This window comes from Sinohyriopsis cumingii, chromosome 15 (assembly GCF_028554795.1).
Source record: "Sinohyriopsis cumingii isolate HCF-2022 chromosome 15, ASM2855479v2, whole genome shotgun sequence".
Lineage (NCBI taxonomy): Eukaryota > Metazoa > Mollusca > Bivalvia > Unionida > Unionidae > Sinohyriopsis > Sinohyriopsis cumingii.
Genome location: NC_142975.1, coordinates 50,875,981 through 51,016,856, shown reverse-complemented (window position 1 = coordinate 51,016,856; position 140,876 = coordinate 50,875,981). Strand labels below are relative to the sequence as shown.

The window sequence follows — 140,876 nt, the reverse complement described above, 5'->3', positions numbered from 1 at the left end:
TGTGAGTTTGCGTTAATTTCTATCTAGATCATATTTTGTATTTTTTATGTTTTTTTTTAAAATATGGTACACATGGCTGAAAATGTGCTTGTTGTGACTAGATAACTCTTACCCCTGTCTAGTTCCAGTAGAGTTATCTCTCTTAAATGCAATGGAGTACCTGGTTATGTCATTGTCAAATTGACAATCTAGCATTGTTCTATATGACAGTGTGTGACATGCATGCCCAAGTAGGACAGAAAGTATATTTATTTCACAAAACATTAGCATTGAGGTATATGGAAAAACAATTGGTACCGTGATACCTAAAGGAAAGAATAGCCTCACAGTGTATCCATAGAAACGCATACATGTGGGCGGCATTTATGAACTATACTAGTTTGATGTAGGAAAGCAAATGTGTACTGAACAGTTTTGGTCAAATATTGAAAGTTCTTTAAGAATAAAATGTATGAAATCTTCAGAAAATAGCACAAGTTGGCTTTGGATGGGGACGTTTGATAACTATAGCTATGATAGATATAGGCTTGTGTTACCTGATGCCTTTATGTATGTGCTGTTACCTCCTAGATTGGAATGCATGCAACAAAATAAGTTATGTAAACATAATATAATTGATTTTGGCCAAATATTGGCTATTTTACCTGCAAAAGATGAAAAATCATGTGTACAAAAACAGCTATCTTGTTCTTGTAAGGCATGCCATAAACCAGGATAGAGAACACTCTAAGTACACTTGTAGATAGATCACTTGTACCATGTGGGATGTTCTGGCATGAGTAATTTTTAGGTAATTTATTAAGGATATGGTATTTCTTCCCACTTTGATTTGAATTGTCCTGCTCTAATTGTCCTTTTTTTTTACACTTTCCTGCTTTGAAATTGTTCATGTAGTTAGTTCAGTTCTCTTGCATTCCCTTTTGTTGAAGTAGCAGTGAATACCAACAAACAAGAACAGTTTCCTTAAGTCAGCATTTCCCATTGGCACTTGTATAAGCCCAATTATAATCTACTATTGACTTTCAATTAATCCTATTTCTTTGTGTCAAGCTGCTCTTGTGGAATTTCCATGTTTGGTCCAACATTACAGAATGATAACCATTTTAGTCACACAGTGCGTATTCATTCCATTCAAATCCACACTGTTCTTGAAACTTTGCATCTCATCGCAAGAATCCAAATTGGCATGAGATGATATCTGCATGGTTATGGAAGGCTGCACTCTACATGCTGGCATTGTAGAAAATATGAACTATGTGATATGAAAGAGCTGCGTCATCTTAGAAATTAAAATTACATGACTCTTGAGGTCTCCACTAAATATAGGAGTCTAAATGTTAGGTTCTCACTTTATCAGTAATGTATTTTGAGATAATTTAATTGCAATGAAGTTAATACAGGTTGTTGATGAACTCATCTATATTACATGGATACTGTATTAGAGGTTACCACACCTTATGTATATCATTCAGTTATCTCCCTTACACTAGTCATAACATTTCAAGGAAATAAAATCTCACATTTTCAGTAACTGGTTATGAAAATAAAGAGAAGATTTGTGAAGTATTATATTAGCCCTCTATCTTGATGCAAATGTAAGTAGAAGCAATTTAATAATTTCTCACAGTAAAGTTTACAAGTTTGAAAACTGATAAGGTATGTTCTGTTTGGATCTGAGATAAGTTTCTCTCTATCTTATGCCAATTATTATTAAATTCTTATGTAGAAGAAATATACTTTATATGTATCTATATTATCTAAATTATTCACCCTTTTATATTAGATGGAAATGAACACAACTTCTCTTGAAATTTGGGTACCTGTAAGGGATGTTATAGCACAGTTGCCATTGGGCTGTCCTTGGACCTGTTGGGCCCTGCCCCATATATTTGTCCAAGGTAAGGTCATCAAACTTTCACTTCTCATTTTCAGCATTGCTGATTTTGCCTCCTTTAATTCCTTTATCATAAGCTACCTCTCCCTTTTAGATAAACACTTTCCTCCTGTTTTTTACTCCATTTGATGTGCTATACTTAGTGTTTATATTTGGCATTGTTCTGTATTTTATTCCCCTAAGTTCACCCCCCAATCCAACATAACCACTTAGAAGCTGTGATTTACTATATTTGATGACTGATTGGCTTATTGAAACAATTTTATTCACATTACAAAGGAGGAAAGCTTACTATTTGTGTTACAAAGAGGATGGGTAGGTGGACCTTTGTGTGAGGACTGGTGGTTAGTGACTTCTTGTATCTGCAGATAGTGTAATGTGGTCAAAGCTTATACTTTATAATAAGATTGGGTCATGTCCACCTGTCTCTGATGTTAAGTTCTGCATCTACCAAACAAATATAAATTCCTTTCTTTTAGGTGAATTGTACATTTTGAAATAGGACAGGTACGTACTATTTGGTACATTGACCTTTGACCTAGTTATTACATAATATGACATAATGTGATTTATCCCATATCACCTATGTGAAGTTCAATAAGTGCTGATAGGAATAAGATACAAGTCATAGTTGAAAGAATTCATTTTATTTCAAAAGATGATTTTGATGGTGAAGCAAAAGTATGAAAACAATAGTTCAAACAGCTCAATGACATTTCTATACACATTCATATAAGACATAGGTTAGTACCTCATCAAATTGTTTTTCACAAGTGAGACTAAGTATATTTGTTACTTATACAGTCCTGAACTATTTCACAGATTATTGGAAAAATTAAGGTTTGCTATAGGTATAACGGTACCAATTGCGCAAGTCCAGGTGGGCGGAGCTTAAGGTGTATGGAACATTGTATTCAGAATTAAAGAACAACACTAGCTGTGATTGGTGCATTATGTAAGAGTTGTACTTTCTGTTTGGCTTAAAAAAATGTTGAGCCTCTTGGCAACATGTGAGTTTGCGTTAATTTCTATCTAGATCATATTTTGTATTTTTTATGTTTTTTTTTAAAATATGGTACACATGGCTGAAAATGTGCTTGTTGTGACTAGATAACTCTTACCCCTGTCTAGTTCCAGTAGAGTTATCTCTCTTAAATGCAATGGAGTACCTGGTTATGTCATTGTCAAATTGACAATCTAGCATTGTTCTATATGACAGTGTGTGACATGCATGCCCAAGTAGGACAGAAAGTATATTTATTTCACAAAACATTAGCATTGAGGTATATGGAAAAACAATTGGTACCGTGATACCTAAAGGAAAGAATAGCCTCACAGTGTATCCATAGAAACGCATACATGTGGGCGGCATTTATGAACTATACTAGTTTGATGTAGGAAAGCAAATGTGTACTGAACAGTTTTGGTCAAATATTGAAAGTTCTTTAAGAATAAAATGTATGAAATCTTCAGAAAATAGCACAAGTTGGCTTTGGATGGGGACGTTTGATAACTATAGCTATGATAGATATAGGCTTGTGTTACCTGATGCCTTTATGTATGTGCTGTTACCTCCTAGATTGGAATGCATGCAACAAAATAAGTTATGTAAACATAATATAATTGATTTTGGCCAAATATTGGCTATTTTACCTGCAAAAGATGAAAAATCATGTGTACAAAAACAGCTATCTTGTTCTTGTAAGGCATGCCATAAACCAGGATAGAGAACACTCTAAGTACACTTGTAGATAGATCACTTGTACCATGTGGGATGTTCTGGCATGAGTAATTTTTAGGTAATTTATTAAGGATATGGTATTTCTTCCCACTTTGATTTGAATTGTCCTGCTCTAATTGTCCTTTTTTTTTACACTTTCCTGCTTTGAAATTGTTCATGTAGTTAGTTCAGTTCTCTTGCATTCCCTTTTGTTGAAGTAGCAGTGAATACCAACAAACAAGAACAGTTTCCTTAAGTCAGCATTTCCCATTGGCACTTGTATAAGCCCAATTATAATCTACTATTGACTTTCAATTAATCCTATTTCTTTGTGTCAAGCTGCTCTTGTGGAATTTCCATGTTTGGTCCAACATTACAGAATGATAACCATTTTAGTCACACAGTGCGTATTCATTCCATTCAAATCCACACTGTTCTTGAAACTTTGCATCTCATCGCAAGAATCCAAATTGGCATGAGATGATATCTGCATGGTTATGGAAGGCTGCACTCTACATGCTGGCATTGTAGAAAATATGAACTATGTGATATGAAAGAGCTGCGTCATCTTAGAAATTAAAATTACATGACTCTTGAGGTCTCCACTAAATATAGGAGTCTAAATGTTAGGTTCTCACTTTATCAGTAATGTATTTTGAGATAATTTAATTGCAATGAAGTTAATACAGGTTGTTGATGAACTCATCTATATTACATGGATACTGTATTAGAGGTTACCACACCTTATGTATATCATTCAGTTATCTCCCTTACACTAGTCATAACATTTCAAGGAAATAAAATCTCACATTTTCAGTAACTGGTTATGAAAATAAAGAGAAGATTTGTGAAGTATTATATTAGCCCTCTATCTTGATGCAAATGTAAGTAGAAGCAATTTAATAATTTCTCACAGTAAAGTTTACAAGTTTGAAAACTGATAAGGTATGTTCTGTTTGGATCTGAGATAAGTTTCTCTCTATCTTATGCCAATTATTATTAAATTCTTATGTAGAAGAAATATACTTTATATGTATCTATATTATCTAAATTATTCACCCTTTTATATTAGATGGAAATGAACACAACTTCTCTTGAAATTTGGGTACCTGTAAGGGATGTTATAGCACAGTTGCCATTGGGCTGTCCTTGGACCTGTTGGGCCCTGCCCCATATATTTGTCCAAGGTAAGGTCATCAAACTTTCACTTCTCATTTTCAGCATTGCTGATTTTGCCTCCTTTAATTCCTTTATCATAAGCTACCTCTCCCTTTTAGATAAACACTTTCCTCCTGTTTTTAACTCCATTTGATGTGCTATACTTAGTGTTTATATTTGGCATTGTTCTGTATTTTATTCCCCTAAGTTCACCCCCCAATCCAACATAACCACTTAGAAGCTGTGATTTACTATATTTGATGACTGATTGGCTTATTGAAACAATTTTATTCACATTACAAAGGAGGAAAGCTTACTATTTGTGTTACAAAGAGGATGGGTAGGTGGACCTTTGTGTGAGGACTGGTGGTTAGTGACTTCTTGTATCTGCAGATAGTGTAATGTGGTCAAAGCTTATACTTTATAATAAGATTGGGTCATGTCCACCTGTCTCTGATGTTAAGTTCTGCATCTACCAAACAAATATAAATTCCTTTCTTTTAGGTGAATTGTACATTTTGAAATAGGACAGGTACGTACTATTTGGTACATTGACCTTTGACCTAGTTATTACATAATATGACATAATGTGATTTATCCCATATCACCTATGTGAAGTTCAATAAGTGCTGATAGGAATAAGATACAAGTCATAGTTGAAAGAATTCATTTTATTTCAAAAGATGATTTTGATGGTGAAGCAAAAGTATGAAAACAATAGTTCAAACAGCTCAATGACATTTCTATACACATTCATATAAGACATAGGTTAGTACCTCATCAAATTGTTTTTCACAAGTGAGACTAAGTATATTTGTTACTTATACAGTCCTGAACTATTTCACAGATTATTGGAAAAATTAAGGTTTGCTATAGGTATAACGGTACCAATTGCGCAAGTCCAGGTGGGCGGAGCTTAAGGTGTATGGAACATTGTATTCAGAATTAAAGAACAACACTAGCTGTGATTGGTGCATTATGTAAGAGTTGTACTTTCTGTTTGGCTTAAAAAAATGTTGAGCCTCTTGGCAACATGTGAGTTTGCGTTAATTTCTATCTAGATCATATTTTGTATTTTTTATGTTTTTTTTTAAAATATGGTACACATGGCTGAAAATGTGCTTGTTGTGACTAGATAACTCTTACCCCTGTCTAGTTCCAGTAGAGTTATCTCTCTTAAATGCAATGGAGTACCTGGTTATGTCATTGTCAAATTGACAATCTAGCATTGTTCTATATGACAGTGTGTGACATGCATGCCCAAGTAGGACAGAAAGTATATTTATTTCACAAAACATTAGCATTGAGGTATATGGAAAAACAATTGGTACCGTGATACCTAAAGGAAAGAATAGCCTCACAGTGTATCCATAGAAACGCATACATGTGGGCGGCATTTATGAACTATACTAGTTTGATGTAGGAAAGCAAATGTGTACTGAACAGTTTTGGTCAAATATTGAAAGTTCTTTAAGAATAAAATGTATGAAATCTTCAGAAAATAGCACAAGTTGGCTTTGGATGGGGACGTTTGATAACTATAGCTATGATAGATATAGGCTTGTGTTACCTGATGCCTTTATGTATGTGCTGTTACCTCCTAGATTGGAATGCATGCAACAAAATAAGTTATGTAAACATAATATAATTGATTTTGGCCAAATATTGGCTATTTTACCTGCAAAAGATGAAAAATCATGTGTACAAAAACAGCTATCTTGTTCTTGTAAGGCATGCCATAAACCAGGATAGAGAACACTCTAAGTACACTTGTAGATAGATCACTTGTACCATGTGGGATGTTCTGGCATGAGTAATTTTTAGGTAATTTATTAAGGATATGGTATTTCTTCCCACTTTGATTTGAATTGTCCTGCTCTAATTGTCCTTTTTTTTTACACTTTCCTGCTTTGAAATTGTTCATGTAGTTAGTTCAGTTCTCTTGCATTCCCTTTTGTTGAAGTAGCAGTGAATACCAACAAACAAGAACAGTTTCCTTAAGTCAGCATTTCCCATTGGCACTTGTATAAGCCCAATTATAATCTACTATTGACTTTCAATTAATCCTATTTCTTTGTGTCAAGCTGCTCTTGTGGAATTTCCATGTTTGGTCCAACATTACAGAATGATAACCATTTTAGTCACACAGTGCGTATTCATTCCATTCAAATCCACACTGTTCTTGAAACTTTGCATCTCATCGCAAGAATCCAAATTGGCATGAGATGATATCTGCATGGTTATGGAAGGCTGCACTCTACATGCTGGCATTGTAGAAAATATGAACTATGTGATATGAAAGAGCTGCGTCATCTTAGAAATTAAAATTACATGACTCTTGAGGTCTCCACTAAATATAGGAGTCTAAATGTTAGGTTCTCACTTTATCAGTAATGTATTTTGAGATAATTTAATTGCAATGAAGTTAATACAGGTTGTTGATGAACTCATCTATATTACATGGATACTGTATTAGAGGTTACCACACCTTATGTATATCATTCAGTTATCTCCCTTACACTAGTCATAACATTTCAAGGAAATAAAATCTCACATTTTCAGTAACTGGTTATGAAAATAAAGAGAAGATTTGTGAAGTATTATATTAGCCCTCTATCTTGATGCAAATGTAAGTAGAAGCAATTTAATAATTTCTCACAGTAAAGTTTACAAGTTTGAAAACTGATAAGGTATGTTCTGTTTGGATCTGAGATAAGTTTCTCTCTATCTTATGCCAATTATTATTAAATTCTTATGTAGAAGAAATATACTTTATATGTATCTATATTATCTAAATTATTCACCCTTTTATATTAGATGGAAATGAACACAACTTCTCTTGAAATTTGGGTACCTGTAAGGGATGTTATAGCACAGTTGCCATTGGGCTGTCCTTGGACCTGTTGGGCCCTGCCCCATATATTTGTCCAAGGTAAGGTCATCAAACTTTCACTTCTCATTTTCAGCATTGCTGATTTTGCCTCCTTTAATTCCTTTATCATAAGCTACCTCTCCCTTTTAGATAAACACTTTCCTCCTGTTTTTTACTCCATTTGATGTGCTATACTTAGTGTTTATATTTGGCATTGTTCTGTATTTTATTCCCCTAAGTTCACCCCCCAATCCAACATAACCACTTAGAAGCTGTGATTTACTATATTTGATGACTGATTGGCTTATTGAAACAATTTTATTCACATTACAAAGGAGGAAAGCTTACCATTTGTGTTACAAAGAGGATGGGTAGGTGGACCTTTGTGTGAGGACTGGTGGTTAGTGACTTCTTGTATCTGCAGATAGTGTAATGTGGTCAAAGCTTATACTTTATAATAAGATTGGGTCATGTCCACCTGTCTCTGATGTTAAGTTCTGCATCTACCAAACAAATATAAATTCCTTTCTTTTAGGTGAATTGTACATTTTGAAATAGGACAGGTACGTACTATTTGGTACATTGACCTTTGACCTAGTTATTACATAATATGACATAATGTGATTTATCCCATATCACCTATGTGAAGTTCAATAAGTGCTGATAGGAATAAGATACAAGTCATAGTTGAAAGAATTCATTTTATTTCAAAAGATGATTTTGATGGTGAAGCAAAAGTATGAAAACAATAGTTCAAACAGCTCAATGACATTTCTATACACATTCATATAAGACATAGGTTAGTACCTCATCAAATTGTTTTTCACAAGTGAGACTAAGTATATTTGTTACTTATACAGTCCTGAACTATTTCACAGATTATTGGAAAAATTAAGGTTTGCTATAGGTATAACGGTACCAATTGCGCAAGTCCAGGTGGGCGGAGCTTAAGGTGTATGGAACATTGTATTCAGAATTAAAGAACAACACTAGCTGTGATTGGTGCATTATGTAAGAGTTGTACTTTCTGTTTGGCTTAAAAAAATGTTGAGCCTCTTGGCAACATGTGAGTTTGCGTTAATTTCTATCTAGATCATATTTTGTATTTTTTATGTTTTTTTTTAAAATATGGTACACATGGCTGAAAATGTGCTTGTTGTGACTAGATAACTCTTACCCCTGTCTAGTTCCAGTAGAGTTATCTCTCTTAAATGCAATGGAGTACCTGGTTATGTCATTGTCAAATTGACAATCTAGCATTGTTCTATATGACAGTGTGTGACATGCATGCCCAAGTAGGACAGAAAGTATATTTATTTCACAAAACATTAGCATTGAGGTATATGGAAAAACAATTGGTACCGTGATACCTAAAGGAAAGAATAGCCTCACAGTGTATCCATAGAAACGCATACATGTGGGCGGCATTTATGAACTATACTAGTTTGATGTAGGAAAGCAAATGTGTACTGAACAGTTTTGGTCAAATATTGAAAGTTCTTTAAGAATAAAATGTATGAAATCTTCAGAAAATAGCACAAGTTGGCTTTGGATGGGGACGTTTGATAACTATAGCTATGATAGATATAGGCTTGTGTTACCTGATGCCTTTATGTATGTGCTGTTACCTCCTAGATTGGAATGCATGCAACAAAATAAGTTATGTAAACATAATATAATTGATTTTGGCCAAATATTGGCTATTTTACCTGCAAAAGATGAAAAATCATGTGTACAAAAACAGCTATCTTGTTCTTGTAAGGCATGCCATAAACCAGGATAGAGAACACTCTAAGTACACTTGTAGATAGATCACTTGTACCATGTGGGATGTTCTGGCATGAGTAATTTTTAGGTAATTTATTAAGGATATGGTATTTCTTCCCACTTTGATTTGAATTGTCCTGCTCTAATTGTCCTTTTTTTTTTACACTTTCCTGCTTTGAAATTGTTCATGTAGTTAGTTCAGTTCTCTTGCATTCCCTTTTGTTGAAGTAGCAGTGAATACCAACAAACAAGAACAGTTTCCTTAAGTCAGCATTTCCCATTGGCACTTGTATAAGCCCAATTATAATCTACTATTGACTTTCAATTAATCCTATTTCTTTGTGTCAAGCTGCTCTTGTGGAATTTCCATGTTTGGTCCAACATTACAGAATGATAACCATTTTAGTCACACAGTGCGTATTCATTCCATTCAAATCCACACTGTTCTTGAAACTTTGCATCTCATCGCAAGAATCCAAATTGGCATGAGATGATATCTGCATGGTTATGGAAGGCTGCACTCTACATGCTGGCATTGTAGAAAATATGAACTATGTGATATGAAAGAGCTGCGTCATCTTAGAAATTAAAATTACATGACTCTTGAGGTCTCCACTAAATATAGGAGTCTAAATGTTAGGTTCTCACTTTATCAGTAATGTATTTTGAGATAATTTAATTGCAATGAAGTTAATACAGGTTGTTGATGAACTCATCTATATTACATGGATACTGTATTAGAGGTTACCACACCTTATGTATATCATTCAGTTATCTCCCTTACACTAGTCATAACATTTCAAGGAAATAAAATCTCACATTTTCAGTAACTGGTTATGAAAATAAAGAGAAGATTTGTGAAGTATTATATTAGCCCTCTATCTTGATGCAAATGTAAGTAGAAGCAATTTAATAATTTCTCACAGTAAAGTTTACAAGTTTGAAAACTGATAAGGTATGTTCTGTTTGGATCTGAGATAAGTTTCTCTCTATCTTATGCCAATTATTATTAAATTCTTATGTAGAAGAAATATACTTTATATGTATCTATATTATCTAAATTATTCACCCTTTTATATTAGATGGAAATGAACACAACTTCTCTTGAAATTTGGGTACCTGTAAGGGATGTTATAGCACAGTTGCCATTGGGCTGTCCTTGGACCTGTTGGGCCCTGCCCCATATATTTGTCCAAGGTAAGGTCATCAAACTTTCACTTCTCATTTTCAGCATTGCTGATTTTGCCTCCTTTAATTCCTTTATCATAAGCTACCTCTCCCTTTTAGATAAACACTTTCCTCCTGTTTTTTACTCCATTTGATGTGCTATACTTAGTGTTTATATTTGGCATTGTTCTGTATTTTATTCCCCTAAGTTCACCCCCCAATCCAACATAACCACTTAGAAGCTGTGATTTACTATATTTGATGACTGATTGGCTTATTGAAACAATTTTATTCACATTACAAAGGAGGAAAGCTTACCATTTGTGTTACAAAGAGGATGGGTAGGTGGACCTTTGTGTGAGGACTGGTGGTTAGTGACTTCTTGTATCTGCAGATAGTGTAATGTGGTCAAAGCTTATACTTTATAATAAGATTGGGTCATGTCCACCTGTCTCTGATGTTAAGTTCTGCATCTACCAAACAAATATAAATTCCTTTCTTTTAGGTGAATTGTACATTTTGAAATAGGACAGGTACGTACTATTTGGTACATTGACCTTTGACCTAGTTATTACATAATATGACATAATGTGATTTATCCCATATCACCTATGTGAAGTTCAATAAGTGCTGATAGGAATAAGATACAAGTCATAGTTGAAAGAATTCATTTTATTTCAAAAGATGATTTTGATGGTGAAGCAAAAGTATGAAAACAATAGTTCAAACAGCTCAATGACATTTCTATACACATTCATATAAGACATAGGTTAGTACCTCATCAAATTGTTTTTCACAAGTGAGACTAAGTATATTTGTTACTTATACAGTCCTGAACTATTTCACAGATTATTGGAAAAATTAAGGTTTGCTATAGGTATAACGGTACCAATTGCGCAAGTCCAGGTGGGCGGAGCTTAAGGTGTATGGAACATTGTATTCAGAATTAAAGAACAACACTAGCTGTGATTGGTGCATTATGTAAGAGTTGTACTTTCTGTTTGGCTTAAAAAAATGTTGAGCCTCTTGGCAACATGTGAGTTTGCGTTAATTTCTATCTAGATCATATTTTGTATTTTTTATGTTTTTTTTTAAAATATGGTACACATGGCTGAAAATGTGCTTGTTGTGACTAGATAACTCTTACCCCTGTCTAGTTCCAGTAGAGTTATCTCTCTTAAATGCAATGGAGTACCTGGTTATGTCATTGTCAAATTGACAATCTAGCATTGTTCTATATGACAGTGTGTGACATGCATGCCCAAGTAGGACAGAAAGTATATTTATTTCACAAAACATTAGCATTGAGGTATATGGAAAAACAATTGGTACCGTGATACCTAAAGGAAAGAATAGCCTCACAGTGTATCCATAGAAACGCATACATGTGGGCGGCATTTATGAACTATACTAGTTTGATGTAGGAAAGCAAATGTGTACTGAACAGTTTTGGTCAAATATTGAAAGTTCTTTAAGAATAAAATGTATGAAATCTTCAGAAAATAGCACAAGTTGGCTTTGGATGGGGACGTTTGATAACTATAGCTATGATAGATATAGGCTTGTGTTACCTGATGCCTTTATGTATGTGCTGTTACCTCCTAGATTGGAATGCATGCAACAAAATAAGTTATGTAAACATAATATAATTGATTTTGGCCAAATATTGGCTATTTTACCTGCAAAAGATGAAAAATCATGTGTACAAAAACAGCTATCTTGTTCTTGTAAGGCATGCCATAAACCAGGATAGAGAACACTCTAAGTACACTTGTAGATAGATCACTTGTACCATGTGGGATGTTCTGGCATGAGTAATTTTTAGGTAATTTATTAAGGATATGGTATTTCTTCCCACTTTGATTTGAATTGTCCTGCTCTAATTGTCCTTTTTTTTTTACACTTTCCTGCTTTGAAATTGTTCATGTAGTTAGTTCAGTTCTCTTGCATTCCCTTTTGTTGAAGTAGCAGTGAATACCAACAAACAAGAACAGTTTCCTTAAGTCAGCATTTCCCATTGGCACTTGTATAAGCCCAATTATAATCTACTATTGACTTTCAATTAATCCTATTTCTTTGTGTCAAGCTGCTCTTGTGGAATTTCCATGTTTGGTCCAACATTACAGAATGATAACCATTTTAGTCACACAGTGCGTATTCATTCCATTCAAATCCACACTGTTCTTGAAACTTTGCATCTCATCGCAAGAATCCAAATTGGCATGAGATGATATCTGCATGGTTATGGAAGGCTGCACTCTACATGCTGGCATTGTAGAAAATATGAACTATGTGATATGAAAGAGCTGCGTCATCTTAGAAATTAAAATTACATGACTCTTGAGGTCTCCACTAAATATAGGAGTCTAAATGTTAGGTTCTCACTTTATCAGTAATGTATTTTGAGATAATTTAATTGCAATGAAGTTAATACAGGTTGTTGATGAACTCATCTATATTACATGGATACTGTATTAGAGGTTACCACACCTTATGTATATCATTCAGTTATCTCCCTTACACTAGTCATAACATTTCAAGGAAATAAAATCTCACATTTTCAGTAACTGGTTATGAAAATAAAGAGAAGATTTGTGAAGTATTATATTAGCCCTCTATCTTGATGCAAATGTAAGTAGAAGCAATTTAATAATTTCTCACAGTAAAGTTTACAAGTTTGAAAACTGATAAGGTATGTTCTGTTTGGATCTGAGATAAGTTTCTCTCTATCTTATGCCAATTATTATTAAATTCTTATGTAGAAGAAATATACTTTATATGTATCTATATTATCTAAATTATTCACCCTTTTATATTAGATGGAAATGAACACAACTTCTCTTGAAATTTGGGTACCTGTAAGGGATGTTATAGCACAGTTGCCATTGGGCTGTCCTTGGACCTGTTGGGCCCTGCCCCATATATTTGTCCAAGGTAAGGTCATCAAACTTTCACTTCTCATTTTCAGCATTGCTGATTTTGCCTCCTTTAATTCCTTTATCATAAGCTACCTCTCCCTTTTAGATAAACACTTTCCTCCTGTTTTTAACTCCATTTGATGTGCTATACTTAGTGTTTATATTTGGCATTGTTCTGTATTTTATTCCCCTAAGTTCACCCCCCAATCCAACATAACCACTTAGAAGCTGTGATTTACTATATTTGATGACTGATTGGCTTATTGAAACAATTTTATTCACATTACAAAGGAGGAAAGCTTACCATTTGTGTTACAAAGAGGATGGGTAGGTGGACCTTTGTGTGAGGACTGGTGGTTAGTGACTTCTTGTATCTGCAGATAGTGTAATGTGGTCAAAGCTTATACTTTATAATAAGATTGGGTCATGTCCACCTGTCTCTGATGTTAAGTTCTGCATCTACCAAACAAATATAAATTCCTTTCTTTTAGGTGAATTGTACATTTTGAAATAGGACAGGTACGTACTATTTGGTACATTGACCTTTGACCTAGTTATTACATAATATGACATAATGTGATTTATCCCATATCACCTATGTGAAGTTCAATAAGTGCTGATAGGAATAAGATACAAGTCATAGTTGAAAGAATTCATTTTATTTCAAAAGATGATTTTGATGGTGAAGCAAAAGTATGAAAACAATAGTTCAAACAGCTCAATGACATTTCTATACACATTCATATAAGACATAGGTTAGTACCTCATCAAATTGTTTTTCACAAGTGAGACTAAGTATATTTGTTACTTATACAGTCCTGAACTATTTCACAGATTATTGGAAAAATTAAGGTTTGCTATAGGTATAACGGTACCAATTGCGCAAGTCCAGGTGGGCGGAGCTTAAGGTGTATGGAACATTGTATTCAGAATTAAAGAACAACACTAGCTGTGATTGGTGCATTATGTAAGAGTTGTACTTTCTGTTTGGCTTAAAAAAATGTTGAGCCTCTTGGCAACATGTGAGTTTGCGTTAATTTCTATCTAGATCATATTTTGTATTTTTTATGTTTTTTTTTAAAATATGGTACACATGGCTGAAAATGTGCTTGTTGTGACTAGATAACTCTTACCCCTGTCTAGTTCCAGTAGAGTTATCTCTCTTAAATGCAATGGAGTACCTGGTTATGTCATTGTCAAATTGACAATCTAGCATTGTTCTATATGACAGTGTGTGACATGCATGCCCAAGTAGGACAGAAAGTATATTTATTTCACAAAACATTAGCATTGAGGTATATGGAAAAACAATTGGTACCGTGATACCTAAAGGAAAGAATAGCCTCACAGTGTATCCATAGAAACGCATACATGTGGGCGGCATTTATGAACTATACTAGTTTGATGTAGGAAAGCAAATGTGTACTGAACAGTTTTGGTCAAATATTGAAAGTTCTTTAAGAATAAAATGTATGAAATCTTCAGAAAATAGCACAAGTTGGCTTTGGATGGGGACGTTTGATAACTATAGCTATGATAGATATAGGCTTGTGTTACCTGATGCCTTTATGTATGTGCTGTTACCTCCTAGATTGGAATGCATGCAACAAAATAAGTTATGTAAACATAATATAATTGATTTTGGCCAAATATTGGCTATTTTACCTGCAAAAGATGAAAAATCATGTGTACAAAAACAGCTATCTTGTTCTTGTAAGGCATGCCATAAACCAGGATAGAGAACACTCTAAGTACACTTGTAGATAGATCACTTGTACCATGTGGGATGTTCTGGCATGAGTAATTTTTAGGTAATTTATTAAGGATATGGTATTTCTTCCCACTTTGATTTGAATTGTCCTGCTCTAATTGTCCTTTTTTTTTACACTTTCCTGCTTTGAAATTGTTCATGTAGTTAGTTCAGTTCTCTTGCATTCCCTTTTGTTGAAGTAGCAGTGAATACCAACAAACAAGAACAGTTTCCTTAAGTCAGCATTTCCCATTGGCACTTGTATAAGCCCAATTATAATCTACTATTGACTTTCAATTAATCCTATTTCTTTGTGTCAAGCTGCTCTTGTGGAATTTCCATGTTTGGTCCAACATTACAGAATGATAACCATTTTAGTCACACAGTGCGTATTCATTCCATTCAAATCCACACTGTTCTTGAAACTTTGCATCTCATCGCAAGAATCCAAATTGGCATGAGATGATATCTGCATGGTTATGGAAGGCTGCACTCTACATGCTGGCATTGTAGAAAATATGAACTATGTGATATGAAAGAGCTGCGTCATCTTAGAAATTAAAATTACATGACTCTTGAGGTCTCCACTAAATATAGGAGTCTAAATGTTAGGTTCTCACTTTATCAGTAATGTATTTTGAGATAATTTAATTGCAATGAAGTTAATACAGGTTGTTGATGAACTCATCTATATTACATGGATACTGTATTAGAGGTTACCACACCTTATGTATATCATTCAGTTATCTCCCTTACACTAGTCATAACATTTCAAGGAAATAAAATCTCACATTTTCAGTAACTGGTTATGAAAATAAAGAGAAGATTTGTGAAGTATTATATTAGCCCTCTATCTTGATGCAAATGTAAGTAGAAGCAATTTAATAATTTCTCACAGTAAAGTTTACAAGTTTGAAAACTGATAAGGTATGTTCTGTTTGGATCTGAGATAAGTTTCTCTCTATCTTAAGCCAATTATTATTAAATTCTTATGTAGAAGAAATATACTTTATATGTATCTATATTATCTAAATTATTCACCCTTTTATATTAGATGGAAATGAACACAACTTCTCTTGAAATTTGGGTACCTGTAAGGGATGTTATAGCACAGTTGCCATTGGGCTGTCCTTGGACCTGTTGGGCCCTGCCCCATATATTTGTCCAAGGTAAGGTCATCAAACTTTCACTTCTCATTTTCAGCATTGCTGATTTTGCCTCCTTTAATTCCTTTATCATAAGCTACCTCTCCCTTTTAGATAAACACTTTCCTCCTGTTTTTAACACCATTTGATGTGCTATACTTAGTGTTTATATTTGGCATTGTTCTGTATTTTATTCCCCTAAGTTCACCCCCCAATCCAACATAACCACTTAGAAGCTGTGATTTACTATATTTGATGACTGATTGGCTTATTGAAACAATTTTATTCACATTACAAAGGAGGAAAGCTTACTATTTGTGTTACAAAGAGGATGGGTAGGTGGACCTTTGTGTGAGGACTGGTGGTTAGTGACTTCTTGTATCTGCAGATAGTGTAATGTGGTCAAAGCTTATACTTTATAATAAGATTGGGTCATGTCCACCTGTCTCTGATGTTAAGTTCTGCATCTACCAAACAAATATAAATTCCTTTCTTTTAGGTGAATTGTACATTTTGAAATAGGACAGGTACGTACTATTTGGTACATTGACCTTTGACCTAGTTATTACATAATATGACATAATGTGATTTATCCCATATCACCTATGTGAAGTTCAATAAGTGCTGATAGGAATAAGATACAAGTCATAGTTGAAAGAATTCATTTTATTTCAAAAGATGATTTTGATGGTGAAGCAAAAGTATGAAAACAATAGTTCAAACAGCTCAATGACATTTCTATACACATTCATATAAGACATAGGTTAGTACCTCATCAAATTGTTTTTCACAAGTGAGACTAAGTATATTTGTTACTTATACAGTCCTGAACTATTTCACAGATTATTGGAAAAATTAAGGTTTGCTATAGGTATAATGGTACCAATTGCGCAAGTCCAGGTGGGCGGAGCTTAAGGTGTATGGAACATTGTATTCAGAATTAAAGAACAACACTAGCTGTGATTGGTGCATTATGTAAGAGTTGTACTTTCTGTTTGGCTTAAAAAAATGTTGAGCCTCTTGGCAACATGTGAGTTTGCGTTAATTTCTATCTAGATCATATTTTGTATTTTTTATGTTTTTTTTTAAAATATGGTACACATGGCTGAAAATGTGCTTGTTGTGACTAGATAACTCTTACCCCTGTCTAGTTCCAGTAGAGTTATCTCTCTTAAATGCAATGGAGTACCTGGTTATGTCATTGTCAAATTGACAATCTAGCATTGTTCTATATGACAGTGTGTGACATGCATGCCCAAGTAGGACAGAAAGTATATTTATTTCACAAAACATTAGCATTGAGGTATATGGAAAAACAATTGGTACCGTGATACCTGATGAATCAAGTTGCATATCTTAACGTTCGATTTTCTAGATCTAATTTTAATACGATTGGTTAATAACTAGACCATTCCATTCTGAATACGGGAATGCTTATGAAGATCCAAAGGAAAATAAAGCATCTACTTTTCAGTTTCTTTTTTTCTGTTGTTGCTGTTGTTGTTGTACCTCTTCTGATGTTGATATATATATATATATATATATATATATATATATATATATATATATATATATATATATATATATATATATATATATATATATATATATGTGTGTGTGTGTGTGTGTGTGTGTGTGTGTGTGTGTGCCAGCCAGCGTTTGTGCACAGCACTGAAACAATAATATATAAAAACTGTATATATTAATATACTTAAGTTCCGTTGGAAGGTTTGGAAATGTTGGAAGTTTTATACTTCAAGCCTGAGAATCTCACCATCGCACAAAAGCTTGTATATAAACTCACTGACTATTTTAGTCATCTTTATATTTTATGGAGACATACTTGTACCCTTTAAAGAACACCATACGAAATGTTAAACTGTGCTGTATTTACAAGCTGAATCCTGTACTGTGATTAAGGCACTTTGTGGATGCATAATTGAATATTAAGAAAGAGACTGTACTTTTTTATTGCTAAAAAGTTGTATACTTGATAAATCAGCTAATGCATTGCCTTATTTATTAGTTTTTCAACGATGTTACGATATTGTTTTTTCGTTATTGCTTGTGTGCGAGTGTGAGTGATTTGGATTTTTACCGTAGCTTGAACAATTTTCCAGTCATATGGCTAAGATGTGTGCAATATGGCAGCTTATAGTGATGTCTAGCACTGAGGCATCATGCTGCAGACATGTAGCATCATTTCCCACCCAGCCACATTATCCTGACACTAGGCCGACCAGTCCTAACAATAACCTCTAAATGCTGAGCGCCCAGCGAGGCAGATGCTAGCAACATTTATTTTATAATCTAGTTCAAGACAACTACCCGAGTACTATTTCACCTATTCGGTATAAGTTTCTGCAGTTTCGTACTTTTTTCACAATTAGCAACTCAACGTTATAGGTTTGAGATCTAAATCTTTTGTAAATTGGTGAGGTTGACGTACATGGACCTGTGAGCGATATTTAACTAGTCAGAGAACCGCCAGTCTTTTCAGATGCATCAGAGCTTAACATGAATATACAGTACAAGTCGTGCAGGTGTTCAGTACAATTTCAGTAATGGTTGTGATTTTGTTTTTAAAAAAATTGCTTACACATACCTTTAAATCGCAATTATTCACTTTTGTGTGGATTCTCGTACAGCTACGTTCCTTTGGAAACTCATTATATACACGCCATGATAAACTCGTACGGCAAAATCGATGCCAATATATGTGGACATTTTTGGACTAGGTCTTGATCTTTATTAGTTCGTTGGTACATCATAATTACATTTCTGGACCATTTCTGGACCGCGCTGAAGGTGTGATATAGTACAAACCAGACTGAATGTCGCGCACTGATGTCACAATGAAAGCTAAGTTTAAAAAAAAAAGGTACTACCGTGTTAGTTGTTAAGTTAGATCTGACGTCTTCTTTTCTTGACCCAGATTAGTAACTGGCCACCGTCGTGAAAGTCCACAGCGATGAATAATTTTCATCTGGAAGTCTTTTGATGATATTTAAGGTATGAGGGACCTCAGCGGACAAAAGCTGGTCCAATTAGAACGCTGCCGTTGAAATTTTACTCTCATATGTTCAGAATTCCAATTTCACGTGTTGTATCAGAAATACTTGTCCTTAAAGTTCCATTTTCTAGGTCGAGATTTTAGACTGTATCTGTTGAATTAAACAGTAGTGGTTGAAAGTTATATTTTCTATGCTGAGGTTTTAGATTGTGTCATTTGAATTACACGGCGGTGATTGAAATTTCAAAGTCATAAATCGAGAATTCCTAATTTTACCTATTGGTTCAACGAGTTTATGTTGAAAGTTACATTTCGTATGTCGAGTATTTAGATTTCATATGTTGAATTACACAGCGCTGGTTGAAAATCCGATGTCCAATGTCGAATTTTTAGATTGCATCTTCTGAATTACACGGCGGTTGTTGAAATTTTAATGTCACATGTCGAGAGTTTCTATTTAACATGTTGAATCACATTGATTGTGCTGAAGGTTCCATTTCGTATGGTGAGTTTTCATATTGTATCTGTTGAATTACACAGTGGTGGTCGGACATTTTATTGTGCTTGTCAGAATTGTTAGTTTTATATGGTGAAATGATGTGTTGGTGTTAAAAGTAATATTACACAATGTCCACTTTAACAATTCAGAATAATATCGAGTATTAAGATACATCATTCGTGTATTCAATTATGAGGCGCCATTACATTTCATGCATTTACAGTTTGAAAGTTACCGTTCACAGGTCGAGAATTACAATGAATCTCTTCGCTAGAGGTCGCTCTCGAGAACCGACCGCGTTATTTCTAAACAAGGAGACCGTTTCTCGTTGCTGTGAAATTTAAAAGATGAAATCTAAATACTCGTCATATGAAATAGAACTTTCATCACAGTTACATACAACGTGTAAATTAGTGATTCTCGACATAGGATATTGCAATGTCCACTACCGCTGTGTAATTCAAAATATACACTGTAAAACGTCGACATAGGAAATAGAAATTTAAACTACTACTGTATAATTCAACATATAAAATATAAAATCTCGATCTTGAAAATGAAACTTTACGGTCATGCAATTTGATCCAATACGTGATATTGGATTTCTCGACATACGACATCGAAATTCAACTGCAATTTTCTCATTTATGCTTGGACCTGCTTTTGTTCGCTACGACGCCTCATCTTTAAGGTGGAGAACGTCCATCAATCAGACTTGAAAAGACTTTGGTTAAACTATATTATTATTATTATTATTATTATTATTATTATTATTAAAACAAGGATAACTGAAGTTAAGTAAATGTGTTTACATGACTGCGTTTACACACACTTAAGTATAAACTTAGAAGTCAGTCACGCGGCATGGTTGTTAAATATATATTTGTAGTTATTAGCATCCAGTGTCAGTCACACTGCCACTCTGAGTTCTCAGGTCCACTAAACATTTTCATTTAGCAAGACGCTGGCAGTGATTGTATTGAGCACTAATAACCTTACATGAGCTGCTGGAAATAATCACATTTTTTACTGTGGAGAGATACATAAACCAATGGTTGACGACTTCACACGTTCGACTTAGTGATTCCCTTATAAATGTCTATATTAGATTGACACAGTAATGGGGATTAGGCAGGAAAATGACACATTAATGAAAATTGGTTTTATTTATGGGTATTGTAAATATGTATACAAAACTAACTTGCTCTGGTAGCAGAGATCGGTTTCATTTGATAACGGTTGCGATGACAGTTTTTACTTTCTAAAAATTGACTTTACAGGTAGAAGATAAGGAAGTCCCAAGGCTATGCAGTGTTAAACGTCTGTCCTCCAAAAGAGAAGCCATTAAGCGTATATTAACACGTCTCGACGTCCGTTAACGAAAACACGTTAACTCTGTGTGAAATACTAAATTGGTTATTTACGTAGAGAATTTCAACATAACATGGTTTCTATTAAAATACTCGTATGGCCATTAATCCCAGTATGTAAGAAGTCTTTCTTACTCGGAAACCAAGAAGCCAGTCCACGAGTTATCCAAGACCTTCAAACCACATAAAATACACAGATAGCGTTAACTTCATAGCAAACACTATCGACTTATCATTCCCCTCCGTCCCTCCCTCAATCGCTCAGCCAGATATGGCCGTAGTTTTGTTCATGGCGAAATGGTACCGTTTAAAATAGCATTATTAACTTAAGCCCATATTGAACTCAAAAGGAGATTCATAATTCAAAAAAACAAAACAAAACAAACAAAAACAGCAACAAAAGCATGAGTCGACTTTCATTAAACAAATTTTACATTTGACTCTGGCGTTTTAGAAGAACTGTTGGTGGCGTAAGTACACAAAAGGGCCTATCTTTAAGAACTCCAGATTCCGTTTACTATTTAATTGATTTCCTTTCACCTTTTCATTTGTGTTTTGATTGGTATGGTAGTTAAACAATACTGAATTACATGGTCATTAGTGAAAGTTGCATTTAGTGTGCTTTAGGCTGAACTCCAGGTACACTGATACCTCTGCGCAACTTGCGTCGCGTGACCCTACCTATGCCAATGGAGTCGTCATTAACTGTGACATTTTTATTTAGGTCAAAGCCTTGGCTCACACTAGTCTGATAAATCAACCCCAGAAATCTGTATTGATATTAATGTGTAGACCTGAAGTCACCTGTTAATAAATATGTGCAATTTTGCTGCAAGCAAATCTTTCCGGAACAAACCTGTGTACTCTTTAGACACATACCGGTAATTGGTAACTGCCATATCTAGCGCGAAATTCAAAATGGCCACATCATAGAAGGTTATGCTATTACCCGTGGATTTACAAGTCACCAAAAATAGAATTTGATCCGGAAATATAACGTACACGTCACCAAAAGATCCTTAGAGCCACCGATAGCTCCACAGCCGTGAGAAATACCGGTAAGTATATTAAATGTACACCGATGCGTGCAGCCAAAATGTTCTACCAATTTTTGCAGCTTTGAATGAATAGATGATAGCAGCCCCTAAAGCAAAAATCAATATCATCACGGGAGAGGTGCTGATTTATCGGATTAGGCTCACACTAACCTCTACAATGTTGTAGTCAATTTTGTCGCCAATCTTGAAAGCGATGCTATGTTGCCACCGTTTGGAACCTAAATTTATATCCTTGGTATATGGGAAAATGTGTCGGTTGTCTCCACTAAGTAGATGATGGGTGACTTTGCCCCATCCTCCACCCCACCACTGTGCCTATACTATCATTGACATCAGACAATTTAAAAAATTCAAAATGCTTTATATCGCCCCTTATATTTAGGAGTGCTCGTCGAAAAATCTGTATTCATGTTTGTCAATATTTGTTCGTCATAATTTGATTTTAATTCTGTATATTCATCTTCATTTATTGGTGTCTAGTTTATGGCGTGTTCTTTTTATTTATGTAACTAGGAATTATTAAATATATATTTAACGAATAAATAATTTACAGATGTCAAAAGTTAAAAATATTAAACATATAAAAGTTATTTGGTATAAATTGTAAAAAAAAATTCCATCTTGAAGTCATTATCTTAATCTTTGCTGAATATTTTATTTAAATATCGATCAGGAACATAAACAGTTATTAAAATAGCAGTTTTACAACTGCTTGTGACCACTGAGGCCATGGCCAGAATGACCGTTTTCATGGACCTGATATGCCGTAGGAAAAAGCAAGAAGCAAATATGCATGAAATAAATCATTTATTTGCAAAGTGTTCCAAACGACACGTTCAGGAAAATTGTATTGACATAATACAATTAATTTTGGCTCAGATTTTATATTGGCAGATGAAGGAATGGATCTGATTTCCACTGAGGTAACCCCGACATGCAACATCGTCCCAACGACCACCATTACGTGACATAAATATCACACAATCCTCTATGTCAGCATCTGGGCTAAGATGGTTTGGGATCCAATTTGTATATACGACAGGGTCCCCTGAATAATAATAATAATAATAATAATAATAATATCAATAATAATAACAATAATAATAATAAAAAACTATGATGCTGATAATGACGATGCTGATGATGATGACGATGATGATGTTTTTGACCGCGGTTACTGAATAGGGTCAAAGCCTTTTATTCCCCATGACTTCAACCTCGCTGCATACGAACCGCTCTGGTGGCCTAGTGGTTAGAGCGTCCGCCTCGGATGCGGGAGGTTGTGGGTTCGATCCCCGGCCGAGTTTTACCAAAGACATAAAAATGGTACAAACAGCTGCCTCGCTTGGTACTCACCATTAAGAGGTTAGTGTTAGAACTGGTCGGCCTGCTGTCAGGATAATATGATTGGGTGGGACATCATGCTACATGTCTGCTGCATGATGCCCCAGTGTAAGACATCACTACATACTGCCAACTGCAGACATCGTAGCGATATGACTGAGAAATTGTTAAAGTTACCTTAAAAATCCAAATCACACACACACACACACACACTCGCTGCACACGCTCATGAACCCACCAGGATTGCATGTGGTATACAAACAACGGATCGCTGGACTTTGCGAACGCGGATACTGTCGGAAAAACCAAACTTTCCACGCGGAGATAAGTGTTCTACAATCATAGATGCACACGCGTGCGAAACATTCTCAGTGGGGAAAGACCTTTGGGAAGGGGTTTCTGGTCTGGGAACTGTATCATGGGTTGGGAGCTCCAATGATGTAAGCTCGCAGATAGGTTGATATACGATGGCAACAACAGGCGATTCGCTGTTGAAGAATTGTAGAGGGATATTTTAATATGCTTTTAGAAACAAGACAGTTTGATAGTATTGTGAAAGAACTCACATCTGCGGCTAATATGGAATGAAATTAACAGACCAATGGTAGGTTTATAAAGTCACATAAAGATTAAATCTCTATTTAGCCTGACTGCGTCATATCGATTCGTCAGAGAGGCCCAATTTGCCCAAATGATGCTATACAATTTTCAAAGAAATATTCGGAGCTTCTTGATAAATTACCTGGGTTAGGGACTGCGTTGGAGAGTTCACGATGAAAACTTGGCGAAGACTACAATAACACGCCAGAAAAGTCACGTTGACTGAACCCCCCAGTGAAGACACTGAATGAAAAGCGAAAATAGCCACGACATCGGAATGACTTGTGAAGACAGCGAAGACATTACAATTACCAGTATGGGGCCCCGAGTGGCCGAGTGGTCTAAAGCGCTCTCCGTTACAGATCACTGGCATCTCACCTCAGTCTGCGTGGGTTCGAGTCTAGGATTCAGCCAATGTGGGTATATGACAAAGCTTGCCAGTAGCTTCTCGTGGGTCGGTGGTTCTTTCTGGGGTTTTCCCGGGTTCTTTCTCCACCATTAATACTGGCCGCCATGTATAGCATATCGTGTGCTGAAAAATGGCGTTAAACGCTACAACAACAACAACAACAACGATTACCAGTGACGACAGCGATGATCACCAAAAATAAATGAATTGGAGTAATCTGCTCAGCATAATCTATCAAGACACCAATGTCACTCACTCATGCAAAACAATGAATTTATTTGCAGTAATACAGAATATGAGGAAATGATAGACAAGACATGAAAATCATGGTATTTCTGTGAAAATTTACTCATAGCACCATGTACTCAATATTCTGGGACGACATGGTAATCGTAGAAAATTGAATTGCATTTTTTTTTTTATGTGAACATACATTGGATGGTCAGTTTCGAGCTGGTGCGATGAATTATCACAACGTTAAGTGCGCAGTGATTTCACCAAATACCCGCTTGGAAATTTTTGTTTTTTGAACAGGAAGAGCAATTTGATACCAAGCTGCGGAGGCTATCGCGTGGGAAACTGGCCTTTTAACCTTATCATCCTGAACCCAACATGTTGTATGAATGGTAGTAAAGACACTAGCTACTGTGGAGCGCAATATCAACTGATAACGCCATTAATGAGAAGATATATAAACAGTATTTTATATTAGAAAATATAATTTTGTGTATATGTAGAATTTCAGTGGCATTGGGATGCAATCAGTGCAAGAGGGTATGCCTTGAAAAGCGAGAACTTTGCAAAAGAACATGTCATTACGAAGACTGTAATCCTACCTGCTCGCATTACGATGATTACGTGTTAGCGTGGGTGCTCGACTATGTCTTAAATGTGGTATCGAGTCAAGTCGCGTAATCAGCTTTATTCACTATGTGGTTGTGTCGCTAGTATTATCATGCGCGACGGAGAAGACTTACTATCGAGACAGTCGTGATATTTTTGAGGACAAAGCCGACGATGTTCTTAGAGATCAAAATAATTTCAGTTTCTGAAAAAAATTTATTAATAAAAAAGCAATTAGATAAAAAAAAATTGCTTATAATAAGGCATGTATGTCCATTATGAAGCAACTCAGGCTATCAGCGCGAGAGCGTGGAATGATTGTACCAAACGGTACGAAAAAAGCAGTTATACTTGAACTATTATGACTTGTAGCTGAACCACTACAGGTTGTGAAGTAACTTGCCCCTAATAAAGCCACTGTTGGTTGCATCAGCATATATGAATCAGCTCAAACAAATCGTGGAATAAAGATACTGAGATGCAAAAGAAAAGCCAAAACACTTATTAGGATTACCCCAAGAACAGCAGCGCCAAACCGTGACACCGCAGCGCAGTTTCATATTAATATTTCTCAAAGGGCCAAACGGGCTGAAACTGCACGTGCGGTCGTTGATGCGCAAAACCGTGGTAGTATCGCACATACTATTGCTAAAGAGGCTCTTGTGTATCGTTTTCAAATAATCAAAATTCAAGAAGTCTAATTACAAAAGCTCTCTCGCGATCTATACGATTTTCCAAAAAGAATCGTTCCAAGCGTATAAAAGACGAGCAGAGATGCTGTAAAACTTACATCAACTGTGCGCCCTGGAGTCGTATCAATGCTACAGCACTTTGGTGAAAGGTGGACATTATTCTCAATGTGGAATCTGCCACATCTGGTTATCTAACCAAAGGAGGTTCTGCACCAACTACAACATTACAGACGTGATTTCATAGTGATACCCTTATGGTCTTCAACAATAAAGACACTGAGATTATCAACGATGAAATCGACAAAGAATATAAAAAGATCTTCGAGAAGCTTGAAAATACTTCTGAGGAAGTTCAGAATGAATGCTTTCCGTATACTGGAAAGTTAATCTTCATATTTCCCAGTACGAACCGTTTTGTGCGTCGAGCTATATTCCAACACCAGCGTGCATTCCACCACGGTCAGTAATCAGTGTCAAAAACGACGACAGTAAGTGTTTTGAATGGGAAGTCTTATCCGCGCTGCATCCAATGAGACATCACATATAGCGGCTTCGAAAATACAAACAGTACCTGTGCGAACTCAAGTTTAGTACCATGGAATCTCCTGTGCATGTTACTCACATCGGAATGTTTGAACAACTCAACCGTAATATTGCTGTTAAATTTTTATTAGGAAATCAAGGCCTCTAGCCGATTCGATTATCCACCTCGGCAAACGTGCGGTTCAATTTTGATTTGTTAATATTGAGCCACATAGATGGTTCAGAGGCATGACATCATTGCCTGTGGATAAAAGATCTTTCTCGACTGGTGTACCGGCACAGCAAGTATATGCATGTGGTTTGCAATTGCTTTACGACCATGATTTTTACTGCAGGTAGTCGGCGAAAGGCCACATTATACGATTATGCCTGAACCCGGCAATAATATTTTGAAATGTACCACTGTGCAACGGAAGAGGAAGGTCTCGTATGTCATCTAAGCAGATTTTGAAGATTTAAACGTTCCCATCAACGATCAGAGGTCGTCTTCGGACGACTTGCTTTCCAATGCCACCCCGAGGTTCAAGCAAATACAACGCTCGTTGCTTATCACGCCAAGTGTGGCTTTTTCTACACTCAAGTCAGATGTAATGGATCGACTAAATCACTAATGTTGTACCTTTGCCAGAAATCGGTTGCGGTGTTCATTTAATTTCTCGAGGTTACAGCGAAATGAATCAGTCAGCAGCTCTCTTCGAAGGCAGACATGAACATGACTCGTGATAACATTCGTGTTTTCCTAAGCGACTCCTTGCTGGATGTTTCATGGCTCTTTGTCAATAACGGCTCTGAATCCTGCAAAGTTCACGATTACTATTCACATTACTGGTGTGTACTGAGGAGCATCATACAGCGCATGAAGGCTACAGCTACTAATTAACCCCGTCAAAACAGAATTTCCGGTTTTAGTTCATAAACTGTTAGTACCATAAGTCTTTAGTATGACTTGATTGGGGTTTGAACGCGTGACCTTCCGCCTTGTTACAATACATCAATCATTCTCGTGCACACTGGTGCCCTAACAATCGTTATGTAAGTGTGTGGTTGAATCATTCGACGATGGCTTGGTAGAGATGTATGCTAATATGTCCAAGACGAAAAAGCACATTATGTTTTGCCAACAACGACAAAACAACTTTCTCCGGGTTCACCTTGCATAAGCCACAGCCATGTTATCGGCGAACGTGCGTCAATACGTTTTAATACGTCTATGATACTTGTTGAATGTTTATATGTCAAAGTAATTGAACCTGCTGACAACATTCGCGATGGTCAACGCTTACTGGTATGCCCGTCCGCTTAGTAAATCATGCGGTAGAAACAAGATGTCAGCCTGTTAAAATTTATTGGGATTCCTCACATAAAATCATTCGTGGGAATGTTTGATTGGTACAAGTAGGTAAATCTGTCACAATGCTTGTTTGGCAAGCTACACTTGGGCGACGTCATGGGTAACTTTAGCGCGCTTGCTAACCTTTCAACAACTACTTCGCCGTTCTAGTAATCGTGTCGACCGTAGTTTATCTGGCCAGTTTCTAATCTATGTTTATTATATTTCGGCAATATAAGATTAACTGCGCGAAGCCCAAACCACTCATACACGGTGAGCTGTTACCTTCCTCTTTTTGCGTACTGATTATTGGCCTGGCTGATCCAGAAAAATCCAACTGTCGCATAATGTGAATATTAGATGATTAATGTTGGATCGGATATATGTGAATCTGCCATCCGTGGTCAATCTGGCGTATTACGATGTATTCAAGAATTGTCTCGTCAATGACGTCTTCATCGTCCACCATTGATTTTTTTTACTCGCTCGATAGAAACCCTGCAATTGTCTAAATAAACCCGGATAGTAATCGTATTTTATAGGACGATATGATGAGTGACTCGCAAGACAAGCCAGCTAGAAGTTTTCCCAATGTTGACGCAAGGTGGCAGATGTCATTTATGTAACACAAAGATATGCGCACGTGCCTAAAGTGATCCGACACACTTACAGTATGATATTTAGTGACTTTGATGAATATGATATTTCAAACATTCATTAGACTTGATGTTCCGTTGACATTTCGTGCGATCAGTTCTGAAATATGTTGGCGGAGATCAAACCGGGAAGCACATAGTTTCGCCACGATTGACTTGACTCATGGATCGCATAAGTTTCGTACAGGTCTGAGCACGAACATGTAAAGGAATTTAACAACCATGATAAACACATACAATGAAGAAATCCGACAGTTATCTCATATTTGAATATGGGGAATAGCGCTACAAATATGCCGACTAGATGGGTCCGAATGGAACTTCTCCGCGACTATATTGAAATCTCGAACAGAACACGTGTCATAGATAAGCTTTTGGTGCAACATATTCGCATGGGAAGACCTCACAGCCAGTTTCAAACAAACGTTTACGCAGCTGATCAATTCCGCGCGCGAATCCGCTGAAAGCTTAGAGGGTATTTAGAAAGGCACGACATAAACCTAAGAACAGGTGGCAGCGATGATGGGAACGGAAGAGAAAAAGGGCCCGATTTTTGAGACAGTTAAACGCTTAAAAAATATCAAGAAAGCCATGGGAGAAACCGCATCAACTACTGAACGCTTGCCAGAGGGCTATTGAAATTTCCATGAAGGCCTAGGTACAATCAGTGGCAACAACAAGAAAATGTGCAAGGAAGCCCTTGTTGTCACAAAAGGTATCCATGTACTCGACGAAAGAGCCAAAGAGGCAGTTACAAATCTTCCAATGTCACAACCTCCCAGGTACAAATCATCGCCTCGATTCTTTAAAGAAAAAGCTCGAGAGGGGATCTTTGAAAATTCCATGCGTGCCGCTCTTTACAGAATCTACACGTACAAATGGAAAGATTAACTTAGTTTCAGCGAAGACAAATGTTGTATAAATATACGTTGAATGGCCAATAATGGTATTTATGGTGTTTAGCGGGACAACAAAAGCAACCGGCAAGAAGTGGGGTCACTTATAATGAATTTATGGCATGGGACTGTGAACAAGGCATGATATTGTGAAACTTCTACATTGCGAGACACCAATATCCATCCCAAAAACCTGTAGGAAATGTATTGAAGAAACCCGTGGACCGCATAGACATACCGGGCTTAAACCCACGGGGTGTACATACATGTCTGTAGACCAGCTGGGCGATATACTCGCGATACCTTCGGCGACGCATGTTTATCTTCCATGCAGTATATCATATTGACACACCAATATATTAGTACGGGTTGCTTTGGATCTCTGCTTGGAGACCTTGACGATACAATTGTACATCAGAGAAGGAACTGATTTAATGCAACGACAGTCATACGTAGACGTGTAAGACTCATGCGTGTTGTCAACATGAGGAAAATTAAACGTTTACGTGACATGTTACAGAAATGGTCTCTGTGATGTTATTCTATTTTTTTTCCACAGGATCGTCAGATGTTCTTATAGGTCTAGCTAACCGTTAAACAAGTTGAAATGAGAGTTTTTGTTAGTATCTAAAAGTTGAAATGAGATTTTAGGATACTATCAAAACTTCCTCTGCGGATCAGTTGAAAAATCTTGAATTGCAAACGGTCTAATCAGTTCTAAGTCGACTGCGCCGATTAGTAACATAACAACCTAATATTGAACCAACGACAGTTACATTTTCATAAACAGTACAATGCCAGCCCCTATTAAATTCATCAGTGAAGCTGCTCAACAATGTCTGTCTGAATAAACACAAGATAGTGCTGATTATATGATTATAAACACGGCAATGGGGTGTGGATTACGGTTGTAGAATTGGTCTGAACGTCAGTGGTAAAGCCACATAGATGTACTACACGAAGCTGATAATTTATAAGCAATAATAAAATTCAATGAAGAACCTGATACCGCGTTCGACATGGACGCACCTGTGCTTGTAGCTCGAAGCATCTGAGATTTTCAGCATTTTTCTTACCCGGCTAGGTATTCTGATGAACACAGATATAATTACAAGTTAATCACACGTCTTGGTATTTTCTCCCGTATGAGGTCTTTTAGAAATCGATGAATAACTGTCACAAAACGAAGTCTCTGATACCAATTATGCCCCGGTCCCAAGATTGGATTTGCTTACAGTACCTTCATGGCAATGTTCACCAGCGCACGACATCTCATCGATGGAAAAGAAATCGAAGCAAATTTGGACATGTTGACATTGTCATGACAATTATTGGACTGATCAGATAGAGCGACAATTACGCTATATCCGCTGGCCCGTCTATGATATTTCATAAGGATGGATCGGACCATGCCGACCGTACCTAGTATATCTTACATCAACGTGAAAGTTGGACCATAATGCTTTATTGGACCCACAACTCCTGGTCATGTTATTCCTGAAGATTAACAGCGAAGATGTAATTTGGCATGGTGATGTTGACGATGGTGAAGTCGAGTTGTCTTCTCTGGCTTCAGAAATGCATTTGTTGTGGTTTATAAATTCCGGAGGCATGTCGGCACCATCATTTGTCACGCTACCACTAATCCGATAGAAGCCACTGTTTATCAATTTTCATGGCGAATAACTAACCAAAGAGGCATCCACGCACCAAGATTTGTCAGTCTCGCTTTAAAATTCAGTTCAGGTATATGGTAGACAGTTAACAAGTAAAATGACATTTGTCAGGTTATGAGTATCGAAAGTTTCTCTTCCGATAAATTGTTATCATGAGCCCTGGGCAGAAATTTGATTTGACTTCGGAAAAAGCCATGTCCCACATGCAAATCAAAGCTGTAGTCTTACATACACCGGCATGAATAAAACGATACTGGTCTGTAGATTTCCCTGAAAGAATTTGTTACGGTTTACCCGATTTATTATATTTCATCGGTACACCTAGACATAGCTAAAGAGCCTGTGGTCGACCTTTCATGCACGTGTAACTCAGAATCCGCTCCCAGTCGGCGGTTACGGATATATTGCTGTGATTCTCTCCAGTAAGATGCTAATATTGGAGGCACAGCTAGCCAAATAAGACCTATTGACGCTCCTGTTGACACTCGTAGCTGCTTCCTCGAAGCCGTAATTGGCCAGAGTAATAAAAATAATGTCATATCACGAAGTTCCAGTTGGACTTACTGAAAACCAACCTGCGAAAATAAACATCGCAAGAAAAAGATCGTAGGCTTGTACTGAGACTTTCTTCGACAAAGCTGTCTAGAGATGTCCTTTTGTGGCTAACTCAAAGACAACAAGTTGATAGAAGCCAACAGAAAAGGAACACATCAGTAACATTTAAGTTCTTGAAGTCCGAGATGACGTAAATGCAAAATACCGGTGGAATATTTCCATTTCTCGAGGCGATTCCAGCGTTGTTAGCGGCTGTTGCTCTAGCAGTTGCCAAAAAAAGCTGTGTTAGAGGCAGTTTGAACTTCATCCGGGATGACTTTGGAAAGATTTTGGTGGACGTATAATGTAGCGAGGCCGCATAAAAGAGAACAAGGTCTTCGACTACCTGGGACGACTCGTGAAATACCTTCAGACCAAGGTCTTCGGTTATGGCCTCGCCGTCAGTATAGTATTATTTAATGATTATCGCGCGACACTACAGCGGTACAAACTAGTAACTAGATCCATTTCAATTTTTATCCGAAATTTCATAAGATTTTAGGTCACAGAAAAGTGGCACGATCATGAATAAAAACTAGAATTTGTGGAAGTAAGTTTATGTTCTTAATGATGATGAGGGCGTGCTTTCCGGGTTATTTTGTATCCATTTATTCTTAAAGCGTAGCTGGTTTTCAATTTGTTCCAACCTTGAATAAGTGGAGAAATGAAACGTAGGTGGCTAAGTAAATGGAAAGATGGATATGTTGCTAGTTTGCCCATGTAAATGTTTGTTTAATTCGATCGTAAGTGTATTGTTTGGTTATATATATGTAGTTTATATGTATTTTGGTTGGTTGGTAACATTAACTAATTTAAATAAAAAAATACAAAAGCAAGCATTAGTTAATAAATTTTTGTGACACTGCCTCTGCTTGCAAACAGATATGTTACGCATGTTACGTGACTTGTGAATACCATGCAGAACCTAACAATGTTTAAGGAAACGCAGAAGACGCCATCGGCATCCACAAAATGGTACCTTTAACTTCCTCTTTGCTAAGTAATTAATTATTGAATTATTTAATTCTTTGTGCTTCAAAGTAAATAACCAACTGACGAACAATGCAAATAAATTAACAAGCGAAATAATTAAGCAAAATCTCACCGGACACCCATTTGTATGCACCCTCAACGCCGATGTCTTCCAATCCCATCCATACTGGCTCTGTTTGTTGGAACACGGCCAGCATATTCAGCACCCCTTGATTCTCCGTGTCAGACGAAACATGGAAGAGGAAAGCTTGTTTTCGTAGACAATTTATATTGGCTGTATACCAGTCGACCTTCTGGGTCACTAATTCGTAACAACTTCGCCCAATTTGCCCAAGCGAATTTCTGGTCAGCTGAGGCGGACACATATTCACTTGACCAAAAACTGCAAGGAAGAAAAATAAGACTATCAGGTTGCAGGTCGACCAACATGAGTGGTTTTTTAATCTTTAGTCTTTTGGGGGGTCTTTTTGCACATTGACAGAGTTTGGTGCTTTAGCAGAATTTCGGTGCAAATCTCTATTTTGGGGATCTTGAAGGAAACTTAGGTACGTTCATCGCTAATTGTGTGTCGATATTTTGCTGAAATACACTAATGTGTTTGTTTTTTTAAGTGAATATTTTTCTTGCATTTTCGAGTTATAGTACAATACTTCGTGCCGAACCAGAATGTCACAATGACCAGAAGATTAAAGCAATGAAAATAAATTATCGACAAAATATTTTGTATGCGTCCAAACATTATGAAAGAGTTTTTTTCCCCAAAAAATTTCAGATTGTTTTTTTTTATTTGGCAACGAGATCGTGCTAGAAGGCAAACGTAAAACAACACATGCACAATTCGTGACAGGCTTAATGGATAAGTATAGTGAATCGGATAGCTTTAGTTACTTTAGTTCTAGACGTGTTATAATCAATCAGCTTACTTTAATAAAGACCCTTCTTGGACAAACTGTTTGACAGAATATTCCGAATGACAAGCTTTGTCATTAATACAGTTGTAATGAAACAATAAGGAATTTTCTTTTTTAAAAATACATTCATTTTTTCTGGTCTTATGACAATTAGATGATTCATTTATGATCACATTGAGCAGTATTATCTTAAGGAAATAAGAACATGAGGGAGAAAATGGAAGACCTTAGTAAATTGTTTGTTTTGTCAGTTGCTAGGGTGGTTTGATTTTTATGGCACTGTCAGTATATGATAGGCTTTATCATATCGAAGAAATGGGAGCTAAGCGCATTTTCCAAGGTCACATAGACGAAGACATCCGAGATGACCTTCACGGGTTTCGAAGCTGCGAAACATGTATTTAGAAACCTACGCACGATCTACATATCAACACGTAAAATTTTGTGTGTTGAAAAGGAGACATCGTCGTCTATCAGGTATACAATAAAATGGTAGACGATATACGATAAATGAATGCTTATAACATTTATGTGATTGGGCGGACGATACATGGCATTTTACTTTACATGATCATACATAAATGATTTATGATTCACTATTGTTTGTCAGTAAATAATTTCAAAATTGTGAAATTATCACAAAATACTATCTTTTTGTTTTACATACACACACACCATACACCCCCACCCCACCCACCCATCCCCGACTACAACGGACGTTTTTGCAAACTTCATCCAGAATACATAAAAGATCACATTTGCTATTCATAGAGGGACATACTATCCTTGAAAAATGGTGATTGAAAATTTAAGATAGTCAGTCTGAAAAACAGCAATCTCACCTAAACCAACGGTCGTTGTTGAAAGAACTGTAGGGTTTGCTGTGGTTGATGTTATTGCTGTTGTTGTTATTTTTGTCGTTGGTATGGTTGTTGTCATCTTAGTTATTTCTGTCGTCATAGGCACTGAAAAATTGAGCCGAAATAAATCAAGAATGTTAAAAAAGGGATAAATATGAACTACAAGATTTTCCAGATAGTTGATACCGTAACCCATAGATCAGTTCTGAGTATACAGTTCGTGCTAACAGTTGATACCGATATGAGGGTCGACAGTTCGTGATAACACTGTATACCGATTTAAGGTCGACAGCTGGTGCTAACATTTTATACTGATACGATGGTCGACAGTTCGTGCTAACATTTTATACTGATAAGATGGTCGACAGTTCGTTCTAACATTGTATTCGGATATGAGGGTCAAATATTAAATATGCTAATGAAGCCAAAAGTTTCTGACCAATTTTGGAACGCATTTTGTCTATCTGGTTTCAGAAGACAATAATTTTGATTCCCAGTTTGCTCATTGAATACAAGAAAGAAAAAAAAACATTAAAATTTGATGAGATGGCTTGCCCGGATAATAGCAATACTTATTTTAAAAGCATTTTAAAATGATCGATGTTGCCACAGAAATCATTCCAAGACTCCGCATAACTCTATCTATTACATTTTTTTTTCTAATATTGGTACTACCCTCCACCCTTTTAAAAAAAAAGAATTGTATCGTGTTGCCTCTTTCAAGTATGTTAAGAAGGTGAAGATCATGATATCCTTACAGAAATATCATTCATCCCGTTCTATGAACCCTTTGTAGAGAAAAAAGTGTTTTTTCTTCATCAATTTAGATATGATACCTCACAAATATTACACATTGTTCAATTCTATAAAGAAAACTGTCGTTGTGTAGCTACTTAATGGTAGCATACTTAGTGCAGAAAATCTGTCTTTGACTGAAGAGACTCCGCTCTATAAAAGAAGTGGAGGCATACGTTTCCATTGGTCTGTCCAGATATGATTGTCGCCGAGGAAAGTCGTTTTTTACAGGGATCTGATTGGCTGATCAGTCTTAAAAGATATTTACCTGAGTATGATTGATAGATCTCACACGAATCACAACATATTGTAGAAGGCTGTTGAATAGTCTGTCTTTCTGTATATGACGAGATCAGCCAATATGTGTTATGTTCCATACGATTCGTTTGACATAGTAAATAAGAAATTTGGGTCTTATTGAGGAATCGCAGAGCTGTATAAAAAAAAAATCATCTCACATCTACCTTTCCAGCTCCTCCAGTCGGTTTTAGAACTCTGCATATAATGGCACTAAGCCAAAGAGTGGCACCTTGATTTAAGTAATCCTCAATAGATTACTAGATGCGGAAGCCATCTACCCACCCCACACACCCATATATATATATATATATATATATATATATATATATATATATATATATATATATATATATATATATATATATATATATATATATATATGTGTGTGTGTGTGTGTGTGTGTGTGTGTGTGTGTGTACATTTAACCCTTGACTATCGTTTGATTTCATTCTTAATTAATTCAATGATGTGGGCAGTTTGAGAGGTAAAGCTTATGCTATGGGCTCTTTAAGGGGCAAACTAATGATGTTGGCTATTTAAGGGCAAAGCTTTTTGTACAAAAACAAAATATTTTCATTCATTTGAACAACTGGGTGGAAATATTTAATATAATTTTCGTTTTAAAAAGTAATTTCCTTTGTATTGACGTTTCGGACAGATTTAATGATCGTAAAGGATTAGGTCATCATGTATTTCAAACTGTCATCTCGTGATAATAAAAAGCACAGAAAAAGTACATATACACAGGTCTTTTTTCTGAATTGGTCAAGTTTATCAAACGCAGCTGATAATGGAGCTTCTCTTACAATGCTTTCATCGAGATCATCATTTATTCTTTCGTGGAATGATGTGTGGCTTTTGTACACTATATGGTTCTATTTTGACAATACTGATGGTATAAAATGAGATAACTGATAAAACAAATGTAAATTGTATATTGTGCGAAACAAACATACATATATCCTTGGATACGTTGGCGTATATATATATATATATATATATATATATATATATATATATATATATATATATATATATATACGCCAACGTATTCAAGTTCATTGAGACGAAGAAAATGAAGGGGATGAGAATATACTTCTCCTCAAAGTAAAATAAAAAATGATTCAAAATAAGGCAACATGAGATGTCCACAACATTACAAACTATTTTTTTATAGCCAGACTAAACCTACCCAAGTCCGTGATGGGAATATCTCCAGCACACGTATTCTCTTTCACCTGAGCATCCATCAGTACATACCCGATCTGAAATTTCAAAGCCTGAACGTTTAAAATGAAACACAGCTATTCCGCTAAAGTGAACTAGTAATGTACTTAATAAAAGTAATCCGCACATAGTCGAATGCAATTACATCCAACATTAGTATAGAAAGTTACCGAAAGGCAGTTTCACTTCAGTCAGGGCACTGTTAAGTGTAGGCGGAATAAAAGTACCGTCAAATTAGCTGTGTTGAAAACATAAATTCCGCAGAATAAATATGTTAAGTGGTTGTTGATTTCAAATATAAAAACTAATAACCTCCAATGTTTCTGAAAATATGCGAATTTAAATTTCAATGTTTATAACTGTGGTATAATCAGCATTGATTCTGACAGCAAGATGAAGAAAACATTACAGTAGGAAGACCAATGATAGGTACTTATTTCGGTGAATAAGCTGATTTGTATTAGGCTTTTGAACAGTACAACTTGACGATCTTTTCAACGTCAATATACAATGACTGAACAAAAACAAATATAGCATATATGGACAATTAATTCGGATTTAAGTCAACAATGTCAGCCATATCAATAGAAAAGTGCGAGTTAAATCTGAAATTATTCATACGCTTACAATGATTGAATTAACGTTGACGGTCGTCCTGCTGGCTTCTTGATAAGTATAAAGATAACGTATTAGTACAAACACTCTGTTTTTTTAAAAAAAAATACAATTGTAATGACTGACAGAGAAGATTGTTCTAATCTGGACAGTCCTATTGCTTACACACATAAGTAGCAGTTGTGTCAACATATTAAACAGGACAGATGTTGCTGCCTCTGACTGAGTCATTTATGTTATTATATGTATTTCAGTTACTACTAGATGTCTGTGAAAAATGTGTCTTAAAGGTCAAAAAGTAAATATATCAGCATAATGTTAAAGCTGTATTGGATTTTTACCTCACCAAAACCGTATAAAAATTCATTCCAAATCACATGGCTTTGGTTAAATATATAGTATTATTTCTTGCTGTCAAATGTTAGACGAATGCTTTTAAATGCTTATTGGTATATAGGCATATTTGATAGAGTAGTTGCGTGACTCGTATCCATATATATTTTGAAAAAAGTTTGAAAGCAGTCTAATTCTTCAGTGGCATTATCCACATCTGTTCTATTTTTATAGTCATTACCTTCTTCATAATTCCGTGAACCAGTCTGTAGTCTTTACCTTGCATTTGTTTATCAGCTTCTTTGCGGTGTACTTTCAATCAACTTCATGTGTTTCAATTTTGTTCCTTTTCATTTCATTGTGATGTCATGCATTACCCAGCTAGGATATTGATACATGCGTCAATGTTGTTCCTTTTAATTTCATTTGTGATGTCATGCATTACCCAGCTAGGATATTGATAAATGCGTCAATGTTCCTTTTAATTTCATTTGTGATGCCTGCGTCAATGTTCCTTTTAATTTCATTTGTGATGCCATGCATTACCCAGCTAGGATATTGATACATGCGTCAATGTTGTTCCTTTTAATTTCATTTGTGATGCCATGCATTACCCAGCTAGGATATTGATACATGCGTCAATGTTGTTCCTTTTAATTTCATTTGTGATGCCATGCATTACCCAGCTAGGATATTGATACATGCGTCAATGTTGTTCCTTTTAATTTCATTTGTGATGCCATGCATTACCCAGCTAGGATATTGATACATGCGTCAATGTTGTTCCTTTTAATTTCATTTGTGATGTCATGCATTACCCAGCTAGGATATTGATACATGCGTCAATGTTGTTCCTTTTAATTTCATTTGTGATGTCATGCATTACCCAGCTAGGATATTGATACATGCGTCAATGTTGTTCCTTTTAATTTCATTTGTGATGTCATGCATTACCCAGCTAGGATATTGATAAATGCGTCAATGTTCCTTTTAATTTCATTTGTGATGCCTGCGTCAATGTTCCTTTTAATTTCATTTGTGATGCCATGCATTACCCAGCTAGGATATTGATACATGCGTCAATGTTGTTCCTTTTAATTTCATTTGTGATGCCATGCATTACCCAGCTAGGATATTGATACATGCGTCAATGTTGTTCCTTTTAATTTCATTTGTGATGCCATGCATTACCCAGCTAGGATATTGATACATGCGTCAATGTTGTTCCTTTTAATTTCATTTGTGATGTCATGCATTACCCAGCTAGGATATTGATACATGCGTCAATGTTTCTTTTCATTTCATTTGTGATGCCATGCATTACCCAGCTAGGACATTTTCTTCTCTTCTCACTGTATCAATATTAATTTGCATGACGCGCATATTTAAGGTCCTAATTTTAAAATGCATTATTCTACCACAGCTGTCCCATTCTATGTTATTTTCTTCATTTATGTCAATGGAATAATGTTGTTGTTTTTTTATACTTTCCAACTATTGAGCGAATCATTATGTCCCTTTCATTTCATGAGTATATGCTCTTTTTCTTTTCACTCGTTTGCATTCTCCATCATTTTTATAAAATATAGATAACTCGTTCTTGTCATCATCATCCTCTCTATTCAAGTCATCTACTTTACACATTATTGGATTACCTTGTATAACTTGCCTGATTTATAATATTTCCTCGATGAAATTAGGAAGTCAACCTTTGGCAGAAAATGTTGTTTTGCATTTTGAAACTCTGACCATTACACTAATTTGAATTTCGGAGTTCCATGTGCATCAGTTGTACAATAACCGGATTGACAGATCCGTTATTTTAATATGTATATTTTCTTTCTGTTTGATGCATGGTGTAAGATGAAAGTTACTGCACCCTCAATTGGCTGTGGTAAAAACGTAAACCCATTTTCATGTTTTCTTTTTGAGTAAAATATTGCAAAAATTCTAGTCTTCTGGTTTGCTCGTACAATTTGTATGCGAGCTGTTCGGTTGAAAAGCCTCTCTATTCAGCATATTTTGTTTTGATTTTGTCATGTTTAATTTTTTCCCCAGAACTGAAATTAACCATAGTTATAGTGCCTTAATAAAGGTGTACCTGTTCATTTTCAGCCAATGAAAAGATTATAAGATTTACATAGAGTACTTTACGCTATCGTTTGGAGTGAACAACATGGCAACAGGACAGCTACCTACAACGTTTTACTTTTGTTTGCCAGTAACTCGCAACATTTTTAATCCTTTCAAAGGAATGAGTTTAGATTTATGTTAAGATTTGCTATTCCAGTGGTTGATTCAAAAATAGATAATTCGCACAATAAGTCACCATGTGCGGTGTTTACATGAAATTATTTTTCACAAATATTAGCTTTGTTTTCATTATTCCCTGTATATTGGCCGATTAACATTTTGATGATGTCGCATAAACGTAATTGAACAAACTTTTGTGTATTTATCTAAATCCAGTATGCAATTTAATACTTCTTTGTACGGCATGGTTTGAATACCTTACTCTCGGGATATATGCCACTTATCTTGACATTTTCATCACTGAATGCAATATGTTAATTAATATCTTTCCTAAAACATTGTAGTACATTTTATTAATTTTGAAAGAGACCAAATGTTTATGCCGATATTTTGTGTGTGCCGCCACCATAGAATGTTATCATCCTTAGTCGTGTTTCAAAGTAGAATAGTGTTTCAGTAGTAAGATATCGGTATATTCTGGTACAGATCCTCGACCACCTCACCGAAAATCTAGTCTTGCAGATCCTCGACCACCTCCCTGAAAATGTAGTCTTCCAGATCCTCGACCACCTCACCGAAAATCTAGTCTTCCAGTTATGATGATTTTTATTGCTGTTGTTCATGAAGTAGTAAGGAATGCGGTCCATTTAAAATGGTGTTTTTGTATTATATGAAGCAGCAGTACGGAAACTGCTATTGCAATAAGTAGATGACTAATGGTAGACTTAGCATTTGAATTAATTAGCTAGCAATTATTGTTCTATTTGGTATGCGTAGACAGAGCTCACGCTAAAAATGTTTTCATTATTTTCATTTTAACTATTGGTACAGAGCTGTCGTTAGTTATCTACATGATTCATAGACGTGGACGATACAATATGCTTCATCCATACATTCATGATTTATGTAAGCAGTCGAGTCTTTAAGTCATATGTTTTGACCGCTTGACTTCAAATAAGCACAGCATAGAGTTTAGATTGTAATTGAACACAGCGATAACAGTGACGTGGCAAGAAATCCCCCTACTTGCAGATAAAACTTAATTCTTGAGACCCATCTCAACAAATAAAGTTGAATAATGGGAGTTTTGGACCCCCACTGATCCCCTCCGATGTTGCAGGGTTGCTTGAGCGGATGCCACGCCACTAGCTGGTAGTAGTACTTAGCTTACATTATAGTAATTGACAATAAGAAAAATGCATTTTAACCTGCGACTGGAACGAGCAGATTATTTTATGTTAGTTAATAAAACTTCATTAAAATAGCAAAATTCAAAATATTTAAAAGTAATTTTGAAACAGCCCTATAAATGTACGAGATAGCGCATACACACATGCCTTCATACCAGAATGGGCATGTATTCAAGGTGAGTAACTTTAATTTTACAGCAATACGTTTAGGGGCCTATTCGAAAATGAAAGCGAATGTTTTGCATTTAGTCCATTTTAGTAAAGTTCTTTTTTAATAAAAATAAGAGAATAAAAAAGATCGTTGGTTCTTATGGCTGTTCATTAAGTATATTGACCTGTTTCTAATTTCATGAAAATTATGTAGTTAGTACCTGCTGTTAGAATTAATTACAATGCAAAGTTTCTAATTTGCTCATTTGAAGTCGTATGGCCAAACATATATGATGTAAATTACCAAATGGGAACGTAAACCTTAAACTCTACCTGTCTGTAGAAAGCGATGGACTCCCATCCTTGGTTATTTTGCTGGTTAAACTTCGGTTTACAATCGAATTCATACAGATACCCCAAAATGTCGGAGGCCTCGTCGGGATGTGTATACACTGATCGCTGGATATGGTAACTACATATGCACGAATAATCACCGGATGCAGGTAGGGTTTGGAGTAACATTAGCAGCACCGTCAACTTTAGCTGAAGAAGACAAAGGAATAAAACTATAGCAAATAAAAAGATGCAAATTGTATGATATTATATTAACGGACAACAACCCATATGTGGATTATTATCCATGATGCAAAATTTCAGAAACTCATAGGCAAAACGGAAACCCTTTTGTCTATCCTTCTTCTATGATGTGTGTGTGTGTGATTTGGATTTTTAAAGTAGCTTTAACAATTTTTCAGTCATATCGCTACGATGTCCGCAGTGTGACAGTTTATAGTGATGTCTAGCACTGGGGCATCATGCCGCAGACGTGTAGCATGATGTCTGACTCAGTTACATTATCCTGATTCCAGGCCGACCAGTCCTAGCACTTATCTCTTAATGATATGCGACAAGCGATGCAGCTGTTAAGTACCATTTTTATAAGTCTTTGATATGACTCGACCGGGGGTTGAACCCACTACCTCCCGCATCCGAGGCGGACACTCTAACCACTAGGCCACCGGAGCGGTCTCTTCCATTGTAAAAGTCAAACAGGTCATGTAAGCTTTCAACAACGACTATTTCAGTAATGGGTGTCATTGTTTTAGAATTTGATTCTACATACCTTTAATTGGCAAGTATTCACTTCATTTGGATACGGCAAAATCAATGTTAAAGTACGTTCACATTTTTGGACAAAATGAACCATCAGGTGTGATCGAGAACAATCAGGATTGACTATCGCGAGCTGTGATGTCACAATGAAAGCTACTCATATTGATAAACAAATTCGTACTGGACCTGTATTGTGACGATTCCATCCGACGTGCGCTTTTCTCGACCCAAGTTTAGTACATGGGCATCTTGTAAAAGATCACAGAGATAGATAGTTTTCGTCTGGAAGTTTCTTGATGACAGTTAACGTGCAGAACATTCAATAATTATGATTAGCTGTCACTAGTTTTTCTTTCTAGCTACCGTCAAAGAAGTGTATCCATACCTCTATTTAGCCACCGTCTAAGTAGTGTATCTCTACGTCAGTGTAGCTACGGTATAAGTAGTGTATCTCTACGTCAGTGTAGCCACGACATAAGTAGTGTATCTCTACTTCAATCTAGCTACCGTCTAAGTAGTGTATCAATACTTCAATCTAGCTACAGTCTAAGTCAGAGGTGGGCAAACTTTCCAGTGCAAGTGCCGCATACACAAACTTACACCTTGTCCCGGGCCGCATAGTTCATTAAGTAAAAAATTAATATTTGAAATAGCAAAAACAAAAGGTTTTTCTAAATAACATCATAATTAATTTTCAGTTGTTAATATGTTGCTAATATTTGAAAACTTAAACTTCAAAAGAAGCACATTTATTTGATAAACAGAGTAACATAAACAGTCAGTGCGATTGATGACTTGTTCCTAGGCCGCATGAAAACCCTTGGCGGGCCGCATGAAAGCCCTTGAGGGCCGTAGTTTGCCCATCCCTGGTCTAAGTAGTGTATCAATACTTTAATCTAGCTACCGTCTAAGTAGTGAATCAATACTTCAATCTAGCTACCGTCTAAGTAGTGTATCAATACTTCAGTCTAGCTACCGTCTAATTAGTGTATCAATACTTCAATCTAGCTACCGTCTAAGTAGTGTATCAATACTTCAATCTAGCTACCGTCTAAGTAGTGTATCAATACTTGAATCTAGCTACTGTCTAAGTAGTGTATCAATGCTTCAGTCTATCTACCGTCTAAGTAGTGTATCAATACTTCAATCTAGCTACCGTCTAAGTAGTGTATCAATACTTGAATCTAGCTACTGTCTAAGTAGTGTATCAATGCTTCAGTCTATCTACCGTCTAAGATGTGTATCTCTACGTCCATGTAGCTACGGTCTAAGTAGTGTATCTCTACTTCAATGTAGCTAGCAATTTACTGGTGTATCAGTGGATTTGTGTCTATTGTATCAAACTAACGCTTCTATTCTTCAGCTTAGCTGTCAAGTAATTAGTGTGCCTATTGAGCTGGACAGTTATTATCTAACTATTGTATCTGTACTTCAACCTGGTTATCATCTCATTTGTTTATCTATGCTTCGTTCAAACTATCATCTCACTTGTGTATATTTACTTCAACCTACCTATCATTTATTTAGTATTTTCTTAATTTCAACCATGTTTCATCTAGTTTCTGTATCTATACTTCAATCTATCATCTCACTTTTGTATCTATTCTTCAACCTTGTCATCATCTCATTTGTTTATGCTTCATTCGAGCTATCATCTCACATGTGTATTTATACTTAAATCTTGCTATTGTATAACTAGTGTGTCTATATTTCAACCTAGGCACCACGTAATTAGTGTATTTATACTTCAATCTAGCTATCATCTCACTTTTGAATCTATATTTCAGCCTTGTTATCATCTCATTTGTTTATACTTCATTCGAGTTATCATCTCACATGCGCAACCGCAAAATCGGATGTCCTAGATGTCCTTAACGAACCGAGTAATCAGCTAGGACTCCGGTCCTAGATGTCCTTAACAAACCGTGTAATCGGCTAGGACTCCGGTCTCTTGCTAAATAAAGTATAAATAACATTCAATCTCTAAAAACATTAATAAATAACTAGCTTAAAGAGGCAATATCTAAAAGCTTATAAATAACATAACGTAGGAAGCACACCCTAAACACCTCGACTAGTAATACCATAATAACCTTCAAAATCTCTCTTCATAGATGATTTCTACTAAGAACCTCTATGAACAGCATAGAACATCCCCCCCCCCTTTTTTAGAACATTTTCAAGAAGAAAAAAAATCGAAAAAAAATCGCAAGAAACACCAGGCAAATGCAACAAGAAACCAGCGATGTAAAGCAAGCAGGACCGTTCCCGAGCTCTCCTTCCCACTAATGACAGCCAACCATTCAACTGTAAGGGACCTTTATGGACCCACAGATTGAGGCCAAACTATCAGGGATCCTTGAATCCATAAAAGCCTGGGGGAGGTGGCACCATTCCCTTCCCAAGGAACAACTAGCAGGCTGTGGTGCAGTCAGAAAAAAGTGGCACCTGTACAATTGTGCGCACGCCACTATAATTAAACTCAACAACAACAACAATCTCACATGCGTATCTGTACTTCAACTTTGCTATCATGTAACTAGTGTGTCTAAATTTCAACCTAGGCACCACGTAATTTGTGTAGTTATACTTCAGTCTAGCTATCATCTCACTTGTGTATCTATGCTTCAGCCTTGTTATCATCTCATTTGTTTATACTTCATTCGAGCTGTCATCTCACATGTGTATTTATCCTTAAATCTTGCTATCATATAACTAGTATGTCTATATTTCAACTTAGGCACCACGCAATTAGTATATCTATACTTAAATCTAGCTATCATCTCACTTTTGTATATATGCTTCAGCCTTGTTATCATCTCATTTGTTTATACTTCATTCGAGTTATCATCTCACATGTGTATCTATACTTCAACCTTGCTATCATGTAACTAGTGTGTCTATATTTCAACCCAGGCACCACGTAATTAGTGTATGTATACCTCAGACTGGCTATCATCTCACATGTGTACCCATATTTCAGCTTAGTTATCATCAAACTAGCATATATATACTTCAACCTAGCCACAACGTAACTGGTGTATATATACTTCAATCCAGCCATCATCTCACATGTGTATCTATACTTCAGGCTAGTTATCATCTCATATGTGTATCTATACTTCAATCTAGCCACGACGTAACAAGTGTCTCTATGCTTCAATCTAGTTATCATCTCACATGTGTATCTATATTTCAATTTAGCCACGACGTAACTAGTGTATCTATAAGGTACAACCTAGACATCGTCTGAGTAGTGTATTGAAATACCAGAGAGTCATTTTAACGAGTCGCTTGCAGCTGAAATTAGAAACAAAATGAAGAATATTGTGGATTCAAATATTGATGACGGAGCAGATAAAGATATGTGTGAAACCATATTACAGAATGACACTGAAGAGGCTATACGAGAGGTGAAGAAAACTAAATCACGTGACATGATAAAATATATGCAGAGCATTTAAAGTTTGCCTGTCAATCGATTAGTTCTATTTTGTGTAAAGTGTATAATAGCATAATTTCCTTGGGAACTTATCCTGACTACTTCAAAACTGTAAATGTGATACCTATCTTTAAAGGTGGGAAAAAAGACAGACAAAATATGAATAACCATAGAGATATCTCAGTCGTTCATGTTTTTCAAAAAGTATTTGAAAAAAAAATATTTTTGAAAAGGCTAATTCTTTTTAGTGAAAGGATCAATTTTCCTCACCCATTACAACAGGGATTTCGAAGCGAATGCACTGGCATCACTGCAGCCTTTATTATAAAAAAGGGAATATTCCATTATTTAGAAGGTCAATCAAAAGTTTATGCTGCATTCCTGGACAATGCGAATGCCTTTAATACGGTATGCCATGATGGCCTCTTTTATAAGCTATTCCATCTCGGAGTTAAAGGAAAACTGTGGAGATTGATTAAAAATTCTTGTCGAGAAGTTAGGGCCCTTGTTTTCCTCAACGGGCATCATTCGAAACCATACTCAGTCAATCAAGGGGTAGGACAAGGAAGAACGCTATCAGCATGGCTATTCTTAGTCATGATAAATGACCTAATATCCTTGCTGGAGTCAATGAAATCTGGAATACAAGTTGGTAAGTTAAGTATAATGCTGATATAAGCAATTTTGTCATATTTTCGAAGAAAAAAATCATACAAAAATATATGTTCATGCTCAGAGATAAAGGGATTCATATAGTCACTTCTAGAACCTATGCTGGGGTTACTCTCTCCACAGATCTTTCTAATACTGCTGCAGTGAAAAATGTTTGTGATAAAGAAAGATCAGTATTGTATTCCCGTATTGGGACTGGCATTTGAAAGGATGGAATGAATGCAATTAATACTACTAAAATGTGGTCAAAAATAGTACTACCTGCAATGACATATGGATGCTAATTATGGTCCAACTTGAGCCAGTCACAGGTATATGATCTAGACGTATGTCAAAGAAAAACTGCAAGAAGAATTATAGGGCTTGATCAGCGCTCTTCTACAGAAACAACAATTAGCAGTCTTGGACTGTGGTCAGTTGAGGGATATATAGATAAAATCAAATTAGGTTTCTTCAATAAAATCTGCAGAGCAAATGGTTCACTAGCATGGAAAATTATATTTAACAGAAGAATTATTGACTTCCTGATGCACGAGAACGAGAGCGTAGGTTTTGTTAAAGATATATATCGTGTTGTTTTGAAATACCAGCTTGGCGGTGATTTCCACCTATACGTGAACACCCGATATTCTGCCCCGAAACCAGTCTGGAGGAGGAATATTGAAACGTCAGTTAACTGCTGCGAAGAATCATTGTGGAGATCTAAACTTGAAATGAGACCTGAACTTTTATATTATGCAAGTGTCTATACTAATCTTCAACCACTTGCTGTCTGGAAGCTTGGTAAATGTTTTCCTAATAAAACTTGGACTTTCGCTAACATTGCATATATAACTAGGTGTTCAATTTCAACAGAGAATGAATATAACTGTAAACTCTGCAAGAGATTGACTACAGATAGAGCCAAGCATATGTTACTATACTGCCAAGCCCTAAACGACGAACGTAATACTACGTTTGAAAAAATAATAGATGCAGTAGACATTCTAGACTTGCACTGGCTTTTATGTCAGGACAATGACTCATTACTTTATATTCTTTTGGGGAAGAGAGCGGACATCTTTGATTCTATGGATGATCAATCATGGCAGGCATTCATGTGTGTGGTGGCTGATGGAATAGACACAATGTACATAAGAACAAATGAACTTGAAAACGATATTTGATATTATGCTTGTTCAGTAAATTAGGGAAATGGGCCCATTTCATTTTGATCTTATAAATTATCTACATGTGTTTTAAGTGAGAGTGAACATGATAATCCATTTAAATCGTTCCAGTCGAATGTAAATAATTCCAGTTCTTTTATTTTCCTCTCTTAATCTATGTTTCGCACATATCTCGTTTGCAATGAGCTCTCTCACTCATGTGTTTAGATATTGCATTTTCTTTACGTTTCGTGATATATATATATATATATATATATATATATATATATATATATATATATATATATATATACACATAGATACATATGTATAGCGTACTGTAAGTCCATTAATGTCAAGCTATTTTCCTATATTTTCTGTATTAACGAAAAATTAACTGAATGAAATCTCTTCTGAAGAGGAAATAAAGAAAGTCAGTCATACATACATACATACGTACATACATACATACATTTGGTATAAGCATAGCTATATATGTCTATATTGATGTTCATTAATATTTTGATGCAGTTTTTTTATATTTTGCAGTTGGGGGCCCTGAGTGGCCGAGTGGTCTAAAGCGCTCTCCGTTACGGGTCACTGCCATCTCACCTCTGTCTGTGTGGGTTCGAGTCTAGGATTCGGCTAATGTGGATATGTGAAAAGGCTTGCCAGTAGCATCTTGTGGATCGGTGGTTCTTTCTGGGGTTTTCCCGGGTTCTTCCTCCACCATTAATACTGGCCGTCATGCATAGCCTATCGTGTGCTGGAAAATGGCGTTAACCCTAAAACAACAACAACAATTTTGCAGTTGAGCCTGAATAATAATGTACGTTTTTTTTTTTTTGTATATTGTCTAATATAGATATACAATTTTGGAAATAAGCAGTTCAGCCTAAATAATTGCACCTACTTACCGTCATGATTGCTGTTGTTAACCCAGAATAAATAATATTTAGAACTAAGCTAAATGACCCACTGTAACTCTTTGTCGTATCCGTGTGTCTATTTGGATTACAAAAATGCCGGTTGCTTCGAGTTGTAGGTACGCAAGCCAGTTTAGATAATCGTAAATACTTTCGAAGGTGAAGGTTTAGGGTCAATATGTGGAATGGGTCATGTCCCCAGAATGGTTAGAATGGATTAAAAAATATGCATGTGGTTTATCTGATAATGAAAAACATACAGAAACATCGGTAAAAACAGCATAACTGAAAGACCCAGTCGACTTTTAGATTAGTATTAGGCAGAAGATGTTTGTATTCACAAACTCTTCATCGTGATGAATATGGTTCCGTTTGTCTGTCTGTCTGTGTGTGTGTCTGTGCAGTGTAACTTTAAAAAGTGTTGCTGTATCTAATGGAACTTGTTTCTCCTTTTAACCATTTCATTCTTTTATGATGCTTAAACATCGCATCATAATTGTGCAATAGTATAAATGATGCAATTTTGAAACACTTGAAACTATAGTAGTATATGGGGGGTGATATAGCCTCACACCGACTCCTATGCTAAATTTGGTCGTTTGCACCATAGCCTCAAGATTTATAGCCTCACGTTGACTTATATGATAAAAGAGGTGGTTTGCACGTTGGAGACAATGAGAATGTCACCTGAAGGTCAGTGGGAATTGAACATGGGTGACGTCATGGAGTTTATAGGGTCAAAACTATTTATAGGGTGAAATGTATTTATATGGACAATGGGTTGGTAGGAACAAACATATACATACAGAAACAAACAAATACACATCCAAACACACATAAAAGAGGACAGGGATGTTCCAAAGAAAGTCTAACAGACAGAATAGAGACTCAAAAAAGTCTATGGTATGGGTACAAAACATGTATTCAAATATATACATGGGCTCTATGGCTTGTACTTTGGTCTAAGCACTATCCACCTAATACAAACAAATTTGGACATGGAACAAACCTTTTCACAATTTATATATTTCTTGGTTCTAGAAAACTACTTTTAAAAATTAAAGGTTATGCCTTCAAAAAAAGATACAACGTATATGTATTTCATAAAAGAATGACATTTTTCATACTACAGTTAATTTGTCTGAAGTTCAGTATTCTTCCTCTTATTATGTGACATACGAAAAGAAGCCTGATTATGATTTTTGTACCACCCCTTCCTTTCCCGATCTTCAACAGAATGTGTTTGTTGCTATATTTATATATCATGACAATATCTGCAAAAACACCAAATTTAATTTCGGCTAAATTCTAATTCTTCGTGGTATTTATGCTCATTACGGTATACAAACTGATAATGTGAAAACAAATATAACCAAACTATGTAACACATTTTCGGTCATGTTTATTTGGACTATAGCATAGCCTGTCTTTGGATCATAAACATGTACTGGTTTTGGATCATAGCGTACTCGTGCTTTGCATAATAAACCTACAAGTGCTTTGGATTATAACATACCTGCATTTGAGACCATAACATACCCATACTCTGGATCATAACATACACGTGCTTTGGATTAGAACATACACGTGCTTTGGATTATAACATATCCATGTTTTTATCATAAACATACCCGTTCTTTGAACCATTGGCGTTGTTGTCATGGGTGCTGCTGCTGTTGTTGTTTCCAGGGTCGTCGAAACTATTCATGTAGAATATTAATTTAAAGATGAAGAAAGTAGCAAATACAAAGAGCGAAAAAGCATGATAACGAAATTATCTTACCCTATAAAATGTAATGAAAACACAGGAAACAAATTAAATGAGAGCAACTGCAATGAATCGCATTGCAAATCACAATGCCGTCTATTTCATATTCCAAATTAAAGCTTCCCTCCATATACCCACTCCACTCACCTACCCATAGAGTTATCAGGAGTCCTAATGTAAATTAAATTCAAACTCCCCTCATTCAGGTGACAAGTCTCACTTGTCAATCATTGTGTCATGTTTTGTCTTAGACTAAGCAACCAATCAGATCCCGGTAAGGAGTAACTTTCATCAATGGCAGCCTAGTTTGGACTGGAATACTGCCAAAGAACAATCTCCAAACACAATCTTCCTGTTATTATATGATCTTGCAGTAATTGCGTTAAAAAAAGCCTGCTTATGATTTTTGTAGCAGCCCTTCCCTTTTCCATTTTCAACAGAATGTGTTTGTTGCGATAAATATTATATATATTCTGACAATATCGGCAAACAGTATAGCACGATTCTCTGAATTCACGGTTTTCAAGTTAAGTGTTTTGTAGACTATTACAAATTTCAAGAGTATAAGACCCTGTTATATTATAACATACCCATGCTATATGTTATAACATACCCATGCTTTATATTATAACATATCCATGCTTTATATTATAACATATCGATGCTTTAGATTATAACATACCCATGCTATATGTTATAACATACCCATGCTTTATATTATAACATACCCATGCTGTATATTATAACGTATCCATACTTTATATTATAACATACCTATGCTTTATATTATAACATATCCATGCTTTATGTTATAACATACCCATGCTTTATATTATAACATACCCATGCTTTATATAACATATCCATGTTTATGTTATAACATACCCATGCTTTATATTATAAAATATCGATGCTTTATGTTATAACATACCCATGCTTTATATTATAACATACCCATGCTTTATATTATAACATATCCATGCTTTATATTATAACATACCCATGCTTTATATTATAACATATCCATGCTTTATGTTATAATATATTCATGCTTTATATTACAACATATCCATGCTTTAGATTATAACATAATCATGCTTTAGATTATAACATACCCATGCTTTATATTATAACATACTCATGCTTTATATTATAACATAGCCCTGCTTTAAATTATAACATATCCATGCTTTAGATTATAACATACCCATGCTTTAGATTATAACATATCCATGCTTTATATTATAACATATCCATGCTTTATATTATAACATATCCATGCTTTATATTACAACATATCTATGCTTTAGATTATAACATAATCATGCTTTAGATTATAACATACCCATGCTTTATATTATAACATATCCATGCTTTATGTTATAACATATCCATGCTTTATATTATAACATACCCATGCTTTATATTACAACATATCCATGCTTTAGATTATAGCATAATCATGCTTTAGATTATAACATACCCATGCTTTATATCATAACATATCCATGCTTTATATTATAACATATCCATGCTTTATACTACAACATATCTATGCTTTAGATTATAATATATCCCTGCTTTATTTTATAACATATCCATGCTTTATATTATAACATGTCTATGCTTTAGATTATAACATAATCATGCTTTAGATTATAACGTACCCATGCTTTATATTATAACATATCCATGCTTTATGTTATAACATATCCATGCCTTATGTTATAACATATTCATGCTTTATATTATAACATACCCATGCTTTATATTACAACATACCCATGCTTTAGATTATAATATAATCATGCTTTAGATTATAACATACCAATACTTTATCTTACAACATATCCATGCTTTGGATTATAACATATCCATGCTTTATATTATAACATATCCATGCTTTAGATTATAACATACTCATGCTTTATATTATAACATACCCATGCTTTATATTATAACATATCCATACTTTATATTATAACATACCCATGCTTTAGATTATAACATACCCATACTTTATATTATAACATATCCATGCTTTATGTTATAACATATCCATGCTTTATATTATAACATACCAATGCGTTACATTACAACATATCCATGCTTCGGATTATAACATATCCATGCTTTAAATCATAACATACCCATGCTTTGATTATAAACATACCCGATGTTTGAACCACTGACGGTGTTGTCATATGTGTTGTTGCTGTTGTTGTTTCCAAGGTCGTCGAAACTGTTCATGCAGATTATTAATTGAAGATAAAAGAAAGGTAGCTAATGCAAAAAAAAAAAAAAACAAGCCTAAAAGCATGTTAAATAAATTCTCCTACCCTATTAAATATAATTAAAACAAAGGAAACAAAATCAAGTGGGAGCAACTGCAATGGATCGTCATCGTAAATCACGATGCCGTTTATCTCATATTCCTAATTAAAGCTGCCTCCTCCACCAACTCCTCTACCCCATACTGTTACCACGAGTTCTAGTGTAAAATCTCTTAAATATATGATTCATCTTGCTGCTGTGACGGAATAAACACAATTGGTAACAAAATATTTAAAATTATCATTGTAATCAAATTCGGCGTAACATATCCTTTGGTTCCCTCCCACATACCCAGGAGTGGAAGCCAAAGGTTTTATTCCTTTTGTAAATGGTTGGCCCAAGGCAACATAACAAGAAAGATTCGTGAATTTTCGTGCCACCAGTATAGCGTATTGGAAATTCTGTAACATTCAGACAAAACGTATCACCAAATCTCGCGCTATTGCATGGGATACCAAAAAAAAAAAAAAAAAAAACAATGGACGAACATATATGTTACTTCTGATATTCATATTTTCTCTGCTGCTTTTTTTAAAGTTATCAAATAAATTAATTAATTAATAACAACAAAAAGCTATCTTTTCAATGCAGGAAAGGGTAATTCTTCAAAGAACGTAATCCAGTAGAGGCTTAAAATGGAGCATTATAATAAATATTTTTAAAAAGTCAACACTCATTAGTAAATTTTTCTTTCTTTCTTTCTTTACTTTTTTATTTTTTCATTTATTTATGTATTTATATATTATGAATTCTTTGGGCAGTTATTCGTGTTCCTCAACTCGCCTGCATGTTTGAGTGTTGCTTTCGTTGACGCAACTAATACAGTGACGGAGAAAAGCAGATATCAAATTAGGAATATCATTGCAAACATTCATCCCATTTAATCTATACACGTTTTGTTGTTGTTTTTGCTGTGCTGTTTTTAAATAATATTTTGTCAACTAGGAATCAATTTCGCAATCGTGCTGCCCATATGTTGTCCCAACCATTAATTATTCAGCATATATCTGTAGGTTAAAATAATAAAATCACAATGTCGTGGATGCTAAAAATAAAAAAGATTTAAATTTTTAAACACTAAACATTAAAAACAAGGTGAACTATGAAAATTTAGAGGCCAAGCATTTTTTTCTCTTCATAAAAAAAACCATTTATTTCTTCATAATTTTACACTTTCAAGAAAATAACAATCTCGAGATCTCCCATGATATGCATGGACGAATGAAAAGGAATCCAAATAAGGTTAGGGTACTTTACTACCGAGTTTAATGTGGTTATGCCTGATACTTGCAATGTATCTAATTAATTAATTAATTAATTAATTTGTTAGTTAATTAATTAATTAATTTGTTAGTTAGAGATAGAATGGTAGTCGAGTCGATACATAAGTTAAGTTAGTCACTTCTTTAGTTCATTCATTTGCTCCTTTGGTAGTTAATTGATTCTCGAGCTATTTCTTTTGTTTAAAATTTGTTTCCACCTTATTCAAATATGCTATCGACAGCTATATTGTTGACATATGCGGTTTTTAAGATGGAGTGAAACCTGAGAATCCAGAGGATACATTCGATTTTGGATGGAAGATCGCCTAGCTCTGCACATAACGGAACCATGTTTTAAATCCCTTCATTAATCCGTTCATTCGTTTTTTAGTTGGCAATTTGCGAGCTAGTCAGTCAGACAATCAGCGAATTAGTCAGTCAGTTAATTTAGTTAGTTGCACTTAGCTGACGAGGATTTTATTTGCAAAAATACGCTAATTGTTGACAATTGCTTCTTCCATCATTAATCGTATCAGGTCTATTAAATATAAACACTTATGTAACCTACCTGTATGTTTTGCCCTTATTGAAGTCACCATATCTGTTGAATTTGGCAATACAGGTGGTAAAACTGTTTTATTAGGAGGAAATATTTGACAAATCAACATGCAAAGCAAAATATATTTGTGTAGATACAACACTAACAGTTTTCAATTTAGCCCCTTATAGTCATTTATCCCCCAAAAATTGTCAAATGCATGCATAGATACATACATACATACATGGCGGGGGGGGGGCAGAATTAACTCCTTCGAAGTTATGCACTATTCAAAATTACAGGTTTCTCACGACCCGTCTATGCGATAAGCAGAGGTCAACTCTTGTTGACTGCACCATTGATGATGGAGCAAAATAAGATTGGATCCCCGGAAACATACCTAGAGTTTTTAATGACTACACCAACCTTAATCTCACATATATAAATATAATTAACTTTATACATGAATCTGGGATACAAAACAAAATATAAAACTAAAATTCCATAATTAAACCACCCGAAATACAGTGGGTCATCCACCACCGGACGCCCCTCCTGGTGTAACTGGGTGGGGAATTGGGTGCGGAGGTAGCATACGGTTTACCATCCAAGTAGAGGGTGTACCGCCAAGCGCGGGCTGATGCTGCAACTGCACCTATCACAAACCGCAGCACCTTGGTGTATTCGGATATATGACCGGCTAAGCAATAAATGAATACCATCAAATTAACTACTACTAGAAGACAGGCTAACAAACAAAATGCAAGAAACAGTAACAGTATGGCCCCCTTGTAGTTATTATATAGTGCATGCATGACAATTAAGTTGTAAACAACCACACGAGCCACTGTGAACAGTAAGTTCTCGTGGAACACCTTATATCCAATGAGGGCAAGCGTGAGAGGACATACCCGACGCCCCTATATTTTTTTAAAACATCGACAGTGTCTGCTACCATGTTTGCGTATACGTTCGCATAACTTGCCAGAAGTACGCTGCCTTGTGCAAGCTGTACAACAAGGAGGTATAGAACTTCGTGACATGAGCCGTTTGGTGGGCATCAGGCGGACTACGCCGACTCACCGAACGAGCAACTGCTAAAGATGTTTCTGCATCCCGGCGTCCTTTGGTGCACGGTCATCAATGATTCACTATATGAAGGATTATCTAGCATCAAACTGGAGACATACACCACTTACATCTTCATGTAGAACGTGCGAGACACTACTGGAAAATGGGTTCGTTGTTATGCAGCATCCACATACACAGTGGGAAAACGGAAAGAGTTTGACAGGTACCTGGTACTGACCGACCATCCAGACAGTACAAATATGCATGGCCTAGTAATCTCACACGCTGACGCAAAGACTATCTGGAGTTCGGGTTTTGAGGACCCCAGTCGACGATGCAAAGCAATCGACAACTTTGGGGTTGGCTTGCACAGCCACCCAATTTGTCGGACAAACACAAGTCGGTTAAATACGAAACTGTAGAGTGCCACCGAAACTGGGTACACATCTGGCAAATGGAGAATGCATTCCCAGTCTATTTTAGAGCATTTTTTTCCTGTCTCCTTTTGGTGGTGATACAAGAGTTGGATTTAGGCAGTCATGGTATGGCTTTAGAGGCAGTTGTTTATCCCTTAGAGTATGAGCTTTTGGTGTGCTTGTCTGTGTGTGCTGGTCCCAAAGCAGCAATGCGGGGCGCAAGGCAGCAAGCGATGAGCACAGGGCCCCAAGCCCACAAACAAAAAAATGTATTGCGGAGTTGATTTCCTGAAAGCACGGGGCCCAAGGCGGTTCCCTCGTTCGCCTTGTCCTAGGGCCAGCCTGGTGATGATCCGGAAGTGAAATCTGTGTTCCATTGCACGGTGGATTGTTTACAGTCCAGCCTGTCAACAAAAATGCCGGTGAAAATATGACTTAAACTTCACCGTGAAGTCATCTTTGAATAACATGTGATTTGCACTGATTGTCACACAGTGGAAAGTTCAGTACTGTGAAACAAATGTAGAGAATATATAGTAAAACTAGTTGTGTTCATGGGTAGAAATACGCTATTTTAAATGGTGGCAGATGGCTTTACTTATGGTAATTATTATTTTGAAATTTGAAGGAAACAAGCAAGCGAAACAGTACAATATGGGTTTCGTTCGTTCTAAAATAGAAGTTTCGATCATGTCTCAATTATTTTATAGCCCATGTTTGAAATTATGAATTAGGAAAATTGCGAATTAATTACATGTATATAATATTGATGTTGAACGAACGGTGTAAAGAATGCAGCGTCTTGTGTGGCAACGTTGCTTCAACTGTTAACGTTTTCGGATTTTTTTTTACTGCGTAAAAGGAATTAACGTCTTATTGATGGAGCTCTACAATTCATTATTTTGTATTTTGATTTTTAAAGAAAAAGAATGTCCCCGGTTTTCCTCAATTGTTATACTGGCTGATTAGGTGATAGAGCATACAGCTTGTCCTTACTTCAGATGTGCATCTTTCAAAAATCTGCTAGCTCTGCTTGGTCATTTTCACCTCCTGAACTTTAGAGGTAAAATATTTTTTAACAATTAAAGGGGGGAGGCGATCACATAACATTTGATATATTTTTGTAATTCATTCTTTGCACTCGCAGAAGCTGGTATCGTCTCGTCTGGCAAAGTTCATTTTCCTCATCTTAATAACTGCTAAAGATAGTATACTTTAGACTAATTCAGGCTGATTTTATTTATTTATTTGCTCAAGGGAGCAGTTATTTTAGCTAGCTTGTGCTTAGACATGTACAATTTCCTCATGTACAATATCCAACGAAATTTCAGCCACAGTGCATGAAAATAACAAATGTATACCAACATCCTCTCCATTTTGCATGTTTCAAATATAAATAACTTCACCTTACTCCGCCCCCTCTCAGAAGTTCATAGCATACCGTCAGTATCTATGGGCCGGGAACCAGGCTAAGTTCACAATCCCTAGTCATCATCGCTTGGATGCTTTCTAAAAAAGAGTGGGGGGGGGGGGGCTGGTGACCTTGACATTGTAAATTATTTTTTGACAACATAATAACTTGAAAAGGATGGCTACCCTTCGGCTTGCGGGAAGGTTATTTCGGAACCTTGACGGAGCGAGATCTGCCGTGCAATGCATCTACAAGAGAAATTACAGTTTATATATTTATCCCCCAGAACAGTTATGTCCGTACCCAAACCGTCAGCCGGACTGGAAAACTGCCGAAGAAGCGGTGCAAGTGATACAGTCAGGTGCTTGCGTTGTGTAGGGAAATAAGGGCAACTACTTCAAGGCCGTTTGGTCTTAAGTTTTCAGAGCCGTAACAGTTTGCAAGGGGTGGGTGGTGTTGTTGTTGTTACTTTTAGACCACTATCAGGAGATAGTGTGGAAATCAGTATGAATTAGTCCTACAAAGTAAGACATAGCACATGTTGTTTTTGTTTTAGTGCTATGTCTTACTGTCCAAGTAACCGCCTTGTATAGCCTGTTCCAATGTCGGTTAACATCGGAATGAGTAGTCAAAGTTTCAGGACACTTGGCAGCCTATATCAACACTCTTTCACTAATTTATGTGTAATTAATATACTTACTGTGCTGTCTTTATCCTGGCAGAATGAAAATATGACACTAGCAAATGGATGCATTTTCATGTTTGTTGACATACATTTAATTTTGTTGCAGTGCGACGATATTCAAGATATGCCGAAGTATGTTTAAGTAGGTTCATGTGGTAGATATGTTTCTTGAACGAAATGAAATGTTGCTTACAGTTCCAATAGGCATACTATATTTTTCTGTTTCATTAAAGAATAATATTTCAACTTAACCTGATTTTGGCATCATCGGCTTTCATCACTTTCCAGCCAGCTGAAATGTAGGCCAACAGAACCTGAAACAGGTCCATTTCTTTTGTGAGAATTTGAATTTATTAGAGAAAAGACATTAGGGTAAGTAAAGTCTGACAAAACATTATTTTGTTGCCAGTTGTGTGTGATATTTCAGAAAATTTGACGTTCGTTGCACTGTTAGTCGACATTACAATATGATACATAGCACCGTTAGTTAGGGAGTAAGACCCGTCCCCCCCCCCCGAACAAAAATATTAGGTGATGTGTCTTATGTTGCAGGACTATGTATGAATCAGTTTCTGTATGTAAAATAATAAAGTTTATATTTATTCAAAGAATTGTACTGTAACAAACGAGTTTAAGAACCATACAGTCTCATTGTACAAAATATGATTTATCCTCTTGATGCTGATTACAAGAAACATAACTTCAAATTTTAGTGCACTATAGTGTTTTACTTATTTCTTATATTGCCATCACATGTGAAACTAAAGTCTTCATACAGTTTTAGGACATTTGTACAAAAGTCATGTGCTAACTTTTCAGTGACTTAAATGGCATGGCAGCTCTGTACAGATACTATTTGCTCACCATCCCTTTTGTTTGTACCCCCATACCAATTTTAAAGACAAAAGGCTTCAAGGATATAAAAATGCACAAAATTTAGTCACTTCGTTCATTGATTTATAAGTTCTAAACTTATTGTCACCAAGTGGTCTCAAACACTGTCATCTTGGTGACGTTTTGAATCAAACAGGAGTTTCTTTAGTATCATGGTCACTATATTTACATGGACCAGTTTATGTTTTCAGGTAACAGATGTGAAGTAGTTCACCATCTTTGATAATCTCAATAATTTCATAAATTTTGGAGTTACATCTCTTTCAATACATGCAAGAGTTCTGCTGTTTTATTTGTTCAGTTTGTTTTAGAAATATCAAAACTAGACATTGCAGACATTTGACACAGACAACAGATTCTACTGAAATGGACTATTCTACAAACAATGAAAGGACAGTGAGCAATGTGTCTGTTTACATTGGGAGCTTCAGTTGGCTTTGAAGCACCACTAACCCAACTGTTAGGACCCCCTTGGTGACTGGTTAGAAATTATAAATCCGTGAATGAATTGACTTAGTTTTGTGCTTTTGTATATCATTGATGCTTTTCATTTATAAAACCAGTAACAGGTACCTGGAAGATCAAAGACTAATGGCATGGCAACTGTGTACCAAGTAGATGAAAGACTAATGGCACAGCAGTTATGTAGCTAGTAGATCAAGGATATATGGCATGGCAGCTGTGTACCTAGTAGATCAAAGACTAATGGCATGGCAGATGTGTAGCTAGTAGATCAAGGATATATGGCATGGCAGCTATGTAGCTAGTAGATCATAGACTAATTGCATAGCAGCTGTGTAGCTAGTAGATCAAGGATATATGGCATGGCAGCTATGTAGCTAGTAGATCAAAGACTAATGGCATGGCAGATGTGTAGCTAGTAGATCAAAGACTAATGACACTGCAGCTATGTAGCTAGTAGATCAAGGATATATGGCATGGCAGCTGTGTAGCTAGTAGATCAAAGACTAATGGCATGGTAGCTATGTAGCTAGTAGATCAAGGATATATGGCATGGCAGCTGTGTAGCTAGTAGATCAAAGACTAATGGCATGGCAGCTGTGTAGCTAGTAGATCAAAGACTAATGGCATGGCAGATGTGTAGCTAGTAGATCAAAGACTAATGACACTGCAGCTATGTGACTAGTAGATCAAGGATATATGGCATGGCAGCTGTGTAGCTAGTAGATCAAAGACTAATGGCATGGTAGCTATGTAGCTAGTAGATCAAGGATATATGGCATGGCAGCTGTGTAGCTAGTAGATCAAAGACTAATGGCATGGCAGCTGTGTAGCTAGTAGATCAAAGACTAATGGCAAGGTAGCTGTGTAGCTAGTAGATCAAAGACTAATGGCATGGCAGCTGTGTACCTAGTAGATCAAAGACTAATGGCATGGCAGGTGTTTACCTAGTAGGTCAAAGACTAATGGCATGGTAGATGTGTAGCCAGTAGATCAAGGATATATGGCATGGCAGCTATGTAGCTAGTAGATCAAAGACTAATGGCATGGAAGCTGTGTAGCTAGTGGATCAAGGATATATGGCATGGCAGCTGTGTAGCTAGTAGATCAAAGACTAATGGCAGAGCAGCTATGTAGCTAGTAGATCAAGGATATATGGCATGGCAGCTGTGTAGCTAGTAGATCAAGGATATATGGCATGGCAGCTGTGTAGCTAGTAGATCAAGGATATATGGCATGGCAGCTGTGTAGCTAGTAGATCAAAGACTAATGGTATTATAACTGTGTAGCTAGTAGGTCAAAGACTAATGGCATGGCACCTGTGTAGCTAGTAGATCAAGGATATATGGCATGGCAGCTGTGTAGCTAGTAGGTCCGAGACAAATGGCATGGCAGCTGTGTAGCTAGTGGACTTGTGTACTTATTCAGATCTTAATATTTTACACAAAGCAATGTTTTTATCCAAGTCCATTGGCTAATTACTCTGTCAGTGTCTTATCAGCAGTGTTTATATTCAGTAGCATCTGATGTATATAGTTTTCTCTTTACACTTTTGATGTTGTTCATAGGTGCTTCTCAATATGTTTAACAACTGTTACATAACACTAGTATAAGAATCAGCAAGGGACATTCATTAAGCTGTTACTTGAAACATCAGGAACAATGCAATAACAATTAAACAAGACCATACAAAAATCAAAATACTTTTTTCTGCCAAAATCATTTTTAGTCGATCTTTGCATCTCACCTTTGCCAAAGGATGGCTGATTTTTAATTAAAGCCTCAAATGCCATCATGAACAACATTAAGCTGTCTATAACAGTATCATAAATCTTATTTATCATTACTTGGTGTCGGTGGTAGTTTAGACATTTATTTTGATCCCGACCTTCTTAGCAGACCCACATATATATATTCCTGCTTTCCTGCAGCTGACAGCCTATTTGAATAAATTTCTTTATTACACATCAGAATAAGAGAAATAACAAGGCACTATACCAATCTGCATAGCCATTCAAGGTAACATAATAAAATAACGGATAATATTATTGGATAATGGTGTGTGTAATCAAGAACCAGTCGACATGAGCGTTACAGTCACAGCAGAGTATCCTGGTTTACAAGCCACTGGATAAACATTCTAGCACACTGGAGCTGGAGGCAAGCAAATAATTGATCAGGTTCTCAAATTAGTATACAGTTATGGACTGAAATTCTTATATGACTTTGTGTGCAGAATAGTCATTTTCTCTCTTTTTCTTGAAATGATAGGGATGTTGACCGAGACATTAATCAACAGATATTTCCTCCAAAAATGATATGTACAGGGCTTATATGATGTACATGTCCCTTAAATTCAGTGTGCACTTTTATCTTTGTAAAGCATGCATGCACAGCAGTAAATTGTGTAATTTATTATGTAAATGAATGGGAATTTCTTCTTGGCTGAATTCAGTTGTCAGCATTCTGCTTTAGAGTTTATCAAAGATTACAGACCCTACTTTCATTCATGGAACCCTGAGTGGCCGAGTGGTCTAAAGCGCTCTCCGTTACGGATCACTGCTGTCTCACCTCTGTCTGCGTAGGTTCGAGTCTTGGATTCGGCCAATGTGGGTATGTGAGAAAGCTTGCCAGTAGCTTCTCGTGGGTCAGTGGTTCTTTCCGGGGTTTTTCCCAGGTTCTTCCTCCACCATTAATACTGGCCACCATGTGTAGCCTATTGTGTGCTGAGGGATGGCATTAAACCCAACAACAACAACAACAACAACTTTCATTCATGCACAGTGACATTCTTGACTGTTTCAGATTTCAGCAATATTCGGTAATGCAGAACTGTTGAAAATTAACGTACATTCAAAATGTGTCCGTATGTGGTGTCTAAATAAAGATTGGGAGAGGATGAGGGTTATTAAAGTATGCATTGTTTCATTGCTGTAAATGTCGGTTGCATTACTTTCTTTCCAGGACACAGAGTGTTTGTTCACAGCTGTGCTGCCACACCAAATGCCTTACTGAAAGCCATGGCAGAATATGGCATGAAAAACAAGCTGAAGAATGTTGAGCTTATACACATCCCCACAGTTGGTCCAGCCATCTATAACAATCCAGAATATGAAGGTATCAATAACACTTATATCTGGCATGCTTAATTTTGCTAATTTTATGAAAAACACAAACAGCACCAAAAATTAAACAAATCCAGATAGTATATTTGCATATAAAAATAGTGTTTGTGTTAATACAACCATTTAATGTGCAAACTGTGTATAAAATATACTCTTGCATACATGCCAGCCATTATGCCATTTGGCGTAATCAGTATGTTTTTTTTCAGCAAATTACCTTTTTCCACGAGACTGCATATGGATCACTCTTTTTTGCTACATTAAAAACTAAACTAAAAATAAAGCAATAGAAAGTTGTTTTTGACATTTTTTTATCATCTCTTTAATTTCACTCTTATAAATTTGAGAATATTTTTGGATGACTGCTGTGTAAGAATATTGTAAGAAGACTTTTTTTTTTGCTATTTATTGCAACTGTGTTGACCTCGATTCCAAGGAAACTGGGTTTCTTCAAAAGCGCACTTTGCCTAACAGATTAATTTTATTGATGAGCTAGTTACTTATTGAACCAGTCTGTATTTGTAAAGAAAATGGTGCCATATGTTAAGTGAACTGCTTTATGCTGTGAGTTGTGGATGGGATATGACAGGAAATGTTAGAGCAGATGAATCTTTTCAAACTTCAATGCGTGTCAGATCAGAAAAAGTGACAAATCAACACCGCTTTAACGACTTTAAAAGAAAAATGTAATACACCAATCTGAGCACCTGACCATATACGTTGCAGAATTCCAGTTCATGATCATTCTGCAAAAGCTACACATGTAGACTAGTTGAACTGAGTGCTGAATATAAATACTTTTTCAATATGTTTTGTTTTTGCATTCTAGTTCTAATCCATATGGATTTTGCCCTTTTGACAATAATTTTGACCAGCTACAGAACCAGGTTAGTTGTAAAAAGTATCTTTTCATACATGCTATAATTCTGGCAAGTAATATATAGATTACATTTTTTATGCCCAAATAACACTTTTTTGCTACTTATAATAACAATAGTTACGCTTAGGCCGAGGGGTGGGGATGTATGCTCTTGCTGCAGTTTGTAGAAAAATGATAGCCATCACATTAGTTGAACAAAGAATCATCTTAATATCAGGGTTAAATCCTCCCCTTTTCAATATTCCTGGTTGGTAAGAAACTCTCTGATATCTGCCCCCCCCCCCCCCCCCGCATATATGTTCCATCCCTTGTGTAAAAGAAGCAGATTTCATGGGTATTGTGCATTCATGTAGCATTCATAATCCAGTACTCCCTCATTATAATGCTGTCTATTAAAACCATAGAATCTTCAGTCATATTAAAGTGACCTTATAATGAAGTACATCATAACAGTATTCCTTCATTATAATGGTAACCACAGAGCATACCACCTTATTGTGAGATCACCTTGCAGTAAAATATATGATACTGTACACACTCATTATAATGTAATCTATGGGAGCAATTGAGTATACCACTTTATTGAGCAGGGTTCACATGGTCATTAAAGGTCATTGAAAGTCATTGAGAAATGAACACGTCATTTCATGCCTTGAATGCCCTTGATGTTTCACCTACATAATTGAAGGTCATTGAATTTTAGAGATTTTGCTTAAAAATAAAATATGATTGAAAATTTTACATACGAGTCATCTGATTTATGTTGTATGGGGTTTGGAAGTATGGTTTGATTTTCTATCGTATGGCAGCATTTCAACTATTATCATAATCTGCATGAAGTAGTCATATATCATTCATAGCACCCCTCTCATATGACATCATTAACACATGCACATTCTTTCACTTCAGTAAGTTTAATCAGGTTGTGGACAAAGGATTATGTTGTAGCTTGAACCATGCTTCAAGGAAGTTTTACAAAAATGCTTATTTAAAATATGAGCTACCTAGAAAACTCAAAATAGCTGAATCTCAGTGCAATTCATCTTTAGATGACAGTGATGGTGGTAAGTTATTTTAAAGCTATGAAGTACATAAGATTACTTCAGCTGGTAAAATCTTAAAAGTGAAAAGTGAAAATTCTAGCTGATGTTCCTTGCTTGAAATTAAGTCTTCAGAACTCTACGATGCATTACCAACATGACTGAAGTAGTACATGTAGTGATGCCATTTGAAGGTTCAAAAATATGTTACATTGCAATTGCATGTCACAGTTTTGACCCATATCTGCACACCATATAATAAATTCTAACTTCTAAAACACTAGATATGTAATTTAAGAGGTCTGGAGAGGATTAAGGAAAAAGAAACCATCAGGATCTCTCTGTATCCTGGCGGAGTTGCAGTGGTGGCTTGTGGAGAATTGCTCTGTACACCATGCTTTCTCAGACTCGGAGTCTTCACAGATGACTGTAGAGTGGATGCAGTCTCTATCAGATGAGTGTGGTTTCCTTTGTATGACCTCTGCAAGTACTCTAGAGGTTCATGTAGAAAGAGGCACTAATTTATCTACATTGTTATCATACTATTATAAACATTTCCTGTTTCTAATGAAGATGATGCAATAGATGCTAAATCAAAATTTGAGATAATATGAACATAGTTGCAGTGCCCTGCAAACTGTATTAATACTTCTGTATATATTGTCACATAAAAAAATGGATGATCAACATCATTTTCACTTTAACTTTACTCAAACAAATCGGAACAAACTTACACACTGACTTGTTGGGACTAGTTGACCTCCTTGTGAACAGTGCAAATTTATCTTACTTAAATATGGGAAGTAATTGTCTGAGTTATAGGCTACTAAGTTCAAGATGACACCTGCATACCAACTATTATGCTTTTGTCGTAATCATCACACTTTTTCCCACAAAATTACGCATTATGCGTAAACATATTCTGACTACACATTTTCGATATATCCCCCTCATAAAAGATTTAATAATTAGTTTTCTCAAATTTTTATTATCATCTGATTAATTCCACAGACTGTATTCTATAAAAGACAACTTCTACATAACTACGACATAAGAGTACGCTTGTCTGTAGACTTGCATGCACTTTCCTAACAGTATTATGTTCTATTTATAGCGACTGCCCTATTTCCAGTAAACATGCTGTGACCCCGGTTTCTATTTATAGCAGCTGTATAGCTTAGTTAGGAGAGAAAAGACTGGTTTTCTAATTTTTAATCTTTGCTTGCAGGTTCTTTGTTGTAATTCATATCTGGTACAGAACCAGTCTGTAGGTATTTGGCGCTAAGTGTCAGATTTTTGATAGTCAATGTATGTGTAAGAGCAAAAATGTGTTTTAAATAATTTCACAAATGGATTAGAAAAAGACAAAAATCCAATTCAAAGATGAATACATGAATTACGTATTACAGCGTTCCATTCTAGGGCAGCTTCATGCCCGTTGCAGGCTGTGTGGAAAGGATTTTAATGATGGTGGTAATCAAAGAAACCTCCAATTAGCTCTTTTTACTAACTCCAATACTAAGGTAACTTCTTTTCTAAAGCAGAACTCATTTGTAGACATGAATTTTATAAATGCAGTGGCGTCATTTACTGAGTTCTTAATAGAACACGGACTACCCCTTGCACCATTGCAGTAGAAGACTGTTGGTTCTTTGTTCAAACTAATGTTTCTTGATTCCAAAATTGCAGAAAATATGCACATGCAAGAACAAAATCATCTAATATTGTATGGTGTTTAGCAGAAGATAATACACTTAAAATTGCAGAAGCCATGAAAAATGGGTCGTTTAGTATTGCAACAGACAGGAGTAGTGATCATGACAAAATGTTATACCCAGTCTGTGTAAGAGACTTTGACAACGAAAAGGGCAAAGTCACAGTGCTCTTCTTCGTTACCAGAATTGACAGTAGATTCCACTAGAGAAAACATTTTTGATTTGCTTGATAATGCTTTGAATAAACATAAGTTGGCAGAACTGTATGAGGTTTTCAGCTGATAATGCATCAGTGATAACTGGAATTCATAAAAGAATTGCATTCTATATTTTGAAAAATGTCTCCATCAGCGTAATTATCAGGTTTTCCATGCCATTTAATGCACCTTGCTGCAGGAAAGGCTGCTGATAATATAGAAGAACTACTGAAGTATCAAGTTGGTACTCTACCTGACAATGTACTTCATGCAGACAGAGTTGATGAGCAATGTCACCTTTTTGCCCCACCTAAGAGACCCAATAAATGGAAGATATAAATTTCCTCATCTTTGTCAAGTTATAAAAGGAATATTAGTTCTTTACCATTCTAATGCTGATTGAGAGATTGTTCAGTATTATTATTAGCAAAAACTGAATTAAAATCCAGGCTCAGTAACCCAGCATGTAGTGCTCTACTGGTGTGCAAAACATTCATAGTCTCGGCTGGTACAAAGTGTTTTAAAATGCCACATGAGAATCTGTTGTTTTTAAAGCTAAAAGTGCCACATTTTGAAAACTTGAGGCAGTAATTGAAATTAAAAGATCAGAGAGGTAAATAAATGATTTTGTACATATGCTCATTGAATTTTATCATGTTATATGTGGATTACTGTTCTTCTGCTCAGATTACTCTTTTCGTCCACTTGGATTACACTTTTTCCTTGCCAGGGGTTGGCATGTATGCACCCACCTCTGTTTAAAAAACAAAGAACCAAACTGAAAACACCAAATTTACAATTAAATGGGAATCATGTGTTCAATCATAAGCAGTAATGACCCAAACACGAGGTTGAATATACATGTACGCAGCTATGAACTGATTCAGTTCTGATTGTATATATACACAATGAGACTAGCCATTTAATTTATGAGACTAAGTTATTATTTCCAACTGAAGAATTTTTTTCATTCTTTATTCATCACAAGATTAATATGTTTCAACTAAAACTGAATGGGAATTTTTTATTATAAATCAAAACAAGACGGTTGTTTTCAAGCATTTACACATAACACCTTTAGAAACTCAAATGGTCTCTCCCTACTAAAGAATTGGCTTCAACAGATGTTCTGCAGATTTAAAAACAGTGACCATATAAACACTGTACTGTTATAAAATGTTAGCATCAGAAGATAATGTCAGTTTCAGCTTGGAAAAGGTGCGTTTCTAACACTTGAAGCCATCTGACATAGCACTTTGTACTTTACAGCTAAAGTTATTGTCCCATCATTAACAACAGAAGTTTTGGTAATTGTTCCTAATTAATCTGATCTAACATATTATTCAAATGAGTAATAATATGAAAAATTGTCAAGTCTTAGATGTTCAAAGATTTTAATTTCCAGCAAATGAATGAAATTCTGAGTGAATGTCTCGTATGTATCACACAGTATGTTAATGTGAACTCTATATTTCTTAGCCAGTATTTTTTTTTATAAAATTTTGTAAAAAAATGTGCTTACATAATCAAGATGACTTTGAAAATCAGTAAGGTACACATTAATTATGTCCTTATCATTAGAAAGAAGTTAGATAGAAATGTATGTGGATATTGTAAAATAGGTAAAATGTGGATATTGTAAAATAGGTAAAATGTGGATATTGTAAAATAGGTAAAATGTTGATATTGTAATATAGGTAAAATTTGGATATTGTAAAATAGGTAAAATGTGGATATTGTAAAATAGGTAAAATGTGGATATTGTAAAATAGGTAGAATGTGGATATTGTAATATAGGTAAAATTTGGATATTGTAAAATAGGTAAAATGTGGATATTGTAAAATAGGTAGAATCAACATACAAATCAATGCATACATAGGATATGTTCTTACCGTACTAAAAAGCCTGCATAGTGAAATGGTCAACTGTTATGTAAAAGTGACATCAGGCCCACATGGGAGTCTTGTTTATGCTTCTGTTAGTGATTTCCAAAATAGCCACTGGATATTAATTTTCTCAGATGGCTACAGGTATTCTTTGTCCGTCAGAAAATAGATTTGTTTACCAACAAATTTTAGATTATATATCTGAACTAATTTGGGGCACTGCAGCAAAGAATTTAGTGGGAACCTAGCTTTTTCATCTGAAGATATTTAATTAAAACTGTTCCATGATATCATGACTCTTTTGTTTTAGGAATTTTCCGATCCAAGTCACTGTTCATTGGAGCTAATTCCAGACAGGCTATAGCAGATGGAAGAGCAGACTGTGTGTCAATCTTCTTGTGTGAAATACCGTTGTTGTTCCGTAATAGCATCCCGGGTTATGAGTTAGATGTGGCCCTTATCAGCGTTAGTCCACCTGACAACCATGGCTTTTGCTCATTAGGAGTTAGTGTTGATGTAACCAGGAGTGCTATTGAGAAAGCCAAATGCATTGTTGGTAAGAAGATTTGGTTTCCCTACATTTTATTCCCCCACACATTGAAAGAAGTAGGGAGTCATTATTATGAAGTATATATGTACATAGAGAGTCTACTGGCCATCTTTTACTCACGCTAGTCAGTGAGTTACACACGGCTTCACAGCGTAACATAGAGGTGTTAGAGATGAAACCAAACCTGTTTTCTGCTGCGGTATGCAGAGTAAATTATAATGTATTTCTTGTTAGGTTGGGTTGGGTACTGTTACACTGAGACTTTTGATAACTTAAAAAGACTGTCTAATGAACATAGAAATCTACAAATCAACCTGGCATTCTTCAGTTTATGCATGCTTTTGTGTGTACTTCATTTGTATAATGTTTTTGAATTTCTCTTACATTGCTAAAGCGATCTATATTAATTTTTGGTCAGTGATAGTCTGATTCTGTGAATGTAGATTGTGACAGCACTTTGTAACGTTGATCTCATCTCTGGTAATGCTGCTGCTGAGGGTAGGGGTGATTTATCAATTTGAAATAATTTCTGAGTTGTTTGTCTTATTTGTCAAAGTGTTAGCAAACATCAGACTTTGACCTCAGCCTCTTTCCTTAGCCCCCACCCCTGTAAATTTAGACACCACAGATCGCAGTATAGAAACTGTTGAGTTCCCAACCCTATAATCCTGTATACACTTAATAGCGATGTATAGAAAAGTTATTGCTTGCAAGTGATATTGACAATGGCATTGCTCTCTAACCCCAGTTACTTGACTCTTGTATGATAGCTTTGTTTCCATTTGTTTTCAATTTATAAGTGAGTACATACAGTAATGTTAAGAGTGTTGCTTTAGGATTAAATGATCATGATTGGGTTTTTATTGAAGTGTACAGGTTACATTTTGTTTTAGGTTTTCTTTCATTAGCCTTTGCAGAATGCACAATAATACCTAGGTCCATTCAGCTAGCTAGGGGTATTTGACTCATTTTGATGTTCATCATTGGCGTGAAACTAAGTGTATCAGTAATGATTTGCTTGAAGAGATGACATCTCGCATACAGGATCACATTGCCAGTTGTGACTGGTCACAATGATTTTTTAAATTAAAAAAATATACTTTATTCATGCTTTGTATGCAGTTCAGCCTTGAACATTAAAATCATATCTGCTTTTAGTAGTATCTTCTGCTTTTGCAGCATGTAACCATGATAACTGTTTTTTTTTCTGCCGATATATTGTTGAAGGAAAATACAATAGTTTTGTAAGATTTAGCAGCTTGTTAAGATTATGAGGCAAAGCTTTACCAATGAACGCTACATTGGAAACTGATAATTGGTAACTGAAAGTAGTGCCTAGAATCAATATGTAAAATAATTCCACACCAGCATCATATAACTGTTTACATTCGATACAAATTTCAGAAAATGCAGTCAGTTCATTTGAATTATTTTCCTATAACAGGACCACACTAGATAGACGAAAAAATTATTGCAGTGGATGGAATAGGATTTAGTATAACAAGGTCATTATCATCCATGATTTATTCTGCATGTTTTTTTTTTTAGCATCAGTGAACAAGAATATGCCTAGAACATTTGGAGATGGCTTGATTCATCAGTCCCATATAGACATTATGGTGGAGAACAATGATCCAATTCCTGAAATTGAGTCCCATGTTATGACACCAGAGATACAAGAGATTGCCCGACTGATTGCTGATAATCTGGTGGAGGATGGAGCAACAATACAGACAGGTCAGGAAGAAATTCATTTTCAGTGACTTTCTTATAATATGATATATAAAAATATATAAATATTTGTAGTGACGTGTTTCTGTTGTAAAATATTGCAGGCAGAAACATCACTGAGAGTGTATGTTTTCAGGAGTCATATAGCTTGTACTAAAGCAGGGTATTACCAAGCATGTTGTATCATCATAATTATCTTTGATGCAGTTTGTGTCATGGAGTAGAGATGGGTATTACCAGCCATGTCAAAACATGATGATTGTCTTAAATGCAGTTTGTGTCATGAACTAGAGCTTGTAATCACCAGCTATGTGTTAGCATTATAATTGTCTTGGATACAGATTGTGTCATGAACTAGAGCTTATAATTGCCAGCCATGTTGTATCATGATAATTATCTTGGTTACAGATTGTGTCATGAACTAGAGCTTGGAATTGCTAGCTTTGTCTTAGCATGATAATTGTCTTGGTTACAGATTGTGTCATGAACTAGAGCTTTGAATTGCTAGCCATGTCTTAGCATGATAATTGTCTTGGTTACAGATTGTGTCATGAACTAGAGCTTGTAATCGCCAGCCATGTCTTAGCATGATAATTGTCTTGGTTACAGATTGTGTCATGAACTAGAGCTTGGAATTGCTAGCCATGTCTTAGCATGATAACTATCTTGGATACAGATTGTGTCATGAATTAGAGCTTGTAATTGCCAGCCATGTTGTATCATGATAATTATCTTGGATACAGAATGTGTCATGAACTAGAGCTTGTAATTGCCAGCCATGTTGTATCATGATAATTATCTTGGATACAGAATGTGTCATGAACTAGAGCTTGGAATTGCTAGCCATGTCTTAGCATGATAATTGTCTTGGTTACAGATTTTGTCATGAACTAGAGCTTGTAATCACCAGCTATGTGTTAGCATTATAATTGTCTTGGATACAGATTGTGTCATGGACTAGAGCTTATAATCGCCAGCCATGTTGTATCATGACAATTATCTTGGTTACAGATTGTGTCATGAACTAGAGCTTGGAATTGCTAGCCATGTCTTAGCATGATAATTGTCTTGGTTACAGATTGTGTCATGAACTAGAGCTTGGAATTGCTAGCCATGTCTTAGCATGATAATTACACCACTCCTTCGATAACTCGCGCACATCGGAGTCCAGAAACATCGACCGCACTATAAGTGAGGCGCGAGTTATTGAGGGACCTATAAAATAAGCCCAAAACCAGTGAAGTGATTGATGACATAACGGAGAAATAAGGGGCGGGGTAGGCAGATTATACTGTTGAATACTCACTTTATAATCATTCTGAGATTAAATGTTAATAAATATCTCTTCATAACTGTGTACTTTATTATTTCCTCATAGGACAACATTAATTTCAGGATAAATTACAGTATATTGAGGCGATCATCGAAAACATTATTCCACGTGGTTTCCGTTCGCTTAACATGTGTACCACTTCACACATTGTGTACTACGTCACTAATTTTTATGTTGAATTGGATACATTCTAGTTTTATTGTTTCATCCAAATTAGACGGATTTTTTTATATACAAAAGATCGACTCTTTTCGAGAAACAGTGTCGATCTAACGATAGATAAATATTTTTGAATGTGATAGAAGTAAAATGGAAAAAAAAAAAAGGGTTAATCAGTACAGACGTATTTAATTGGTCTACAAATTTAAAACAACGTAAATTAGAACAAATTAATACTTGCCGTTTGTGCCACGCTTGACAAATATCAATTCACTTTTTGAAAAAATCAGTTGTTTTTTTTTTGTGTGTGTTTTTGGTTTCTCTGCCGCCGAGCAAAATCCCTCAGATTTCTCAACTGCATGAGCTTTACGTAGTCAACATCTTGGGTCTCCAGCCACCTTATGGCAATATCAAAATATTGGATTGCTTCCTGTGCAGAGGGGTGGGGGGTGCAACATCTGCGTCTGCATCACTTTCAACACTTGTGTTACTCCAGTTAGAATCGTCTTCTGCTGCAAATTTGTTCGCTATAGAAATAATTATAGTTTCATCTGACATGTATTCGGCTGTGGGGCAATCATTGTCAGCACAAATCCACTCCTCCATATCATCAAGAGAAACGCCCATCTCAGGACCATGAGTCTGTACGAATTTCTCCCAAACAGCCTCGGCATTAATGACATCAGTTTCACTGAAACATTCGAGGTCACTATCATCGTCGTTGTCTCTGTTACTGTTTTGCTTTACGTCAAAGGCAGCTCCAAGACTCTTAATCAAGCACCCCAGGTCTCTTGTAATCGATTTTTTCTTTTTTGATGCAACAAACACTTCCCCAAGTTGTTGATCAAAGCAAAGCCGGCATGTACATGTAATTAGGTTCTCACAGAAGTACTCACGGGTTTCGATGTGACGGTCGATTGACTCTTTTCATGTTTTCAATGAATAGAATGTGTTGTGATTATAATGTTTACAATGAAACGGAATTAAAGGATTAGAACGTGACTTTCACACAGGAAGACGTTTAATTGGTGTTTATTTCATTCTCTGTTGCCACCTGTTAGCATTTACCAGAAGTTTTCATTGATCGCTATTTCACCAGACTGTTTATTTACAGTATACTGATAACTATTTATCATAAAAACTTACATAATATATGATATCTTTAAACAGAGGTCTCGCTAGGATTTTAAAACTGGGTCTTTCTGCCTCTGAAGTCAATCACTAAATATCAGTACATTTTCTCACTCGGCCGCTAGTCAAAGCCTTTGAACTAGCCGCCTAGCTGTTGCATCATGTTCTTTTTTTTTTTTTTAATGTACTCTTATAAAATGGCAACAGTACATCAAAGAGTCTTTCAGTCACTGAATTCTGTCATTGTAAATATCAGCACAGTTAACTGATCAACACATTTTCCCACAAAGCAGGTGGCTGAAACAGGACCAGCAAATCTTTGAATTTTCCCGCGCACCTATATCATGCGTACGGAGGACTCCCGCCTCGGTGATTTTCTGCGTCCCAGATCAAAAATTGGCGTCCAAATACGCGTAATTAAGCATTTTCGAGATTTCTGAAATTAATTCTTCTTTAGAACTTGCAAATTTCAAAGTATGGATTATATTTTTACGGGCATTAATCACCATTTTCGATGATAAAATGAGCAATGTATCAAGGTTTAATTTATCAGTTCTTATCGTAATTTTTTCATGTTCAGCATATTTTAAAGATATTTTAAATACATTTTCTCTGGAAAAAATCGGGAGCCAAGACGGACACCGCGTTATAAGCGGGATCGCGAGTTATCCAGGCGTGAGTTATCGAGGGAGCGGTGTATCTTGGTTACAGATTGTGTCATGAACTAGAGCTTGGAATTGTAGCCATGTCTTAGCATGACAATTTTCTTCAATACAGTTTGTATAATGAAAGTATCACATACATAAAAAACTGAAAAATCTATGAGCCCATGTTTACAAAATGTAATTTGTACAATCGCACAAATCCATTGTAGGATATGCTATATCATTGTAGGTTATGCTGAATCCATTGTAGGATATGCTGAATCCATTGTAGGATATGCTATATCCATTGTAGGTTACGCTGAATCCATTGTAGGATATGCTGAATCCATTGTAGAATATGCTGAATCCATTGTAGGATATGCTATATCCATTGTAGGTTACACTGAATCCATTGTAGGATATGCTGAATTCTAAGAAAGAAGGAAGATTAGATGTTTTCCAATCTTTCTGTCTTTTCAACATTCAGTAGACATTAAACAGATACACTAAAATGATTACTAAACTAATTTCTTTTTTGATTTGACACACATCAGAAAAAGTAATCTTGTTCTGTCTAAGTGCACTTTTATGTTCATTGTACTTTCACAGTTCTCATTGATGTGGTCCACTCAGGATAAAAGAAAATATCAACAGTACTCATACTCTGGAAATAAACACAGCATGTACACATAATGATGTCATCTTTCCACACAAATATACATGTGCATTGAGTATCATTGCTTAAGGCAAAGTTGGCAGACACCTGCAAAGTAGTTTTGTTACGTTTACTCAATAGCTTATGGGATGGTATGTTGTCTGTTAGTTGTCACATGTCCCTCCATTGGCACAAGTCTGTTATCACTTCTCCTATTGAACAATTTAGAAGATTGCCATGAGACTCTATGCATGAATTCATCCCTTGGTCTAGTTGGTCCTTAGTGAAAGTTGTACCTCTCAGATATCCATTATGGCCACCAAAATGGTCATCTCGAAGATCTTGTTATCAATTCCCTTGAATGGATGGCCATATCAGCAAAACTTTTGTACTGATAGACTTTTCTTATGATATCTTGTTAGTCCTAAATGAAAATGGTGTCAATCCAATATTGATTATGGCTGCCATCTTGTTATTGCTGCACCTGAATGATTGGTGATGTCAGTATGAGAATTCCACTAAAGGACTTCTTTTGATATTTAGTTAGTCCTAAATGAAATTGGTGTGATAGATGTCATCCTGAATAGATGGTGATATCAACGTATGGTTTTCACTGATAAAACCTTCGTATGATGTCTAGATTGGCCTAAAATAAAATGGCATTGATCTGATGATCAGTATGGCTGCCAGAGTGGCCATCGTGAAAATCTTGATATCGCAACTCCTCCTCAATGAAAAGTACTGTTGGCTATTGGGTTTCATTAGAAGACTTCATATGATGTTTTGTTCTGTTTTTAAATGAAAATGGTGATAATCTGATGTCTGTTATGGCTGCCACAGTGATCATCTTGATAATCTTGTTACTAGTTCTCTCCAGAATGTCAAGTAATATTGCTAATATTGATGTCCCAGATGAAAATGGTGCCAATCTGCTGTCCAATATGGCCACGTCAGTAGCCATCTTGAAAGTATTCTTGAATGCGGCCACCATGATACCCATCTTGAAAATCTTGTTATCATTTCTTCCCAAAAACAGAAAGCCTTGTCAACAAGGATTTCTGACGGAAGACTTATTATGCCGTATTGGTACTAAATATTAAGCTGACTGCAGTATGATGCTATTGTAGAAGAATATCGGAGATTGGTTTCAACACTCAAAAGTAAAAGAAAGGCATGATCTTGAATTACATAAACATTTTTTCTGTCATTAGAGCATCAGTCCTGTCAAGGGACTCTTGTTTTGAATTCATCAGGTCTTGAAAATGTTGTGTTTAAAATAGGAAAGTTAAAGGATGTAAATTGTACTTTCTTTGTGAGAATTCCTTTATCAGATGAATCCAAGTCCTATTTTAGCACTTGCTTATATGTTAAAGATGGGGGGATATTTATTTAAATTTTACTTTAGTATGTATTTTAGGAGTAGGTAGATTTTAAATAAATAAAATAAATTAAAAATAAAACTATAATATGCAAACAAACTCAGTGGGCATTGAGATTAGTATCTGTTTTACACAAGTTCCCACAGGATAATCTAAACAGATGCTGACCTTAGGTCGGTGTGGCAAATACTCAAGTTGGACAAACATTAACCAGAACAAAATCAAAACATACATAGGATATTATTTAAATACTTTCTAGCATTAACAATTGCCATCCTTTGATGGACTAAAAAAATTGAATTGAAAAAAGTGTGTAACAGTAAATGAGGTTGGTAGAAAGGGACAGTTTTTATACTGGACTAAATAGAAAAATGACAAGCACATGTGAATTCTTATGGACAGTTTATATCATTTAGTTTCTTTCAGTTCTAATATGTCTATCATCTACCTTAATTGGAACATTGGTATAATATTACAATTATGTATACCTTATATTGTTTGCCTTATATAATAAGGGGTTCTGCCAAATCATCATGAACTATCACTGACTGTAATACTGCTTCCATAAGTGGAGATGTTTCTCATATCCAGCTCATCTCATTTTAATTTAAAAAATCAGCAGTTCATGATTATGTAGTTGAAATATTGTCACATGTTCAAATATTTGCTACATTGTATTAAATGCTGGAGATTTCTTGCCCTCGTAGGAAATTGACCAGAAACAGGTAAAAATTCTGATATTCCCACAAATTCCAGGTAAATAATATGCTTTTTGATGTTACATTTTTCAAAATGTAATCCTCCCTCACTATACTGCTAGTCAAGAGAGCCATAGAGTATACAGCCTTTTAGTGAGACTCCCTTATACTGAAGTACAAGATGCAGTATACTCTTATTATAATACCACCCATAGCAGTCATATAGTAAACTCCCTTGTAGTGAAACTGCCTTATAAAGAAATACATGATACAGTACACCCTCATTATAATGATGTGCATTTCAGCTAGAGTATACTACCTTTGAGACTGTCTTATAATGAAATACATGGTACAGTACACCCTCATTATAATAATGTCCATAGCAGCTAGAGTATACTGCCTTATAGTGAAACTGTCTTATAATGAAATACATGATACAGTACACCCTCATTATAATGATGTCCATAGCAGCTAGAGTATACTACCTTTCAGACTGTCTTATAATGAAATACATTATACAGTATGTCCTCATTATAATACCACTCATAGCAACCATTTAGTATACCCACATAATAATGCTATCAATTAACACCATAGAAAATTAAGTCTCATGATAGGACTACCTTATAATAAAGTACATGATACAGTATTTCCTCATTATAATATGATCAGTAAGCCATCAAGTATACTACCTTATAGTGAGATCACTTGATAATGAAGTACATGTTCTATATAATTTAACTACTTTGATCCATATTATGTTTACCAAATGACAGGAACAGTGTTATATAGTGTCTTATAGTGAGGGAGTTGTGTATTTGTGTTCATAAAAACAATACACAAGTTTTATCCAGAGTTGCACAGTGTTTTATGTTTGAAGTTGAATGTGTATTATTGAAAGCTATGGCTTAGAATCCATGCCTTGTACTTTGTTCAGTAGATCACAGTATGTCAGCGTCATTAAAGTTAGCAAATCTTTAAATAAACATATTAAAGGCTTACAGAATTATGTCAAGAAAGAAAAGTAATGCTGTGATGGTTTTACATGATCAAAATGAGATGTGTGCATGCATGCAACCTTACCATATCTACTCACTTATAAGTCGACTCAGATGCAAACAAAAAGTTCCTGATCTGCTGTAACATAATGCACCCACTGATCAGGGTCCATGTTGTTTGTTCTACTGGTTGCTCCTAACAAACTGCACTGACCCAGATCTGATGGTGCATTGTACAGTTGGACTTGTCTTATAAGCAACTATATATGGTATATGAATGCAAACAAATTGAAGTGTGTTCCAGCATAGCGGGAATATGAAAGCTGAAGTAACATGAATCACTGCCAAAAGTAAAGGATGTTCAAATGATATGATAGACAAAACATATATCATAGAATTTCTTAGAATTAACACACAGCTGCTGATCCATCTACTCACACATCATATCGTCAAATGGCACTTTAAAAAAAAGCCAGGTCCTCTAATATCTAATAACCACGGTTCTGGAACTGTCCATACAGATAGTCATCAATGTGTGACAGCGCATACACTATACACGTTTTAAGCAGAAAATGTTATTGCAAGAAAAATTTTATCCAAAATTTGCTTGCTTGCTAAACTCACTTTAATTTTAAGCTGATCTTTTATGATTACAGAATATGTTTCCAACCACTTCAGTAATTTAAAATTCTTTTTAGATATTTTTGATGTGTATTTGCAACCCAGACCTTTTTTTTTCCTCCAGGAATTGGTACACTCCCAGATGCTGTAATACACAAATTGCGCAACCACAAGAATCTTGGTGTTCACTCAGAAATGATCAGTGATGGAGTTGTAGACCTGGTTGAAATCGGGGCCCTAACAAATGCTATGAAGACCATCCAGACAGGAAAAATTGTTGCCAGCTTTGCCATGGGAACCAAAAAATTGTACGATTTCCTGGATGATAACTCTTTTATTGGTAAGAAAATAGACCTCTTGGTAACATGAAGGATGTATCACCTACTCATTTCTGTTGATGTTTCTTAAAATTTATGAATATTGGTTTAAAAAACAATGTCAGATATTTTGGTGTAGCACTTTTAAGTGTAGAGTTAATAAAAATAAGAGAAAGAAGTTCAGAGTTATACAGGTTTAAAATAGATCTCTTACAATGTGAAACACTCGTTACGACCAAATTTGTCCAACCACCTGATTATATAGTAAATATTTATACTTAGCTGCGTGATTCGATTAGTTAGTAGTTTAGTGCGGTATCTGTTATGCAAAAGTGGATTGACAGTTGTAATGTTAGGGCAAGAGGTCATTGCTTCTGAGCAGTATTTTCTGTCACTTTCATTTTATTCAAGCCATTCAACAAATTGCATGAAACTATTGTATATCACTTCTGTAATAATGACATACACCACTCCCTCGATAACTCACGCACATCGGGGTCCAGAAACATCGACCACACTATAAGTGTGGCGCGAGTTATCGAGGGACCTATAAAATAAGCCCAAAACCAATAAAGTGATTGACGACATAACGGAGAAATAAGGGGGGGGGTAGGCAGATTATACTGTTGAATACTCACTTTATAATCGTTCTGAGATTAAATGTTAATAAATATCTCTTCATAACGGTGTACTTTATTATTTCCTCATAGGACAACATTAATTTCAGGATAAATTACAGTATATTGAGGCGATCATCGAAAACATTATTCCACGTGGTTTCCGTTCGCTTAACATGTGTACAACTTCACACATTGTGTACTACGTCACTAATTTTTATGTTGAATTGGATACATTCTAGTTTTATTGTTTGATCCAAATTAGACGTTTTTCTATATACAAAAGATCGACTCTTTTCGAGAAACAGTGTCGATCGAACGATAGATAGATAAATATTTTTGAATGTGATAGAAGTAAAATGGAAAACAAAAAAACCATGGGTTAATCAGTACAGACGTATTTAATTGGTCTACAAATTTAAAACAACGTAAATTAGAACAAGTTAATACTTGCCGTTTGTGCCACGCTTGACAAATATCAATTCACTTTTTGAAAAAATCAGTTATTTTTTTGTGTATGTGTTACTCCTTGGTTTCTCTGCTGCCGAGCAAAATCCCTCAGATTTCTCAACTGCATGGGCTTTACGTAGTCAACATTTGGGTCTCCAGCCACCTTATGGCAATATCAAAATATTGGATTGCTTCCTGTGCAGAGGGGTGGGGGTGCAACATCTGCATCTGCATCACTTTCAACACTTGTGTTACTCCAGTTAGAATCGTCTTCTGCTGCAAATTTGTTCGCTATAGAAATAATTATAGTTTCATCTGACATGTATTCGGCTGTGGGGCAATCATTGTCAGCACAAATCCACTCCTCCATATCATCAAGAGAAACGCCCATCTCAGGACCATGAGTCTGTTCGAATTTCTCCCAAACAGCCTCGGCATTAATGACATCAGTTTCACTGAAACATTCGAAGTCACTATCATCGTCGTTGTCTCTGTTACTGTTTTGCTTTACATCAAAGGCAGCTCCAAGACCCTTAATCCCGCACCCGAGGTCTCTTGTAATCAATTTTTTTTTTTAATGCAACAAACACTTCCCCAAGTTGTTGATCAAAACAAAGCCGGCATGTACATGTAATTAGGTTCTCACAGAAGTACTCACGGGTTTCGATGTGACAGTCGATTGACTCTTTTCATGTTTTCAATGAACAGAATATGTTGTGATTATAATGTTTACACTGAAACGGAATTAAAGGATTAGAACGTGACTTTCACACAGGAAGACGTTTAATTGGTGTTTATTTCATTCTCTGTTGCCACCTGTTAGCATTTACCAGAAGTTTTCATTGATCGCTGTTTCACCAGACTGTTTATTTACAGTATACTGACAACTATTTATCATAAAAACTTACATAATATATGATATCTTTAAACAGAGGTCTCGCTAGGATTTTAAAACTGGGTCTTTCTGCCTCTGAAGTCAATCACTAAATATCAGTACATTTTCTCACTTGGCCGCTAGTCAAAGCCTTTGAACTAGCCGCCTAGCTGTTGCATCATGTTCTTTTTTTTTTTTTTTTATGTGCTCTTATAAAATGGCAACAGTATATCAAAGAGTCTTTCAGACACTGAATTCTGTCATTATAAATATCAGCACAGTTAACTGATCAACACATTTTCCCACAAAGCAGGTGGCTGAAACAGAGCCGGCAAATCTTTGAATTTTCCCGCGCACCTATTACATGCGTACGGAGGACTCCCGCCTCAGTGATTTTTTTGCATCCCAGATCAAAAATTGGCATTCAAATACACGTAATTAAGCAATTTCGAGATCTCTGAAATTAATTCTTCTTTAGAACTTGCAAATTTCAAAATATGGATTATATTTTTACGGGCATTAATCACCATTTTCGATGATAAAACCATTAATGTATCAAGGTTTAATTTATCAATTCTTATCATAATTTTTTCACCTTCAGCATATTTTTAAGATATTTTAAATACATTTTCTCTGGAAAAAATCGGGAGCCAAGACGGACACCGCGTTATAAGCGGGATCGCGAGTTATCCGGGTGCGAGTTATCGAGGGAGCGGTGTATTAAGATGTTTTAATGTGATAAAATTGATATTGCCACTGTACTGTCTGTGATATTGCCCCTAATGCTATTTCCCTGTTTCATTTAGGAAATACATTAAAAACTTGGCCAGAAACCATGGGAAAAGATAAAACTAGCCTTTGTTCACAGGTGACCACTGAATGCAGGTTTACCTTTAAAACTTGGTTCTTATAAAATATCAAGCATGGAATAACATTATTATTAAATTATTTTTGTTGTTATTATTATTATTGTTATTATTAACTCTACTTGACTGCTCCAGTGGCATAGTGGTCTGAGTGTCTACCTCAGATGCGGGAGGTAGAGGGTCCGAACCCCGGCCAACTCATACCAAAGACTCATAAAAAATGGTACTTACAGCTGCCTTGCTATGCATTCAGCATTAAGAGGTTATTGTTAGGATTGGTTGGCCTGGTGTCAGGATAATGTGACTGGGTGGGACATAATGCTACATGTCTGAGGCATGATGCCCCATTGCTAGACAACACTATAAACCAGTGATTGGTCCTTTTACAACCAGGTGAAATCACAAACTGTACATCTTGGTTTCCCCAGTATGGGATCCCAGGTCTTGGTCCACCTACACAAGGGGTCAGCAATCTATAGCATGCATGCCACAAGGTGACACGCCAAGAGGTTTTGTGTGGCACGCAAAGAGCAGCCAAAAATCCCAATTTTAACAGTTACTCTGTTACTGGTGGCATGCGATTGTTCATTTTGTAATTAATCTGGAAAAAAGTGGCACACTATGTAAAATAGGTTGCTGATCTCTCAGAGGTCTTGGAAATGCTTAATCACGCATATTTGGACACCAATTTTTTGTTGGGGACGCAGAAAATCAATTAGGCGGGAGTCCTCATTAGGCATGTAATAGGTGGGTGGCAAAATTCAAAGGCTTGCCAGTCATATTTAAGCCACATGCTGTGTTGGAAAAGTGTTGATTAATTAGCTGTGCTGATATTTACAATGACAGAATTTAGTGGCTGAAAGTCTTCCTCTGTACATGTTGCCATTATAAGAGTACGTCAAAAGAACATGCTGCAACAGCTGGTAGGCAAGATTAAAGGCTTTAACTGGCAGCTGAGTGGGAAAATGTACTGATATTTACAGTGCTTGAATTCAGAGGCAGCAAGACTCAGAGATGTTCATGTGGTCATTGATAACAGCACATCAAATAAACAACTTTAGCTTTCATTATTGTGTTCGTTTCTGAGTGTAGCAAAAATAAGCAGTGATCGTGACCTCAGAATCAAGACATGTTGAGACTTACACCTGAGTGAGTATTTTGGTGTTCATCTGCAAACTGACGGAGATTTTAATGAGATTCAGGAGAGTGCTAAAGTTGTTAGAACTGATAGTTTGGATGGGACAGTAGCCAAGTGTAAGAAGTGTGTGATGCCTAGCTTAGTGCTTTGAATAAGACCTTCCTTGGATTGACAAAATTCAGGCTCACTCAATGGATAAAGAAGAACTATGTCAGTGTTATAAAGAATTTAGAAATTAAACTCAATAGCAACCAGTAGTTCTTATAATTTGCATAGCTTGCTGGGAGGGAATTATAACTTTTGCTGATGGGACTCCTATTTTTACAAAAATGTGAGTCCTGGACTCCTAGTTTTAAAATACTAGTGAGACCACTGCCCCTGATATACACTATCTCAGTTGGGTGGGTTTGTGGCCTTTGCCTACCCCCCTCCCAATGATCTTTGTTCCTAAGATTATATAGAAATTGAGGGGCCATAAGTGCAAAATGATTCTGGTTGTCCCTGTCTGCTGGGACAAATCCTGCATCAACGATATTTAGTGTTAGATGTACCCATGAAGATCCTGGCTAGGGAGAATCGTCTCAAACGCCTTTGAACCCATGTTTTCCATCATAGCCAGACCGTCTTCTCCATGAAGCTTATTTCTTGTACATAGAGCTATGCAGCAGAATCAATTCAACCCTTTAGTCATGGGAAGAATTCCATGAGCTAGAAGCTCTCCACTGTAAAGGCTTACAAAGGGAAGTGGAGCGTTTTCATGGACAGATGCAAAATCAAAACATAGTACCTTTGTTTGCCTCTGTCCCACAAGTTGCTGACTTTTTTCTTTTGCTGTTTAAGGAGGAAGGTTTGCTCTGATTACTGTTAGGGCCACATCCTGACAGAATGGTTTGGAGGATCTTGGTCCTAAAAAAATACTTTCTGACTCATTGTCCAACTTTGACTTAAAAAGGTCTAAATCACATTGTTTTCCTAAGTGGACTCTTTCCAGCATTCTGACTATGCTGATGATATTCAACCCTCATTAAAGCTCCTTTCATACAAAATCTGTTTCATGATTGCATTTACTTCAGCTTGCAGAATCAGTGAATTACAGGCCCTCTCTGTTGACCCAGCCTACCTTCAGTTTTGATCAGATGGCTTGGTGGTCCTTTGGATGCAATCCGGTTTTGTTGCCAGGAATTGGTTGCCATCAGTGGGCATTCAGAAAGTCACCATATGACCTCTCTCCTGTATTGACACAACCCAAGAGGGTTTCAAACAGGACCTGGTGCGTTTGCTGAGCTTTCCTGACGTGGCTTGAGCCAGTCTGTAGAGCATACAGATACCTCTTACTCACAGTTAAACCTGAGAAATAGGACATAACCCCTCAAGCCCTCTCCTTGTGGATGAAGTGGGAAATATGCATGGCATGCTCAAATATATCACCTCAGGAAGGTCTCTGCTAATAAGATAAGAGTAACATCAAAAGATATCAAGTCGATAGGTTGTCATGTAGTCAACCTTCCAGAGTTTTATCTGTGAGACTTGGTTCCACAGAAACTCTGGATCTGGTAGGATCGGTTGCACAAGCAGCTACCAGATCCAACTGACACCAGCACAACCATTGGATGAACACCCTGCTTAGCTTTCGCTGGATTTGCCCAGATATTGTATGTGGTAATAAGAGCTCATATTTTCCAGACTTAAACATGTTGCCTCCAGTAGTGCTGCTTGCAGTTAGGAGAGTGGTTTAACCTTCATATGGGGAATAAAGTTCTCCCCTTAGAGGTTACATGGGGTATAGGTTGAATGATTAACATTCCCATCCCCATTTACCTATTCTTCTAACATTAAGGTGATCAGGGAATGTATTTGAAGGTTTTTTTCCGTAAATTGTGTTTCTCCTAGAAAACTCACCTGATCAGAGTACTTCAGTACCCTTCCATCCTCCCTGCCATACAAACATTTCATTATGCATTGTACCACTCATTAAACTAGTGCCACCAGTAGGTGGCATGGGGAGGTAATGGCAAGAGTTATTGCTCTTTGTCTTTATTTTAGACAGAAAGATGAATGTTTGTCTTTGGGAGGGCTAGATTCCAGAGGTAGTATGGCAGTATGGCATATATTTCTAACATTAATGTGATCAGGTATGTATTCTAATAGAAACACTTTTCTTTTGTTGGAAGTTTCTGTTATTCGTAAGCAAGTAAGTCCCTTTCATTAATGCTGCCAATTCTTGTACAAAATCATGTTTCAGTTTGGCTCACACTTTTCAGGTCTGCTTTTGGCAAATTAAAGGTATTTGGATGACTATGTAACTACTTATATAGGGATCATTAAAAGATATAAAAAAAAGTTTCATTCACTGTTATTGACCATGCCAATTACCTGTAGTCCGTAGACATAAGTTTCATTTAGGAGAACAAATTTATCATTCATAACATCCATTATGGTGGGTTGATGTTTGGATGAAAGATGACAATGTAACATACAAAGTAAAGCTATTTAGCTGTCTTTAATGTTTTTTACAGTAAAAAACATTATGATGTTTTTTGATAAAACATTCTCTATGTTAGAACATTTTAGTCCCACCCCACCCCCCAGGGCCATACACCTAATTACTGTATAACTTTACTTTCTTACAAGGTTTAAATGGTTCTTGCCTTTTATTTGTGTGGTCCATCAGATAAAATTACTCCATTTTAACACTTTTATCACCAGATGTGACACCTTCATTCGATGGTAACACTTGTATCACCAGATGTGACACCTTCACTTGTATCACCAGATGTGACACCTTCATTCGATGGTAACACTTTTATCACCAGATGTGACACCTTCATTCGATGGTAACACTTGTATCACCAGATGTGACACCTTCACTTGTATCACCAGATGTGACACCTTCATTCGATGGTAACACTTTTATCACCAGATGTGACACCTTCATTCGATGGTAACACTTGTATCACCAGATGTAACACTTTCACTTGTATCACCAGATGTGACACCTTCACTTGTATCACCACATGTGACACAGCACTTTAGTCATGGCTACTCCTGTTGTGCTGCAGTAGGAAAACATTATCTTCATGGCAGGGTTTATGGTTACGACTTCCATTCTGATAGAATCATAGCAGTTACGTAACAACAGCTGTATATATATAAGCTTTATTTTTTTATTGTATGGTCACTGTATAGTAAGATCTGTTAAGCAATGTTGACACTTGATGTTGTTATTTACACTTAAACTATCAACTGTTATAGCTAAAATTGTAATAATAACTAAAAATGGCTCCTGATTTTCCCCAATCACAAATTATGATTTTTGCCATGAAAAGTGTGAATTGCTTCCAGGTATTGTAAGCCCAAAGAATATACAGAGTACCAGTCTGTTAAATTTAAAAGCATGGGGTGGGCTTGTTATCAGACAAAGATACATCCAGTAAATATTTGTGAAGGGCTTTTAAAAAGAGGTGGATGGGCTTACCATCATCAAGCATGGGCTTGCCATCATTCATCATGTCTTACCATCATTCAGCATGGTCTTACCGTCATTCAGCATGGGCTTACCATCAATCAGCATGGGCTTAACATCGTCATGCATGGGCTTACCATCATCATGCATGGGCTTACCATCATTCAGTGCATACCTTCATCATGCATGGGCTTACCATCATTCAATGCATACCATCATTCAGCATCAGCTTACTGTCATCAAGTATCAGCTTACCATCATCAAGCATGGGCTAACTATCATTCAGCATGGTCTTACCATAATTCAGCATGGGCTTACCATCATTCAGCATGGGCTTATCATCATCAAGCATGGCCTTACTATCATTTTGCATGGGCTTACCATCATTCAGCATCGGCTTACCATCATTCAGCATGGGCTTATCATCATCAAGCATGGCCTTACTATCATTTTGCATGGGCTTACCATCATTCAACATCGGCTTACCATCATTCAGATAAGGTTTATCATCAGGTATGAATTTATCATTCAGCATGGACTTATCATACAACTTGGGCTTCTCATCATTCATAGGCTTATCATTCAGCATTGAGATGTCATCAAGCTAGGGTTTATCATACAGCTTGGGCTTATCATCAAGCATGGACATGTCATCAAGCTATGGCTTATCATCGAGTATGGGCTTATCATACAGCTTAGGCTTCTTATCAGGCATGGACATGCCATCAAGCTATGGCTTATCAACTAGTATGGGCTTATCATACAGCATGGGCTTATAATTCAGCATGGACTTGTCATCAAGCACGGACTTATCTCCAAGTTTGAAGACCTATCTTAACAAGTAAAGGAGTAGTTCCATTACCTTACTCACACACCCAAGCACATGCAGAGAGCACATAATCCCTGACTTTTCTTGAATGTAAACATAGGATAATGTTTGTTCTTATTTTGATGTGGCTTAGAAGTTAGAGGTAACATTGTCCTGGAGGCAATATCTTGATGGATTTGGACTTTTGTTTTCCATTTCAGCAATGCATGATTGCAGTTTCACCAACAACATTGCCATAATCAGCCAAAATCCTCGTGTGACTGCCATTAACACCTGCCTGGAAATTGACCTGACTGGACAGGTGTGTTCAGACTCCATTGGAACTTACATGTACTCAGGTGGGTTAAGAACACAAGTGAGCACTGATTGTGATTGAACTTCATCTGTTCTAGTGAAAGAGAAAAAAAACGTTGTGATCAAATTCAATTATTTTGTACAAATATAAATAATTTGGATTCAGATTTAAATGGTTTCCCTTATTTAATTCAGCAATACTATTTTTATTGTGGTTTTAATTTTGTGGATATGAAAATAATGGAATTATCATTTACAAATATTTTTTGTTTTATAATAATCACAGAGATCCAGTCTAATGGATTCTTTTATAAACTATTTAGGTACATCATGTACCAGGTACCATTATGAGGCTTGCATCTAGGATGCACAATCATGCAAACCCCACCACCACCAAATTTAAGATGTCCTGCAAGATTTCTAATCCTGTGGGGGCAAAATTGCACAAAAAATAAGAATTGTGCACATTTTTCCGTGAAGAATGCGTTATTTTATTTTTTTGTGTTGTAAAATTCCCGGTTGTCACTCTCGGTGAATATGTTGTACTTGTATAGTTGTAAATACGTCATGTATTTCTGTGTTTCACGTGCTTGATTCTGATTGGTTAATAAGAAAGGTCAGAAGAGCACGTGTGATACAGAGGCTGTCTTGGTGGAACAACATGTTAAATGGCAAAATCAGTTAAAACTCGGACATGTTTTCATTATTTCATTATTTTAGCAGTAACACTTCTAATAACAGTCAGGGTGCGGAAGTTTCTGTCAATAGGCACAATGACAGTGAACAAACACTTCCTCAGGCTATCCCATATCGGACAATGCTAGTGATGATGTGCTTAAAGATGGCGGTGATGAAACTAAGGACCCATCTAATGCTAGATTTAAGAAAAGTACTCTTTCAATCCAGACTGGAAAAAAATCGACCATGGCTTGAAATGAATGAAAAAGATGAGATGCTTTGCAGATGGTGTGTAAAAACTGGCCAAAAGTTCTTTCACACTTGACAATGCTAATTTCTGGACATCAACCCTTGACAAACATGTTGAATTAGCAGCTCACAAACAGGTGATTCAGGATTTGAAACTAAGTGAAAATCTTAAAACTACATGCATGGTAGCTATCAGTAAGAAATCTGAATCAATTATTTTTGCTATGTCAGTTGCCTGTTACTTGGCAAAGGAGAATACTGCTTCTGTTGGATTTTGTTTCTGGGTGTTGGTGTTGGCAACATGAGAGTAGGAGGAAACACGCACATTTGTCGTTGGGTTCTGTAAAGAATTTCAGGTAAGTTCTTTTATTTTATTTACATTTTTTCTATTGAACTTTAGATGGAAAAATGGTATATGCTAACAGGCAACCAAACATGATCAGTTAGGTTCCGACCAGTGCATATTTTGAGGAATCCCTGTGTTACTAAAAATAGCACCAAGCATTGTAATCGGCCAATGAAATTGCATTCGGTAGCTCATCATCATAAGCTCCTGTCAACATTCAATGGTGGATAACGTTTTTCTTTTCTGATCAGTCTGAATTATTGGTACCTGTTTCTTTTGTCATTTAATTCATTCCTGTCTAGACAGGTCACATTTCAGTATCACTGTAACGGGTTTTTGTGTGTTTGAAATGATGTCACGGTCACTGTTGTTTGAGTAATTTCGTGAGCATGTAAGGAGTTGCTATTGACATTGTGATACCATACAGTAGTCAGACAAATCCCACCGCTTGAAACTTATATAATGCTTTAGTAAATAAGTTATTATTATTATTTGCTCTGATGATCATTGCAGCGAATGACATTGACCCTGATCTGCTTATATCACAACTGCATATGTAGGGACCCATCAATGATGTATATAATACCAACGTTTTTGGTTTTTAAAATCTTGTATACAGATAGGCATAATCACTTCCTTCATTACTGTAATTAATGACTTTATTTAAGAGAGAGAGAGAGAGAGACTGTAGTGCCATATTGTTTTAACATTTAAATACCTAGATGGGATTTCTTAAAAAGATGACTAAATTATCACAAGGCAACATCCGTAGACTCTCCACAGTCTTAGATTTGGGTTCGTTCAGAATTTGCATCTGATTTTGGTCATTTTACTTTTTTTACATTTCTCAAATACTTTAGTAATAAAATAATAATAATAATAATAATTTAAAAAAAATATTTTTATACTTTGATTTATCATCGAGCTTTATTTTTTTCCAGGATTGTATAGAAACAGTGATAGAATCTGAGTTAATGGAGAAAGTACGTTGTAGTCCATTCATCAGCATCTTAATTGATGAGAGTACAGACATTTTTCAAATCTCAAGAAGCTGGTCATTTATCCCAGAATCATCGAACCAACTATGTTTCTACTACTCATTTTCTTGGCAATGTGTCAGTGGAAGGTCAATCTCACACTGCTCAAGTTCTTTTCAAAGAAGTTGTCCAGTTCTTGGAAAAGAAGGAGATTCCTCTTGAAAAAGTTGTTGGTTTTGGCAGTGTTTGGGTATCAGTGAATACAGGTCACAAACTTTATGTAGCAATGTGGTTCATGGAGAAAATCCCTCACTTGATAGCATTCATTGTATGTCTCGTAGGTTGAATTTGTGTACCTCTCATGCACCGAAAAACATTCTGTACCTCAAGGAAACTTTTGAAGGCACAGTTAAAGATATGTACTATTTTTTATTTATAAATCTGCCAACAGAACAGTAGATTTGAAGGAAATCCAGAATGTTCTGGACAGTCCTCAACTGAAAGTCAGAGAGGTGCATGCAATGAGATGGCTGGTATTTTATGATGCACTATATACAATTTGTCACAGCTGGGGGGAGCTCTTGTGATTTCAAAAAGAATAACAAGACAAAAGAGTGTCAAGACTTGTTGAATAAACTCATAGACTACAGATTTGTGGCATGCATGAATATTATGATGGATATCATACCTCACTTAGCACAGTTAAATATGCTTTTACAGAAATCTGACTTGGATATAGCAGCTGTGTCACCTGCACTTGATATTTTGAATTCTACCTTATAGAAAGCAGACACGGGAAAATCCTACCACTAGACCTGTATGCCTGAAAAATTGAAATCATCTAAAGATGGAGACAAAACTAAAATCACTTAATGATGGTGTTGAACTCAAGTTACACAGGAGCACATTGAAAAAAGTTTCAGATGATGTGTCTAACTTTGCCATGAGTATTTTTTACAAATTTGCAGGTGGAGTTGGGTACAAGATTTTCAAAGAGCAGCACACAGGTGGCAACATCATTGGAGTTTCTTGGTCTCCGTAACCTCACATTTCTGTCTTCTCAAGAACAAGAAATGTATTGTTATGACCAGATACAAATCCTCTATGATCATTTTGGTCAGGAGAAGAAATCAAAAGAAGCTATCAGTCCCCCTTTGTGTGACCCAAAACATGTTTTGACAGAGTGGTCTCTTGCTAAGACTATCATTAAAAGAGAAATGTACCCTAAAGACAAAATGTGCGTACTCTGGCAGATTGTACATCAACATCATGCAGACACATTTCCAAATCTTCAATTAGCATCAGTGGCCATGGTTATGCCATATCAGATCGCTGACTGTGAGAGAGGATTCAGCAATCAAAATCAAACCAAAACTGCAGGAAGAAGCCATCTAGAAGAAAGGGTTCTCAGCAAACTCGTAATAATTTCAGTTAAGGGATTCTCCTCTGAGAGACTTCAACTTTAACAAGGCATTGGTAGAGTGAAGGATGAGGAAGGACAAGAGGCTATTTAGGAAATAGTGATCATATTTGCAGAATAATGCAGTCACAGTTACAGTCAGTCTGGATGCAGATGTATATATGTTTCAGTTAAGAGTTAACTGTTACAGAAATTGTATATATTATACTTTCCCTAATTCATTCTGAGCTTTGGACGTTCCCTTAAAAATTATTTTTTTGTCATCCATGAAAGGAAAATATGTGCTCTTCTGATCTTTCTTAGTATGAATTTGTAACCAATCAGAATTGAGCATGTGACATGCAGGAAGTACATGATACTGTTTTTTAAGGTTGGCCAGACGACATTATTTGCAGTCCATGGTTCGATTCTTTAATGGTTAGTGTGTAAATAGAATATTGTTATTAGAAAATGTAAGACTTTGATTTTAGTTTTAAGTGTTATACTATAATATACAGAAGTCACAATATGCATTTAATGCACTTATTATACTTGCTGTTGCTCTTTTTTGAATACACTGAGGGGTTTATACACCATGCATGAAGGCCCTGACACCACCACCCCCCGGCTAAATTGCCCCCCCCCTTTTTTTTTTTTAAAGATTGAGTGGGGGCAAGTACCCACATTTATCAAATCTAAATGCAACCCTGCATAAGTTATAATCACTCAGGATATTATCAAAATGATGGTAGCCAGGTAATTTACCCACCTAAATCTGCCCAAGCAACCAGCTACTTTCTACTGCCCCCACAGTATCTGTGTGTATGGAGCACTCTGACATGTTCCATTTATTCACAATCTGTACCCGTTACATCAATTTTTTTTATATGCAGTGCCCTGATTGCTGCAAAGTTTTGGCTGCATGTTCTCCAGAAAATAATGGTAATGTTTCCTTTTTTCAAGTACAGTTTATGCTTGTATTGTACAGTCATTCAAGCTTTGGAAAACAAAGACATTCCCAATAATCAAGTGAAAGAATGCATGAAAACGAACAATACTTTTTGTAGTGCACCTAAGATCTTGTGTCAGATTTTCACTGCAGTTTTTAACAAAGTGGATTTTCCTTTGATAAAAATATGCAGAATCTTTTATTAATTAGAATAAATCCCCAAACTTTGATCATCATATTTTGAAATTTTGCCTTCCTACAGACACTTGTTAAGGGAATGTACAATTTTATTGTCTTATTTGGCTTATATTTGCAATGAAGTTGCTTGCTTCTGATATCAAATTTTTTTGTTTTGAATGGTTTCTATTATTACACCAGTCTTGTTGTCCATCACTTATTCAGCATTTGGCCAAACCATGTCAGCAAACTTATCTTTTTTTTTTCTTAGTTCATATTATCATTAATTCAACACTCAATCCAGAGTCTAAACTGTGAAATAACTATGAACTTTTTCTGCAGGATGTTCGTTTATATAGTATCCATTATCATATTTACTTGCTTATAAGTCGGATTGCAAACAACAAAGATCCTGACCTGCTATATCATAACGTGCCTGCAGATTGGTGTCCATGTTGTGTGGGTCAGTGCTGTTTGTTCTACTGATTACTCCTAACAAACTGCACAAAACCAGATTTGCTGGCAAATATAATACAACATAGTATGCAAATATTATTGCCATTGATTCAATTCTTTAAACTTGCCATATTTTTTGTAGCCACAATTAAACTGTAAATTATGATTACTTAATGAAGTATCTGATACCTGTACATTTGTTGTGCTCCTTCCAAAGAGAATTGCTTAATGCTCTGCTATACAATGTAGAGATAATTTAAGCTGTAGGTAAAAGGGGGCCAATTTAATGATTTTAAAATTTTCTCTCCTATTATTATCATTTTTTAAATAATATTTCTCAGTTGCCAACCAAAAATTTCACATTTTGAAAAACAGTTGCCTGTCATTAAGTTTTACCCGTCCAAGGCTAACAGGCAATACATTTGTCCACCACTGAATTTTATATTTCACTACAGGTTTTGGAGGCCAGATAGACTTTATAAGGGGAGCAGCATCCAGTATGGATGGGCAGGGTAAGCCAATTATTGCCTGCACGTCCACTACAGATGAAGGAATATCTCGTATTGTACCAACACTGAAACTAGGTAAGAGATCCTAAATGGATAGTGTTTTATCCACACAATTTTTAAAAGATTTGCAGATGTTGCTATCATGTCTGTCTGTCCGTCTATGTGCTCAGCTAAATCTGCATCTGAACCATTGATTGGAAATTTACTAAATTTGGTACATAGATTGCCCATGTGTTACCCATCTGTAAGTTTTTGGGCATCCTCCCACGGTGACCATAATAGGGGTTCAGGTGTCTGAAATGCAAAATTTGCAATTACAGTGACATTTTCAACATTTTTTAAATTTAACTTTGTACATGCAGTTGAAAAAAGTGGAGTGGGATGAGTGAGTTAGCAGTTTGTTGAAGTGACATGTGTGGGAATTTGCTATAGCAAGCCAGGGTTTTGGTTTTTAATTTTGTGAAACGGTAAAAGGTTAGAATTCATTCTGGTGCTCAAATACCCGATTTTAGTACCTGAATATTATAACCTGCAATCAGTTCATATGATAATTTGGTATGATATTTTTATAAAATATTCTCCACTAACACTGCTGACTTTGGAAGAAACGCAGTCACACTTTCCATCATTATTGCCACTAAATTAATGTGGATAAACAATTATACTTCAGCAGGGCTTCCATTAAATTGATATTTAATGGAGTCTTGAGGACCCTCACATTTTAATTTTATAGGATCTTTACAAGATGTTAAAGGGTCCCCCTTTATAGTTTCTACAGTAAGTTTTGTGTGTGTTTGTGTGCGAGAGAGAGAGAGAGAAATATCACTAGAATTTTGGTGAAAATTGGAGCTCCACCAGCAAAAGTTACAGTCCCCTTTCACAAGCATGTTGGGTATACATGAAGTGGATAAATATCCATTATAATGCTAGGAATAAAGAGACACAAAACCATGTCAGTTTTACTTATTTGTAATTCTTTAAATATTTATGTATTAAAGTTGATACACCATCAGTCGATTTGGAAACACACTACATAAGGCCGTTATTTAGACAGTAATACATCATGCCCTCCTAAACAAAAATATCTGGCAAGGCGTCTTAATTACAGAACTGGATGATCGTGAATTAATTTTAAAGTTTGCAATGAGCATTCATGCGCTCAATCCCAAGTGCAGTATTTCATTACTCTCATATTCTTCTGAATCTTTTAAAGTTTGTAAAACGGTATTGATTTGTTGTTTCTTCTTCTGATCTGACATGTTTTGAAGTTGGAAAAGATCCATCTACTCCAACATTTGTTGTTGTATAATATCCACAACTCACACCGTAAAGCATCTTGCTTATAATCTTGTGCCATTTTCTATAAAACCACAGACTGGTCCGCTACCTGATTTTATTATAAATTTAATGAATCTGTGAGGCTGTGTTCATATTGATGAAACCCATCTGTTTTCTTGGAAATAAAATGGGTCAGATATATTTGGTATAAATAGAAAACAAAGAAAATTCATACTCAGCAGTGATGTTATTAAAGCAGATTCTCAAATTTATACTAGTGGAATTAAAGAGATGATACTAAAAATGATAAACACAACTTTTGACTGATTTTTTTTTATTTTTAATTTTTAATTTACCAAAACAGCGTAATCCATATACTGGAGAAGATAAAACGTTAATTTGTTGAAAAAAGGCGTAATGATTACGACAAAAGCATAATGGCTGGCATGTATGTGTTTGACCCCCAAAATACTTACCCAGAATTAACAAATGGCAAGGGTTTTTCTTCTAATTTAATTTTAATCCTTGGCACATTGTCCTTTCGAGATCATGTGCACTATACTTATTCGGCTATACTTGGAAATGAACACAATGCATAATTAATGAGCATGACCTCAACAGACGGCTTCGAAAATCCTTGAGACCTGTTTGTGAAACCTGGACCTTTTCTGCAAGCTGGAAATTGACTTGGTCAGCAATTTTTATTGCGTCTTATGGGACTCTTAAGCTGGAGTTTTAATGCACCATTATTAATTTTATTGCCACAGGGATAGACATTTGTGCGTTATCAGAAGCCCTAATTAGTTTATTGTGTTATATATTGGTTGGCTTGCTGCCATACTATTACTATGATAGAATCTAGTTTTCCTACACTGTGCTTTGACAGTATTGACAGTTTTCCTACACTGTGCTTTGACAGTATCAACAGTTTTCCTACACTGTGCTATGATAGTATCAACAGTTTTCCTTCATTGTGCTATGACAGAATCGCTAGCTTACCTACAATGTGCTATGACAGAACCGACAGTTTTCCTGCACCTTGCTGTGACAGAATTTACAGTATTTCCTACACTGTGTTATGACAGAATTGACAGTTTTCCTACACTGTGCTTTGACAAGAGTCAACAATTTTCTCCCAGCGACATGACAGAATCAACAGTGTCTGCATGTAATGCATTACCTGATCAAATTAAATTAGGGATGATTTTCTTTGCTACTTCCAAACTCCAGACCTCCCCAAAAAATGTCTTTCTGTCTCTAGATCATTTAGACAAAGGGGAACGCCTCTCATAGGTTAACTGCCCTTTTTACCCACTAGGTGGCCATAGTTATAAAAGGTGCTGTAAGATGTTATCCAGACAGTCTAGTTTGTCCTTCAGATATGTTCCCCAGTCACATTACATTAGGACTATTAGCCTGCTATGTCATGAATCTAGCCGTACTGAAGACGAAAAAATTCTTATCCTGTCTAATTTTAGATAGACAAAGGGTAGTAACTCTTGCCCATTACCTCCCCTTGATACCACCAAGTGTTGCCAATTTTTAGCTTTGCTGTGTGCTGAGACACATGCATTGCAATAGCCTCCAACAATCCAGCACTTTTTCAGTGGTACATTAGGTCAGAAAGTTGTTTTATATGGTACATACAACATTCTTGTTAATCCCTGTAAATTTGTTGATATTCTTGCAATTATCATATCATTGTTATTGTCCCATATGATTTCTTTGGTAACATTAAGTTTCACCAGGGAAATTTTTGGATGCTTTACTATCAATGGTTACAATTTTAGATCACTCAGTTGACATATATTTGCTGTTACGCACCTTTTTGTTCCTCTTCTTCATTACAGAGATGACAATCAAGTGAAAGAAGTGTAAATGATTTAAGGTCATGGAGGATGGACACAAAATGTGTCTATGTATTCATAGAGCTCTTGTACAAAATTCAATTGATGCATTGTTTTGAAAAAGCAGCTCAAGGGCTTCAAAAATGAGCATGCTCCAATACATCACAACATTTACCTCATACCCCTCACCCCAAGGACACAGAATAGTGCCACAAAATACTTTATTAATGAATAGAGTAGACTCATTGATTAGTCACATCAGTGATGTTGAGATGCCCCCTCCACCCCCACCCCCAGGTGTAGATGCAAAATAGTGCCTGAATATCGTGCATCTTTGAATGCATTGATTAGTTGCATGGGTGATGACGAGAGGCCCTCTCCACCCATTTTCCAGTTTTTTGCTGGGAAGGCTGGCTTCAGAAGTACCAAAGAAAGTGATCCCTAATGTAATGTAATCAGTTGAGTATTATTCGAAAAACATAATTTACTAAAGAAAAATCACATTTTCCCTCACTCACTGCACTTTGACAGAAGCAGCAGCCAGCATCTTGTGATGAGAATTGTATTATTTCTAAATATACCAGTATCAGTCACAAGGTAAAACAGGGTCTGTTTCAGTGTTTGAAATCAGAAGTTCTTAGCAGGATCAGAAGTTGACTTGTTCAGTATAAACATATTATATTCTAACTATTCTATAGTTTTGTTAAGCAACACCATGGCAGTGATTGGACAGTTTTTTGATGTTCATCCATTTGTATGTCCCTTCTTGCTTACATTATTTCAGGCACTGTGGTGGGGCATCCATCTTCCATGGACACATTTCTAGATTTATTAGAGGACATTTATAATTTTGAGTAATTGCTTAATGGGGATTAAAAAATGAAGGTCAGATGAATAATTTTCAAAAAGTATTCAGGGTATGTTCAGTCAAGACATTACCTCTTTATCTGTATTTGTTTATTTTTTGGGACAGGAAGTTTTGAAAGTATTTTGTTTCGGTTTAGTTAATGGTCAATATGGGAAAACCTTTAGATCACTTTTCAAAATGGTATCTATTTGCCAAATTGGGCTGCAAGTTATACAGTCTGCTTTGGATTATTTTTTTCATTATACAGAGCCACACAATTAAAATACATATTTGATTAAGAAGAAAATATTATAAATCATAGATCAATAAAAAAAAAAACGTAGCAAATAATGATGTCACTATATTATTAATTTGTGGTTTGGTTTTGCAAAGCTAACTTGTTGAAAATGGAAATATAATTATGACTGCTGAAGCTTTAGACATTTTGTAAGTGGTAAGGATCTATACCTAAGTCTGTTGCTTTTTTCATTCAGGTGCCGGAGTTGTGACCACCCGAGCTCATGTACATTATATCGTGACAGAATACGGAATTGCCTACCTCTTTGGCAAAAATCTCCGTCAGAGGGCTTATGAGCTTATCAAGGTTGCACACCCATCTCAGAGAGAAAAACTGGAGAAAGCTTCCTTTGAGAGATTGAAATGCATGCCTTCTCCCTGAGTCACTCTGTGTTGATTCTGTTATGGGATTAAAAAGACTTTCACAAGTTGTTGCTTTTTGTTCAGCAGTATTCACAAACTGGGGAAAATACATGCATATAATATACATGGAAGTGCTTGCATTAAATGATAGTTGATTTTTTGTTTTAAGAAAACAAACCAAATAATGAAACATAATTGTAAATTTATATTCTCACCACTAACAAATTTTACTTGTATTATTGACAGAAATATTTGTACTTTTGCAAAACTTACAGTGAAGGTTATAGACAGATGGTCAGATGGCCAGACAGCTAGATAGTTGCCCAATATTGTGACCATATTTTTTGACAACAGGGACATTTGTCCATAGTGGGACAATAAACAGGCTGTTTATGTTTAAACTAAACTCTTCATCGTAAACTTAATATTTGCCATACTTACAAACCTGTAGTGTTTATGATACCGGTGAAATGTCAAGGAGAATTTATCTGCCATTTTTCTGACAGGAATAAAACTTCCTTGGATTAAAGTTACTAACTTCATGTGGTGGAAAAGAAATAAGTTGTTTTGTTTAGTTAAGTGTTGTAAAGAATGTGCTTCAAGCGAGTTTAACAGCAAGAAATTTTTACAATACGGAAACAAAGCAGGGAATAATGATAAACAATTACTGTTTATTTCCAACCTGTTTTGAAAATTGATGCAATGTCTAATGCTAGAAAAAATTAAGAAACTAAAAGATCTCATATCCCAGTTACCTTTAGGTTAGTTTATATACACTTAGTATGCTTAGGAATTTGTAATTGCGTTGTATAATAGACAGTAGGCAATTTAATGCAACATAACTGATTTTGTATATATTTTCATCTTTTCTGCCACACAATATTATCAGCAGTAAGATAAGCAAGGTAAACTAAAACTGAAGTTTGAGGAGAAGATTTGAAAAAAAATTGAACTTTAGGACACGTCTGTGAAGTACTAGGCCAATGTTTAGAAAAGTGTTGATCTGTGAGAGAAAATTTGGTTTAGTTGCATACATTTCCTGTGTGGATTGAAAAATGCTTGGCTACTTAAAAGCATATTTTTTTTCCCTGACGTTGCACCCTATCTTAAACATGGGAAGTTTGGCTTGTTATAAAGTACACATTCACAAACACTGAAATCAACTTCCTAAAGTTTATTGCTGTTCTGAACTTATAATGGGTGGGACATTTAGAAGCAATTTACAACAGTTTATTTAAATACCAGTAATGGTAGTGATCCAGACTACTTTTACAACAATTTATTTGAATATGGATAGTGGGAGTAATCCAGACTACTTTTACAACAATTTATTTGAATATGGATAGTGGGAGTAATCCAGACTACTTTTACAACAATTTATTTGAATATGGATAGTGGGAGTAATCCAGACTACTTTTACAACAATTTATTTGAATATGGATAGTGGGAGTAATCCAGACTACTTTTACAACAGTTTATTTGAATATGGATAGTGAGAGTAATCCAGACTACTTTACAACAAGTTATTTCAATATGGGCATTGGGAGTAATCCTGATTGTTGTACAACCATTTATATATGGAAAGTGGGAGTAATCCAGGCTGCTTGAAGTGTTTATGTTAATTTGAACAATTAAAGTTTGATGGGGACTTTAATAAAGTACATTCTGGCCATCTATACATATAGTTTTGGAAGAGACCTTATATATTGTTCTCAGTAAAGTTACAAATATTACTGTATATTCTTGTTTGTAAGTCGAGTCTAACTGCAAACTGCACACAAGACCTATAAAAATAGTACTAGCAGCTGCCTTGCATGACACTCAGTATGAAGAGGTCAGTGTTAGGACTGGTCGGTCTAGTGTCAAGATAATGTGACTGGGTGGGACATGATTCCATATGTCTGCAGCATGATGCCTCAGTGCTAGACATCACTATAAACTGCCACACTGCAGACATCGTAGCAATATGACTCAAGTTCTTAAAACTACGTTAAAAATATAAAAAACACACTTCACACATGCAGATCTGCCATTGCATATTGCACTGTTAGATCTGGGTCTGAGCAAGCTTGTTAGGAGTAATCAGTAGAACAGACAGTATAGACCCTGACCTGCAAGCGCATTATGCAACAGCAGATAAGGATCTTTGTTTTTTTGCAATTTTACTTGACTTGTAAGCAGGTTTGTACAGTAGATTACTATACATCTGATTAATTTATGGTCAGCAGCAAATTGTGGTCAGTTAGCTCATTGGGTGATGGGGTGGGGAGTATTTAATGGTACCTTGCAATAATGAGTTTTACTTATTCTTAATTGACATATTTGGTATTCCTGTATAAAATGCTGGACATGATCTGAGCTATGCAATAATTATTTTCTATCCCGCTAGAACATTTTTTTAATGTTAATACTTATGAATTGTTTACTTTTGTCCTATATTCAGCATAAATATTTTTTTAAGGTTAATCATAGTTGGGGATATACATTTGTCATATGTAATGTGGACTGGTTGAACCTATCCTTTTGAATATTGGAACTGTGTATAGGTTTGTGAAGACAGAAATGTCTTAGGATCGTTCATCGTCTTCTGCTTTTTTTGTGTGTAATTTTTGTATTTTGCTTTCATTTTTACCAGAAATTTAGATTATGACATTTGTTGTCAACTGTGTAGTCTCAAGTAAAGTGGGTTAAATGCAACTTTATTGTCTTTTGTACATAGTCGTGTGTTTTCTTTACAGAACTAGAAAATAATGAAATATTAACACCTCATGTGTCTACCTTGTCCTATTTTACACAAGGCCTTGATTTCCTTGGTTAAAGTAAAACTATATCCACACTTTTTAAGCTATATTGTGATCAGTGATGTCTACGCTCTTGTCCATGCATTTGTCCTTAACTTTTTATACACCAATGGAAGAAGAAAGATCATGTTCTATTGATGTTTCAGGGGAATGAGGGGACAATAGCAGGTTTTATTCCTGATGCAGTGTGGTAGGGGTCACAGTTAAATTTACCCCAAAAGGAAAGGAAATTCCAATAGCTGGCAATTCTAGATTGATACAGTATTACTAGCATGACCAAGATTTTCTTTTTTTGCCATACCTTTTTAAATTACCAGGATGGCAGTGTATAATAGGATGGCAATATAAACAGTGTATGACAGGATGGCAATGTAAAGCAGTGTATTACAGGATGGCAATGTAAAGCAGTGTATTACAGGTTGACAATGTAAAACAGTCTATTACTGTATGGCAATGTAAAGCAGTGTAATTCTGAATGGAAATGTAAAACAGTGCATTACAGGATGGCACTGTAAAGCAGTGTATTACTGGATGGCACTGTAAAGCAGTGTATTACTGGATGTCATACTGAATACAATGTTTTTATTTGTGCATCATTTTTATTCTCAAAATTTGCCTGGGAATTTATCCACAAATTTAAATGGCAATACTTTTTTATTTAAAAATTCAAGTGCAAGAAGTAGCAGATATGCAGAGTTATTAGCCATTAAATAGAAATTAGGAAATGTGAATAACAGTTTTACAGCTACTTGATTGATTGCAGTCTAACTTGGGCCCCTTGATTGATTCTTTTGTTCATTGGTGAATGAAATCTGTCAGTTCCAAACTTTGCTCATTTTTATTGTAAGAAAAATATTGCAGAGAGTTCAGAGGGACAGAATCATTTAAAAACACATCAATAATAATTTTTGTTAGCCTTTGGTTGCTGTATTCATGTATATGTAGTCTGTGGTGACACCTTCGTTATGCAGTAATTTACCTGTTCATGAAATGTGTTTACAGGCAATTTTGTCTGTTGATGAAAGGTACCGAAACAGGATACTAGATCAGTGCTTTTCAGAAAGGTACCCTGATGGTTGTATGAAATCAGTGCTACTCAGAAGTAAAAAGAAAATATTTAATGTTAATTTTAGTTGAGTTTTTATTTCTAAAATTCAATTGTTACATGCTAAAGTTTGATAAGTTAAATGGTTACAGGGCAGCAATATTAGTCCTGTTTGAACCTATAACATGTTAATGAGTCATGCTGAGAACTATGTAAGAAAATCTTTACACAGTCATCTACAAATGGACAATGTACACTCTTTATATGCTCGTTCTTCTGGGCATGTAAGTACTGTCAAGTATACCAGACTTAAAATGACATCAACCAGGTCACAGTGACCTAAAACTATGCATTTTAGTCTCCAAAGATTAAGGTTTTTTCTTTGTTTATAGGGTAAACTATTCTTCAGTTTTGTTGAAATGGGTTGAAATAGAAAATAAATTATTATGCAGAATGTTTTTTCCACTGTTCTTTTGACCTTGACCTTTTATGTGCATCAAGTGTAGCTTGCATCCTAGATATAAAAGAAACTCATCCAGAAGGTTGACAGAGATGTTTGGTGTATAATTATTAATTGTGTTCCCTTAGAAATAAGAGTGGTGCCTCTGTCACCTTCTGTGATGAAAAGGCTGCCTTTTAAAGGGATGACTTCTCAGCTGGGTTTATGGGGTACACAAAATAGAATATATTTCAGTTGTGGAAGGCAGCAACTAAAAATGGATTGGCATTCTTTAGAGCAGATAATAAAGTGAAGTTCACTATTTCTTGAATGCAATGGTGAACTTGACCATTGACCTTTTTGACCACAAATATTGCTAGGTTATTTCATGACCCATGTACATGCTTTGCATAATGACTGGTGTAGGTACATGGTCAGCAACTGAAGTTGTGATGTATTAAACATGTGGTTTTGACCCTTGACCCTTCAAACCCAAACTCAATAGGTTACTTTGTTATCCCTATAGCAAACATTTGATTCAGTAAATATTCAGAGTCTAGAAGTCAAGTTAATGTGTGGAAACCATTGTTTTCTTCTTGGAACCTGTTTCCCAAACCCATGTTCTTTTGACCCCAAATACAGTAGGTTTCTTTCCTGGCCCGAAGTGGCACCTGTCCACATGTTTGATCAAACCTTTGTTCTTGTGACCTAAATTACTGTTGGTTTCTTCCTGGCCCCTATTGGCAACCATCCAGAGATTTGATCAAACCTACATTCTTGTCATCCCGAATACTGCAGGTTTTTTTTCCTGGCCCCAAGTATGCAGTTTAGAGCTACAGTTTTCCTGCAGACAATGTTCTTCAGGTTCCTGCTAGTGTGATCTTGGACTTCTTATCACAAAATCAAGTTACCTTTCTTACAAAATATATAGTAATCACGTGGAAACTGAAAAGAAAAGACATCCAAAGGCTTAATGGTTGAAATATTTTATATTATGATTGGCCAGAAAGTTCTAACTACTTATCACCTTTACTGTACAAAGAATCCTTTCTAATACAAAATGCTGAAAATGGCTGGCATTTGTACAAAATTTAAGAAATATATATTATAATGGCGATATTCAGAAGAGAAAATAGAAGAAAAAAAAGAAGAAAAATATAATGGTAGAAAATGGAAGGATCAAGAATTATTGTTTGGGGTTGGTGTGGATGGTAGCATGAACAAGTGGATGAGGGTTCTGTGGGATGGAAAGTGACAAAGGGATGTATATTATTTGAACTCGCCTAGTGACATAAATGATATATCTTATGAACTGCCCAAGTGACATAAATGGTATAAAATCTGAATTCCCCTAGTGACATAAATGATATATCATCTGAACTTCCCTAGTAACATAATGGTCTGTCATGTGAACTCCCCTAGTGACAAATGGGTATATCATTTGAACTCCCCTAGTAACATAAATGGTATATTATGTAAACTTCCCTAGTGACATAAATGGTACGTCATTTGAACTCCGCTTGACAAAAATGGCATATCATCTGAACTACCCCAGTGACACAAATGGTATATCATCAGAACTCGCCAAGTGACATAAATGATGTATCATTTGAACTCCAGAGTGACATAAAAGAATATATATCCTCTCGATTCCTCTAAAAATGATTTTACATAACGAGTACAGCTGCATGAGATGGAAACAGTGTTAAACATATGCAAAAGATATTGGCTTATCTTTACAATATAAAGAGGAATCTATGCTGTTAAAAATGTCACAGAATCACCATTGGTAGTTCTGGCTCTCCTTTCAATCAAAGGAATAAACCAGTTTCTAAATAAAAACAGCAAGGTATTCATTCTCTTTTAAGTCAATTATCCTTACTTCAACCATCCCAAATTTCACCGGCATATTCATATAATGGTCTGTTATGGATAAAAATTGCTTTTTATGCATTCATTCCCATTCATATTTATTGTATTGTCTTAATAAGAACCTTTATTTGAAAAGTTAAGAGTAGTGTCAGTGGTGTACTAAGGGTAAATGGCACCTGTGATGACAATGATGGCCTGACAATGCTTTTACTGCCTTGTCTGCCCCTCCCCCCCCCCCCCCCCCCCCCCCCGTTAGCTACTGTGTACTGTTGAAACTTTTAACACAATTGTAAACATCTGAGCATTAAGTATGTGATCCCAATCATGGGTTCTGATCTGATCTTTAGCTTTATTTATGTCTGCATTGTTATTATTTCAAACATTTCATGGAAAACATTGATTAAGTTTCACCACCAAATTAATAAACAAAAATTCTATGATCACTAATACTAGAGTCAATGGCAGCTAATAGTATCTGTGATTTAGATATTATTGTTATCAAGTTTGGGTCTGATTAAAATCAGATCTCCAATGTCCTATATGAAGATCTGACAGTGGCCGCATAGGGGTCCTGTTCTGGTGACCTTTGAATTAGCCAATGAAAATGTGGCTTTCACAAATTTGAAAGTGAAATTTGAAAGTGAATCAAATCTTTTGGCACATTGATGCTCTTCAGCCATACTGCTCAGTCTCTCAAACATGAGTTGTAAGACTTAATCTGACTGGATGATAAAATTAGCAATTAATTAAATTAATAAAAATAATAACATGGGTCACCAGAGCATGACCCCTAAGCAGTCACTGTAATTACATTTACTTATGATTTGGAAGATTCCCATATTCTGATTTTGAGAAAAAAGTTTCAGTGAAATCTCCCAATAATATAACACGCAAAATTTACTGATGCATCAACTACACTATTAAACATCAGCTGAAAGTTATTATCTGATTTATTGTATTGAGATCATTTATCAAAGACAGATAAGTAAATTCTTTTGAAATTTATTTCTTCCCAAAGACTTGCTATGTTTTGTTGTTCAAAACTGAGGAGTGTAATTGACTGTAGTAGGTGTTGTTGTTGTTGTTGTTGAGTTCAACGCCATTTTTCAGCACACGATAGGCTATACATGGCGGCCAGTATTAATGGTGGAGGAAGAACCCGGGAAAACCCCGGAAAGAACCACCAACCCATGAGAAGCTACTGGCAAGCTTTCTCTCATAACCACATTGGCTGAATCCGAAACTCGAACCCACACAGACAGAGGTGCGATGGCAGTGATCCATCATTGACTGTAACATTTACGATAGTTACATTACTCCTTTGCCCATCTTTGTTCTATCTCAGTGAATGTGAGTATGAAAACATTCTAATTGTTGACAGTGACTCGAAAATATATAATCTAACTTGCTTTCAATTAACAAAAAACATCAAATTTGTCCACAACTTCTTTAAAAAATTATATTTGGTTTCTCAAGCTTATAATATTAAGAGGAAACAATTTTGTTCTTTTAATTATGCAAGATATCGAATGAAACGAGAACAATTACAGTCATCTAAAAAAGTATCCAAATAATTATTATTACATGAATATCACTTTTTTTAAATGGATGACAGTAAAACAGATCTATAGCTGTTTGGTATTGTCAAATATCAATGAACATTTCTCTACTAACCAGTGTATCAAAATTAACCAGCACTTAGTCTTTCTTCAAGTCAATTTTCTGACAATATATTATGGAGAGACGGTAGAAAGAAAAAGGAAATTGAAAAGAAGAACATTATAAACATGAGAATAAAGAAATGTTTGTGAGAATAGTTTTGATGATACATGGTCTTATCTTCTGTGTATGGTAACAATCGTCAAGTATTTTTAAAGTTTCTTGTGCTTAATATTTCATATGATGCATCTAGATTTGCATTCTAATGACTGAAAAAAATTCTAAAAGAGTGCCTTTGCTTTGCAGTAATCACTGTTGGTGTGAGTTGTCACTGTCATCTTTTTTTCAGTGTAAATTTGCCTTCTGATCTATACATTATTGTGCATGAATTTAAGATGACAAACAGCAGAACAAAAGTGCCATCATAACCACATAAATAGCTTGTTGAAAAAATAAATTGGTTTACTATTGAAAAATTAATTGAACTATTAAAAATGGTACCAGCAACTGCCTTTCTTGGTGTTTAGAATTAAGAGGTTATTGCTAGGACCGATTGGCCCAGTGTCAGGATAATGTGACTGGGCTGCACATGATGCATGATGTCCCAGTGCTAGACATCACTATAAACTGTCACACTGCAGACATCTTAGCAATATGACTGAAAAATTGTTACAGCTACATTAAAAATCCAAATAACACACACATACACATGAATGAAACTCACTCATGAAAGAACTGCATAGTGTGTACCAGCAAGACTGTTGGTTTTATAATATGCAGAGAGAAAGTTTGAATGGGATTATTATGACACTAGAAAACACTAATAGATAAATTATTTTTTCATGCATTTGCACACCATTATATATATGTAAACACCACACACACACACACACACACATATTAAAATCATTTCAAGTACATGACCCACTCTGTATTAACACAATAAAACAGGCTAGCACAAAATGAAAGACACATAGTGTCATTTTCTGATTAGGAACATAACTTTTTGGCATAAATCTTGCCATGGCTTCAATATCCTTCTGTTTTTGAAGACTTTATTTACTGTCTTTTTGGGGTCTCGATGGCAGGTGAGGAGTATGGAATTGTAAAATCAAATCTCTTCTGCTTCTTATATTCCATTTAGATATTTCCTATTTTGGATGTCTTCTCTTAATGTATGAAAATGTTTTGAAACATATGGTACAAAAAATTCTGATAACAGTTACAGTGTTTATTTAAATAACTGCCTAACTACTGGCACACACACATACACAAAAACATTTGTTTACATAAAAAGTACTTTATCATGGAAAGTCATTTCAAATAATTCTTAAATTTAAACTGAATGTAACTGATTCATACAAATGAAATAATCTGAAGTGCTATCAAAGGACTCTGTACAAAAGCATGCAACACTTATCATATTGATTAGTTTTGAAAGAAAAAATGTCACCTTGAAGGAAGAAAATTATGAAGAGAAAAGGTAGCTAATGGGAGATAATAGCCAAAAGCAAGTAAGAGCATGACCAGAAATATATAATTCCAGAATGCAGTTGTCCTTTCTGGTACACTAAAAGTCTGTATTTTGGGGCAAAATGTTCATATATATATACATATATCTGTGAACTAATATTAATGAAAATTATGTACCAAAGTATTGGTTCTTATTGTTTTGTTCTTCAAATGTAAAAAAAAAAAGTTAAAAGAACAAAATTCTTAATTTTTTCTGGTGCAAGGTATTGTAAAAGTGAAGACATTGATGCTAGTTTTTAAGTAATTTCAAATTTGTAAATAGTATTAAAAATAATAACTAAAACTTAATGACAGAATAACAAGTTGTCTAGGAATAAGGTATTGTAGACAATAATGGGACAGGTGGTACATTTGTCATAAGTAACCTTTCCAGAATCACTTGTTCTAGACAAGTGTCTGTAAAAATATGTGGTAATATATAAGTTTGATTTTGTGTATGTCAGCAAGATACTACTTCACACGTACAGGTAGTATGGTGTTGTGATTGTGTTGAGACAATTAAGGTGATGCTCTACAGTTTTGTATTTTGTATAGGGTTTGACTTTTAAAGAAAAAGAATTTCCCTAGCTTTCCCCACTGGTTATACTGGCTATTTAAAAAAATAGACCTTGTATATCTTAGTTATATTTCAAAGAACCTTTAATTCCCTTCATTTTGGTGTATGATTGATGGGTGTAATATGGGTTATAGAGTATACAGCTTGGCCTTACTCCAGATGTGCACCTTTCAAAATGTGCTAGCTCCACTTGGTCATTTTCGCTTCCTGAACTTCAGAGGTAAATTGCATATAAAAGAGCAGATAACTTTTTATTTTATTTTTACATTTTATATATTTGGTAATTCGTTTGTTGCACCTTCAGAAGCTTGTATTGTCTAGTCTGGCAAAATTCATTTTCCCTATTTTAATAGCTGCTATGGATATATTGTACAGCAGCAGGAAGGGCGAACAGACCAATGGTCGAAAAACGTCCAAATGTCGAAAATAAGCCTTCCTACAAATGATCGAAAAATAAAAAGCGTCAACAAAAATTTTAAAAAGCGTCGCCACTTTACTGAGAGAGTCTCTATGGAATTTCTAATTAATATTACTTTATTGTCGTTGGTGATTTTTTCTAGTTTATTATGCACGTTGTTTACGCAATTATGTCTTAATTGAGGTCGCGCCCTCCCTGCTGCTATTCATCCAAATATCTTATCAAGACCTACACAATATTGGGATCTAGGATCATATAAATTTATTGTTATAAATCCATGCAGAGTAGCTTGCGCTCATGAAAAGAAATTTCTAAATTTAATTATATCCATATCTCCGCTACACCAAGTTTGATGAATATTGCGCAACGTATGTGTGTCTACACCATTAAACACAACTAAAACATTACAGTTATCCCTGATCACTTTTGGTATTTGTGTATACCGCTGTGTTACATATATCACATCAGTATTTTTATGTCTACCTCGAGAAAAAATCCTAGCTGGATTTGACTGTTTGTCTAGCATCACATCATCGTATACAACTAAATTATTAATAAATCCATCTAGATCATCAACAGATGGTGCTTCATAAATATCGGTTATAAATTTAATGACATCATCCAGTAATTGCGCATTATCATTAAAATCTTTAAGCGCATCGTAGCATCGTTCATCGTCAACTGATGGTGCTACTAAATACAACTTATCCCATTTCAACCATTTCAGTATAAGATTAAGTAACAATTGTGTCTTACCCGATCCAGATGGTCCTATTATTATCATTCTGATCGAATTTGGCATCGCAGGATGGTGTTTAACTGGCTCTCGTTGCCGAGTCGCTGAGAAATCAATTATATCCATATTATATAAATACATGAATCTATATTGTTTACGCTGTAGAACCAAAACCCCAACTAATGATCTATCCATGGTTACAACAAAAAATGCGAGAATAGCATATGGTGGAAGATGTGCAGTATGTAACAGAAAAAAGTTTTCTTTTCTACCTAAATAAGATGGTGGTGATATTGCTAAATTAATGTCAAAGTTCCCAGGATATAATTATTGTGTCCTGGTACTCGACTCGATATCAGGCTTGATAATCAGGATCAACCAAACCCAGGCGAAGAACCAATAAACGCTGTTGATAAAGCGTGTCATGTTCATGATGTAGCATATAAAAACAAAAATCTACAATACAGACATATTGCAGATGTGAAATTAATACATGCGTTAAATTCTATAAAAAATAAAAATATAAGAGAATCATTAGCTAATTGGTTAATAAGATCCGCGATGAAAAGTAAATTAGCGCTAGGTGCTGGTAATGTATAAATGGAATTGATTTATTATTCCCCAAGAGGATACTGGAAAGGTAACGCAGCAATTAGCAAACTCGCCGATGCAGCAAAAGTTACATGTGTTACTGCTAAAAAATGGTTATCTAAACAGGCAATATGGCAAATTTATCTACCACCACCGAAACAAATTCAGTACGCGTATTTCGATGTCAGTGTCCCTAATGAAGTTCATCAGGCAGTTATCTTATTTTTACCACATGATACTGTACGTAGAAAAACGTACAAATATGCACTAACTGTCGTTGATGTTAAAAGTAGATATAAAGAAGCAGAACCATTATTGACAAAGGCAGCTGCTGAAGTAGCTTCTGCGTTTAAACGAATGTATCAATGTGGACCCTTGCAATGGCCACAGCTGCTACAGATTGATCCTGGCAAAGAATTTCTTGGTCCAGTATCATCGTTGATGGAGCGATATAATGTCAAAATACGACGAGGACATGCCGCAATTCATCGTGATCAGGCAATTGTTGAACGATTTAATCGAACACTCGCTGAGCGGTTATTTGGATATCAATACGTGAAGGAATTTATTCAAGACAAGAAATCTCGTGAATGGGTTGCAAGATTACCAAGTGTGATAACTGCGTTAAATAATGAAATAACTCGAACGACCAACATGAAACCTATTAATGCAATTACAAAAATAAATTATACCAATACAATGACGTGATTTTTCAGCGCAGCCAGTATTAGGTAATGTTACTGTAAGGTATTTATATGAACCCGGTGAACTCGAAGGTGGTAAAAAGAGAGCGACTGATCCTATTTGGAGGGTTACCACACATAAGATATCCACCGTGACAAGATCCTCTAGTAGACCCGCAATCTACAGATTAGATTCAACTGCTCCTCAACGTGGATTTACACGTGAACAATTACAGGTGATTCCTGAGGATACGCAATTACCACCGCGATCTCTTAACCAGCACCCCTACGTCGATTACACTCAAGACAGGTCAACATCGTGTTTTCTCGTGTATGACCGCGACTACTATCTTTTTTATCACGGTAAATTGTCTTGGATTATTATTTGAATATCTCCATAACATCACACAATTACAACTTGTACAATGATTATTCTGTTGTTGTTTCAACGTGCTGATAAATTCAACATCAAGATCAAAATCGCGCTTATTTTTTTTATCAGATTGTTTATAACCAGCTAATTTTTTTCTTATTATATCATTGTCAATATCATCACTAGTCACTGACTCGTCCAAGACAATTCTCCGCAACTGAGATATTCTTCTGACTCTAGACACTGCGAGATAAACTAAGTTTGACCACTCGATACGATCATCTATAATCCAAACAACTGTATCAGAAATAGTTAATGCCTGAGATGAGTGAATCGTCATTGCATATCCTAGTGTCCACGGAGATTTGTTCAACGATAATGCATCTTCTACAGCGTTGATATCAACTGTGATAATATCATTTAATACTAAATTCTGTTTCTTGGTCTGTCCCGGTATATCAACGTCAATATTCTGCCGCCGTGTATCAGCTGGTCGATAACATAACGGAACTGGCAATGTTGGAAATTTTTCTTTATGTAACTGAAACAATTCCCGTTGAAGTGTATCAAGAACTATTTTTCTACTTGCAACTATCAGATCATTCGGTTTCCACGTCTGCAGAAAGTTGTTCACGGTTGTTTCTGAAAGTATGACACGCATTACTTCACATTGAATTTTATTCGGCTGTAGTCTGATTATTTTTTTTAATTCTCTTAATTCTGCATTAAGCGCTCTTTGATCATCATTTATTTCTTCGTAATAATCAACGACATTTTTTAACCAATTATGTGGAGATGGTCCAACAAACGGTGGTGGTTGACCATGATCGCCGCACATTATCACAGCAGTATTTCTTGTTAATAACCAATCAAGAAATGTTTTTAATGTTTCTAACGGCACAGTGCATATTTCATCCCAAACGATAATCCTCGGAATATATTTTTCTCCCATCCTCGAAGAAGTCCATGCATCACCCTTCCATCGGAAGAAGCTATGATAAGTACATGATTGTACTCCTCGTTTTTTCATCTCTCGCGCAAGTCTGTGTGTAGGTGTTAGCACGATCATATCTGAGTTCTGAAATAGTTCGATCGCTCGAGTGGTTTTACCAGAACCTTCAGGTCCGTTTAGATAAACTGTTTTATTTCTAGTTATTGGATCGTATACCGATGGTGCAGATGATAATTGTAGTTTTTGATCTTTTTTACAATAAATATCTTTAACCGCAACATCAGCTGATTAGGAATAATCGAGTATATTTTCCTTTTTTATTCTCCACGAACCCAATGATGCACAAGTACCGATATGTAGTTGTTCTAGTAATCCTGAATATTTTTTATTGATATAAAACGAATCCGTAGCGACTCTGACAGCGAGCGTAGAAACTTTATTTATCATCGATAATAGATTTATTGAAACGTACGCGAGCATTGAAGATCTTAAATGAGTATACTGCGGTGACTCACCGTCCATATAACTTACAATTGTCCCTAATTTAGTAGCATTTGACAAGAAAGCTATTTCTCGACTTATAAACGTATTTCGGTTCGTTGTATCAGCGATTATAAAATCTAACTCAGCATCATCCATGATCAATCTTGTACAATGTCGTCTGTGATCATATGCTCCTCCTTGGGTGAACTTACCGATTATTTTTCTACCGAGCTCTTTTGCGATTTTATTCTCGTAATCGGTTATATCGGGGTTTTCATCATCAGAATATTTCTTTTGTTGTGGTAATCAAACTTCGGTTTGTTTCCGATATGATATAATTGCTTAACTTACAATCAACAGTGTTAAAATCGCACACTCGAGCATATACCGTAAGAGTACTATTGGTGCCCACATTTTTTCTGAGAAATGTTTTCCAAACCAAGTATAACAAATCGCATGGAGATCTTTAGACATTTCAAATGACTCGATACAAGCAAATCCATTTAAGTCAAAATCCGGTAATGGTCCATTTATCGATACCCGTGTCATCTCGTGCGTCGGATGACCGAATCGCTCAAAGTACACAGAACAATCTCCGTATCCAAGAAAACTTCCAGGATAACATGCAACCATATCAACCGAAATAACATCTTTATAATTATACTTGATATTACATAGTCCACCGTGTCCGTATTCGACACAACTCGATATTCTATCATCAAGAAGATCAAATCTAGTAGGTTTCCACAAATTTTTCTTTGTAGAAAAATGAGCCGCAACTGACGGAACAGTAAAACAGTTGCTCAATAGTTGGTCAGCATCATCAGTATATTGCAGCGCAAGATTTTTCATTTTTTCGTGGAGAAGATCTGTACGATAAATAACACCATTCGGTCTTACAAACTGATCAAATTTATTTTTTTCTTCCATATCTGATTCGTCGTTAGAACTCTGAAACAGCCATACTGACACAGGATCGTTTTTACTTATCTCGGTAATAAAATCAAACATGTCTCCGCGATAGTATTTAACAGTTCGATCTCGCGGAAACACTGTTACTGCGCCAGTCCACGCGTGCGCGTTATGATCAATAATTTCGATCGAAGCTCCTTTTGATTTATATTTTGATTCATATAATATTTCTCCTGTTATCGTCGCTACGGTTATTGGGAATTTTAGTTTTTTTCCCTAACTCAGCGACATCTTTGATAGACGCTCCGGTATCTTTAACCATTTCTCCCCACTCGTTTATTATTTTACGTCTTTTATCCGTTAGACCGTTTCCACGCGTCGAAACGGTAAAATGTTCTATTACTCGTTCAGCTACACAATTTAGTTTTGAAAATCTCATTGGGGCTAGTTTATTAATGCTGCGTTTTTCATTTATCGGATAAATTCCATAAATAACTGCTGTTACAGGATACGCTCGCTCATAATACGGTTTGTCAATACCAGTCAGCGCTCCTGTTTTGGAATTTTTACTTAATATAACGATTTTTTTAATTACCAATGACAGGATCATATTTGTCACGGATAATCCAATTATCTGTTTCTGTTAACACGACAAATTTTATTCTGAAAAGATAACTTCTATCATCGAGCTGCTCAATAATAGCTGCCGCTCGTTTGTCATTCATCGTAGCGTCGATGATATATTTGTTGCGTATAATTTTGAACGTTCACCAGACACGAGATGCACCATCTGCATGAAATTCTTTCTTGGCGTCGGGAATTTTACTGATCAAACTTTTATTTTTCTTATCAACTAGATGTTTTATTGGTAAATCAGAAGATATCCTGTCGAGGTTGAATTTACTTGTTTTCCAAGGCTTGATTCTGGATAATCTCTCAAACTCATCCATATTATATTTCAGACAAGTATTTAAATAAAAACTATAGCATATACAATGTCTCAACAGAACAACTGCAAATGGTTGATGATCGGATCATTAGCTCACTGTACTAAATCCTGCAGGAAGGAATTTTGTGGACAACACTTGCAGAGCGTTCGTAGAGGTTGTTTAAAACCGATACCGTGTCTGCGATGTGGTGTTGGAGTACAGAGTAAAACAGAGTTATGTGCGAAATGTGGTGGTAAAAGATATCGCGAACTTAAGAGATACTACGATAAAAAAATAATGTCAGTGACGGTGCAATAAAATCCGTGGAGGATTATCTAAATACGTTTTCAGACAAATTATGATTTAAACAAATAATATTATTGTATAATGGAGCAAAATGAATTTGTCCGACATCCTATAATAACAAACAACGAATCAAATCTTGATGGTGTGATCAGAAATTGCAGGTTGAAGAGACCAGTTGGTTTTGTTACTAATACTGGCTATCTGATGTTTGGTGCTGATAAAAAGAAAAATTATTACTGTCATCGTTTTGTGTACGAGTGTTACTTTGGGATAATCAAAGATGGTCTTATGATCGATCATAGCGAGAATTCTGCACCGGGTAATATTGGGAGATGTAAAACAACCGGAAAGAGGGCGGTAAAATCTACAAATACAGAAAATGGCGAAGAAATTTTATTTCAATCAATAAATTCTGCTGCAAAGTATTTTGATATTAATCCGCATTCTGTATATTTTGTCGCAGAAAATATAACCAAATCCGCCTTCTCTAAAAATATAAGCAGAAAATTATTTTCCAATATCAATAATTGAGATAAACTATCATCACTATCAAGTAATTACCTTGAATTATATTTATTAACCATTTATTTAATTTTTATTTTGGGTTCCAGCATTTTCCACTCGTATACTACTTATTTTTCGACCTGAGCGAAAGGGAGATAATTCTGTAAATATATTTCTCCGTAGATTTCTGATTTTTATGGTCGTAATTAGTCAATTAACCATCTACGTCGTAATTAATACCAGTAATTATACTCGTAGAAAGAATTTATGTTTTTTAAGCTTACAAAGTAGAAGAATAAACGTATTTCACATCGTACAATATAGCGAGTTATTTTTAAATCTGTTATGAGAAATTGAGGCGGAACACGCTGTTACATTTATATATTTACAATCTGTTCAGAAACCGCTGTTATAATGCAGAAATATTTAAACCGATCTGTAGGTTATAAAACGTTTGATGGTGCAGTGGTAGGAGATGTACATATATTTTATCGAGGCAGAACACGCTGTTTGAGTGCAGATATATACGATCTGTTACGAGAAATCGAGGCAGAACACGCTGTTACATTTATATATTTTACAGTGTGTTCAGAAACTGATCTGTAGGTAACTACAAAATATTTGATGGTGCAGTGAGTTAAAAATATTCAATTTTAGGATGCCTTCGCTATTATGATAAAAGACTCTATTTTTTCGATGCAGAAACCACTGTTTTATTACAGAAATATATACAATCCATTCAGAAACCGCTGTTTTATTATATCCATACAGAAATATATACAATCCATTCAGAAATCGATGTTTTATTATATCCATACAGAAATATATACAATCCATTCAGAAACCGATATAATAATTTCTGAAATATATATTTGTCAGATGATTCCGTGGCTTATTGCTAGCGTGTAGAATTACTGAACTTGAGGCCCGGCGATCGAGTTCCCATGGCTGACAACTGTCGGTGGTTACGCCTATTAGCGATTTTTATAATTGATTGGGGCCCCGCCAGCCCTCAAAACTCAACATAACTCCCCACCACATCACTGGCGGTGGATACATGTTTTGTATCTCCCACGGGCAGATTATGTGGGGGTGTCAAAATCTGTTGAGCGTAAAGAATGGCCCCATATATGTTTGTGCTGTCCTTAATTAAGATTTATGTTTGTACTGTCATTCATTCATTGTATATATTTCATATCATGCATTCATTGTATATATTCCATATCATTCATTCATTGTATATATTCCATATCATTCATTCATTGTATATATTTCGTATACCCCCTGAACTTGCTAAAATACTCGAATAGAGGTTCATGTGGAGATCGTCATTCATTGTATATATTCCATATCATTCATTCATTGTATATATTCCATATCATGTTGGGATTGTCATTCATTGTATATATTCCATATCATTAATTCATTGTATATATTTCATATACCCCCTGAACTTGCTAAAACACTCGAATAGAGGTTCATGTGGGAATTGTCATTCATTGGATATATCTCATAAATGTTTGTGCCGTCCTTAATTAAGATTTATGTTTGTACTGTCATTCATTCATTGTATATATTTCATATACCCCCTGAACTTGCTAAAACACTCGAATAGAGGTTCATGTGGGGATTGCCATTCATTGTAATAATTTCATATACCCCCTGAAATTGCTAAGACACTCGAATAGAGGTTCATGTGGGGATTATATGTTGTGATGTCCTTGAAACATCCTCCTGAACTCGCTAAAACACTCTATTAGGGGTTTACATGGGAATATATTTTTTTGATTTAAATAAATATATACCGTATAATAATGAATCACGAAAACATCACTGATGTAATTGTTGCTATTAAAAAATTGGAAAAAGATGGTATTAATATATCTGATGAACTAAATCCTGAAAAAATAATTTCTGATTTTGAAATTTTACAAGAACGTAAAAATGATGGTGGTTATGTACTTTCATCCGAGTACAGGTTCATAAAACAGATTCAAGCTGCGATGTTCCAGTCGCTAGCTACTATAGAAGATGATCAAGTGAAGGAATTCGTTCCTCTCTCTGCTGCAGTAGAAAAAAATAGATCGGAGTTATCCCACGAATACGAGGCAAAGAAAACAATCAGTACTCGTATAAGACAATTAGGAAAAATTATGTCAGCGAGTAACTTCGTTACTCATGAAACGACCGAGCACGTGTAATATTTTATTTTGTCAAAAATATTTTATTTTATTTTCTCAGAAATATTTTATTTTTTCTGAAATATTTTATTTTTTCTGAAATATTTTATTTTATCAGAAATATTTTTTTATTTTTTGAGAAATATTCCAACATTTTTAGTCAAATTTGTTATTTTTTTCAGCTATTTTAGTCGATTTTGTCAAAGAAAGTTGATGAATTTTCCAATATCATTCGGGTCAAACCTCAAGCAGTTCTCTAATTGATTTATCGATAATCGTTAAAAATCCTCATTTGTTTCTAAAATTACCAGAAAAATTAACAAAAATCGCATGAAAAATCTCATTTTTTGAGCTAATTTTACTGATTTTTAACGATTTATCGATAAATCAATTAGAGAACCGCTTGAGGTTTGACCTGACGAAAAACTGTAATTTGATGAATTTTCTTTGACAAAATCGACTAAAATAGCTGAAAAAATAACAATTTTGACTAAAAATGTTGGAATATTTCTGAAAAAATAAAAAAAATATTTCTGATAAAATAAAATAAAATATTTCAGATAAAATAAAAAAACATTTCTGAAAAAATGAAATATTTCTGAAAAAATAAAAATATTTCTGATCAAAGATCTATGATCAAAAATCATCACGATAAAAGTCCTCAAGATAAAGATCTACGATAAAAGTCTTTAAGACTTTACATGTAGATTCACAATCAGTTCCTCCCCACGCAGGTCAATTAATCGTCCTATGTGGTCGGTGAGTTTGAAATTGATTCGTGACAAATACTGATTATGTGTACGTAGATAAACAGGATTGGTTGGCTCTTGCACGATAAAACTCCCAGGAGATACTTGTGGTGTGAACGTGTATAAAATATATCCTTGTTGAGCCTGATTTGACTTTCCAAGATCGATTTTGATAGCTGCCATCGATTACGTCACAAACAAGATTGACTGCGATCGTTGATGTTATATTAACGATTCCTGGTGAAACTTGTCTACCACCTCCGTACGGGTCATCGTTGTATCTAAGAACAGTTGCTGGTGGTAATGTTTTTTTCCACGCATCGAGTATTTTAGGAAAGAACTCATCAATGATTTCGTTGAGATTTTTTAGTTCATCCACGTTATATCCGGGGAATTTATAATTCGGTAGATCAGCTTCTTTTATCGAATATTTATCTAACCATCTTTTTACTAAAGGTCCTTCAGGAATTTTAAAACTAACCATCGCTTGAACTATTCGGTTGTTAAAATATTCCATATCTGATACAAGCTGATTTAATATTTCCACACGCGTGATGATTTTTTCACGTGATGACGCTGATATGTCGAAAATATGTTCGTTAAAATATTGATTTAGTTGATCTAGTTGTTTTTCACATTCTTGATCGATTTCCTTAAAATATTCAATAATATTAAATCGATAAAAATCTAAAGTAGTTGTTTCCCCGGAATTTTTAAAAGTCCATGCATCATCATCACCGACAATGACAAATCTACTAAACAGTGATTTACTTTTTAATTTACGTAGTTGTTCCCGGTATGTTGGATTAATTTCATGATATGATTGCCTATCCATGACATAATCAGACTTTTTCAGTTCTGGTGGTATCGGTGGTATTGGTGGTGGAATTTCAGGCCAACCTAGTACGGATCTTATCGATGATTGATAAATATCAACGACATAATCAGGTGAATGTATTTCAATCGTTGCTGATAAAGTTGGCTCATGAACGTTAATTGATATTTTTTATTCTTTTCCTGTTATTGATTTTATTCTACGTTGAAATTCTTCATTGATTTCTTCGACCTCATAACTACCAGTGAGTACCCCAACAACGTTCCAGTCAGGTGTTCCATCTGGTTTGTTCTTGTTAGCAAATACAAGCGAATTATTTGCTGGTGTTCCATTAAATGATTTCGATCTGATGTTTGGCCAGCTGTAATATACTCGTAATTGCGCTAGTGTAATTTCATTTGCGCGAATCGCAGTTGGAAAATTAACACTAAATTCGCGATTAGTCGAGCTTACCGAGATCATTGTGGTCTTGTGCGGGGTTGTGTTTGTCACGATCTGCTGGAGTAGCTCTACTGATGTCATTATTAATACTCGTACCTTTAACAGCACTGTTATATATTTTAATCATTTCTGAAAACTCAAAATCAGAAATTATTCCATCGCTGAGGCTTGCTGATAACAACGAAGATAACTTCGAGTATGCGACCGTCGCTGTATGTAATTTTATTATGTAATCGGATAATTTTTCATTCATGCAGGTGCATATTTCTTTTGCTACGATATTTAAAACACCTGCAATAGTTGTTGCTGCTGAAATACAGATTGTTACGTCTACTGGTGCCATCATTGTCATTGTTGACAATATAACACCTGTTCCAGCAAAAACAGCGGATACTGAATAAACAATCACGTCGACGATAACCAGTCGTCGTCGATATTTTTTTACTTTTACTGTATATTGTTCGATGATATCTTTTAATTTTACTTGCCATTCACGCGCTTGATTATACCTGTATTGACATGCATCGTCGATTGAGGTACTCATTATATTTTATGCAGTAACCAATTGAGGTGTTTCAGCTACAAATTATGTACACCACCAGTAAGATGTTGCGGTTAATTTCTTATCAGCTGCTTCCAGAATAAATATTTCTTCGGTTCTCTTGTTTAATATGATAGTTACAACTCCAGAAAACTTATCAGTTGAATGACGCCATGGATACGTTGTAAATATCTCGAATTTTGCAGCACTGAACGCAGATAGCCTGTGCACGCCAGTGACTGTTGCGGTATATTTAATAGTTTTATTCTGCGTTGACCATGTTGCAAATCCCGATGATACCGTGTATACGATGTTGGTAATATGCCCGGGAGTTATTCCAGGTGGAATTTTAATCAAACTAATTTTGTTAACGATCTCAGGAATCCCCGCTACGATATCTTCGAGTGTTTTTTAATCGTGTCGATGTTAGTTTTGATATCAGATAGTTTTGCGTCAACCGTCAACGGATTACCAAAAAATTCCTCTGCGGTTTCGTTAATTTTTCTAAAATTTCTACGGAGATTTGTAAACGCGTTTACGTGAACGTCATACTCGGCCCGCAACGTGGATAATTTACCATCTACGGTGTTATAGTTGACGTCGACGAATTTTTTCGTTGCTGCGTCTTCGTCAGATGTTGGATCTCTCAACACTACTATCTTATTCCCGTTCAAGCTGAGTTCTCCCGTCATTGTGGCACCGGTATTTTTCACGCGATTAGCAACGCTTCTTGCAATTTCATCTCTGATGGTTGTAAACGATATGCTTGAGTCTCTGATTTTCCGCTGTCAGTAAACACAGGGATGTTATCCGTGACCGCACCGAGTACTCGTCGAACTATGTCATTTTATTTGATGTTACTCGTTTTTAAAACACCATATCGGTCCTGAAAAACAACAACTTCATCTCGGTCAACTCCAGCCAGGTTCATAATATCGGCAAGTTCATCTTTCGTCGCGTACTTTGACAGATCAATGTCATCGGATTTTTTCTTACTTTTCTTACATGTAGAGGAAGATCTTCCGTAAATATCAACCATTATATAAGATCCTTGATCTGTTTAAAACACCTTGCGCGCAACGAAGCGGTTACTTGTATAATCATACACAACTTTATGTGGCGGTTTGGATGATTATGATATGGCGTTAAGTACATTAATTGCTTCACAGCCGCATATTGGCGGATATGTCATTGTTTGGGTTGGTAGCGTTGAATACCAAACTTTTTTATGAAGTGGCTCGACATACTTGATAAATTCAACGCGTGGAGCTAACCCGTACGAATCAAAATAAACTATTCCACGTGGATTAATTGCGTATGATACCCAATGAGTACCGGGTCCTGAATTCGAGTCAAGATTAATAATACCCGTTTCGACTTCATTCGGTTGTTTCGGTAATTGATCTCGCATAAAAACACCTCTAAAGGCAGATATCTTTAGTTGTTTAGCAGCATTAAGCAAATCAAAATTTGATGCTGGAACGTCTAACGTGTTCCTGGAAGCCTCAGACCTCTTCCCCAACGAGATCCTGGCAATCTTAGGCCGCGTCCCTTTTTTTTGTATCCTTTTCCTGTTGCTTTCTTTAGAGCCATTTCAGCAGCGGTTCCAACAGCACCTAACGCGGCTGCGTTTGCTACGGCTGGAGCAGCAGCAGCTATTAATGCTGGAATGGCCGCGAGAAGTGGGAAAATGCCACATGTTTTAACCATGTCCTTGATGGCACTCGGAGAAAGATGAAATTGAACTCCGGTTTTTGATTCCAGCGCTTTATTGAGATGTTTAATCTGGTTATTTGTCAACGATAATTTGTTTGCACCGCCACTAGAAATCTGATCTCGCTTTAGTGATATTTTTGTTCCGCATTTATTGACGTCTTTTGATTGAAGTTTCTTCACCTGACCGGGAGTCAGAGTGACATTAACATGACTATATGACATTTTATGATAAATATCTTTTTCTAAATAACACGATTAAAGATTTTCTACTGGTGTATCAATGACTCTCATTCGACCGCTACCACCTTCAAGTAACTTCGCTTTGTCACTAAGTATAACCGCGATTGCTCTGTAAGGACTATAAATAACTGGTGGACCAACCGCGAGTACTGGCGGGGTATTAACATGAGCTCGGAAGTGTATATCAATGACAGATTGTTTGGATCAATCAAGATGCTCAAGCGAAAAGTAATAAATCGGATACAATCTTGTAAAATCTAACTGTGATATTTGCAGCCCTGTTTCTATGTTTAGATCACGTCCCATAAATGTCATCAAACGATGATAATGCGCGTGCCACATGATTTATGGTATAATTTAATGATATATCTTCGGATGGTTCTTGGTGTCCGTTTATCCTCAACGAAACCTCGCTAACACCGAAATTGTCAAATATCATATGTGAACGTTCCTGACTATTCAACCGATCATTATTTTGCAGCGCAATAAAAATATGTCGTGGCGCCGAAACACCTTACTGTGATGCTATATGCCATGTAAATATACCTTTAATGGTACTTTGAACAGCATCTGTGGTTACTGTTAACCATGATAGCAATGATTTACCGCTTTGATCCATAAAAGACAATAATTTCTGTTCTTCTGTGACCGATGGAGTTAATACAGGCATCCACAGTGACAGTTTGTTTATAATTACTTTGCCATCAGCAATACCAGCACCTCGCCAGATCGCGTCGTTATCATCACCTTTTCTTACAAGCGCAACTGTGTGTCAAACTCCAAAGATGACTTTTCTAACATCTCTGCAAAATCCGAAGATGTGAGACAGCAGAATCGCACACGAAAAATTTCTATTTTCTAACAACATTGCTTGGCGTATTGCAAATCCCAAGTTGTAAGTTGCATTAACACTTCCTATAATATCAAAAGCAGCACCTGGTCTGGCTGTGTGTTCAAAATCATCCGTTGTGGATCAGATGCAGTATTTTGTTGTGCCCTTATTTTAATATACTGAACATGATCGGCGTTGTTGGTAATATCCTTAGCAAACATCATTGATGGACCAGCTGATCTTGTGTAATCATCAGAATATCTTGCTAGACCAATTATTGTTGTTGCAACATCGACATCCTTCTGAATCGATTCGATATTTCTTCCATCAATCATGTATGTGGCGCTATCAAATAATGCCATGATCCCGTTGTTGACAAAACCAACTCGTGCATTGGCATCGTATGCAGTATTATCCGTCTTTACAAGTTCACCTTCTACTTCAATAAATGCCTCAGCGGGTAAGAAATATCTACTTGTATCCTGAACTTAAAGTTCGATACGCCCCCGTTGATTTGGTTCTCTTGCATCATAGGAATAAAACTGATAATCACGTACCAATTCATCTTTGAGGACCGGTTCATCCATTTTAAATGCTGAGTCGGATATACGATTAAACATTTATTATATAACTTTGATTTAAATCATCGTCGCGCTGACTTTGTCAAGCGAGTTCGTACGAAGTCCACTTCCTGCTATCAAATTTGCAGTAATATTTCTTTGTACTTCATCAGATTCTTGATCCATCAAGGCTGCTAGTTTTTTATTTGCGGCTTGATTTATTATATTACTGACGTCTGCGGGCATATCTGTAGTGCTTGGTAATTTTACTGGTTGCCGTTTTCGTCGCATTAATCGTGCTTGTCTATCTTTGATCACCGAAAACGCCTTACCAGCAACATTGATAATTGCACCAGGAGCTTTTTCACGAACAACATCGATAGCTTTCATCGATAATTGTTTTGCAACAGGTGCTACTTTTTGGAGCTAATCTTCTAAATAACCCTTGAACAACATCACCAAGTCCATCTCCGTAAGTTGCTCTGTAGATTGGTAATCGTGAGTTTACCGCTCTGACCTGTACGGGTCTATAATGTCTATTGTACATGATCATTTTTATTTTATTTACCATTTATCTAACAACTAGTCACTGTAATCATCAAGTTCATCGATAAGTTCTCGGTAAACATCAATATCCATGATGCCGCGGCGAAATAATCGCTGGCAAATATCAGCTGCTTCATTAATTATTTCTGGTGAGTTATTTCCGGCGTTATTTCCGGCACGTTTTCCTCCTATAGGAACTTCTAACCGTGACACGTCATTGAGAATATTATCGGGACAAATAATATTACCTCCGAAAACACTACCGGTTGCTCCTTCTTCTGTTGTTTTCTTAAATAGTCTTAAGGGTGATCTTTCTTCTTTTGTTTTTTTAAGTATCTCTTCAGACCCTTTAAGTTCCGACATCAACTTTTGCTGCGGTGAAGAAGATTGTTGTTGTTCTATTTGTTGCAGAGGTGGAGGAAACTGATATGAAGGCTCTTGCTGGGAGAGTTGTCGTTGTTTTATTTCCTCTCTATAAAGTCTTTTTACTTCTTCATCAAGATCTTTGTATTCTAAATCTCTAGCTTGTTTTTTGTTTCTATATACGCGATATATCCATTTAATAAGATTATCATCACTTACTTTTTCATAACAGGGTTTTAAAATATCAGATTTATTAAATATACCACATAATATTTTTTCATGTAATTTTTCTTTTTTAGTATTTCTAATATCTTCGACAAACCCTTCCTTACATTTTGCAATAAATTCTACGTTTTCTTTTACTGGTTTGGGTTTATGTGCAAGTTTTTTTTTTCACGTCGGCGACTTCAGTACAAAGTTTCCCAATACCTTAAAGTATTTTTTCATCGACGGGTGGAGGCTGAGCCGCAGCTATATCAGTTGGAAGATCTCGTAAAATCTTTTTTGTCTTTTTAGTTCTTCTTGCTATTTTTTCATTTTGTTCTGCTGTTTGTTTTGATACCGGAAGAAGATCTTTGATGACAATTTTAACTTTCTCAGTAGCTGCAGTGACGGGTTTTAATAGTTTTTTAGTGTCTTTTTCGTACTCAACTTGTGCTTCCTGCTGCGCTCGTAAGTTTTCTCTAAATGAGTCTCTAACAGGAAGAAATTTCTTAATTGCTTCTAATCGTTCTAGCAGCAGAGAGGGTGAACAGACCATAGAATTTCGACAAAACAAATAAAACAAACAAATAAATCATCTCGTAGAAAGGTCAAGATTTTACAAATGAACTTTTCCTTGAGATGTTTTATTTCTGTAATGGACGATTGTACTAATGAAACCCCAGTTCGAAATAGTAGCTGAAAAAATAAAGTACTCTACGTGTTTATTTATTTCTTGTTTATTTTTTTGACGACCAACGTTGGTAGGTACCCTCTCTGCTGCTATTAATTTACCACCATACCAAGTTTGATGAATATTTTTCAACGCGTTCTCGCTGTCCTTTCTCCTCATCTGTTTCATCTTCATCTGAATCTTCGGAATTTGTTCTATGTTTCAAGTAATATTCAAGTTCTGATGGTGGTTTTTCTATTTTGGGATTTATGTTCTTTCTTTTTCTGTAATAGTTCATCAAACTTCGATATCGATCTCCACCGCAATTTTTACAAATCTGATATAATCCTCTAACGCCGTTGTTACAACCAACACAACTTCGTGGACCAGCATGAGGATTTTTCTTTATAAGATAATTATGTTTCTTGCAATATTCTCCACGGCATTTTTTATTACAATTGTTAGTTGTTCCTTGATGTAACCACGCACAGTTGTTCATTATATTAATGATATCTGTTTAATTAAATTTAATTTTATCATCACCCCTGTTACCCAAATATTTTATCAATACCCACACGATATCTTGTTCTTGGATCATGTAAATTTATTGTTATAAATCCATGTGGAGTAGCTTGCGCTCGTGAGAAGAAATTTTTGAATTTAATTATATCCATGTCACCACCACACCAAGTTTGATGAATATTTCGCAACGTGTGTGTGTCTACGCCATTAAACACAACTAAAATGTTGCAGTTGTCTCTGATCACCTTCGGAATTTGTGTATATCGTTGAGTAACATAGATCACGTCTGTATTTTTATGTCTACCTCGGGAAAATATTCTGGCTGGATTTGATTGTTTATCTAGCATCACATCGTCGTATACAACTAAATTATTAATAAATCCGTCTATGGAATCTACGGATGGTGCTTCATCAATATCGGTTATAAACTCTATAACATCATTATCTTCATCCAGTAATCGTGCGTTTTCATTGAAATCTTTAAGTACATCATAACATCGTTGATCATCAACGGATGGTGCTACTAAATATAATTTATCCCATTTCAACCATCTCATTATCAGATTAAGTAATAATTGCGTCTTACCCGATCCAGATGGTCCTATGATAATCATTCTGATGGAGTTCGGTAGCGCAGGATGATGCTTAACAGGTTCTCGCTGCCGAGTTGCTGAGAAATCAATTATATCCATATATATTATAACATGAATCTATATTGTTTACGCTGTAAAGTTAAAACTCCAACTACTGATTTAGCCACGGTTATAACAAAAAATAAAAAAATAGCGTACGGTGGAAAATGTTCTATATGCGGTAGAAAGAAATTTTCGTTTTTACCTAATAAGCGCGGTGGTGATATTGCTAATTTGATGTCAAAGTTTCCAGGTGCTCCATGGGCTAAATACAGCGGAGAAAAACATCTACCAGGATATAATTATTGCGGTCCTGGTACTCGACTCGATATCAGGCTCGATAATCAGGATCAACCAAAACCAGGCGAGGAACCAATAAACGCTATTGATCGAGCTTGTCATGCTCATTATGTAGCTTATAAAAGTCAAAATCTACAAGATAGGCATATTGCAGATGTAAAATTAATTCATTCATTAAATTCTATAAAAAATAAAAATATTAGAGAATCATTAGCTAATTGGTTAGTAAGATCCTCGATGAAAGGTAAATTAGCGATTGGGGCTGGTAATTAATAATGGAATCAATTTATTATTCACCGAGAGGATACTGGAGAGGCAAAGCAGCAATTGGTAAACTCGCTGATGCAGCAGCGGTTAAACATTCTACTGCTAAAACGTGGTTATCTAAACAAGCAATATGGCAAATTTATCTACCACGTCCTAAACAAATTCAGTACTCGTATTTCGATGTCAGTGTTCCTAATGAAGTTCATCAAGCTGATATTCTGTTTTTACCGCATGATACTGTGCGTGGAAAAACGTACAAGTACGCGTTAACCGTAGTTGATGTTGCAAGTAGATATAAAGAAGCAGAGCCGCTATCAGCGAAAACATCATCTGAAGTAGCCGATGCGTTTGAACGAATTTATCAACGAGGTGGTGGACCACGAGGTGGTCTGCGATGGCCGCAGCTACTACAGGTTGATCCTGGTAAGGAATTTCTTGGTCCAGTATCATCGCTGATGAAACAACATAATACCAAAATACGACGAGGACATACTGCGATTCATCGTGATCAAGCAATTGTTGAGCGATTTAATCGAACACTTGCTGAGCGGTTATTTGGATATCAATACGCGAGGGAATTTATTCAGGATAAAAGATCTCGTGAATGGGTGGCAAGATTACCAGGCGTGATAGCTGCATTAAATAATGAGATCACACGAACAACCAACATGAAACCCATTAGCGCGGTCACAAAAAAAAATATACCAACACAACGAAAAGATGCTGGAAAACAAAAAATATTAGGTGATGTCACAGTCAGATATTTATATGAGCCTGGTGAACCTGAAGGTGGTAAAGCGAGAGCAACTGATCCTATTTGGAGTGTTACCACACACAAAATATCTACCGTGACAAGATCCACTGGAAGAAATGTAGGCGTTTCCAGACCTGCAATCTACAGATTAGATTCGGCCGCTCCTCAGCGTGGATTTACACGTGAACAACTACAAATAATTCCCGCGGATACACAACTACCACCGCGATCACTCAGGTGATTTCGATCACTTAACTAGCACTAGCGCTAAGGGCGCCAGCGCCAAGGGTGCCAGCGCCAAGGGTGCCTGCACCCCGACGTCGATTACACTCAAGACAGGTTAACATGGTATTTTCTCGTGTATGACCGCGACTATTATCTTTTCTATCTACGGTAAATTGTCTTGAATCATTACTCGAATACCGCCATAACATTATACAATTGCAACTGGCGCAATGATTATTCTGCTGCTGTTTTAACTCAATAATAAATTCAACATCAAGATCAAAGTCACGTTTATTTTTTTTATCAGATTGTTTGTATCCGATTAATTTTTTTCTTATTATATCATCATCGATGATGTTAAATTTATCAACGATTTCAGGAATTATAATTCTACGTAATTGAGATATATTTCTGACCCTCGATACCGCCAAATAAACTAAATTTGACCACTCGATGCGATCGTCTACAATCCAAACTCGTGTATCAGAAATAGTTAATCCCTGAGACGAGTGGATTGTCATAGCGTATCCCAACACCCATGGAGATTTGTCATCGTGTATTGCATCTTCAACCACACTGATATCAACGGCGACAATATCATTTAATACGAGATTTTGATTCTCAGTCTGTCCTGGAATATCAACATTAATATTCTGTTTTCGTGTATCTGATGGTCTATAACACAACGGTACGGGTAATTCTGAATATTTTTCTTTATGTAGTTGAAATAACTGCTGTTGTAAAGCGTCTCTGATTATTTTTCTACTTGCTACGATCAAATCGGTGGGTCTCCATAATTTCAAAAAATCACTCATTGAGGTCTCTGAGATCACTCCACGTATTATTTCACACTGAATTTTGTTTGATTGTAATCTGATTAATTTTTTAAACTCCCTCAAATTTGCATCAAGAGCTCTATGATCATCATCTATTTCTTCGTAATAATCAACGAAATTTTTTAACCAATCATGTGGAGATGGTCCAACAAAGGGCGGCGGTTGACCATGATCGCCACACATTATTATGGCGGTATTTTTCGTCAACAACCAATCAAGAAACATTTTTAATGTATCCAATGACACCGTGCATATCTCATCCCAAATAATTATTTTAGGTATATATTTTTCTCCCATCCGTTCAGGAGTCCATGTATCTCCGCGCCATCGAAAGAAACTATGATACGTACACGATTGTACTTGCCGCTGTTTCATCTCACGTGCAAGTCTATGTGTGGGTGTCAGCACGATTATATCTGAATTTCTAAAAACATTAATCGTTCGAGTTGTTTTGCCGCATCCACCAGGTCCATTGAGATATACTGTCTTATATCTAGTTATTGGATCACTCAACGATGGTGCCTTCGACATTTCTGATATTTTATTACCCTCACGATAAAAATCTCTCATTGGAACATCTGCTGATTCTACATAATTGTGTAATAGTTCCTTTTTTATTCTCCACGAACCCCATCGTTCATCATTACTTGTAAATTTCATAACAGGTTCTAAATATTTACTTGAAATATAAAATGAGTCTGTTGCGACTCTGACTGCGGTCTCAGGAAATCTATTAATCATCGATAATAAATTTATAGAAACATAAGCCAACATGGAAGATCTTAGATGAGTATATTGCGGGGATACGTCATTTATGTAACTAACGATCGTACCTAATTTTGTTCCGTCGGATAAATAAACACTCTCTCGATTTACAAATATATTTTTCGCCGTTGTATCAGCGATTATAAAATCGTACTCGGCATCATCTAGAATTAATCGTGCGTGATGTCTTTTATAATCATATGCACCACCTTGAGTAAATTTACCTATAATTTTTCTACCGAGATCTTTTGCGGTTTTGAGTTTATTAGGAATATCATCCTTAAACTCGCTAATAACTTCAGAATCTGACATGGGCAACCAAACTTTGGTCTGTGCATGATATGATATAATTGCCTCACTGACCACCAACGATGTCAGTATCGCACAATCTAGCATATATCATAACAAAACTATAGGTGCCCAACGTTTTTCACAAAAATGTCTACCAAACCAAACATAACAAATCTTGTGAAGATTTTCGTTAAGCTCGAATGATTCAATACAGGCGAATCCAGTCAGATCAAAATCAGGTAATGGTCCATTAATTGCCACTCGCGTCATCTCGTTTGTTGGGTGACCAAATCTTTCAAAGTACACAGAACAATCTCCGTATCCCAGAAAACTTCCCGGATAACATGCAACCATATCAACCGAAATAACATCATTGTAATTATATTTGGTATTCCATAATCCACCGTGTCCGTATTCGACGCAACTTGCGCGTACGTCCTCGAGTAAATCAAATCGTGTTGGTTTCCATGAATTTCTCTCTCTGGCGAAATGAGCCGCAACAGATGGAACGGTAAAACAATTAGTTAGTAATTTTTCAGTATTTTCCGCGTGCTTGCACTGTAAAAACGTCGCAAGATTTTTCATCTCGTCATGGAGGGATTCTGTGCGATATATTTCACCGTTCGGTTTGACAAACTGATCAAATTCACCCTCCTCATTACTTTTAAATAACCATACCGATACAGGATCGGTTTTACTTATTTCGTTGATAAAATCAAACATACTATCTGCCCCAGAATTATCTGGGGAGTAAAATCTAACAGTTCGATCACGTGGAAATATTGTTACTGCGTTAGTCCATGCGTGCGCGTTATGATCGATAATATTTATTGGAGCTCCTTTCGATTTATATTTCGACTGGTACAGTACTTCTCCCGTTATTGTCGCCACAGTTATTGGAAATTTTAATATTTTTCCTAACTCAGCAACATCTTTTATTGTAGCACCGGTATCCTTAACTGAATCAACCCACGAGTTTATTTTTTCACGCCTTAAATCAGTTAATCCATTTCCACGCATCGCGTTTGTAAAGTGTTCTATTACTCGTTCAGCCACACAATTTAACCTTGAAAATTTCATCGGCGCTAGTGTATCAACGTTGGGTTTTTTATTTATCTCATAGATTCCATAAATAACCGCCGTTACAGGATATGCTCGCTCATAATACGGTTTGTCAATACCCGTCAGTAGACCCGGTCTGGAATTTTTACTTAATATGATAGTTTTATTATTACCAAGGACAGGATCATATTTATCACGGATAATCCAACTACCTGTTTCTGTTAATACAATAAATTTTACTCTAAAGAAATATTTTTGATTGCCCTCGTATTCAGCGATGTAGTTAATGATAGTTGCCGCTCGCTTGTCGTTCATTGTGGCGTCCGTGACAGCTTCCTTGACTCCGTCAAGGCGTATGATCTTGAACGTTGACCATGTATGAGATGCACCATCCGTGTAAAATTCTTTCTTGGCGTCGTGAATTTTCGAGATCAAACTTTTATTTTTCGGATCAACCAGATCTCGTACAGGCAAGTCAGAAGATAATCTGTCAAGGTTGAATTTATATTTAACAGGCCTAGTTTGGGATAATCTCTCAAACTCGTTCATATAATTAAAACAAATATTTAAATAAAGAAAATTATATATATATATACAATGTCTCAATGTAGATGGTTGATGATCGGCTCAGTAAATCGATGCAACAAATCCTGTAGAAAGGAATTTTGTTGGATACACTCACAAAACATACGACGAGGAAGTCTAGGACCAATACCATGTCTACGGTGTGGTATTGGAGTGCGAGGAAAAACAGAATTATGTGGAAAGTGCGGCGAAAAACGGTTCAGAGAACTTAAAAGATATTATGACAAAAAAAATAATAGCGGTGAAAACGCTATAAAATCCGTGAGGGATTATATATCAAGATTTCAGACAAACAATGATTTAAACGCATAATATTATTATAATGGAGCAAAATATATTTGTCCCACATCCTGTCATAACAAACTATGAATCAAATATTAATGGTATCATCAGACACTGTAGGTTAAAAAAACCAGTTGGTTGTATTAATAATCATGGTTATCTAAGGTTCACATGCGAGGGGGGAAAGAAACATTATCTATGTCATAGATTTACGTATGAATGTCATAATGGGATGATCAATGACGGTCTTGTTATTGATCATATTGACGGGGATACTCAAAACAATAATTTATCCAACCTTCGTGTTGTCACATACAGCGAGAATAATACACGTGGTAATACAGGAAGATGTAAGACAATCGGAAAGAGGGCGGTAATTTCCACAAACATAGAAACTGGCAAAGAAATTATATTTCAGTCTATGAACGCGGCTGCGACATATTTTGATATTAACTCGCGTGTGGTAAAATACGTCGCAGAAAATATAACCAGATCTACTTTCTCGAAAAAATATAAGCAGAAAATTATCTTTCAGTATCAATAACTATCATCACCACATTATTAACTACCATCACCACATTGAATTAATTTTTTTAATTTATGTCACAGTAGGTCCTCCATACACTACTGAATTTTGATTATATAAAAGGGAGATTACTTTGTAATATATAGTTTTCTTCGTAGATTTTTGGTTTTTTATGATCGTAATTAGTCAGTTTAACTAATTACATCGTAATTAATTACATCGTAATTAATTACTCGTAGAAGTATTATTTATGGTTTTTAAATATTTCCCCATCATACAACATTACGAGAGATCATGACAATGTTATTGATCCGCAGGAAGCTGTGTGTAGAACAGAAACCGTTGTCATGGTAATCGATCTGCAGGTGTGTGTTCATGCCACTGTTATTATTGATTCGCAGTCTGCTTAGGAAAAATGCTGTTATAAATACAGAAACTGTTATTATTCAGAAACTGTTATAAATACAGAAACTGTTATTATTCAGAAACCGCTGTTTAGTGTAAATATTGGTTCCTTAGCTATATAGCTAACTATATATTAACTTCCAAAACATATGTTCGTAACAAGGTTTGATAGCTCAGTCAGTATGGTATTGGACTGTGACGCTCGCGGTCCAGGATCAAACCCCCATGGCTGACAATTTGTCGGTGGTGTACGCATAATTGCGATTTTTATAATAGTGGGGGGAACCGCAAAACCCCACCCACCCCCCACCCCCGCTCAGCAAAATCCCAACCACAATATTGACTTGTGGTTGATACATATTTTCGTATCACCCACTGGATTAATTATTGTGGGTGGGTTTTTGCTGAGCGTACATGTTTGTACTGTCCTTGAAACATCCCGACGAACTCGCTAAACACTCGATAGGTGTTCTAGGGATATTTTTTTTTATTTTAAAGATTTATATATTATATAATGAATCATGAAAATATCAATGATGTAATTGTTGCTATTAAAAAATTGAAAAAAGATGGAATTAATATATCTGATGAACTTAATCCTGAAAAAATAGTTTCTGACTTTGAGATTTTACAAGAACGTAAAACCCAGGGAACACACACACTATCATCTGAATACAGGCTCATGAAACGGATTCAGGCGGCAATGTTTCAGTCGCTAGCTACCGTAGAAGATGATCATGTGAAGGAGTTCGTTCCCCTCTCTGCCGCCATAGAAAGAATTAAATCGTTATTATCCCACGAGTACGAGGCAAAGAAAACGATTAGTACCCGTATAAGACTATTAAGAAAAATTATGTTAGAAAGTAACTTCGTTACTGGTGAAACGATCCAGAGTAACTTCGTTACTGGTGAAACGATCCAGAGTAGTAATTCCGATGAAGATGACTGAGATCTTTGATCAGAAATATTATTTCTGAATTTGATGGGTTAGTTGGTACTTAGAATCGAAGATTTAGAATCAAAGATTCTGATTTATGCAATTTGCAATTTTGATGGGTGAGTTGGTACTTAGAATCAAAGATTCTGATTTATTATTTATTTCTGAATTAATTTATTTATTTACTGAATTAATTTGTTTTTTTTTTACTGAAATTTAACAAAATTGTACAAATTTCTTAATTTTGACTACCATTTACCCCATCAAAAACATAAAATTGTACAAATTTCTTAATTTGACTACCATTTACCCCATCAAAAACATAAAATTGTACAAATTTCTTAATTTTGACTACCATTTACCCCATCAAAAACATAAAATTGTACAAATTTCTTAATTTTACAAATTATTTATTTCTGAATTATTATTTTATTTCTGAATTATTATTTATTTATTTCTGAATTAATTTATTTATTTTTACTGAAATTTAACAAAATTGTACAAATTTCTTAATTTTGACTACCATTTACCCCATCAAAAGCATAAAATTGTACAAATTTCTTAATTTGAGTACCATTTACCCCATCAAATTTACAAAATTGTACAAATTTCTTAATTTGAGTACCATTTACCCCATCAAAAGCATAAAATTGTACAAATTTCTTAATTTTACAAATTATTTATTTCTGAATTATTATTTTATTTCTGAATTATTATTTATTTATAACTCTGATGGGTGAGTTGGTAAACCCTCCATTACATAAAGATCTACGATAAAGTCTTACGACAAAAGTCTTACGATAAAAGTCTTACGCCTTTACATACAGATTTATTACAAGTTCTTCTTCACGTATGTCAATTAAGCGATTAAGGTGGTCTGTGAGTTTAAAATTGATTCGTGTTAACATATTATTGTGACACCGCAAATACACGGGATTAGTTGGTTCTTGCACGATTAAACTTCCAGGGGGAACTTGTGGTGTGAACGTGTACAGGATGTATCCTTGTTGAGCTTGATTTGATCTTCCGAGATCTATTTGATAGCTGCCATCGATTACGTCACAAACCAGATTGACCGCGACCGTCGGTGTTATATTAACGATCCCCGGAGATACGTGTCTTCCGCCGCCGTGTGGATCATTATCATATCTGAGAACGGTTGGATATGGTGCTAGTTTTCTCCATGCATGGAGTATTTTAGGAAAAAACTCATCAATGACATCACTGACAGATTTTCTTAACTCAGTTACACTATACCCGGGAAATTTAAAATTTGGTACATCGGCTTCTGTTAATTTATATTTTTCTAACCATTTATATGCATCAAATTTTTTAAATGATTCTAAACTAACCATCGCTTGAACTATTCGGTTATTAAAATATTCCATATCTGATATAAGCTGATTTAATATTTCCACACGCGTGATGATTTTTTCACGCGATGACGCTGATATGTCAAAAATATGTTCGTTAAAATATTGATTCAGTTGATCTAGTTGTTTTTTACATTCTTGATTGATTTCCTGAAAATATTTAATAATATCATTTCGATGAAGACCAAAAACATGTCCTGTTTCCCCCTCCCGACTTACAAAAATCCATGCCTCAATATCGTCGTGAAAGATAAAATGGCTAAACATTAATTTATTTTTAAAAATACGTAGTTTTTCCCCGTATGATGGATTAATTTCATGATATGATTGCCTATCCGTGACATAATCAGACTTTTTCGGTTCTGGTGGTCCTTCATACACCCTGGGAATTTCAGGCCATCCTAGCACGGATCTGATTGAAGATTTATAAATATCAACGGCATAATCAGGCGAGTTTATTTCAATCGTCGAGGACAGGGTGGGTTCATGAACATTAATTGATATTTTTTATTCTTTTCCCGTTATTGATTTTATTCTACGCGCAAATTCCTCACTGATCTCTTCAATCTCGTAACTGCCGGTTGGTATTCCAACAACAACCCAGTCAGGTGTTCCATCGGGTTTGTTGTTGTTAGCAAATACGAGCGAATTATTTGCTGGTGTACCATTAAATGATTTTGATCTGATATTTGGCCAGCTGTAATATACTCGTAATTGTGCTAGTGCTATTTCTTTTACTGGAATTGCAGTGGGAAAATTAACACTAAATTCAGGATTAATTGAACTTACCGAGATCATCGTTATCTTTAGCGGAGTTGTGTTGGTCACGATCTGCTGGAGTAATTCTGTCATTATTGATACTTGTATCTTTAATACCTTCGTCGTATATTTTAGTTATCATTGAAAATTCGAAATCAGATATAATTCCATCACTGAGACTCGCTGATAACAACGAGGATAATTTCGAGTATGCTACCGTCGCTGCATGTAATTTTATTTTGTAATCGGATAATTTTTCGTTCGTACAAGTACATATTTTTTTTGTGATGATATTAAGCACACCTGCAATAGTTGTTGCTGCTGAAATACAAATAGTTACAGCTACTGGTGCCATCGTTGTCAACGCTGATAATATTACACCGGTTGCAGCAACAACAGCGGATACTGAATAAACAATCACATCAACGATAACCAATCGTCGTCGATATTTTTTTACTTTTACTGTATATTGATCAACTTGATCTTTTAGCGCCGCCTGCCATTCACGTGCTTGATTGTACCTGTATTGTGCACCGTCCATATATATTTTTATGCAGTAACCAATTGAGGTGTTTCAGCTACAAATTCCAAACACCACCAGAAGGATGTTGCGGTTAATTTCTTATCATCTGCTTCCAGAATAAATATTTCTTCGGTTCCGATATTTAATATAACAGATACAACCCCGGAAAACCTGTCGGTGCAATGACGCCATGGAAACGTTGTAAATATTTCAAATTTTGCAGCACTAAACACAGACAACCTGTACACGCCAGTGACTGTTGCTGTATATTTGATAGTATTATTTTGCTGCGACCATGTTGCAAATCCCGATGATACCGTGCATACGATGTTTGTGATATGCCCGGGAGTTATTCCAGCTGGAATTTTAATCAAATTGGTTTTGCTGACAATCTCAGGAATTCCCGCTACGACGTCTTGCTGTGTTCGTTTGATTATGTCTAGGTTATTTTTGATATCAACGAGTTTCATGTCAATGGCGCGTGGAGTACCGAAGAATTTATCTATGGATTCATCGGTTTTTTGAAAATTTCTTCGAAATCTTCCAAAAGCGCCCACGTGAACGTCATACTCAGCCCGTAACGTGGATAATTTACCGTCTACGGTGCCATAGTTGACGTCGACGTATTTTTTTGTTGCTGCGTCTTCGTCAGATGTTGGATCTCTTAAAACTACTATTTTGTTCCCGTTCATGCTAAGTTCACCCATCATTGTGTCACCGGTGTTTCTCACGCGATTAGCAACACTTTTTGCAATTTCATCTCTAATGGTTTTAAGTGACATACTTGAATCTCTGATTCTACCACCGTCAGTAAACACGGGAATATTATCCGTAACTGCACCGAGTACTCGCCGGACTATATCATTCCATTTGATATTGCTGGTTTTTAGTTTACCATATCGATCTTGAAAAATAACAACTTCATCTGGGTCAACTCCAGCCAGGTTCATGATATCAGCGAGGTCATCCTTGGTCGCATACTTCGACAGATCAACGTCGGATTTTATTTTCTTACTAGTAGAAGATCTTCCGTAGATGTCAACCATTATATAAGATCCGTTGTTTAAAACGCCTTACGCGCAACAAATCGGTTGCTTGTATAATCGTGCACGACTTTATGTGTCGGCCTGGATGATTTTGATATAGCGTCGAGTACATTAATTACTTCACGGCCGCATATTGGCGGATCTGTCATTGTTTGTGTGGGTAGCGTTGAATACCAAACTTTGGAACCTCTGGTTGTTGCGTGGAGTGGTGCGACATACTTGATAAATTCAACAGGTGGAGCTAACCCGTATGAATCAAAATAAACAATTCCACGCGGATCAACCGCGTATGATACCCAATGAGTACCGGGTCCGGAACGTTCATCGAGATTAATAATACCTGTTTCTAGTTTGTTTGGTTGTTTCGGTAATTGATCTCGCATAAAAACACCTCTAAAGGCAGATATTTTTAATTTTTTAGCGGCATTAAGTAAATCAAAATTTGATGCTGGAACGTCTAACGAAGTGACCCTGGAAGCCTTAGGCCTCTCCCCCAACAAGATCCTGGCAATCTTAAGCCGCGCCCCTTTTTTTTGTATCCTTGCCCTGTTGCTTTCTTTAGTGCCATTCCAGCGGCTGTTCCAACAGCACCTAACGCGGCCGCTTTTGCTACGGCTGGAGCAGCCGCAGCTATTAATGCCGGAATGGCCGCAAGTAGTGGAAATATACCACCCGTTTTAACCATGTCTTTGATGGCGCTCGGGGAGAGATGGAATTGAACTCCAGTTTTTGATTCTAGGGCTTTATTGAAATGTTTAATCTGATTATTTGTCAACGATAATTTGTTTGGACCACCACTAATATGATCTCGTTTTAGTGATATTTTAGTTCCGCATTTGTTGGCGGTTTTTGATTGAAGCTTTTTTACCTGACCGGGGGTCAGAGTAACATTAACATGACTATACGACATTTTTATATAAATAATATTTTTCTAAATAACACGATTAAATATTTTCCACCGGTGCATCAACGACCCTCATTCGACCACTACCACCTTCAAGTAACATGGCTTTGTCGCTAAGTATGACCGCGATCGCTCTGTAGAAGCCGGGAACAATTGGTGGACCGGGTATATCAGGAGGAGGGTTAGTAACATGAGCTCGAAAGTGTATATCAACAACAGATTGTTTGGATAAATCAAGATGTTCTAGTGAAAAATAATAAATCGGATATAGACCTGTAAAATCTAGTTGTGATATTTGCAAACCGGTATCTATATTTTGATCACGTCCCATGAATGACATTAAACGATGATATGCGCGCGCTACATGATTTTGAACAAAATTTAGTTGTATATCCTCGGCTGGTTCTTGATGTCCATTTATCCGTAAGGAAACTTCATTAACTCCAAGGTTATCAAATATCATATGTGAACGTTGTTGATCATTTATCCTAGCATTATCTTGTAGTGCAATAAAAATATGTCGTGGTGCAGAAACACCCTGTTGTGATGCTATATGCCATGTAAATAAACCATTAATATTGCTTTGAGCAGCATCTGTGGTTACTGTTAACCATGATAGCAATGATTTACCGCCTTGATCCATAAAAGATAGTAATTTTTGTTCCTCAGTAATAGATGGAGTCATTACTGGCATCCATAGTGAAAGTTTTGATATATTTACTTTACCAGCATCAGCAACACCAGCACCTCGCCAGATTGCATCATTATCATCACCTTTTCTTACGAGCACAATTGTGCGTTTAGCTCCAAAGATGACTTTTCTAACATTTCTGCAGAATTCAAAGATGTGAGATAATGGAATTGCACACGAAAAATTTCTATCATTTCTCGACAGCGCTGTTCGGCGTGTTGCAAATCCCAGGTTGTAAGTCGCATTGACACTTTTTATAATATCAAAAGCAGCAGCTGGTCTGGCTGCGTGTTCAAAGTCAACTGTTTGTGGATCAGATGCAGTATTTTGTGGTGTCAGTAATTTAGTATACTGAACATGATCAGCGTTGTCAGTAATATCCTTGGCAAACATCATTGTTGGACCGGCTGATCTTGTAAAGTCGTCAGAATATCTCGCCAGACCAATTATTGTTGTAGCAACGTCGACATCATTCTGAATTGATTCAATATTTTTTCCATCAATCATGTATGTGGCGCCACTAAATAATGCCATGATCCCGTTGTTGACAAAACCAACACGCAAATTAGCAGCATATGCCGTATTAGCTACAACATCCGTTACAAGTCTACCTTCTACTTCAATAAACGCCTCAGCGGGCAAGAAATATCTACTTGTATCATGAACCTGTAATTCGATTCTCCCTCGCTGATTTGGTAGTCTTGCGTCATAGGAATAAAATTGATAATCACGTACCGACTCGTACTTAAGGACAGGTGCCTCCATATCAAATGCTGGGTCTGATTCGCGCCTGAACATTTTTATTATAGTTACCATTTTTCAAATGATGATCATCGTCGACGAAGACCGCTTCCTGCTATTAAATTTGCTGTTATATTTTTTTCTGCTTCTTCAGATATCGCCGCTAGTTTTTGATTTGCAGCCTGATTTATTATTTTACTTACGTCTGCGGGCATCACCTCAGTACTTGCCAGTTTCACCGGTGGTTGTTGTTTTCGTCGCAATAATCGTGCTAGTCTTTCTTTGATCGCCGAGAACGCCTTACCAGCAACATTGACAATTGCACCAGGAGCTTTATCACGAACAATATCAATAGCCTTCATCGATAATTGTTTTGCTACAGGTGCTACTTTTGGAGCTATCCTTGTAAATAATCCCTGAATAACATCACCAAGTCCATTTCCGTAAATAACACTATAGATTGGTAATCGTGAGTTTACCGCTCTAACCTGTGTGGGTTTACGATGATTATTATGCACAATCATCTTATTTTATTTACCATTTATCTAATCGCGGTGACTAATCATCAACGAGCTCATCAATAAGTTCTCGGTAAACTCCGATATCCATGATACCACCTTGAAATAATCGCCGACAAATATCAGCTGCTTCATTGGTTATTTCTGGTGAATTATTTCCGGCACGTTTTCCTCCTATGAGAACTTCTAACCGTGACACATCATTAATGATATTATCAGGACAAACAAAATTATTTCCCAGACCACTTCCCGTTGCTCCTTCTTCTGCTGTTTTCTTAAATAGTCTTAAGGGTGATCTTTCCTCTGCTGATTTTCCAGGTAGCTCTTTAGACCTTTTAAGTTCCGGCTTCAACCTTTGCTGCGGCGAAGAAGATTGCTGTTGTTCTATTTGTTGCAGAGGTGGAGGAAGCTGATACTGGGAGGACTCTCCTTGTTTTGGTTGTTCCAGTCTCTCTCTGTAAAGTCTTTTTACTTCTTCATTAAATCTTTTAAATTCTTGACCTCTAGCTTGTTTTTTATTGTAATATACGCGATATATCCATTTAATGAAATCATCATCATTTGTTTTTCCATAAAAGGGTTTTAAAAATTTAGATTTATTAGATATATTTTTTGATATCATCTCAGGTAATTTCTCTCTTTCAGTTTTTCTAATTTCCTCAACAACTCCTTCTTTAAATCTTGCAATTAATTTTAAGCTCTCTTCTCCTGATTTGAATTTAGATGCAAGTTTTTTTCTCACATCGGCGACTTCAGTACGAAGTTCTCCAATACCTTCAAGTATTTCCTCACCAACAGGTGGAGGTTGAGCTGCAGCTATGTCAGTTGGAAGGTCTCGTAAAATCTTCTTTGCCTGTTTAGTTCTTCTTGCTATTTTTTCTGATACCGGAAGAAGATCTTCTTTGATGACAGTTGCAACTTTCTCAGTAGCTGCAGTGACGGGTTTAAACAGTTTTTTAGTGTCTTCTTCATACTCAACTTTTGCTTCTTGCTGCGCTTGTAAATTTTTTCTAAATGAGTCTTTGACAGGAAGAAATTTTTTAATTGCTTCTAATCGTTCTCGAGCTGTTCTTGCAGTATGAGATTTTGGATGTATCATTTTATTATAACATAATAATTTAATTAATATCAGCAGAAGAGGAGCAGCAGAGAGGGTACCTACCAACGTTGGTCGTCAAAAAAATAAACAAGAAATAAATAAACACGTAGAGTACTTTATTTTTTCAGCTACTATTTCGAACTGGGGTTTCATTAGTACAATCGTCCATTACAGAAATAAAACATCTCAAGGAAAAGTTCATTTGTAAAATCTTGACCTTTCTACGAGATGATTTATTTGTTTGTTTTATTTGTTTTGTCGGAATTCTATGGTCTGTTCACCCTCTCTGCTGCTGTTCTCGTGAAAATTCTTGCAGTGTGAGATTCAGAGTGAACCCTTTTATTATAACAATAATTTGTTTAATTAATAGCAGCAGGGAGGGCGCGACCTCAATTAAGACGTAATTGCGTAAACAACGTGCATAATAAACTAGAAAAAAATCACCAACGACAATAAAGTAATATTAATTAGAAATTCCATAGAGACGCTCTCAGTAAAGTGTCGACGCTTTTTAAAAT

At 35.8% G+C, this 140,876-nt stretch overlaps 2 protein-coding genes across 4 annotated transcripts; one reads left to right on the top strand and one right to left on the bottom strand.

Annotated features, from left to right (window-relative positions):
* Positions 1 to 23,176: 23,176 nt before the first annotated feature.
* Positions 23,177 to 50,532, bottom strand: LOC149781787 (uncharacterized). 2 transcript variants are annotated; one of them, XM_089934784.1, is made up of 6 exons: positions 50,474 to 50,532; positions 41,875 to 42,084; positions 36,966 to 37,038; positions 34,661 to 34,783; positions 33,020 to 33,289; positions 23,177 to 23,379 (listed from the first exon to the last, which is right to left on the bottom strand). In XM_089934784.1, the coding sequence occupies exons 2-6, from the start codon at positions 42,061 to 42,063 to the stop codon at positions 23,207 to 23,209; spliced, it is 828 nt and encodes a 275-aa protein (XP_089790910.1). In that variant the 5' UTR covers positions 42,064 to 42,084; positions 50,474 to 50,532; the 3' UTR covers positions 23,177 to 23,206. The 2 variants fall into 2 exon arrangements, with proteins under 2 accessions (XP_089790910.1, XP_089790909.1); XM_089934783.1 differs by lacking the exon at positions 50,474 to 50,532 and adding an exon at positions 48,834 to 48,949.
* A 7,239-nt stretch (positions 50,533 to 57,771) lies between these two features.
* LOC149781786 (succinyl-CoA:acetate/propanoyl-CoA:succinate CoA transferase-like) lies at positions 57,772 to 101,574 on the top strand. Of its 2 annotated transcripts, none has more exons than XM_089935945.1 (8): positions 57,772 to 58,003; positions 62,648 to 62,800; positions 68,838 to 69,083; positions 70,626 to 70,814; positions 78,551 to 78,766; positions 87,181 to 87,318; positions 92,961 to 93,089; positions 97,481 to 101,574. In XM_089935945.1, the coding sequence occupies exons 1-8, from the start codon at positions 57,820 to 57,822 to the stop codon at positions 97,663 to 97,665; spliced, it is 1,440 nt and encodes a 479-aa protein (XP_089792071.1). In that variant the 5' UTR covers positions 57,772 to 57,819; the 3' UTR covers positions 97,666 to 101,574. The 2 variants fall into 2 exon arrangements, with proteins under 2 accessions (XP_089792071.1, XP_089792072.1); XM_089935946.1 differs by lacking the exon at positions 57,772 to 58,003 and adding an exon at positions 58,031 to 58,166.
* The last annotated feature ends 39,302 nt before the right edge of the window (positions 101,575 to 140,876 follow it).

Bases quoted from the DNA above. Each gene is read 5' to 3' on its own strand.
- LOC149781787 (XM_089934783.1), bottom strand. The intron at 37,039-41,874 runs GTAGAGTTTAAG...TTGAAATTTCAG, and splicing joins CCATCGCTTTCTACAGACAG to ATCGGGTATGTACTGATGGA. The intron at 33,290-34,660 runs GTGAGATTGCTG...TCTTCCTTGCAG, and splicing joins AACAACGACCGTTGGTTTAG to TTTTTGGTCAAGTGAATATG.
- LOC149781786 (XM_089935945.1), top strand. From the start codon at position 57,820: ATGGCTACCCTTCGGCTTGCGGGAAGGTTATTTCGGAACCTTGACGGA. The intron at 78,767-87,180 runs GTAAGAAAATAG...TTTCCATTTCAG, and splicing joins GGATGATAACTCTTTTATTG to CAATGCATGATTGCAGTTTC. The intron at 93,090-97,480 runs GTAAGAGATCCT...TTTTTCATTCAG, and splicing joins TGTACCAACACTGAAACTAG to GTGCCGGAGTTGTGACCACC.